This window comes from Hypanus sabinus, chromosome 5 (genome assembly GCF_030144855.1).
Source record: "Hypanus sabinus isolate sHypSab1 chromosome 5, sHypSab1.hap1, whole genome shotgun sequence".
Lineage (NCBI taxonomy): Eukaryota > Metazoa > Chordata > Chondrichthyes > Myliobatiformes > Dasyatidae > Hypanus > Hypanus sabinus.
The window spans coordinates 151,793,358-151,937,536 of NC_082710.1; the positions used below are offsets into that span (position 1 = coordinate 151,793,358).

General features: G+C 45.1%; 1 pseudogene; it reads left to right on the forward strand.

The window, feature by feature from the left end:
- The first annotated feature begins 44,613 nt into the window (after nucleotides 1-44,613).
- Nucleotides 44,614-112,567, forward strand: LOC132394783 (uncharacterized; annotated as a pseudogene).
- Nucleotides 112,568-144,179: the final 31,612 nt, after the last annotated feature.

A 144,179-nucleotide genomic window follows, 5' to 3' on the forward strand; every position in this document is an offset into this window, starting at 1 on the left:
TCACATATATGTCTAGTTGCTTTCACCGTTACGTGCATGCCTCTTTCAAAATCTATTTTCAGAATCCATAAAATTTCATCATTGCAACTGGGCATCCGAAATCAAATTGATGTATGTTCTAAATCATAATTATTTTTGTTTTTTTTTGGGTGTCACTTCTTGTGCAGTCACTAAAATTAGCAGCAACAATTGTGAACAGTTTCCTTTGTTTATACGGCAATCACTTTCAATCACTGTCTTCCTTATTAATTAAAAATTCTCTCGGGTATTAGTTACAGAATCCAAAAGTGAGCGACCTCCTTACTTACAGACAGAAAACGTCGGTTCTCTTTGAAGATGGCACAGCCAGTCGTCCTTCAGATAGAAAATATTTATTACCCTATCCTTGCTATAGTGGGCGTTCCTGGTAAGGTGCAAAGTTTATTTTATTATTATTATTATTATAATTATTTCGTTACTCTGCCTTTACTGTTAAATGCCAACGTGCTATTAGTAATCTTTTTGATAGACAATTATTCGCATGGAAAAATAAAAACAATCTACTCTGAGAATATTACTTTCATAGTGCTCGGAAAAACAAAAATGTGTGAGTACCATTATAATTGTGTCTACCACAGAGAAATCGAAGTACGCCTTCCGTTCTCCAAAAACCTTATTATTAACTCCTTACCTTCACCGGAATAACAGAATACCCGAGATATTCTGCGTTACTAATAAGTAACTATATAAGTTTTTTTGTGTGCCATACTCTGCCAGAGCCTCGGCGACCACTTTTTCAAGTGATGTCTTGGAGGAAAGATTCTATGAGTGTTCCCACGTCCTCCTCATAGCGCAGTTTTTTTGTTTTTTTTTTTACGGGGCCAGTTTTTATTTACGGCTCTACACTCAACCCAGCTCGGATGTAAAGCGTGCCCGGGAGCGACCCACTAAATTCGAACCTTCGTTCAGGAGTCCGGCGCTGATGTCACAGCACCACCAGCTGGGTTATATAACTATATAATTTGATTTATGTCACATTGAACTAAATCTCAGTTGCACTGACTAGTACAGAGGAATTTAAGGATTGCCACACCTGTAACCTCATACGTGTCTGCAACGCATCGTTCTCGGAGTTTCGTGAAAAAGCCCGCCCTTTCAACAGAGAACACACCTCCCCATTGTTGCCTAAAAGCAGTACACATTTCGGCATCTGAAGGGCATACTATAGATTTAGAGTAAAGGATAAAAGATTTAGGAGACCCTAAGGGCACCTCTTCCACCGAGAAAGTGGTATGTACCTGGAATGCACTACCAAAAAAAGTAGTGGAAGCAGAGTCACTCACAGCATTTTAAAGGTGTCCAGACGAGCATTCGAATAGCCCTGGAACTGCAGATTTCAGGTGCTGGAAGAGGAGGTCAATTCATTCTGCGTGGGTATTCTGGGCTAAATAGCCTGTTTGGATATCGAAGAACACTATGACTCGGACTCTAAGCCAAATTACTGTCAAGGTAGTTGTCAGTTGTTTCACGGCTGGTGGACATTATGGTGGTCAGTCCTGACGAAGTGTCTCGGCCCGAAATGTCGACAGTGCTTCCCCTATAGATGCTGCCTGGCCTGCTGTGTTCCACCAGCATTTTGTGTGTATTGATGGTGGTCATTATGTTTTTGGTCCTGAAAAGGATCACTGAGTGGTTGTGTCGTGGACTCAGAGTCATACAAAATTACAGAACAGAAACTGGCCCTTCGGCTCATCTAGTCCATGCCGAACTCCCATCGACCCGCAAACACAAAGTATACTACAAATGCTATGGTGAAATCTACACGTACAAAAGCTGCATGAACTCAGCAGGTCGGGCAGTTTCCATTGACTGCCGACATCGACCCGCACCGGGACGATAGTCCTCCGTATCCCTACCATCGATATGCCTGTCCAACCTTCTTTTTAACGTTGAAATCAAGTTGGAATACATCATCCCTCCTGGTAAATCGTTCATTATTCTCACGGATCTCCGAATAAAGACGTTTACCCTCATATTCCCTTGAACTTTTCATCTTTCACCCTTAGCCCATGGGTTCTAACTGTAGTCCCACCCAACCTCAGAGAAAAAGGCCTTTTTGTATTTACCCTATCTATATTTTTCATATTTTTGTATGCTTCCATCAAATCTTTTCTAAATCTTTTACGTTCGAAGGAAAACGCCTTAACCTATTCAAGCTTTCCTAGTAACTCAGGACATTCAGAGCAGGAATTATCCTTGTAAATGCAGTCTGTACTCGTTCAACCTTATTTACATCTTTTCCTGTAGCTGCGTGAACAAAGCTTCAAATGGTAACCCATGTTTGACTTCACCAAGATCTTACAAAGCTTCCACATAATATCTCATCTCCTGTATTCATACATTGGCTTATGAAGACGAACGTATCTAAACCTTTTTTTTTAACCCCACTAACTAGCAGTAAAACTGATTTCGAGTTTTTATGCCCTTGTGTTCCCAGATCCCTTTGTTTTCCCTTGCCCTTTTCGGAAAGACCTACTTTGGTTAATCCTGCCAAAAGAGAAACAAGTCGCTCTGGTCTGCATTAAATTCCATCTGCCATTTTCCAGCTGGTCCAGATCTGGCTGCAAGCCATACTTCCGTTATTCACTCTCCACCACACTCGCAATCTTGATTTCACCGACAAATTTGCTGACCCAGTTTATCTTGTTAGCATCAAAATCGTTAATAGAGATGATAAGCAGCAACGTACCTAACATCCATCTTTGCTACATGCCACTCGTTACAGGTTTTCAGTTAGATCTAAATTATTAACTCAAATAAGTTAAATAATGTTATCAAATTTTCCATGAAGAGTCTAAGTTTCTTAGTAATGGCATTAGATTATTATAACACACGAAGCGAGTTTTTGGTATTTTAGTAAAGATATATTTGCAGCACACAGAACTATTCTATTTTCTCACCTTTAGTGTGATGTTTAAGTAGCTCTGGTATAAATATGTAAATAGATTCCCACTATTCAAAAGCAATTTTCGTAGTGTTTATAGTAAGAAACGAAGGAATTTGTCCCTGCATTAATCTGTGGTAGATTACAGGTCATTCCAGGTAAATTCCAGGTCCAGATTCCTATGTCGTATTATTCCTGTCTGTCACCCAAACAAACGAGACTGTACGTAAGAACAGAATTTTACCACTTGTCTCATTGAGCCGAATTCACCATTCTAGCATGGTTGATACATTTTCGCTAAATCCTATTCTCAACGTTACACATGCGTAGGATGATAGACTAATCGAAAACCTCAAACAGTAGCAGTCCCTTCGGTACAACTATTCCTCGTTGGCACATCAATGTGCCTCGTCCCATCGACCCGCACCCGAGCCATTGCCCTCCTTACCTGAACCATCCATGTAGATATACAATTCCTCATAGTTATGAATCGAACACGCATCCGTCATGTTCATTGGCAGCAGATTCTGCACTCTCACCTCCACCTGAGTGAAGAACTCGCCCCTTAAACATTTCACTTTACATCCGTAACCCATGATCTCTAGGCTGTATTCTCATGCACCCTCAGTAGAAAAACCTGCTTGAATTAACCCTATCTATACACTTCATATTTTCATACCTCTAGCAAATCCTCCTTCTTTCTTTTATGTTCAAGGGAATAACGCTGTAACCTATCAACTTTTTCTCATACCTCCAGTCCTCAAGTCCTGCCAACATCATTGTATATTTTTGTGCAACCTTTCAATCGTATTGACAGCTTTCCTGCAGGTCGCTGACCTCTCTATTCAAGTCAATGTGATCTGATTCCATTGAATTTCAGACTTTAATGCACCCTATACTTGTTCTCGTGGGAATCTATCAGTCGAGTGGTCATACGCTACAGCATTTTGTTCTCTATTAGTTGCTGCCTCTAATAATGCCGGGGTTTTTTTCCTGAACAAAGTTTACTTCGGCTATGTTACGGAAAGAAATGAAGTTGTAAGTTAAATAATCTACTTAATGTCTTCGAGGAGCAGTCGGAATGGCTTCTTCCCAGACCAATGAATGTCGGTGAATATCATTTATTTTGTTTTCTGCAGCTAATATATTGGCCATCATCATCCTCTCCAGGGGAAAATGTGGACTCTCCAAATGCATCACCCGTTACATGGTATCCATGGCCATAGCTGATTTACTCGTTCTGCTGATTGAGGTAATTTTCTATGAACTTAAAGATGGATATTTCCCAAATTCTTTCCTTAATTTAACTCCATTTTGTAGAGTTAATTTGGTCCTCAATTTCATTTCCATTGATTGTTCCATCTGGCTAACTGTGGCCTTTACCTTCGATCGATTTGTCACCATTTGTTGTCAAAAATTACGAGTAAAATACTGCACGGAGAAAACAGCGGCTCGAGTGATCACAGTAGTGTTTATCTTATGTATTCTCGAAAATATTCCACAATATTTTCCTGTAGCTCCTCGAGATATAATTGACAACGTAGCTTGGTACTGTATTGTGATACCGGAATTCTATACATTACCGAGCTGGATAGCATTTTGGTGGTTTGAAACAATTTTAACCCCATTTGTACCATTTCTGTTGATCATGCTACTCAACGCTCTGACAATCAGGCATATTATACATGCTAATAGAGTGAGGAGTGGACTCCGAGGGAACAAAAATAATGAGAGTACTGCGGATCAAGAGGTAGAGAACCGAAGGAAGTCCATCATTCTCTTAATCGTTGTTTCTGGCAGTTTCATCCTGCTCTGGACGGTAAATTTTGCGAGTTTCATTAGTGTGCACTTCGGAGATAATCAATTTTTAGCAACAACATACAATGACCCATTTACCATTGCAGAACAGACTGGGTATATGCTAAGAGTTTTGAGTTCTTGCACGAATACTTTTATTTATGCGGTACTACAGACAAAATTCAGGGTGGAAATAATACATCTGATTAAGAGCCCCTTTGCTTTCCTGAGAAATTCAATAAAGTTCTCTTAATGCCTGGACAAACTAAAATTATTTTCCAAGTTACCTTCTTTACTTGCATCTAACCTTACCTATCCTTTACTCTGAGATTGATGGGGAATTCGAGCCATCGAGTCTCGGTTGTTTGTGAACATAGTGTTTTCAATCCCATTCACCTCCGATATCCCTATAGCCTATACGCCCATATGCCTGCCAATTTGCCACTAATTCTTCTCATTCGATTTACACCAAGAACATTTCATAGCTGACAATTCATCTACAGACCACCAAAGTTTGGGCAATGGAAGGCAAAGGGAACTCATTGAGGAAACGCAGCCGTAAATGAGAGTACTATGGTTCGGAATAAAACGCGGGTCGCTAGAAATGTGTAGCTGCAGCATTAACTTCACGCAGGTGTATGGGCAAATCATTTTAATTTGTGGCACTACATATAGGGTACATTGTAGTCAACGCAATGTACCTTATATATAGTGCCACATATAGGGTACTGTGCTCAGCCAAGACTGTGCTCAGCTGTAGTATTTTATTTCAACGTTAATGAATACAAGCATCTTCATTAGGAATGCAAGTATATAGTTTCCTTCCGATTGTTCTTTTATGTATTTTACTTCATATGTAGAATTAAATATCAACATATGTCTTTGCAACCATTTAAATCAGTTTCGGAAATCTCTGTATCGAAATATCAAAAATACTTAAACAATCTGGGTTATCAGCAGGTATTCCACCTCCTGTGCGCCAATCACTGTCCGTGGTCACAAGCTGCTGTTGAGCTGAGGCCGGCCTCAGTTACAGCAGCTAGCAGGCGCGAACTCAGGGTCTTTAGTGAGTCAACCAACGGAATACAAGAAACAGGTTCCGGCTCTGCGGAAACAACAACATTCTCCAATCTGTATACATTTTGAATAGAAGATTTTACCAATCGAATTCACGGTGAAGTTTTATAGAAGACCAACAGAAATGTTCTCGTTACCTCGTATAAATGCTCACATAAATATGGTACTGACACGTACCCCGTGACCGGGTTACCGAACTAGCAGCAATGGAATAATACGTTGTAGTCTGGTATTACTGTAACTAATGGTGTTTATTGGTAAACTATGTAATACAGTACTATAAAAGGCAGATAGATGAAGCAGGTTAGCAATGATATATACAGTGTTGTGGAAATAAGAATCAAAACCAAGCTCTTTCAAAGTCTAGGGGTAAATGGATAGTCTTACGATGGTGAAGAGTTCAGTTCGAGGTAGTTACTGGAGTACCGTTGAAGAGAGAGAGACAGAGAGAGAGATGATGCAGTTGCCGTCGAACCTTCTGTTGTCTTCCTGTCCTGTTATGGTCACCGACTGTGACCCCGTACCAGGCACGACCGTTCTTCAGCGGTAAGACTGTAACCCAGGCAAGGGCAGACACACAAAAAAGACCCCACCGGTCGCACGTTCACACGCTGTGAGCCTCTGGCCGATTCCCACGTATCGATCCTCCAATCCCCCAACGTCACGTGGGTGCTCTTTCAGAGTCCCGTGGTGTGTCTGCTTGTGTCTCAACAGACCTGCTTTTTATCATCACTTGCAGGGCAGCCGTCCATCAGGCCGCCCATCACCTGATCCCGCCTTGCTGTCTCAGCAAGAATCCTCACAAACAGACAAAGAAAGTGTCCTTGGAGCAAAAGTAAATAAACAGCCATGGAGCCATAACTTTAAATCTTTGTCTTTCTCACGCACACATCTGCGCTGGGTGCCTCGCCCCTCTTCTTCTCTCTCTCTAATTAGCAGTATAGTTCACAGGGGGTCAACTCTGGACCCCATCTTAGCTTGGTTTGCTCATCACAGCACAATCTCAAATTACGTTATAATTCCTTTTTTTTTTTTTGGGGGGGGGGAGAAACAGGGGATTACATTTGTTCCCTGCTCGGTATATTTCCGTATTTCGCGTTATATTATAATTTGTACCATAACTCTTGTTACGCAAAATCGACGTTTTTTTTTCTACACGATCGATGCGTCAGCTTGATGTAGCTGCCACTTTCCGTTAAACTGCGACTATTTACATTAAAAAAATGATGTTGTAATTTATACAAAAAGAGATCTGGTAGTGCCGGTGCCTCTCAGCGCCAGAGACACGTTCAAAACTGATCAGAGTTAGAGTCCGTGTGGTGTTTCCACATATTGCTAGTAAGTCATTTGACTCCTTCCAGAATAAGAAATGGAAGATTGTGGACGAAATTGACAGAAATGTCGACTAGGGCGTGAAGATGAACATTTCAATCAATTTAAGTTTAATAGAAATGGATGACCCAATCTTTAGTGCGAATGATGGACAGACAGCCCTCGTTCTGTGCTCTGTCCATGAAATTGTGAGTCGTCAAATGGATCGACTCTGTCTTCGCATCGCGAATTTACCGGGACCCCGATAATAAGTAGAGCTCTCGACTGCGTCCAATGAGGACTTTTACATAGTCATTACGTCTAAAGCACAGAACGTAAATTTCATTCCAACACACCCATGCCTAACTTTTTGCCTTCTAGCACCTGTCCCACTGGATCACAGCAGAGCAGTATTCTTCCATCCCTTGACTATCTAAAGACCTGTTCATATAATTTTTTTATAAATTAATTGTAGCAGATTCCACCACCTCTTTTCGAAACAGATTCCAAAGGTCATCCACTCGCTGCATTATAAAATAAGCACCCACCAGGCCCCATTTGAAGTCCTTAGTCTGGACTTCATCTTATGATCTATACATCTGCCAAATCGATCGTTGGAATGGATCATTCTGTACTAGTTGACATTACGTACAAATTCCCGATGCACATGTGAAACCACTTTTTACCAGACGACCCTAGCGAAATGGCTCGTTAGACTCCTCACTAACAGCCATCTGACTCAGCGGTGAGAAAACAACTCCACAGACTCCATATGTTTCGGGTCGATATGACTTGGGCCCCGTAAATCCGTGAGGTTGGGATGACTCACCTACCCAAACGGTCAGCTGCGTGAATACTGCGTAATTTTTTGCGCCGTGCAGTCCTCCGGGGTCAAGAAATAACGTATGCAGCATGCAAATATAAAGAATGTATATTCATAAATGTTAATTAACCGAACAATGATTAACGAAAAGGGGAAAAAAACAACAAAATGGGGCCCTCATAATTAATGATTCAAGTATGCACAGGGTGGAGTTTAAACCTTCCAGACGTCGTTGTGTCCTATGTACTCAACGATCCACAGCATAATTGCCCCTCTTAGGCTCCATCGGATCACGCATTCCCGGCGGATCGAATCTTACGGCCGTTGATCTCGAGTCAAGTCAAGTCAAGTCACTATTTATTGTCATTTCAACCATAACTGCTGGTACATTACACAGTAAAACTGAGACAACGTTTTTCAGGACCATGGTGCTACATGAAACAGTACAAAAACTACACTGAGCTACGTAAAAACAACACAGAAAAAAGCTAGACTAGACGACAGACCTACCTACAGTACTGCATAAAGTACAAAAAACAGTACAGGCATTACAATAAATAATAAATAATACAATAAGCACAGTAGAGGGCAGTAAGTTGGTGTCAGTCCAGGCTCTGGGTATTGAGGAGTCTGATGGCTTGCGGGAAGAAACTGTTACATTATCTGGTTTTGGGAGCTCGTATGGTTCGGTGCCTTTTCCCAGATGGCAGGAGGGACAAGAGTTTCTATAAGGGGTGCGTGATGTCCCTCATAATGTTGTTTGCTTTGCGGAGCTGCTTGTCTCTCCATCTCCTGCCAGAAAAGACCTCGTACCTCCCCATTGTCCGTCACGAAATCCTTCCCCCAGCGTTCTCTAAACACAGTTCTACTGCCATGATTGGATGACATAATATTCTCCTTGAAGTGGCGGAGGATAAGAGGTGACCTGAAAGAGGTATAGAAGATGATAAGAGGTATTGATCGTGTGGATAGTCAGGGGCTTTTTTCCCAGGGCTAAAATCGCTGTAACGAGAGGGCACATTTTTAAGGAGCTTGGAAGTAGGCACAGTGGCTATATCGGGGTAAGTTTTTTTTTGCACAGAGAATGGTGAGTGCGTGAAATGGGCTGCCGGAAGCCGTGGGGGAGGCAGATACGTTAGAGACTTTTAAGAGAATTTTGGATAGGAACGTGGAGCTTAGAAAAATAGAGGGCTAGGTGTAACTCTAGGTAATTTCTAAAGTAAGTGCATGCTTAGTACAGTATTGTGGGCCGAATGCTTGTATTGCCTTGTAGGTTTTCTATGTTTCTATGTTTATTCCTACGCAGACCTTATCATATAACCATACAAAAATTACAGTATGGGATCAGGCCATTTCGGCCCTTCTAGTCGGTCTCAAACGCTTATTCCCTTCTAGTCCTACTGACTCGCGCTCAGCCCATGTCCCTCCATTCCTTTCCTGTCCATATACCTATCCAATTCTACTTTAAATGACAATACCATACCTGTCTTTACCACTTCTACTGTAAGTTCGTTCACACAGCTACCACTCTCTTAGTAAAGAAATTCCCCCTCCTATTACCCTTAAACATTTACCCCCAACAGTCAACTCATGTCCTCTTGTTTGAAACTCCCCTACTGTCAATGACAAAAGCCTATCCATGTCAACTCTCTCTATCCCCTTCATAATTTTAAATGCCTCTATCAAGTCCCCCCTCAACCTTCTACGCTGCAAAGAATAAAGATATAACTTGTTCAATCTTTCCCTGTTACTTAGGTTCTGAAACCCAGGTAACTTTCTAGGAAATCTTCTCTGTACTCTCTCTATTTTGTTGATATCTTTCCTATAATTCGGTGACCAGAACTGTACACAATACTGCAAATTCGGTCTTACCAATGCCTTGTACAATTTTAACATTACATCCCTACTCCTATACTCAATGCTCTGATTTGTAAAGGCCAACATACCAAAAGCTTTCTTCCCAACCCTATCCACTTGAGATTTCACCTTCAGGGAACTATGCACCATTATTCCTAGATCACTCTGCTCTGCTGCATTCTTCAATGCTCTACCATTTACCATGTATGTCCTATTTGGATTATTCCTACCAAAATGTAGCACCCCACATTTATCAGCATTAAACTCCACTCAGTTACAAGCCCACTCTTCTAACTGGCCTAAATCTCTCTGCAAACTTTGAAAACCTACTTCATTATCCACAACGCCACCTACCATACGATCATCTGCACACTTACTAAACCAATTTACCACACCATCATCCAGATCAGTAATGTATGACAAACAACATTGGACCCAATACAGATCCCTGAGGCACACCACTAGTCATTGGCATCCAACATGATAGTTATCCACCACTACTCTCTGGCATCTCCCATCCAGCCACAGTAGAATCTATTTTACTACTTCAATATCAATTCCTAATGATTGAACCTTCTTAACTAACATTCCGAGCGGACCCTTGTCAATGGCCTTTCTGAAGTCCATATCGACAACATCCACTGCTTTACCCTCGTCAAGTTTCCTCATAACCTCTACAAAAACTTCAATAAGGTTTGTCAAACATGACCTTCCACGCACAAATCCATGTTGACTGTTCCTAATCAGACCCTGTCTATCCAGATAATTATATATACCATCTCTAAGAATACTTTCCATTAATTTACCACCACAGACGTCAAACTGACAGGCCTAAAATTGCTAGGTTTACTCTTAAAAACCTTTTTAAACAATGGAACCACATGAGCAATACGCCAATCCTCCAGCACCATCCCAGTTTCTAACGACATTTGAAATATTTCTGTCAGAGCCCCTGCTATTCCTACACTAACCTCCCTCAATTTCCTCGGGAATATCCTGTCAGGATCGGGTGAATTATCCACTATTATATTCCTTAAAAGCGCCAGGACTTCCTCCTCTTTAATCGTCATAGTTTCCATAACTTCCCTTCATGTTTCCCTTAGCTTACACAATTCAATATCCTTCTCCTTAGTGAATACTGAAGAAAATAAATTGTTCAAAATCTCACCCATTTCTTTCAGCTCCACACATAGCTGTCCACTCTGATTCTCTGAGGGACCAATTTTATCCCTCACTATCCATTTGCTATAAACATAACTGTAGAAACCCTTTGGATTTATTTTCAACTTACTTGCCAAAGCAACAACGTATCTTCTTTTAGCTTTTCTAATTTCTTTCTGAAGATTCTTCTTACATTCTTTATATTCCTCGAACACCTCTTTTACTTCATGCCGCCTATATTTATTGTAGATATCTCTCTTTTTTCCGAACCAAGTTTCCAAATTAGCTTGAAAACCATGGCTCTCTCAAACTGTTAACCTTTCCTTCCAACCTAACAGGAACATTAAGATTCTGTACCCTCAAACTTTCACCTTTAAATGACCTCCATTTCGCTATTACATAAAACAAATTGTCCCAATCCACTACTTCTAAATCATTTCGCATCTCCTCAAAGTTAGCCATTCATATCAAAAATCACAACCCTAGGTCCAGTCCTATCCTTCTCCATAATTCTATTGAAACTAATGGTATTGTGATCACTGGACCCGAAGTGCTCCCCAAAACATACGTCCGTCACCTGACCTATTTCATTCCCTAACAGAAGATCCAACACTACCCCTTCTCCAATTCGTACCTCTAAGTATTGCTGCAAAAGACTATCCTGCACACGTTTTACAAACTCCAGACCATCCATCCCTTTTACAGTATGTGCTTCCCAGTCTACGTGTGGAAAATTAAAATCTCCCACAATCACAACACTGTGCTTACTACAAATATCTGCTATCTCCTTGCAAATTAACTCCTCGAATTCTCGCTCCCAATTAGGTGATCTATAATACAACCCTATGAGTGTTACTACACCTTTCCCATTCCCCAACTCCACCCAAATAGCCCCCCTAGACGAGCCCCCAATCTATCCTGTCAGAGCACAGCTGTAATATTTTCTCTGACAAGCAACGCAACACCTCTCCCTCTTGTCCCTCCGATTCTGTCACACCTGAAGCAACGAAATCCAGGAATATTTAGTTGTCAGTCGCACCCCTCCTGTAACCATGTTTCATTAATAGCTACAACATCATATTTCCAGATATTAATCAATGCTCTAAGCTCATCCACTTTTCTTACAATGCCCCTAGCATTAAAATAAATGCATTTTAAAAATGCTCCATCTCTTCCTCTCTGTTAATCTCTAACAGTACAAAGAACTATACTGTCTTCTTTTTCTTCCTTCTCCCATACATATATTCCTACACTCTGGTTCCCCTCACCCCTCATATTTAGTTTAAATCCACTGGAGCCTCTCTGGCAAAGCTACCTGCAAGAATACTTGTCCCCCTCCAGTTCAGATGTAAACCGTCCGCCGGAACAGGTCCCACCTTCCCTCGAAAACTGACCAATTATCTATGAATCTGAAGCCCTCCCTCCTGCACCATGTCTTCAGTCACTTGTTTATCTGCACTATCCTACTATTTCAAAATCCACCTGCAAGTGGCACTGGTGGCAATCCTGAGATTGCTATCCTGGAGGTCCTGTCCTTTAACTTGGCACTTAGCTCCCTAAACTCACTTTCAGGACCTCCTCACTCTTCCTACCCACGTCATTGGTCCCTAGATGGACCACGACATCCGTTAATATAACTTCCGCCACCTCCAACGCGATCCCACCACCAAACACATTTTCCCTCCACCGCTCTTTCTGCTTTTCGCAGGGATCGCTCCCTATGCGACTCCCTCTTCCACTCGTCCCCCCCATCCCTTCTCACCGATCTCCCTCCTGGCACTTATCCTTGTATACAGAACAAGTGCTACACCTGCCCTTACACTTCCTCCCTCACCACCATTCAGGGCACCAGATAGTCCTTCGAGGAGAGGTGACACTTCAACTGTGAGTCGGCTGGTGTAGTATACTGCGTCCTGTGCTCCCGGTGTGGCCTTTTATATATTGGTAAGACCCGAGACTGGGAGACCATTTCCCGGAACACCTATGCTTGGTCCACCAGAAAAAGCAGGATCTCCCAGTGGCCTCACATTTTAATTCCGCGTCCCATTTCCATTCTGATATGTCTTTGCATGGCCTCCTCTATTGTCAAAATGAATCCAAACTCAGGTTGGAGGAACAACACCTTATATGCCGGCTGGGTAGCCTCCAACCTGATGGCATGAACATTGACTTCTCTAACTAAAGTTAATGCCCCTCCTCCCATTCTTACCGCATCCTTGACATACTTAGTTGTTTTCCTGTTCTCCATCTCCCTCTAGTGCTCCCCCCATCCTTCCTTTCTCCTGAGGCCTCCCGTCCCATGATCATCTCCCTTCTCCAGCTCTGTATCACTTTCGCCAATCACCTTTCCAGCTCTTAGGTACATCCCGCCCCCTCCGGTCTTCTCCTATCATTTCGCATTTCCCCCTCCCCCCACTACTTTCAAATATCTTACTATCTTCCCATTCGGTTAGTCCTGACGAAGGGTCTCGGCCCGAAACGTCGACAGTGCTTCTCCTTATAGATGCTGCCTGGCCTGCTGTGTTCCACCAGCATTTTATGTGTGTTGTTGTTTGAATTTCCAGCATCTGCGGATTTCCTTGTGTTTGCTCGTCAAGTCACAGTAATTGTTACAACGTCATAATTGCACGTTCAGATCCCTACGCCAGGAACTCTATGCTACCTCCACTCTTAACCATCACCGGCCCCTCCCGTGCAGCACCACCAAAACGACCTGCAAGGATATTTGTCCCCATCGTTTGATTGAGATGCAATTTTACAAACTGCACTGGAGCAGGTAGGCTATTGATCCAAAATACTGAAGACCTTCCTCTTGTAGTTAGCCGTGTATTAAACTATATTATTGTCTTATTGTTGGCCTCACTAGCATGTGTCACGGATTGCAATCCTGCAAGCACAACCATGAAGGTGCTGTCTTTTAACTTAGCACCCAACCTTTAAACTCACGTTACAGGACTTTGTCATCCATCCTACCCATGTCATTAGTAACAGCGTCGACCATGATTTCTGGCTGCTCGCTTTCTCACTTCAGAATGTTGTGGACTCGATCCGAGATATTCCTGATCCTGGCGCACGGAAAGCAGCATGCCATCCGGGAATCTCGTCTCGTCCATAAAACCTCCAGTCTGTTCCCCTAACAAATTAATCCTCTGTCGCTACATATCGCCTCTACTTTGCTTCTGAGCACAGAGACAGATTCAGTGACAGAGCCCTGGCCGCTAAGACTCTCCTCTGCTATATCATTCCCACCCTGGGGTTCAGGGACCCATAGGTTAATAGTAGGGGTCCATGGCATAAAAAAGTTTCGGAACCTAACTCTACTCGGTCGTCCGCACTACAGTATCTGAAGCGGTATCTCTATGCGGGGCTAAGCACAACTTATGAATCTGTAGATATCTGTAAGATTACGACAAAATAATAGCTTATTTCTATAATGGAAGAATTCATTTCTCTTTTGTCTCTCTCAAGTATATCAAACCTGAAGAGTGAATGCAATAGAAAGACAGGGATACCAAATGAATACATGGACTCCATGGCCGTCAGTTGCGATAATTCCCACATTTCTTTAGCCTCTGACTAAAGAAAGTCCTTCTCATTTCTGAACTTGGCCAGGAACACTGAAACTGTTTCTCTTTCAACCCACACCTGCAGAATGTTTCCAGCGGTCACAGTTATATAAATATATCGGATTCCAGCAACCGGAGATTTTAGTTCTGAATTTCTTTCTTTCTTTATCAACCTTTTTATTAGTTAAATCAAAATGAACGCACACACATATATAACCAAGCAGAAAATTGCCTCAAAAATCTATATCAATAACAATTCAAATAAAAGGAAAAATATACATTATCACGATCAAACATAGAATTAATCAAACAATATATAATAAAAATGATAATTGATTCTCTTCTTATCCATGAAAAGAAGAAAAAAGATAAAGAAACATATGATTGAAATGTACATCGGAAAAAAAACGCAAAACACAAAAAAAAGAAAGAAAAAGACAAAAGAAAAACTAGGCAACACATACAAAATGCTGGGGGAACACAGCAGGCCAGGCAGCATCTATAAGGAGAAACACTGTTCACGTTTCGGGCCGAGACCCTTCCTCAGGACTCGTTTCATCTTGAGAGTAAAAGCAGGAGGAAAGGAAAAACTTTCTGATCAAATCCAAAGCTTCAAAAATGTAACTGGAATGCCATAAGTCAGAGCCTATGAAAGTAATTAATAAAGGATCACCACGTTTCCTCAAATTTAAAGGATGTATCCAATGTCTAACTTCTTACTTTCTCTAAATTTAAACAGGACGTAATGGAGGAAAGTCAAAACAAAAACAAAAAAACTACAGTAGGTGGATTAGAATCCTTCCATTTAAGCAAAATGGTTCTCCTAGCCAATAAAGTTGTAAATCTATCATCCGTAGAGCGGAAGCAGGGATATCCCCTGCTTCCAATCGAATAATCCCAATAATTGCTGTTAATAGATTCGGCTGTAGATCCAAATTCAAGACTTTGGGATAAATTTTTAAAGACTCCTTTCCAAAAATTATGTAACTTGATACAAGATCAGAACAATTGCGTTAAAGTAGCCACCTCAAATTTGCATCTATCACAAATAGGATTAACATTGGAAAAAATTCCGGCTGATTTATCTTTTGACATATGCGCCCGATGCACTACATTGAACTGTATCTAGGAATGACGGGAGAAAATAGAAAAAGTATTTACCATATAAAAAGTTTTATTCCATTGACTATCTAAAAGAGACTTCTGAAACACCAATTCCCACGCAGCTTTGACTTTATCATTAGCTAACATACGGAAGTTCAGTAGCCACTTATAAATTGTAGCTATCAGTCCTGTTTGAGATGGTTTGACCTGAAAAAGGGCATCAATAATATTAGGTGAATAAGCCAAGGGAAAATATGGAAGAAAAAATACGTAGAAAATTACTAATTTGTAAATATCTAAAAATGTGTATATTAGATAGGTCATATTTATCCACTAATGGAGTAAAATACATTAAACAGTTTTCTATCAACAAATCTAAAGACGTTACTTTTCCTTGAGTTTCCCAAGCTGAAAAGGTCTGATCGAAAATTGAAGGTTTAAAAAATAGTTATGATGAATTTTACTAGAAAGAACAAAACTATTAAAATCATAGGATCTACGAAACTGAAACCAATTTCTTAATGTATGTTTAATAATAGGATTAAGGTCTTGCCTACCAAACTTAGAAGCAAAAAAAAAGAAGAGCTCCCAGTAAAGTGGCCAAAGAATACTCCTTCATCGAGTTTTTCTCCAGATCTACGCATAAGGGACAGTCATGTAGATCCGAAAAATAAATCCAAAAAGGAATACAACAAATATTAATTGCCCAGTAGTACATTCTAAAGTTTGGCAAGGCCAAGGTCATACCACCATTTTTTTTTATTCCACGATAAAGGTTTACTCAATCTAGGATTTTTATTATTCAAAAAAAGATAAAATTTTAGAGTCTAATCGCTCAAAAACAGTTTAGGAACAAAGGACGGGATTGCTTAAAATACGTATAAAAACTTCAGTAATACTACCATTTGAATAGCATTAATACGGCCAATCAATGATATTGTCATGGGAGACCATTTAGAAATTACTTGTTGCGTGTACTCAATTAATGGAAGATCGTTGGTTTATACAAGTCTTTAAAATTTTTGATAATTTTAATACCAAGGTAAGTGAAGTCATTTTAGCAATACTGAAAGGAAATCATATTGATCAAAATAATTGTTAAAAGGAAATAACTCATTTTTGTGCAAATTCAATTTATATCCAGAGAACCTATTAAATTCAGAAAATATAGCGAACATGGCAGGAGTAGATTTCTTAGGAGCTGAAATATAAACTTAAAAGTCATTTGGTTACAACGAAACCTTCTGCCCTTTATCTCCTCCCTTAATACCAAGAACCTTCCTGGAGTTATTGAACTCTCGACGAGCATTAACAAGAGATTCTAGACCCAGGTTGAATAACAGCGGACTAAGAGGGCAACCCTGACGGTAACCTCTGTATAACCTAAAATAAGGCGATCTTGATTGTTAGTTATTACTGCCGCCATAGCGGCTTTATAAATCAGCTTAATCCCGGAAAAAAGCAGCACCAAAATTGAATCTTTCTAAAATCTGAAATAAGAAGGGTCATTCCACCCTATCAAAGCCTCCTCTGCGTCAAGAGAAACAACACATTCAAATTCTTTAGATGGAGAAGAATAACGTTCAATAATCTTCGAATATTAAAATATGAGTATCTATTCTTAATAAATCTAGTTTGGTCGTCAGAAGTAACTTTAGGTAAAAAAAAAAATCTCAAGACTTTTGGCGAAAATCTTAGAAACAATTTTAGAATCCACGTTTAATAAAGAGAATGGTCTGTAAGAGGCATATTCAAATATTTTTTCTTCCTTTTTTGGGAATTAATGAAATTGATGCCTCATAAAAAGTTTTTGGAAGAGTCCCAGAGGATATAGATTCAGTGAAAATTTGTCATAGATGATGTGTAAGAATATCTGTAAAAGTCTTAAAAATTCTACCATACATCCATCCGGTACCGGATCATTGCCTGATTGAAAAGAAGTTATAACTCTTGCTATCTCTTCTCGATTAATGGGTGCATCCAGAGTGTTCATATATTGAGTAGAAAGTTGTGGGAATATTCAATCTTTGAAGACATTCATTCATAGAAATAGTGGTGCCTGGGAAATCAGATTGATAGAGATTAAAGTAAAAGTCCAAAACACCTTATTAATTTCCTGTCAATCCGATGTTTCAATTCTATCAGATCTTCGTATTTTCCAAATCTGCCTTCTGGCCATAGTTGCTTTGAGTTGGGCAGCTAACAATTTACCTGTTTTATCTGCATGTATATAAAAAATTACTTTTCGATTTCAAAAGTTGCCGTCCAGTGGGATAAGTCCAACATCAGGTCATGCTGTGTTTGAAGTTTCACCCTTTCCTTATATAAATCTTCATTAGCTGATACTGAACAAATGTTATCTATTTTTTAAATTCTGTTAGTAATCACTAAAAGCTCAGCTTTTCTCCTTAAAGCTGTTGAATATGAGATTATCTGTCTCCTAAGAAAAGATTTCATCGTGTTCCAAATAATCAAATTTCACATACCCTCCATTGTATTTAATTCAAAAAATAAAGAAATTTGCTTTTTTTTAATAAAACTTACAAATGTAGAATCATGAAGCAATGTAGGTTTGAATCTCCACTGAAATGCATTCCGTGTGTTATCAGAAAGCTTCAGTGTGAGTCTCATTGGCGCCCGATCTGACAGCACAATAACGTCATACACACAATCAGCTACAAAAGATACCAATCGCGTATCTAACAAAAATTAATCGATTCTTGAATATTTATGATGTACATGTGAGAAAAAAGAAAATCGTTATCTTTAGGATGTAAAAATCTCCAAATATCTAATAACCCGTATTCTAGTAAAAATGAGTTAATACATGACATCGCGTCATATGGAAGGCACGGATAGGTTAATGACCTGTCCATCAAGTGATTAAAACAACAATAAAAATCCCCGCCTATAATCAACCTATATTCATTTAAATTCGGCAATACAGAGAATAAACTCTTAAAAATTTCAGAGCTATCTACATTAGGTGCGTATACACAGACCAGTGCCACCTTTTGACCACATAACAAACCGGCAACAATTAAGTATCTCCCAATTGAATCAGTAACAGCTTTAAAATGTACAAAAGGGACTTTAAAATTAATAAAATTAGACACCCCTCTATTTTATGATATTGACGAAGTGTGAAACTGAGAACCCTTCCAAAATTTAAAAAAAACGACTTTTATCCTCCCTACGGATGTGGGTCACCTCTGCAATTATAATATCGACTTGAAATGTTCTCAACTTCTTAAAAAACTTCCTACGCTTAATACATTGTCTCATGCCGTTCAGATTCTTGGAAATTATATTAATTATATTAGCATCTACACTGAGACGTTAATTTAGGGATTTATAAAATAAATCAGTGCTCCAAAATAAACCAAATCCGCAGGGAAGAACAAAATTTCCATTTGATCATAAAGAAAAAAAACAGCATGATCAACAGGAAACTCTCTTAGAGCTACCCAGTTGAAAAAACCTAAACAAATAGATCCACCCCTCTCCCCACAAAGCCAGAAAACAAACCATCCAGTAGGCAGATGTTACGCTAATCTAAACATCGTCTCTAAATGTCAGACTCCATTTTTTTTAAGTTATATACTGACACCACTAACTAAAGACACAGCATCAGATACGAAGAGGAAAAAAATCGAAAAATTCCAAATACTATAGTATTATGTCTAACAGAGGTTAACACGTAGTTAACAGCGGCCATCTTAAGTTCGTTTATCAAAAATTTAACATATAATCAAAAAAGAAATATCTAAGGAAATAATATGATAAAACTAATATTAAACTCTTACAGATTCTGGAAAACGGAGGAAGAGAGAAAAAATAAAACCGCCAAACGATATTTGAACCAAGAAAAAACGTAAATTGAACTTTCAACGATTCAGCTGTAAACGACTCTCATATAAAGATTGTAATCAATATTATGACTAATAGATGTTAGCACGTATTTAACAGCGGCCATCATAAATTCATTTAATAATAAATGGTCATATATTCAGAAAAGATAGATTCAAGCAAATAAAATATTACTCATATTAGATACATACAAATCTTAAAGAAAGAAAACAAAGTATAAGAGTCCAACCGATGACTATGCAGAGCTAGGGCATAAACATTTCAACGATCAACTACGAACGATTGTCAACTAAGGATTAAAAGTTAGAGTTGCTTGCAAGACAGCGGTGCTGGAGTAGCTTAGACGACATCTTTAAACCTGTTGAGAAACTCCCACGCCTCCTTAGGAGATTCGAAACGTTTTGGACGAGCGTTAGGCGGAAAAATTTTCCAACTGGCAGGATACATCAGCGATGGGCGAAGATTTTTCTTGTACAATTCTGCCATCACAAACCGATATTTAGTTCTTTCTCCATGCACCTCAGGGGCAAAAATCTTCAACTATACGAAACTCCACACTATTAAAAGTTAGTTTCCCCTGCTTCCTGGCATCTCGAAGAATTGCATCTTTAGTAGCAAAATATTGTAAACACAGAATCACAGCGCGGGGTTTTATCTCCACCGATGGTTGGCTTGGGACGAGAAATTTGATGTGCCCTGTCTATTAACGGAGAGGTCTCGAGTATCTCACTAAGAAGTGAGTGTAACATGGTTGTAAACCATCAATGACTCACTGGTTTCCATATTTTCAGGCAAACTAAGTATGCGTAAATTCATCCTTTGGCTTCTGCTTTCCAGATCAATCGTTTTCTTCTTAATTCTTGATAATTCCGAAGAATCTTCAGCAATTCTCTTTTCCATGGTAGAGAACTTTAATTCCTGCTCTTTAATCACTTGATGTCGTGCCTCCTGTTGCCTTTCGATTTTACTAGCATCCACTGTAAGCGTTCGATATTGAGATCCCAAATTCCTCAAAGATTCTTGGACGGCAGAGACAGTTAATTAATGCTTTTCATTAGCTTTCGGCAGTTTATCAATCTCAGAGTCCACCATTCCAATTGTACTGTTAGTATCTTGCATCAAATAAAACATTCTTTCAGGAGTATGGGCTTATTCTGCCTCCCCTTGTAAGTTCAGTTTGTTCAGTTTCAGAATCAGTTTTGCCACGTCTTAATTCCTTTCCAGATCGTGTTCGAGACCCATCGTAATTAAATCGTAAATCCTTCACTGAAAGTAATGAATCTTCAAAGTTTAAACAAAAGTAGCAGTGAAAAAAAAAAGATTGGAAAAGGTTTGAGTAGAGCGTGCAAGCTTCTTACTTCATGAGCTGCTGAGAAGAGACCCCCTGAATCTCGATTGCCCCTGTGGTAGAGTTGTTGCCCTGCCATTTCAGCGAGTTTTGTTCCGTCCTAACTTCATCTGCTCTGTGTGGAGTTTGGACATTCTCCTTGTATCATGTTTATTCCTTCCACTTGCTTGAGGTTTCTCACGCATCCTAAAGTCATGAGGTTTTCTTGCTTAATCGAAGACTGAATGACTTCTGTGTTACCTTTGAACCTAGGGGATCTTTGAGGATCGTCACCTTGTCGTGATGGAGTGGCTTGTGATTTCCTGAGATCCTGATGATCCAGATAAAGTGTCATCCAACGAAAGCATCGGTGTTGCATCTGATGGAAGACGATGACGTATCACAGCAGCAGTAAAGCCAGAAGAAGAACGCAGCAGTGAAGGGCCGTCCAGGCGTCTTGCATACCATGGCACTATACACTCACCCGATCTGTCAAAGAATCTCTGGTGGCTGCTTTGCATCAACTTCCCCACAGCACCACGCACTAGCATTGTCTATTAAGGGGATCCAATGGAACACTTCCATTTACGTGGATCCAGATCAGCCGTTACAGCCAAATGAGGACCGGACAATGGACAGCCCCTTAGCTGAACATCAAACTCAAGTATTGCCAAAACGGGGAGAGGGATCGCACCAAATGATTAATTTGCAATGATGTCAGAAACGCTTGCGTTCCCTTCCCCCTGTATTTCGAAACATGTGTTCAAGGGTACATATATTCCTGCTTCTTTCAACATGAAAAAAAATACCTTCCCTCGCTCTGGCCCTCTGTCATTCACTGTCGATCAACATTAACATGGTGCTTTTGCATTGAAAACTCAAAGAATGGTGTATCAATGTAATTTTTCCAATTATGGCCAGGAAGTGCGACAAATCAAAATTTAAATCCAAAAGAGACTTGTTTATGTTTCAGCTTCTAGCAATGAAACAATCATCATATGAAAAAAGCATTCCGTCCACGTAGGAAGGAGTTTGATGAACAATTTATCATTCATTGTCACACCAGCTGTCAGATTTGCATAATGTCTTCAGGTAACATCATGTTCTATAAACTAGACAAATTCTCCAGTTTCATGCGAATAACTGCATAAGTTTAAGTGTTGGTTTGATTCTTCGTGTATCTTTTACAAGATACAACAACCTGAACAGCCAAGCTCTGGGTTTTAGGAGTGAATTCATGCTATCCCGTTTCAGATTTGTAAAGATTTCATGAGCCTTGAACACCACTTCTTTATTCCTTTCTTTTGCACTATTTATCTATTTTATTACTTATTGCAATAGCAGTATCTTCAAACTATCATGCTTCCATCCAAAACTGATCACACGACTCAGGGTGTGGCCGCGCCAGTGCCTTATAAAGTCTCAGCATCACAAAAGTGCTAAGCAAACACAAATACCTTGAGGTGGACAAGCCAGCTGGATAGGATGGGGTACATTTTACAGTTCTGTAAGAGTTTGTTGAAGAGATAACAGATGCATTTGTCATGATCTTCAAGAAGCACTTAATTCTAGCATGGTTCCGGAGGACTGGAAGATTGAATATGTTATTCCACCCTTTAAGGGAGTAAGACAATTTATAGGCCAGTTAGACGAGCCTCGGTGGTTGGGAAAGTGTTGGAGTATAATATTAAATATGAGGTTCGGAGTACTCGGTGACTAATGATAATATAAGTCATTGTCAGCAATGTTGTCACAACCGCAGATTCAACAGCGCAGCAGATACAGCAATTGCCCTCGTGAATAACTCAGCTAATTATTATTTCATTCTGATAGTATTTAACTAAATGCTTTCATCGGAGTGCTTGACGAGATTTGAACACAACAAAGCTTCGCTGTCTGTTTGCATTCGGCTTTTCCTGAGAAATGGACTGTCGAGTCAACTAATCTGAAGACTAGTGCTTTTCGTTTTATATTTAGTTATTCCTTTCAGCTGCATTGTAGGCTTCGTTTTCCATTTGAGAGTTTTAGCTAACAGCCCTGCTTGGCCTAGCGTTTTTTGCTTCCTTTTTCATTATAACTGTTCACATTAAAGTTTGTAATCTATCGACCCGCTTCAGTGTCTCTCGCTCTGCAGTTTGGCCAGATTCGAACTTGGTGACAGGAAGACTCGACCGCACAAAGACGGACCCAGCAGAGAGAGAGCAGCTGACCTTCGCTATGAGATTCATTGGTCAGGCAGGAGACAGGTTACGGCCAATGGATTCTGTTACGGAGGCAATGAGGCAGATAATCTCGTTTCGACAAGCCTAGTCTCATCTGGAAGAACAGGTATCATCCCTAGCTAGAGGCAACGGTTGAACAGCTCACCATAGTCGATTAGACGAGGAGTCTGCGATTTCCGCACTCACAGCCGCCGTCCGTGTGCTCGCTATGGACAACCAATATCAGCTATCAGCCGCGAACGTTCTCGCCAAATCAATTTAGCAACCTCTCGCTGCCTTAATCCCACTCCCAACATCTCGGAAGTCCTCCTTTTATGCTGTCCCGACAATCTCTGCTGCTAATGTTCCCGCTCCCAACCCGGACCAGAACTAACTCCCGCCTTCGGACGCTCACAGACTCTGGAATCCGTACAGGATCTGAGTATTCCACCACCAGGCTGATATTCTCGTGATGCCGATGATAGCAAGAATTTTACTACTCAGAACGAGCTGACACTCCAAGCCTTGCCTGGATATTTTGATGATAATGCGTGAGAACTGACGTATATGGTTAATCTTTTCGATGGACTTCCACTCAGCCTGTTAAATGCTTTACGGGAGCAAAGATACTCCGCAGTATAGTCGTTCCGACATTTCGTGGCAGAGTTAAGGAGTATTTTTGATCTTCCAGTACGGGGACAGGAGATAGCCCACCGACTCTTGGACCTGCACCAAGGCAGAGGAACGGTGAGAGCCTATTCACTTAAATTCCATACCTTTTCAGCAGAGACGAGATGAAATGAGAGATCTCTCATCACTGCCTTCCAGCGTTGTCTGAACACAGGGATCCGGCATGAGATCGTGGATGGGATGAACCGGATAGTCTGGATGACTTCATTAATCTGGCTATTCCAATTGACGACCGTGTAACTGAGTTGCATAGGGAAATAAATGTTTCAAAATTCCTACACGACGAATGTTCACCGTTTTCCCTCGCCCTTTCTCCCTCCCTCACTACCCAGCACCCAGTCTAAGGAAGAGCCAATGCAACTAGGGCCCATGCTGTCCAAAGTGTTGCAGGAGAGCAGGTTCCTGCCTCTATTGTGATAGTTAGGGACACTTCTGCACGGCATGGTCCAAAAGTCCAGTGAAAAGAATTCCCATCAGCAGGGAGGGGAATTCTGAAGGGTCTGTTCTCTCTTCGTTCAGCTTTCACTAGTTGTGCAATGCTCGCAGCTTTCATGTGGTGGAGGTCCCAGACCCATAACCAAGGTGTTTATAGACTCCGGTGCAGCCGGGAATCTCATGGACATCCTTCTGGCTGAAAATGGGGAGTTCTGATGCCATTAGGAGAAAAGATCAAAGTCAGGGCACAGGACGGTTGACCTTTGGGCACCGGCCAAATCCACCTGTCCAACTAACCCCTCCAACTGGTGCTTGAAGGTAACCAGCATGAAGAACTATCTTTCTATCTAGTTAATTCGCCTGAACTGCAACCGCTACTTGGTCTCCCTTGGCTATCCCGACATAACCCACGTGTAGATTGGCTGTCTACCTGTCTGTGTCTAGCTCAAGCTCCGTTCCGTGAATCCCTTCCTTTATCAGCTAAGGATGTGGTCCTGTCTGAGATTCAGACTGAATATACGGATCTCCTTGAGGTTTTCAGTAAAAGAATCTCACCCCCTGCCTCCACATGGGCCATATGACTGCGCCATAGACACCCTACCTGGCTCTAGACCTCCCGGGGACTGGCTCTTTTCCCTCTCTCATCCTAAACCGGTGTCCATGGAGGAATATCTCAAAGTGGCATTGAGCATGGGGTTATACTTCTGTCAACCTCGCATGCAGAATCAACTCTATTTTCTGTGAGTAAGAAAAATAACATGCTCCGTCCCTGCATCAATTATCGGCCCATGAACAGCATCACTGTGAAGAACCGTTAATCTCTTTCGCTGCTGCAGTCTGCATTTGAACATCTCCAGGGAGCAACCATATTTTCCAACATTGATCTGTGCAATGCTTACCATCTGGTTCGCATAAAAGAAAGGGCTGAATGGAAAACAGCATTCAACACCACAAATGGTCATTATGAGTACCTGCTGATGCCTTTAGGTCTAGCCAACGCCTCTGCTGCATTCCAGGCCTTGTTTAACGATGTGCTCGGGGACAGGTTGAACCAGTTTGTGTTTGTGTACTTAGATAATAAAACCTATCCATTCCCGCTCTTATCTGGAGCACAACCAGCTTGTCCGGAGAGTTATCAGATTGTTGCTTGAAAATAACCTGCACGCAAAGCCCGATACTTTTGAATACCATTAAGACCAGATGTCGTTTTGGGGCTATAGAATTACATCATCCAGTGTTCGAATGGACCCGAGTAAGGTTCAGGCAGTTACAGAGTGGCTCAAGCTTTCTCCAGTCAAACAGGTACGGTGCCTCCTGCGGTTTCGTCCGGAATTTCGGCTCTACTGCGGTTCTTATAAATGCACTCACTAGGAACGTCTCGGCAGGATTCCATTGGACGGACGGTACCGACCAAGGATTTTCGGAGCTAAAGCGACATTTCATCATTGCGCTGGTGCTGCAGCATCCAGACCCATCATAGCCATATTGTCGAGGTGGATTAATCCGATTTATTCATTGGACCTGTCGTCTCTCGGCGTTTCCCTGCAAATAGCCGGCGGCTACCTTGTGCCTTTCTTTCCCGTCGCTTGACACCAGCCGGAAGAGATTACGATATTGGCAACCGAGAATTTCTGGCTGTCGGGAGGCTCTGGCGGAATGGCGAAACTGGCTGGAGCGGGCAGAAAATCCATTCTTCGACTGTACAGACCACACGAGCTTTCCTATATTCAAGATGCAAAGAGACTGATTATCGTCAAGCCCGCTGTGCTCTCTTCTTCACACGGTTCAATTTCACGCTCACCTATCGTTCCGGCAGCAAGAGTACTGAGGCCAACCCTCCCTCGCGGCAGTTCAGCAGATCTGGGAAAAAGCCGATCCAGAGCCCATTCTTCCTCACTCTAGTATTGCTCCGGTGATCTGGGGATTAGTACGATCAACCGTCGAACCCAGGCCCGGATGGGTGACCTCCCAACCGGTTGTTTGTCCCTGCTGCGGGGTGTTCCAAAGTGTTGGAATGGGGTCACTGCTCCGGTGTGGCTGAACGTACTGGACTTCAACCGACCCAGGAGTCGATGAAGAGACAACTTTGGTGTACATCTGTGTCCCAGAATGCCCACGACTTTGTATCTGCCTGTTCCACTTTGTGCACCGAACACGTTATCACGCCAGTGTTCTGCGGTCCTGTTATGTCCACTGTATGTGCCTCACCGCACCTGGTCCCACCTCTCAGTAATAGCCCCTCCTAATGGAAACACCAGCATTTTGGTGGATATGGATCAATTTTCCAAGGCTCTCCAATTCATTGCTCTCCACAAGCTCCCATCGGCACATGTTTCTAGATGTGTTCAGGCTCCATGATACAACACATAGTGTCTGATCGTGGACCACGGTTCACTTCCCGCTTTTGGATTGTTTTCTGCTCACCTGCAGGAGCCTCCGCCAGCCTATCGTTTGGTTTCCACCCCAATCTAATGGCCAGACTGAGAGAGTGAACCAGGAGTTGGAGACAGACCTATACTGCCTTCCCTCTTCCCCACGTCCCGGAGCTTCCAATTGGTTTGGGCAAAGATCGCCTAGATTAACCTCCAGTCGTCCTCCACCAGTATGTCTCCCTTTGACTGCTAAAAGGGATTTCAGAACCGCTCTTCCCTGACCAAGAGTTTGATATAGGAGTTCCTGCTGCTGAACAGCTGACCAAGCGCTACAGGCGCACCTGGAGCCAAGCCAGGGCTTTTCTGCTGCATGCCCAGAAACAACATTCCCGGCAGGTAAGGACTTTCACGCCAGGAGAGGAGGTCTGAATGGCAACAAAGTACCTTCCCCTGAAACCGAGAGCCGCAAGTTGGGACCGCGCCACGTGGCATCGTTTGTAGTGGAAAAAGCTGCCAACAAGGTTTCGTATAGATTGGGAATAGCAGTGTCACCAAACATCCAACCAGTATTCCATATTTCCCAGCTTAAGCCACTTCCTACTTCTCCCATGGCCCCAGTCACTCCACTTCACCATTTTTCCCACTTGGTAGATGGTTCCTTTGTCTATACAGTTCGGTGCCTCCTGGCATCCCGCCAGATAAGTGGTATGGTTCAGTATTTGTGGATTGGGAATGATAAGGTTCAGAAGAACGTACTTGGATCCCTTCCAAGGACATCTTGCACAAGTTCCTCATCTGTATCTTCCAACGGACAAAAGTCTGTGGACTGCACCAGGGCGGTGGGTGCTGTCACAACTTCGAAATCGGGAGCACTCGTGAATATGCACGTGTCAGCTAATTATTATTTCATTTTGGTAGTATTTAACTCAATTCTTTCCGAACTAGTGCTTGTCGTGACCACAGTTCCCGCTTTTAGATTGTTTTCTGTTCACTCGTAAGAGCCTCGGCCAGCTTCTCGTTTGGTTTCCACCCCCAATCTAACGGCCAGACTGAGAGAGTGAACCAGGAGTTGGAGATAACCCTGTACTGCCTTGCCTCTTTCCCATGTCCTGGAGCTCCCAGTTGGTTTGGACAGAGATCGCCAGATTAACCTCCAGTCGTCCTCCACCAGCATGCCTCCCTTTGAATGCCCGAAGGGATTCCAGGCCCGCTTTGCTGTCTGTTTTCATTAGGCCTTGTGTGAGAAATTGTACTGTCGATGCACTGACTCTGAAGACTTGTGGCATTCATTTTATATTTTGTTATTCCTTTCAGCCGCAGTGTAGGCTTCGTTTTCCATTTGAGAGTTTCATCTAACGGCACTCTTTGACCGAGTGTTTATTTATTGTTTTCGTTTCCCTTTTAACTCTGTGCGCATTAAAGTCCCTGAACTATCGACCCGCTTCAGTGTCTGTGGCAACGCATAGTGTGACAATGCTTGCTGGAAAAGGGAAGACCTGTTTGCCAAATCTGTTAGAATTCGTTGAAGAAGTAACATGCAGAATGGACAAAGTGGAGGCAGTGAATTACATTTGCTTGGATTTCCAGAAGGCATTTGATAAGGCGCCACACAGAAGGCTGCTTTACAAGAAAAATATATGGCGTTACAGGAGATATTCTGGCATGTATAGGTGAATCCTGATAGCCAGGAGGAAGCGAGTGGGAATAAACGGGGACATTTATGTTTGGCTGCCAGTTACTAGTGGTGTTCAGTATTGTGACCGCTACTTCTCACATTGTTTATCAACGACCTGGATCATGGAATTGACGTTTTGTGGAAAAGTTTGTGGATAATATGAAAATAACTGGAAGGGCAAGGAGTACTCGGAAAAAAACGTAATTGCAACAGGACGAACAATTTTGAAGAATCGGCAAAAGGAACTGGCAGATGGAATACAATGTTGGAAAATGTTTTAGAATGCATTTTGATAAAAAGGAACAACAGTGCAGAAAATTATCTCAATGGAGAGAAGTTTCAAACATCAGCTGCAGAGGAATTTTTGCGAAGCTCACTGAAGGTTAATTTAAAAGTTGGGTCTGTGGTTAAAAAGGCAAATGCAATGTTGGCATTTATTTCTGAAGAATAGAACATAAAAAAAGGAAATGATGCTGAGCTTTATAAGACACTATTCAGGCTACATTTGGAGTGCTGTCAACCAATTTCCGCCCCAAATCTCAGAAAGCATGTGATGTCATTGGAAGAAGTCCAGATGAGTTTCAAGAGGATGATTCCGGGAAGTAAGGAGTTAACATATGAGGAATTTACAAGAATGCCGGGTGTCGGGGAGGTGGGGGAGGTATTTCATACAAACTTACTGAATGTTGAGAAGACCAGGTAATGTGGATGTGGAGATGACGTTTCCTGAGGTGGAGGAATCCAGAACCAGAGGGCACAGCCTCAAAAACGGAGGGATGACAAATTAGAACAGAGGTGAGGAGCAACATTTTTAGATCTAGAGTTGTGAATCTCCGGAATGCTCTGCCATTGAGCGGTGGAGGGCAAGACCGTTTAATTTGGAAGTCGGTGGTTTCCTGATCGGTCAGGGTATCAAAGGATATGGTGAGATAGCAGGTGCATGAGGGTGACTGGAATCAGGGATCGGCCATGTTGGAATGTAGGAGATACACGATGGGCTGAATGGCCTAGCTCTGCTCCTATGCGTTGTGGTATTATAGTCTTCTCACTGCTGTTTTCTTCCAGGCCTCTTGAAATGTATGCCAACATTGCAATTGCTGACCTCACCAACGACTCAACCTACAAGTTAACCTATCGGGCATTCTGAACAAGGACTCCCAAGATCCTTTGTATCTGGCAGTTTTGAATTTTCTTCCCGTTTAGAAAAGTCTGCACATTCATTTTGACTACCAAAGTGCATGACCATGCATTTTCCAATATTGTATTTCATTTGTCACTGTCCAGGTCCTTCTGCAGACTACTTAGCTTTTCCAAAACACTATCCAGCCCTCCACTAATCTTTGAATCGTCTGCAAACTTGGCAAAAAAACTTATCACCTAAATCACTGATACACTGTCTAAAAAGGAGCATTCCCTACAGCGACCCCTGCGGATCACCACTAGTCACCGGCAGCAAACCAGAAAATGATCCTTTTATACCCATTTGCAGCCTCCTAGCAATCAGCCAATGCTCCAACCATGCCAATAACTGGCCTTTAATACCATGGGCTCTAAGCTTAGTGTTAGTGTTGTGTGTGGCACCATGTCAAAGGCCTTCTGAAAGACAACATATGCAACATCCATTGCATCCGCTCTATCCTCTTGGAATCTCCCCAATGAATTCCAAAGGTTTCACCAGGCAAGATATTCCCTTCAGGAAATCATGTTGATTTTGTCCTGTCTTATGCTGTGTCACAAAGTACTCCACAACCTCATTTGACTCCAATATGTTCCCAACCACTGAGATCAAGGTAACTAGTCTACAATGTAGACAATAGACAATAGGTGCAGAAGTAGACCATTCGGCCCTTCGAGCCTGCACTGCCATTCTGAGATCATGGTTGATCATCTAATATCAATACACGGATCCTGCCTTGTCCCCATATCCCTTGATTCCCCTATCCATAAGATACACATCTAGCTCCTTTTTGAAAGCATCCAGAGAATTGGCCTCCACTGCCTTCTGAGGCAGTGCATTCCTGATCCCCACAACTCTCTGGGAGAAGAAGTTTTTCCTTAACTCTGTCCTAAATGACCTACCCCTTATTCTCAAACCAAGCCCTCTGGTACTGGACTCTCCCAGTATCTGAAACATATTTCCTGCCCCTATCTTGTCCAATCCCTTAATATTCTTATATGTTGCAATCAGATCCCCTCTCTATCTCCTTAATTCCAGCGTGTACAGCCCAGTCTCTCTAACCTCTCTGCGTAAGGCAGTCCGGACAACCCAGGAATTAACCTTGTGAATCTAAGCTGCACTTCCTCTACAGCCAGGATGTACTTCCTTAACCCTGGAGACCAAAACTGTACACAATACTCCAGGTGTGTTCTCACCAGGGCCCTGTACAAATGCAAAAGAATCTCCTTGCTCTTGTACTCAATTCCCTTTGTAATAAAGGCCAACATTTCATTAGCCTTCTTCACTGCCTGCTGCACTTGCTCATTCACCTTCAGTGACTGATGAACAAGGACTCCTGTATCTCTTTGTATTTCTCCCTTAGCTAACTCTACACCGTTCAGATAATAATCTGCCTTCCTGTTCTTACTCCCAAAGTGGATAACCTCACGCTTATTCACATTAAACGTCATCTGCCAAGTATCTGCCCACTCACCCAGCCTATCCAAGTCACCCTGAATTGTCCTAACATCCTCGTCAAATTTCACACTGCCACCCAGCTTAGTATCATCAGCAAACTTGCTGATGTTATTCTCAATGCTTTCATCCAAATCGTTGATGTAAACCGTAAACAGCTGTGGTCCCAATACCGAGCCCTGTGGCACACCACTAGTCACCGCCTGCCATTCTGAGAAACACCCATTCACCATTACCCTTTGCTTTCTATCTGCCAACCAGTTTTCTATCCATTTCAATATCTTCCCCCCAATGCCATGAGCTCAGATTTTACCCACCAATCTCCTATGTGGGACCTTATCAAATGCTTTCAGAAAATCGTGGTACACTACATCCACTAGATCTCCCTTGTCTAACTTCCTGGTTACATCCTCGAAAAACTCCAATGGATTAGTCAAGCATGATTTTCCCGTGGTAAATACATGCTGGCTAGGCCCAATCCTATCACTGCTATCTAGATATGCCACTATTTCATCTTTAATAATGGACTCTAGCAACTTCCACACTACTGGTGTTAGGCTGACAGGACGATAGTTCTCTGTTTTCACCCTCCCTCCTTTCTTAAAAAGTGGGATAACATTAGCCATTCTCCAATCCTCAGGAACTGATCCTGAATCTAAGGAACATTGGAAAATGATTACCAATGCATTCGCAATTTCAAGAGCCACCTTCTTTAGCACCCTAGGATGCAGACCATCTGGACCTGGGGATTTGTCAGCCTTCAGTCCCATCAGTCTACTCATCACCGTTTCCTTCTTAATGTCAATCTGTTTCATTTCCTCTGTTACACTAAGTCCTTGGCCCAGCCATACATTTGGGAGATTGCTTGTGTCTTCCCTAGTGAAGACAAATCTAAAGAACTTATTACATTCTTCTGCCATGTCTCTGTTTCCCATAACAATTTCACCCAACTCATTCTTCAAGGGCCCAACATTGTTCCTAACTATCTTCTTTCTCTTCAAATACCTAAAAAAGGTTTTTGCTATCCTCCTTTATATTCCTGGCTAGCTTGTGTTCGTACCTCATTTTTTCTCCCCATATTGCCTTTTTAATTATGTTGTTCCATAAAAATTTCCCAATCATCTGTCCTCCCACTCACCTTAGCTCTGTGGTACTTCCTTTTCTTTAATGCTATGCAACCTCTGACTTCCTTTGTCAACCACTGTGGCCCCTTTCCCCCCTTTGAATCCTTCCTTCTACTGGGGATGAACTGATTTTGCACCTTGTGCATTATTCCCAAGTATACCTGCCATTGCTGTTCCACTGCCTTTTCAGCTAGGGTATTCATCCAGTTAGCATTGGCCAGCTCCTCCCTCATAGCTCCATAGTCTCCTTTGTTCAACTGCAACACTGACACCTCCGATCTTCCCTTATCCTTCTCAAATTGCAGATAAAAACTTATCATATTATGGTCACTAACTCCTAATGGCTCCTTTACTTCAAGATCGGTTATCAAATCCTGTTCATTGCACAACACTAAATCCGGAATAGCCTTGTCCCTGGTCGGCTCTCGTACAAACTGTTCCAAGAATGCATCCTGTAGCAATCTACAAACTCTCTATCCTGGGGTCCAGCACCAAGCTAATTCTTCCAATTGACCTGCATGATGAAATCCCCCATAACTACCGCGACATTACCTTTGTCACATGCCAATGTTAACTCCCTATTCAACTTGCACCCAAAATCCATGCTACTGTTTGGTGGCCTGCAGACAACACCTATTAGGGTCTTTTTGCCCTTACTGTTCCTCGGTTCTATCCACAGAGACTCTACTTCTCCTGATCCTATGTCCCCCCTTGCAAAGGACTGAATCTCATTCCTCACCAACAGGGCCACCCCACCCCCTCTGCCCACACTCTGCCCCTCTGCACGTATACCCTTGTACATTCATTTCCCAGGTCTGATCTCCCTGCAGCCACGTCTCCGTTATCCCAACAACATCATAGTTACCCATTCGCACCTGAGCTTAAAGCTCATCTGCCTTATTTCTGACACTTCGTGCATTCAGATATAGAATTTTCAGCCCATTTTTCCTCCCTCTGTTTAAATCGCTACCCAGCTCCCCGAACTCCCATCGGGCTATACGCCTCTTGAATTTTGTTGTCCTTCCGAAATTTACTTATTCTTTCTGCACATTTAACTCCATGTTCCGTCAGACCATCCCTCTGTATATGTGTCCTCCTTATCACTTGTTCCACCTCACCTTTCTCGACTACACACTTAATATTCCGGAACCGCGTATTCCCCACCTGCCCTTTATTCTTCATCTCGCTATCCTCTCTCGCATTCTGGATCCCTGCCCCCTGCAAATTTAGTTTAAACCCCCCCCGAGAAGCACTAGCAAACTTTCCTGCAAGAATGTTAATACCGCTCCAGTTCAGGTGTAAACCGTCCCGTCGGAACAGATCCCAATTATCTAAAAATCTGAAACCCTCCCTCCTGCGCCATCCTCTCAGCCGCATATTAATCTGTATAATCTTTCTGTTCCTTGCCTCACTCGCACGTGGCACAGGTAGCAATCCTGAGATTGTTACCCTGGAGGTCCTGCCCTTCAGTTTTGCACCTAACTCCCTGAACTTACAACGCAGGACCCCCTCACTCATCCTACCCACGTCGTCGGTCCCTACATGGACCACAGCATCTGGGTTCTTGCCCTACCTCTCGAGAATAACCTGCATCCGATCTGAGAAGTCCCGGACCCCGGCACCAGGGAGGCAACAGAGCATCCGGGACTCCTGATCTTCCCCACAAAATCTCCTATCTGACCCCCTGATAATAGAATCCCCTATCACTACCGCCCTCTTCTCTTCCCTCCTCCCCTTTCTAGTCAAGGGTCCAACCTCAGTGCCAGAGACAGGACCACTGCAACTTGTTCCTGGTAGGTCATCCCCACTAACAGCATCCAAAACTGTATACTTATTGTTGATGGGAACAGCCACAGGGGTGTTCTGCTCTCTCTGTCTGCTTGCCCTGCCTCTCTTGACTGTCACCCATTTGCCTATCTCCTGTTTTTTCGGTGTGACTACCTCCCGATAACTCTTATCTATCTCTGCCTCTGCCTCCCGAATGATCCGTAGTTCATCCTGCTCCTGCTCCAAATTCCCTAACTCGGTCTGATAGGAGCTGCAGCTGGATGCACCTTTTGCAGATGTGGTCATCAGGGACAACTGTGTGGACCCTGACCTACCACATACTGCATACGGAGCACACCACTGCTCTAGCTGTCTCCCCCATTACCTGATCCCAGATTAGTCAGAATAAATGAAAAATGTACCCACTGACCTTACCTTTTTTACCTCAGCAAGCACGTACTCAGGCTCACTGATTTCCTCTCAGCGAAGTCCCCTTACGCAGAAGCCCGCTGAGCCAAAGCCCAGCACTCTGCTCCCGCGCACTCCGCTGCCCGCACCGACACTGCTCGCTCCTAAAAGTTGGCCTCTTTTTAAACCCTGCGCTCGCCGCTGATGTCACCCGCGCCTGCGCAGTTTTACGTTCCTCCTAGGTACCGTCCAGGTAGGTCCGACGGTCTCGTCCTACACACAACGTCTGATCCTCCGATCCTCCGATCTCCAGTCGTCTGTCGACCTCGAGCACTCCTTGCTCCCGCTCCGCTGCGCGCACCGACACTTTCCTGTACTTCCCATTGCCTTCCTTCTTTCTTAAAAAGTGGACCAACATTTGCACTTTTCCAGTCCTCTGGCTGGATGACAGCGTAAAATAATTTTTGAAAAATCATCGCTAATGTTTTCACAATCTCTACCGCTGCCCCCTTCATGACACCAGGGTGAAGTTCAGCTGGTCCGGTTGACTGGGGTCTTTATGCTTTTTTTCAGCACCTTCTCTCTTGTAAACGTAGCACACTCACTTCTCTTCCACCAACCCTTTAATTCTGGTACTCTGTTAGTATCTCCCACAATGAAGTCGGATGCAAAATACTCATTTATTTCAAATGACATGTCCTTGTCCTGGTTATTATTTCTCTGGTTTCATTTTCTAACGATACTATATCCAAGCCCATTTCTCTCTTACATTTACATCGTTGAAAAAGCTTTTACTACCCACTTTGGTATTCTTTGATAGTTTGCTTTCATATTTCATCTTTTCGATCCTAATTTAGTTGAACTCTACAGGGTATCAAAAGCTTCCGAATCCTATATCTTCCCGCTAATTTTAGCTTTGTTCTGTGCCCTCTCTTCTGCTTTTACATTAGCCTTCATTTCCCTGTCAGCCACGTTTGTACTCTTTTGACGTTTGAGTATTTCTTCGCTTTTGAAATGCATCTATCCAGCACCTCTTCATTTTCCCCGCAGAAACTCTCGCTATGTCTGCTCTGCAGTCATCCCTGACAACATCTCTTTTCCAATTTGATTGGCCAACACTTCTCTCATACCACTGTAATCTCCTTTACTCTATTGAAATATTGCTATTTCAGACTTCATTTTATCTCTATCAAATTTCGAGTCTAACTCAATTATATTGTGATCACTGTCTTCTTAGTATTTCTTCACTTTTAGCCCGCTGATCGCCTTCGGCTCATTACATAACACCAAATCCAGTATAGCTGTTCTCCTAGTAGGCTCAACGACAAACTGCACGACAAAGCCAGCTGGTAGGCATTCAACGAACTCTGTCTTGAGATGCAACCTAATTTTCCCAATCGACTTGCATGTTAAAATCTACCATGACTACCATAACATTGCCCTTTTGAGTCACCTTTACTATTTCCTGTTGAATCTGTGGGCCACTTCCCAGCCACAGTTGGGAGACCTGTACATAACTGGCATCAACGACCTTTTACCCTTTGAGTTTCTTAACTCAACCCACACGGATTTAACATCTTCCGATCCTATTTCACATCTTCCAACTGATTTGATGTCATTCCTTACCAACAGAGTCACATCATCCTCTCTGGGGAAGTTAACTGATACGCAGGTGTCGGTACTAATTAGTACTTAATCATGGGATAGTGCTGGGTTAAATATTATGATAGATTTTTGAAATGCTTTGAAAGGTATAGTATAAGGACCAATGCGCAAGTGTGAATTTTATCTCAAATTAGGACTGCGGTTGGTGCTGAAGTCAAAGACTCAACAAAGTACATTTCTATTCAAATTTCTTATCGAATAAAAACTCCGAGATTTGTCCTACCGCAGAGAGTCAGAAAACAAAGAAACACCATGGAATCCGTTCCATGAAAAATATCAAAACCCAAAGCAAGAAAATGGACAGTGGGCAGAGGGCAAAAAGTGAAGGAACGGATAAAAGATCAACATCAAACCAGGAGTGTTCAGTTTTGTTCAGGTCGGTGCCGCGCCGATAACCGACTACAGGCCGCAAAGCATGTCTTAACCGAAGCTCTGGTCTGCATCGATCGCTGATAAACAACAAACAAAGGATTAACTGGAATCCAGAAATGCATAAGGCCGTAAGACCATTGCACATACCAATAGAAGTCTAGAGCAAGTGCGAGGGGCCGAATGAAAACTGTTGAAGTTGCGGATCACATCTGTCAGACGTGGGAGGTGGGAGGCAAACAGAACCAAACAATGCAGGGTAGGGGAACTATGAGGTTGGTAGTGCAGTGAATCTCCGGAGATGATGAGACCATTGATGGTGCGAAGACAGTTTTCGGAAGGTCTGGAGTGGGGTCCACTACAAGGAGTAGGTATGAAGCGGTGCCTCCGAGCTGCCACCTGATCTCAGAAAGGAGTGGTCAGTACGCAACACTACATAGGCACCCCTTTGTCTCGGGTTTGATGGCAAAGTTGAGACTGGTGCGGAAAGAGTGGAGGGCAGTGCGTTTAGAGGGGTAGGTTCGAGGGGGGAGAGAGGAGTGCTGAAGTCGAGCCTGTTGATGTCTCGAGGGAAATTCCAACTGAACAGATCCAGAGCAGACAGAGAACCAGATCTGATTGTCCAAGAGTGGGAGAGGTTTGGTGACGGAAGAAAGGGTCATCAGCGAGGGGCTTGTAGTTCTTGCCAAAGAAGCCAAAGGAGATGGCTCAGAGATGGAAGAGACAGACAAAAGATCGGCGTCGTGGCGAGTACCGAATTCACTGAGGTGTGGGTGGAGGCGGCCAAACGTAAAGCAGGTGATGAGAAAAGAACCTTCCGTCTCAGAGAGGGGACCTTCGGAAAGAATGGTGAAGCCGCGTTAAGGATTAGATCTGGGATCAGGAGGAACGGTGTTGCTGGCGTAGGAGGATAGGGGATAGTCGATGTCTTCAGGAACGTGTGGTGGTAGTAAAACAGAGGCCCCGAAGACGTTACGGATGACGGTTCAGCCTCAGATACCCGGGGATGGAGAATAATGGCGTGTGAAGGAGAATCCAGAACCCAGCGACAGCGAGTAACGTTTCGGCCTGGGGGTGCTGGCAGCGGAAGTACATGCTGAAGCTACAGCGAAATGTCGCATAATTTGTAGTTTGAAGTCGTTCAAAGTCCTAGGAACAGAAGTTTGTGGAGGTGTAGTCCGTTGTCTGTACCTGCTTGAGATGGTCGGATCCGGGGTGGAGACAATTGTGTCTTTGATCTCGAGACGCCCAGGGACATCAGAGCCGTCATGTGGTATCAAACAAAGACAATGGACTGATCAGATTTTCACCCACCACATGAACTCTACTCTCTATTTCCCGCAGCTCCAACATTAAACTCAAAATAAGAAGTGCTATTTGAGCACCGAATAATGATTACGTGTCAGTGCTTAACCCTGCTGGTGAAAGATTTTTAAAAAATCTCTACCACCGACTATAACTGCCAATTTCTTAATGACGCAACTACTGCCCTGGGACATGATCATCATGCTGCAATTTGTATGGGGACCTGGGTAGGCAACGATCTGCGGCTCACGTCCTCTTTGCTTTGAGTATTTCTCCACCAAGAAACAACTGAGATTTCATGACGTTCTGCACAACGCAAACATGTTTGTTAAAGAGACTGTAACTAATTTTATTGTCCTCTCTTTCCATGAAACCACAAGAGAATTGATGACGGTATTAATAATGAAAGGTGCCCAACTGCTTACGAAAGTCGATACTGCGATTCATTTAGAATGGGACGAGCTCCAATTCTCTACATGAAAGAAATCTCTTATCCCATCGTGGCGATATTTGGTATCCCCGGTAAGGCAGTTTACAGTTACAGTTATGGCTGTTTTTCACAAAGGATCTTTACAATAATGCCGTTTTTATAGCATCCCCGAGTGCGAGCAACTGGTTTGCTTCTCTACCGCGTTCTCTGAGCAAACTTTCGTCGTCATCCTGTCAGTTAATCGTGACGTCCTATGCAAACTTTGGTTTAAGTTCCAGTCCACATTCCTCGGGTTCAGAAGATCTGGAAGAAGACCGGTAGCGGCCTTCGGATCGGATTAGCACAGGTGGCAGACACTACTCTGTACTGGAGATACATTCTCTTGATTCCGAGAGATTTTATGGCAAAGAAAAAATCCCTAACAGAGCTTATAATTTGTTCACAAACACTATCATCTTCGGTGCCACATCGGGAGTCCCTATTTGATTATCGCAATTCTGAGCTGCTGATCTTCTTAACATTTAACGCAGATCTGTGAGAATGTTGGTGGCGCGTGCTTCCAATATGATAAGATGCTCGGAAGTTATGAAAATATCTTGTTCATTCTCATGGAAAACGTGCGGTAAATGGAGAAGGAGATTCTGTCAATTCTCCGCCCTCCACCACAAACATGATGTAACTGCAGAATTAATACAATTTGCGAAATTTCGCCATATCCACAATATTTACAATATAGTGGTTGACACGGGTTATTTCAAAGTTACATCTGCTGAGAGTCACAAGATGGAAACATATGGCTAGGGAAACGGCCAGGATATAATTGGTGGGTAAACAGTCTAAAAGCGCGGAACAATTCAGTGAAGCGCCTGCCGCTATGTTATATGACTACAGAAAGCGATCATTTGAAAGCGGTCTAACACGTGCTTCGATATGAGGCTGGCCCTATGGAATAATAGAACAGTGGTAAATGTGGAAGAATTCTCCAGGCTATTGGATACTTAAACGGTGAAACGGAAGAGCCAGGATGGAGGGATGTGGTAGATAGGGCTTTGCCAGAATGACATAGCTGCAAATTGGAGCCCAGCGTGGTTATGTATTTAATTCATTGGTCTGGCGGCATCTGAGGCTGAACACATCATCAGTGTATCTGTTCGCTAAATTTTCAGAAGATCATTAGAACATTGGGGCATCGTGAAAGTCTCCCGCGATCGCTGGTTAATTGGCCACTTTAAACTGTACCCAATTTATATATGTGTCGTAGAATCTGGGTAGAGAACGGGTGGGGATGGAGTTGGTGGAAATGTGAAGAGTGAATGCAGAGGAGTTGATCATCGATCGGGAGTTAGTCTAAAAGCGCGGAACAATTCAGTGAAGCGCCTGCCGCTATGTTGTATGACTACAGAAAGCGATCATTTGAAAGCGGTCTAATCTGCCAGTACCTTGTGATTTGTGTTTCCCCAGCGAACATGTTGACGGCTGCGATCCTGCACCGGGGAAATTGTGGCCTCTCCAAAGGAATTACGCGTTACATGATGGCAATGGCGATATCTGACATGATGGTACTTCTCTTTCACGTTTTGCTCCGAGAAATATATCTTTACTACACACCTAACTCCTTACTTTCCCGCAGCACAGTGTGCCCTTCATATATACACTTGCGGCTACTCACCCTGGACTATTCCGTCTGGTTAACCGTGTCGTTTAGCTTTGATCGTTTTGTCAGCATTTGTTGTCCGAAACTGAGACCACGGTATTGCACTGAAAAGACGGCCACAGAGGTTATTTTGTTCTTGTGCGCGCTGAGCTGCTTAAAATACATCCCCTTTCACTTCATGTACGAACCACGCTATGTCGTGGATAACGTGAAGTGGGGATGTCGGCCCAAACCAGCATACTTCACCTCTAAATGGTGGATGTCTTTCACCTGGATGTGCAGTATCTCTCTGTGTTTGCTCCCCTTCGCTATAATTCTTCTTCTGAACGGGCTGACGGTCAGAAACATCGTAGCGGCCAGCAAGGCCCGCCGGCGGCTGAAGGGACAAAATGTCAAGGACAACGAGACAGAGAGTCGTCGCAAATCCATCGTCTTACTTTTCACCGTGTCTGCCTCTTCCATACTACTCTGGACAACAGCCATTGTGAGTTTAATCTGTACACGAGTTACAGTTCATTTTGTTGCCGAGGATATCAGAAACCCTAAGGCCATCGCCAACGAGGTCGGGATTTTGCTCATACGCATCAGTGCAGGGGCCAACACCTGCATCTACGCCATGACCCAAAGCAAGTTCAGACAGGAGTTGAAGAACGGTATCAATAATTTGACTCGTGTAATCTTTGCTTCCATGAAATTTCGGCGGGAATCTGATTAGAGTTGAATGACCGAATATATCGCTGGCCTTCGCTCTTTTCTACTCACCAAGCTGCGCAGTTGACATTGGGTTCTCGCTGAACGGAATACTTTAAACAGGAAAACCTACTTTTCAGACGCTCTTAGTGACAGCTATCGCCTTCCTATCAAATGCGACATTTTTCTCGGCAAGTCGGCACTTCCCCCATTGATTACTGGCCACGCTCCCTTTACGCTCCGTCAGTAGGTCATGAGAGAGATTTATCCAGTGTGCACTGTTTTGCCCGAGTTACGTCCACGGTCTAAGGACATGAATAGTAACGGCCACGTCTGCAACACATTGTTTGCCCACTGCATCTTGCCTCGCACTTGTCTCAGCGGATTGTGAACTGCATATATAAACCATAATTTCGGTTTAAAATTAGTTCATCTCCTACTGAAAATTGAAAGGAAAAGATGCATTTAGATCTTTCCCGATTTTGGATCATGTATAACCTTACTGGGCACTGCTCCTACGGTGTTAGAATTGTTGGGATGTGAGGACCGTGACAAAAAGTCTTTCCTCTGGGCACAAACTAATGTCCTATACTTATTATCACTTGATTGTGGGAATGGAGCATACTATATTGGTTGAAGATACTGGCGTAAAAATTCATGATCGCTTTTGGAAATTATGTTTTGTCCTAAAAGTAATCGGCATTAAAACGTGGAGGGTCTCGCCATAGTTCGCGCACATAAACATACAAATCGCTGAATAGTAGTGGCAGATTTCAGCCTCCTCGATATTAATTGGGGTTGTATTCGTGTGAAAGTCACAGAGAACGTGGGAATGAGGACAGCCTTTGAAGCAGTACGGTGGAAGTTTGAAAATTGTATTCCGAGCCTAATTGTAAGGAGCGTGATGGGACAACAAGGTGAGCCGGTCGATTCAGAGGTATTTTGGAGAAGGGCAGCATATCACTGAAAATGATCTGGTACATCTACAGCTGTTATTAAGACCATAGGACCACAAGACATACAAGCAGCATTAGGCCATCTGGCCTACAGAGACTGCTCCACTATTCAATCATGGCTGAAACTTTTTTTCTCCTCCACAACCCCAGCAGCTAGCCTTCTCCCCGTAACCTTTAATTCCATGTCCAGTCAGGAATCTATCAGTCTCTGCGTTAAATACACCCAACGACCTGGGCTCCGCAGCTATATGTGGCAATACGTTCCACAAATTCACCACCCTTTGGCTAAATAAATTTCTCCACATCTCTGTGTACAAAGTCCTGTGTATGTTACTCAAAATGGCCTCTTTGGTTTGTTACAAGTAGGAATGCTTCTTTGTCGGATAAGTATTTCTCTCGCCGTTGTTTCGCTTTAGAATGGCTGATATGGTAATTGTATTCATTTGTTAATCAAAGGGGAATGTTATTGTGTCTTGTGATGCTGGGAACTTGGGGGAGGGGTTTTCGCAGGTTTCTGGGTGTGAGGAGGCCGAAGAAGACGCCGAGGAAGGTGGACGTGTGCTGGACTGCTCGTAAGACCACCGGGGTGGTCCCAGGTGCGACGGCCGGATGGGTCGATCGGTTCGTTGATTGAGCTCCAAAGAGTGCACTAAACAGACTGAACTTTGATAAGTTGGCGCCTTTTGTTTTTTTTTTATTGCCTACTACTCTTTTAATTTTAGTAAACTCTTTAAAGTGTATTTCATAACGGTGTTTGTTGTGGATTTGATACTGTTGGCGGGCGCGAGGCATAAACTCGATTCTCACAGCACCTGCGTGTACGGGAGGTGGGTTGGTGAGTGGTTGGATCTCCGTTTCCCCCTAGACATATACCAGCCCTTTGGGTAAGTGTTACATTTGTGGGGTGGTCGTCCCGGATTGGATTGTCAGGGGCTGTGGAATCGCGCAGGCAGCAGAGCGGAGATGGACAGAGGTAAGATTTTTTTTGGTGCCAGTTTGAAGATGTACCAGTACAGTACGCATGCGTAGTCAGCGGAGTGGATTTTCGAGTTTTGGGAGACGCGACAGTGCGGGGCTTAAGTAAGGTGAAGGGTATTGGGCAGGTAGAATTGGTAGCTTCTACCTGTGGTAAAGAGGTAGAGTCTAGCTGGGTGTTGGTTCGTACGAGTGCTGAAGTCAGGATGGTGGAACTGCCGGCGACGGTCAGTGTACCGGGGGACGAGGGGCTGTGGGGGCTCCAGTCCTTCTAGAAGGATGGGGCTGAGGAGACATCGGGGGAGGAGCTAGAGCTAGAGGTGGACCCCAGAGAGGTGCCCGGCACTAGTAAAGGGGGGTGGGAGGAGGGAGTCGTGACTAAGCCTCGCTCCCCAGGTAGGGTGGAAGCCTCGGAGCTCGAAGCCGCACTTAAATCCCTGGTGGGGGTGGTCGAGAGGCCACGGCTGAAGCTGGGGGTGTTCTCCGGAGACAAGCCTATCCCGGACGGGGAGGTAGACTATGAGACCTGGATCGAGAATACGTCTTTGATGTTAGAGGATTGGCCAGGCTCGGAGGAGGAGAAGAGGCAGCGATTGGTGGGAAGTTTGAGGAGTTTAGCAGCCAAAACAGTCCGGTAGTTGAAAGCTGAGAAGGCCGGGGCCTCAGTAGAGGACTGTATAGAAGTTTTGGAGGGAGCGTTTGGGTTGTCAGGGGAACCCTGGCTGCTTTTAGCAGAGTTCCAAAGCCTGGAACAATGGAGAGGGGAAAAGCTCTCCGATTACATACTTAGGATGGAGGGGATGTTCTCAGTGCTACGGCGCCGGGGGGTAGTGAAGGCGACTAACGTCGCTAGCGTGAGGATGAGTCAGCTATTCAGTGGCTCTCTGGAGGAGGACAAGGTGGCGTGGACTATCCGGCAGGCTTATAGGAAAGGTCCCCCTCCATCCTCCGGGCAACTGATTAGAGAGGTGCGAGAGGAAGAGAGAGCATTGGGGCGGAAAAGGGGCCCGGGCCTACGGGAGCGATCCTCAGCGATACAGGAAGTGGTGGTTGGGTGGAGGAATGACAACCCCCGGGGAGTGGGGAACCCCCTTTGGAGGGGAGGGACAGGGGAGGTACCTACTCTCAAGGGCGATCAGTACAGTGGATTGGGAGCAGAAGCCGTCCTTTGAGAGGAGGGGCGGCAGGCAGCGTGTTCTTTAACTGTGGGAAAGAGGGGCATTTCAGGCGGGACTGTGGAAGGCCGAGGGTGTGCTATAGCTGTGGAGAGGTGGGACACTCTAGGTGGGATTGTGAGAGACAAGGAGTCCCGCGGAGGACAAGCCCCCCCCCCACGACTAAAAAGGGAGAGGTGTCGAGAAACTTAGGAGAGGCTCAGTGAGGGAACGGACTGGAGCCTCTGGAGGAACAAGTTCCCAGAGATCAGCCAGAAGACCACCGGGTGCCCACGCCTCTATTCCGTATGGGCTGGTAGGACTCCGTGCCAGTGTGGGTCTACGGATAGAGGGAGTTTACGCAAAAGCCGTTCTTGATACGGGATCGCAGGTGAACTTATTGTACCGGTCTTTCTACAATCAATATCTAAAGCATTTGCCCGTAACCCCATTTGATGCCCTGCAGATTTGGGGTGTGAGCGAGGGTGACTACCCGTTCGATGGGTACCTATCGATGAGATTGGAGTTCTCGGAGGGCGATGTGGGAGTGTCGGAAGCTATTGAGACGTTGGTGTTGGTGTGTCCTGACCGGTGGAAACCGGTGGTGCTGCCCTCCTGGTGGGGACTAACTCCCCAGCTGTGCGACGGCTCCTGGGAGCTTGTAAGGAGAAAGGGGGGGGGGAGACTTTCTGGTGACCCTCTCGGTGTATCCAGTATTTCGAGCAGTGTTCGCAGAAGGGGTTGCCTCCCAAGGGCTGGATCCGGAGTGTAAACGAGGGACGGTGTGGTGTACGCAGGCGAGGCCCAAGGTGATCCGACCCGGAGAGATAGCCCTAGTGATGGGGACCCCCAGATTCCCAGGAGAGCCGACGGGAGAAGCCCTGTTAGTAGACGCCCCAGACGATCTTGAAGGGGAGTCACGATTTCCGGCGGGGGCGCTGATGAGACCCGAAGTGAAGAGACCAGGGGTGGTACATGCGAGGCGTATAGCTATAAGTGTCAGGAACACCACGGCAAGAGAAATCACCTTTAAGAGGGGAATGCCGCTGGCACATCTGTTCCCGGTGACGGTAATGTCTAGCGCACCAGTGAGGACCCCTAACGGGGAGGGATCGGAGCATCGAAGGGGGCTGACCGCTGAAGCCTTTAACTTCGGGGATTCCCCTGTGTCGCCGGAGTGGAAACACCGGCTACTGGAGAAGATGCTGAAGATGGAAGCTGTTTTCTCTCGGGGCGAGTTTGATGTTGGCTGCGCCAAAAGCACTCGCCACACCATCCGGGTGACGGTGGACACCCCGTTCCGAGAGAGATCCCGGCGGCTGGCCCCGGCAGATGTTGAGGACGTGCGACAGCACTTGTGCAAGTTGAAGGAGGCCGGAATCATAGCTGAGTCCCGAAGTCCTTATGCGTCCCCAATAGTGGTGGCCCGGAAGAAGAATGGGCGAGTGCGCATGTGTGTTGACTACAGGACGTTGAATCGGCGAACTGTCCCTGATCAATATACTGTCCCAAGAGTCGAGGATGCGTTGGCCTGCCTGAGCGGTGCGAAGTGGTTCAGTGTGCTGGATTTAAGAAGTGGGTATTACCAAATCCCGATGAGTGCGGGCGATAAAGAGAAGACTGCTTTTATCTGCCCGCTGGGGTTCTTTCAGTTCGAACGAATGCCTCAAGGCATATCGGGAGCCCCAGCCAACTTCCAGAGGCTCATGGAGAGAACTGTGGGGGATATGAATCTGTGAGAGGTGCTGGTGTACCTGGACGATTTGATAGTGGTTGGATCGACTTTGGGGGAACATGAGGAGAGGCTGTTGAAGGTGTTGGGTCGGATTAATGAAGAGGGGTTGAAGCTTTCCCTGGACAAATGCCAGTTCTGCAAGTCGTCGGTTAACTACATTGGCCATATCATTTCGCGAGAGGAAGTGGCTATTGATCCAACCAAAATAGAGGCCGTGACCACCTGGCCGAGACACCAGAAAGTGGGCGCTCTGCGCTCATTTTTGGGGTTCTGTGGGTATTACCGGCGATTTGTGGAAGGATACGCCAAAGTGTGTCACCCATTGACTCAGCTGTTGTGTGGCTATCCCCCGGTGGGGAAGAAGAGGACGGGGAACCAGAGGCAGGACGCTGGATGATACCGAAACCCGGCGGAACCTTTTGGCTCGAGATGGGATGATCGATGTGAAGAGGCGTTCCGATCTTTGAAAAGGGCACTGACCCAGGCCCCGGTGTTGGCTTTTGCCGATCCCCAGAAGCCATATGAGCTGTACACGGATGCCAGCCGAGAGGGTCTCGGAGCTATTCTGTACCAGGAGCACGGCAAAGCATTGAGGCCGGTAGCCTTTGTCAGCCGAAGCTTGTCGCCATCGGAGAGAAACTATCCCACTCACAAGTTGGAGTTCCTGGCGCTGAAGTGGGCTGTGGTGGACAAGCTGGGCGATTACCTATACGGAGCCGAGTTTGAGGTGAGGACGGATAACAATCCTCTCACTTATATTTTGACCTCGGCAAAGCTGGATGCCACAGGACATCGGTGGCTGGTCGGTATATGATTTCAGCCTGAGGTACCGCCCTGGAAGCAAGAATGTCGATGCAGATGCGTTGGCTCGTCGGGAGCCGGGGGAGGAGGAGAGGGACGAGGAGTGGGAGAGTGTCCCTGCCCCTGGAGTGAAGGCGATGTGTCAGTTTGCTATCACCGTGAAGGCCGAGGGAAGAGGGAGGCTGGAACGAGCCGTGGACCATTTGGGGGTTTTGGACGACGCCATACCCCTAGTTTACTGTGACCTGACCGCACTGCGGACTAAACAGTTGCCGGAACTGAGTCCGGGGGAAGTGGCAACTACTCAGCAAAATGACCCGGGCATTGGCACAGTGTGGAGAACGGTCGAGAAGGGGGATGGGGCGTTGGCTGAGAAGGCGAAACACCCATGCATGCCTCTGTTGTTGAAGGAGTGGTCTCGGTTGAAGTTAAAGAACAAAATCTTGTACCGGGTAAAGACTCCTCCGGACCAACCCCACAGTTGGCAACTGGTCCTGCCGGAGGAGTATCGCCAGGCTGTACCCCAGGCCTTACATGATGATTCTGGACACTTGGGGGTGGAAAAGTCCTATGGATTACTCAAAGACCGGTTCTACTGGCCCCGGATGAGGGGGGTCGTCGAAGAATACTGTAGGGGATGCCATCGTTGCATCCAGAGGAAGACCCTGCCAGCGTTGGCGGCTCCACTGTCGCAAGTGCAGAGTGCGGGACCACTGGACCTGGTATGAATATTTTTCCTGTCGATTGAGCCTGACACCAACAACACCGCGAATGTCTTAGTCATCACCCATCATTACACTCGCTATGCTCAGGCATTTCCCACCAAGGATCAGAAGGCGACGACAGTGGCGAAGGTGTTATGGGAGAAGTATTTTGTGCATTACGGCCTTCCCAGGCGAATCCATAGTGATCAGGGGCGGGACTTTGAGAGCCGCCTTATCCAGGAATTACTGACTATGCTTGGGATTGAGAAATCCAGGACTACCCCTTATCACCCACAGGGAGATCCTCAGCCAGAGAGATTCAACAGGACCCTGTTGGATATGCTTGGGACGCTGGAAATTGGGCAGAAAAGCAGGTGGAGTCGTCATATTGGACAATTGGTTCACTGTTACAATTGTACTCGCAATGGTGCTACAGGGTATTCGCCCTATTATCTGATGTTCGGGCGGGAAGCGAGGTTGCCCAATGACGTGTGTTTTGGAGGTGGAGTGGGTGAATTACCCGGGAAGTCCCATCTAAAGTACGTGTCCGACATGAAGAGGGAGTTACAGCGTGTATACGAGTTGGCCGAGGCGGCGGCTACCAAACAAAATCAGAGGAATAAGATGTGGTATGATCGAAAGGTGAAGTTTGTCCAATTATTACTGGACGACCGGGTCCTTTTACGGAATTTGGGACTCCCTGGTAAGCACAAGTTGGCAGATCGAAGGGCGGCCAGCCCCTATGTAATTGAGAGCCAGATGCCGAACCTGCCAGTTTACCGGGTGATACCTGAGGATGGGAAAGGGCCTATCAAGGTACTCCATAGGAATCACCTGCTGCCACTGGGTCAAGTGGTGCAGGTGGATAAAAAGCCCGAGTGGGAGGTTACGCCTAGTACAAGGACTCTGCGAGGGCGCGGAGAATAGGAAGAGCCCGCTGCTGAAGAGCTGGGACGGGTCACTCACCGGGGAATAGCTACCGATTCGGAAGAGGACGACTCAGATGAGTGGGCCCTGTTCCCATTCGCTGGTGCTCCAGTACCAGGAGAGGAGGCTCCTGGCCCTTCCCATACTGAATTGGGTGACAGGAGGGAAAGTCTTGAGGGTCAGATGGAGAGGCAGCCTACATTGGTGGGAGAGAGGGTGGAACCCGAGTGTGAGCCAGAGAGATCTCAGGTGAGGGAGGACCCCTGTGAGGAAGGAGGTGCGGGTCTGTCAGGTAGACTTGAGGTGTACAAGACAGTGGGTTCGCAGGTGACGAGGCAGCCCAGTGGGGCAGAAGGGATATGGAGATCTCAGAGGATTAGGCGCCCCCCCCCCCCCCCCCCGGAGCGGTTGACATATGTGGTACCGGGAGAACCGAGTGTGATTTCTACTGCACTGGGTAGTTATGTCACTGCTTTCTGCACCTGGGTTGGGTTTTGTGTGTTGCAAGAAGCTTTGGGGAACTCTAGTAATGCCATGAGGGCATGACATTTGCTGGTGGGGAGAGAATGTATAATGTCCTGTGTATGTTACTCAAAATGGCCTCTTTGGTTTGTTACAAGTAGGAATGCTTTTTTGTCGGATAAGTGTTTCTCTCGCCGTTGTTTCGCTTTAGAATGGCTGATATGGTAATTGTATTCATTTGTTAATCAATAGGGAATGTTATTGTGTCTTGTGATGCTGGGAACTTGGGTGCAGGTTTTTGGGTGTGAGGAGGAGGCCGAGGAAGACGCCGAGAAAGGTGGACGTGTGCTGGACTGCTCGTAAGACGACCGGGGTGGTCCCAGGTGCGACGGCCGGATGGGTCGATCGGTTCGTTGATTGAGCTCCAAAGAGTGCACTAAACAGACTGAACTTTGATAAGTTGGCGCCTTTTGTTTTTTTTTTATTGCCTACTACTCTTTTAATTTTAGTAAACTCTTTAAAGTGTATTTCATAACGGTGTTTGTTGTGGATTTGATACTGTTGGCGGGCGCGAGGCATAAACTCGATTCTCACAGCACCTGCGTGTACGGGAGGTGGGTTGGTGAGTGGTTGGATCTCCGTTTCCCCCTAGACATATACCAGCCCTTTGGGTAAGTGTTACATTTGTGGGGTGGTCGTCCCGGATTGGATTGTCAGGGGCTGTGGGATCGCGCAGGCAGCAGAGCGGAGATGGACAGAGGTAAGATTTTTTTTGGTGCCAGTTTGAAGATGTACCAGTACAGTACGCATGCGTAGTCAGCGGAGTGGATTTTCGAGTTTTGGGAGACGCGACAGTGCGGGGCTTAAGTAAGGTGAAGGGTATTGGGCAGGTAGAATTGGTAGCTTCTACCTGTGGTAAAGAGGTAGAGTCTAGCTGGGTGTTGGTTCGTACGAGTGCTGAAGTCAGGATGGTGGAACTGCCGGCGACGGTCAGTGTACCGGGGGACGAGGGGCTGTGGGGGCTCCAGTCCTTCTAGAAGGATGGGGCTGAGGAGACATCGGGGGAGGAGCTAGAGCTAGAGGTGGACCCCAGAGAGGTGCCCGGCACTAGCAAAGGGGGGTGGGAGGAGGGAGCCTCGCTCCCCAGGTAGGGTGGAAGCCTCGGAGCTCGAAGCCGCACTTAATTCCCTGGTGGGGGTGGTCGAGAGGCCACGGCTGAAGCTGGGGGTGTTCTCCGGAGACAAGCCTATCCCGGACGGGGAGGTAGACTATGAGACCTGGATCGAGAATACGTCTTTGATGTTAGAGGATTGGCCAGGCTCGGAGGAGGAGAAGAGGCAGCGATTGGTGGGAAGTTTGAGGAGTTTAGCAGCCAAAACAGTCCGGTAGTTGAAAGCTGAGAAGGCCGGGGCCTCAGTAGAGGACTGTATAGAAGTTTTGGAGGGAGCGTTTGGGTTGTCAGGGGAACCCTGGCTGTTTTTAGCAGAGTTCCAAAGCCTGGAACAATGGAGAGGGGAAAAGCTCTCCGAGTACATACTTAGGATGGAGGGGATGTTCTCAGTGCTACGGCGCCGGGGGGTAGTGAAGGCGACTAACGTCGCTAGCGTGAGGATGAGTCAGCTATTCAGTGGCTCTCTGGAGGAGGACAAGGTGGCGTGGACTATCCGGCAGGCTTATAGGAAAGGTCCCCCTCCATCCTCCGGGCAACTGATTAGAGAGGTGCGAGAGGAAGAGAGAGCATTGGGGCGGAAAAGGGGCCCGGGCCTACGGGAGCGATCCTCAGCGATACAGGAAGTGGTGGTTGTGTGGAGGAATGACAACCCCCGGGGAGTGGGGAACCCCCTTTGGAGGGGAGGGACAGGGGAGGTACCTACTCTCAAGGGCGATCAGTACAGTGGATTGGGAGCAGAAGCCGTCCTGGGAGAGGAGGGGCGGCAGGCAGCGTGTTCTTTAACTGTGGGAAAGAGGGGCATTTCAGGCGGGACTGTGGAAGGCCGAGGGTGTGCTATAGCTGTGGAGAGGAGGGACACTCTAGGTGGGATTGTGAGAGACAAGGAGTCCCGCGGAGGACAAGCCCCCCCCCCCACGACTAAAAAGGGAGAGGTGTCGAGAAACTTAGGAGAGGCTCAGTGAGGGAACGGACTGGAGCCTCTGGAGGAACAAGTTCCCAGAGATCAGCCAGAAGACCACCGGGTGCCCACGCCTCTATTCCGTATGGGCTGGTAGGACTCCGTGCCAGTGTGGGTCTACGGATAGAGGGAGTTTACGCAAAAGCCGTTCTTGATACGGGATCGCAGGTGAACTTATTGTACCGGTCTTTCTACAATCAATATCTAAAGCATTTGCCCGTAACCCCATTTGATGCCCTGCAGATTTGGGGTGTGAGCGAGGGTGACTACCCGTTCGATGGGTACCTATCGATGAGATTGGAGTTCTCGGAGGGCGATGTGGGAGTGTCGGAAGCTATTGAGACGTTGGTGTTGGTGTGTCCTGAGCGGTGGAAACCGGTGGTGCTGCCCTCCTGGTGGGGACTAACTCCCCAGCTGTGCGACGGCTCCTGGGAGCTTGTAAGGAGAAAGGGGGGGGGAGACTTTCTGGTGACCCTCTCGGTGTATCCAGTATTTCGAGCAGTGTTCGCAGAAGGGGTTGCCTCCCAAGGGCTGGATCCGGAGTGTAAACGAGGGACGGTGTGGTGTACGCAGGCGAGGCCCAAGGTGATCCGACCCGGAGAGATAGCCCTAGTGATGGGGACCCCCAGATTCCCAGGAGAGCCGACGGGAGAAGCCCTGTTAGTAGACGCCCCAGACGATCTTGAAGGGGAGTCACGATTTCCGGCGGGGGCGCTGGTGAGACCCGAAGTGAAGAGACCAGGGGTGGTACATGCGAGGCGTATAGCTATAAGTGTCAGGAACACCACGGCAAGAGAAATCACCTTTAAGAGGGGAATGCCGCTGGCACATCTGTTCCCGGTGACGGTAATGTCTAGCGCACCAGTGAGGACCCCTAACGGGGAGGGATCGGAGCATCGAAGGGGGCTGACCGCTGAAGCCTTTAACTTCGGGGATTCCCCTGTGTCGCCGGAGTGGAAACACCGGCTACTGGAGAAGATGCTGAAGATGGAAGCTGTTTTTTCTCGGGGCGAGTTTGATGTTGGCTGCGCCAAAAGCACTCGCCACACCATCCGGGTGACGGTGGACACCCCGTTCCGAGAGAGATCCCGGCGGCTGGCCCCGGCAGATGTTGAGGACGTGCGACAGCACTTGTGCAAGTTGAAGGAGGCCGGAATCATAGCTGAGTCCCGAAGTCCTTATGCGTCCCCAATAGTGGTGGCCCGGAAGAAGAATGGGCGAGTGCGCATGTATGTTGACTACAGGACGTTGAATCGGCGAACTGTCCCTGATCAATATACTGTCCCAAGAGTCGAGGATGCGTTGGCCTGCCTGAGCGGTGCGAAGTGGTTCAGTGTGCTGGATTTAAGAAGTGGGTATTACCAAATCCCGATGAGTGCGGGCGATAAAGAGAAGACTGCTTTTATCTGCCCGCTGGGGTTCTTTCAGTTCGAACGAATGCCTCAAGGCATATCGGGAGCCCCAGCCAACTTCCAGAGGCTCATGGAGAGAACTGTGGGGGATATGAATCTGTGAGAGGTGCTGGTGTACCTGGACGATTTGATAGTGGTTGGATCGACTTTGGGGGAACATGAGGAGAGGCTGTTGAAGGTGTTGGGTCGGATTAATGAAGAGGGGTTGAAGCTTTCCCTGGACAAATGCCAGTTCTGCAAGTCGTCGGTTAACTACATTGGCCATATCATTTCGCGAGAGGAAGTGGCTATTGATCCAACCAAAATAGAGGCCGTGGCCACCTGGCCGAGACACCAGAAAGTGGGCGCTCTGCGCTCATTTTTGGGGTTCTGTGGGTATTACCGGCGATTTGTGGAAGGATACGCCAAAGTGTGTCACCCATTGACTCAGCTGTTGTGTGGCTATCCCCCGGTGGGGAAGAAGAGGACGGGGAACCAGAGGCAGGACGCTGGATGATACCGAAACCCGGCGGAACCTTTTGGCTCGAGATGGGATGATCGATGTGAAGAGGCGTTCCGATCTTTGAAAAGGGCACTGACCCAGGCCCCGGTGTTGGCTTTTGCCGATCCCCAGAAGCCATATGAGCTGTACACGGATGCCAGCCGAGAGGGTCTCGGAGCTATTCTGTACCAGGAGCACGGCAAAGCATTGAGGCCGGTAGCCTTTGTCAGCCGAAGCTTGTCGCCATCGGAGAGAAACTATCCCACTCACAAGTTGGAGTTCCTGGCGCTGAAGTGGGCTGTGGTGGACAAGCTGGGCGATTACCTATACGGAGCCGAGTTTGAGGTGAGGACGGATAACAATCCTCTCACTTATATTTTGACCTCGGCAAAGCTGGATGCCACAGGACATCGGTGGCTGGTCGGTATATGATTTCAGCCTGAGGTACCGCCCTGGAAGCAAGAATGTCGATGCAGATGCGTTGGCTCGTCGGGAGCCGGGGGAGGAGGAGAGGGACGAGGAGTGGGAGAGTGTCCCTGCCCCTGGAGTGAAGGCGATGTGTCAGTTTGCTATCACCGTGAAGGCCGAGGGAAGGGGGAGGCTGGAACGAGCCGTGGACCATTTGGGGGTTTTGGACGACGCCATACCCCTAGTTTACTGTGACCTGACCGCACTGCGGACTAAACAGTTGCCGGAACTGAGTCCGGGGGAAGTGGCAACTACTCAGCAAAATGACCCGGGCATTGGCACAGTGTGGAGAACGGTCGAGAAGGGGGATGGGGCGTTGGCTGAGAAGGCGAAACACCCATGCATGCCTCTGTTGTTGAAGGAGTGGTCTCGGTTGAAGTTAAAGAACAAAATCTTGTACCGGGTAAAGACTCCTCCGGACCAACCCCACAGTTGGCAACTGGTCCTGCCGGAGGAGTATCGCCAGGCTGTGCCAAGTTGGCGCCTTTTGTTTTTTTTTTCCTTGTATATATATATATATATATTGTATTGCCTACTACTCTTTTAATTTTAATAAACTCTTTAAAGTGTATTTCATAACGGCATTTGTTGTGGATTTGATACTGTTGGCGGGCGCGAGGCAAGAACTCGATTCTCACAGCACCTGCGTGTACGGGAGGTGGGTTGGTGAGTGGCTGGATCTCCGTTTCCCCTAGACATACACCAGCCTTTTGGGTAAGTGTTACATTTGATTGAAAGGGTGCCCCTTTATCCTGAGACTGTGCCCTGTTGTCCTAAACTCTCCCACCGGGGGAAACATCTTTTTCACATCTACTCTTTCTAGGCCTTTCAGCATTGGAAGGATTTCAATGAGATTTTCCCCACCACGTCACACCCCCAGCATCCTTCTGAATTGCAGTGAGTACAGACCTAAAATCGTTCTGAACCTCCTCTGGACCGTCTCCAATGCCAGCACATATTTTCTAAGATTAGGGGCCCAAAGATGTTCATAATAATCAGGGTGAGGCCTCATCAGTGCCTTATATAAAAACTCCGTACCACATCCTTGCTCTTGTATTTTAGACCTCTTGAAGTGAACACGAACATAGCATTTGCCTTCATCTCCATCGACTCAACCTGCATGTTAACCTTCAGGGTGTTCTGCACAAGGACTCCCATGCCCCTCTGCATCGCAACTTCCTGGATTTTCTCACCTTTAGGAAAATATTCCACACATTTATTTCTACTACCAAAGTGCATGGCCATGCATTTTTCAACATTGTATTTCTTTTGCCACTTTCCTGGCCATTTTCCCAATCTGTCAAAATCTTTCTGTATCCTACCTGTTTATTCAACACTATCTGCCTCTTCACGAATCTTCATATCACCTGCAAACATGGCAACAAAGTTATCTATACCATCATCTAAATAACTTATATACAGCATAAATAGAGGTGGTCACAACATGGACCGCTGAGGAACAACACTTTAGAAGTCCACATTCCTCACTCGGGATTCTTCTAATAAATATGTGCTGAGACTTCAGGGCCATTTTCTCAAACTTCCCATTGTATTACCATTTCAGTAATAATTTCAAACATTTCACGTCATTTCTCAGCCATGTGTCTCAATTGACCCTTTGTGTAACATCCCCGCACTGTAAGCAGCAGGGCCTGTGTCCCGAGGCCTGACCCTTGGAGGGAAGGGTGAATGATCAGGTTAGCGCTCTTCAGGGGAATTGGATGGCAGGGCAGAATTTAAGTATAATCAAAAACAACGAGAATTGGAGAAATGGAAAGGAAGCCAGAAAGATAAAAGTTCAGGATGGTTTCATGTCACTTCCGACACAGGGATGAAAAAGGAGAACGAAATTATTGTTACTTCAGAACCGATGCAGCACAAAAAGAGCACAATAAGGAAAAGGATGCAATAACAGAAAGTGCAGTATACCTACATGCGTAAGATAGCTTATGTACACATATTGTATGTCCATAACGTGACGCTAGGAACAGGAGTATCTGGACAAAAGGTGTCTGAAACAAAATTATATTGTAGTGGTGGGTGTGGGAATTGGGCGTTTGTGGAGGGGCGGGTTAATGTGTGGAGCTGTCTATCATCCTTATTGCATAGGGAAAGTAACGGTTTTTGAGTTTGTTAGTGTGTGATGGATGCTACGTAACATCAACCCGGATCAAATAGCACAAATAGATCATTAGCAGGGCAGGTAGGATCTTTCATGATTTTATTGTCCATCTTCGAGCACCTTTCTGTCTCTGCGTCCTTGCTGGTAGGTAGGCTTGTGCCAGGGATGCGTTCGACAGTTTTGACTGGCAGTCTTAGAGTCTTCTGATCTATCACAACGCAGTTTCCCTACCAAGCAGAGAAGCATCAGGTTAGGATGTTCTCCATTGCGCATCTGCAGAAGCATATCAGTATAGATGTGCGGTGTTCAGCTCCATTGAAACTCTTCAGAATGTAGAGACGTTCATGAGCGTTTCTGATTGTGTAGAATGTGTTCTGTGACCATGAAAGATATTGCAGGATGTGCACTCCCAAGAATTTGAAACTGCTTACAGTTTCCGCTGCTGTGCCGCTGATAGAAAGAACCTAAACAAGGAATCAGAACGCTTATATGAAGCATGAAATGTGCTAGCAAGCACAACTAAGAAAACTCTCAAGGAAGATTACACATTAATCATAAAAAACAATGTCACGAGCAAAAGGGAGGTTCATTCAAGGAGAAAGGGGGATTAATTTATACTTCGACAAGAGCTGAAGAACTAACTTGATATTTACATTGAAACCCATCAAGTGGTAGGACGTGACATTAGGAAGGAAGGAGTAGAGTCTAGGCCTTGCTGAGAATGGCTATGAGGAAATATATGCAATTGGAATAACTTCTAGTTGGACTAAAGAAAATTGCATGGAAGTCATTCAAGGATGTTGTTGAGAAATTTCCTGCCAACGCCAGACCACGCAACTAAGTGCAGCCGGTTGACAACATGCTTCAAGCAAACAGAACTAGGAAGTGCAAATTGTTTTTTTGAATTCCCATTTAGAATTCTTGGTGTTGTTAGTGACGAATGATTTCACCAGGGAATTATGATCAGAGAGAAACAGCTTCAGGGCAATGGGTATCCATCAATACTGGCTGACTATTGTTGGATACTTAAGCAAGTAGTCTCAGACACTGAGTACAAAGGAAAATCATCAGCAAAATATTTTTTGCACATAGAATGTCGAAAACCTGCAGCACAATCCAGGTCCTTCGGCCCATAAAGCTGTGCCGGACATTTACTAACTTTAGAAATTTCCTAGGGTTACCCATAGCCCTCTAGTTTTGTAAGGTCTATGTAACTATCCAAGAGTCTCTTAAAAGAGCCTGTTGTATCTGCTTCTACCACCGTCGCCGACAGCCCATTCCACGCGCTCACCACTCGGCATAAATAAACTCATCCCTGACATCTCCTCCGTACCTACTTTCAAGCACCTTAAAACGGTGCCATCTCGGTTTAGCCACTTCAGCCCTAGAACTAGCTTCGTTGAACTATTGCTAGGCGTCACCATTTCAACGCATTATTTATAATAAAAGTTCATTTCTTGATTCTCCCATTTGCTACATGATACAAGTAGTCAGAAATGATATTTGTTTTCAACTTCAAGCGTTTTACCATGACCAGAAAAACTTATAAGGAAGCAACACTTTCGAAAACAAATGTCCAGTGCGATACTTCTGGATTCTAGTGTTTGCAGATCTCGTAAATGCTGGACATGTTTGTCTGGTCAACCAGTATCTGCAGAGCGATTAGCCTTCCCTGCAGGAGAGAAAGAGATTCGAATTGCCTGTGCTGCGATATTACAGTTTGGGGAAATGAAGTGACCTGAAACTGATGACTGGAATAATCCCAATAACACGCCGAGAGAGTTAGGAGGCAGGGTGCACGAATCTGCTGGAAGAGTCTTGGTGGATTTGCAGGATCTTGCGAAAGATGTTCAGTAGAAGGAACGGGCTGCTGGGTGCAAAATGTGAGGAACAATGGAAGACTGCCGTTCATCTGTCATTCAGGAGAGGTGGTGTGGAAAAAGGTGCGGATAGAAAATGTGAAAAAGTCATTGGCATAATCCACTGTGGGGAAAGAATAAAAAAAGTCTTGTAGAAGAAGGGAAATATTTTAGAGTTTTCGATTGAATGTTAGGGAGTTCTTACAGGAAGGGTCAGCTGTAAGTTTATTTCCATGTTGGATAACTCTATTACATTGATTATTTAAGGTAGAGTTCAGAACCAAAGACAGCATTCTCGAATGCCAAGTACAGATCTCTGTGCTAATGATACTTATTTCCGTTATGCACTTCACAAAACAGCCTACTAACGATGCATTTGTGTTTAACAATGCTTCTTCCAGGAAACAACCAGACTGTTGGACAATGTAAAATGCTGTAGGCCTGTTTTAGACATGGAGGGTTGGGGGCTGGAAGGTGATGGGGAAGGGAGCTGCGTGGCCTCGGTTTTAGCATGGACTAGGCCTCAATCCATGGGCTTTTCTGTTGCAGCAGGACAGGAGAGAAAGCACCAGAGGTGGGGAGGCGCAAATCTCAGGTTCAGATGGGGGCTGGCCTTCACCATCAGTGCTGACCTCCATTATTCAGTGAGTGGAATTGCAAGCTCCATTGCGTATGTGTGCATGTGTGCGCTCGTTTGAAGAATGCCAGGAAATAATTTTTCGGCCGATTGCACCTATGCACCATCAATTTCAGGGACATATCAGTCAAGGGCTTGGGCAGTAAATATATATTTTTTCCATATCTCTAAAATTGATTGCTACCTTGCATGAGCTATATGTGCCATGTACTGTGTATGCTTTGCACCTTGGCTCCGGAGGGCTATTCGTTCAGCCGTATTCCTGTATGGTTAAATGATAATTAAACATACGGTACATAAGTATTAGGCATATATATAACTAGCGTGACTAAGGCATTTGCATAATACTAGAGTAAATTTCAATATTGCACTGTACTGCTGCACAAAAACCCACAAATTTTATGATATACGTCGGTGATGACAAAGCTGATCCTGATGTGGCTCTCTTGTGTGAACCAAGAGTGGGAAGGAGGCAGGGAGAGAAGAATTAAGGTTGGGAAAGTAGAAGGCAGAGGAGAAGGAGTGGGAATCACCACAAAGACATCATGTGATGATCAACAATTCCAATTGTTTGAAATCAACTTGCCCTTCCTCTTGTCACGAGACTGGATCTGTATGCACCAGCTCCACTGCACCCCGGCATTCCGTTCCAACATCCTCTGCTCCCGCTAGCTTTACAAACTCGAGTTCTTTCATGTTGACAAATGCAGCAGAGTGTAAAAGTCTTAGGTACGTGAGCATTTATACTAAATGTGCTTAAGGCTTTTGCATGGTACTGTAACTTAAGTAACTTGATTTCAACATGTGTAACAGGAATTTGCCTATTGAAGGCGGATGGCTGTCCATCAATTTTAATAATTATTCCTATGTATTTTATGAGAACGTTTGTAATGCTTGATTTTCAGCAGCTCTCGGGTATAAAGCACAAATCCATAGATTGTGCAAGAATCTGACAAGGGCATAATTTCTGAACAGTGTTGCTCGATCTCGTTACCTTTCGCCTCTCCTAGTGTTTCAAATTTGGAGTCAGTATTCAACAACTTTAAATTCCTCTGTTTTATAATTTCAGACAAACTGTCCTGAGCCCATTACCTGTCCAATTACAAAGAGAGAACGGCAGCGTAAGCGTTTGCGAAAATTCAACATGTCATCTAAAACTTTGACAAACTGCTGTAGGTATGAGGGGGAGAGAATATTGACGGAATGCATCTCAACCTGAAATAGAAACATCAATGTTCTTGAATGAAAAATAACCATAAAAAGTAATGGATACGACCCACTTCATCACGAGTAAATCCCTCTGCATCATAAAGCACATCCCCCACCCCCAACATCTCAATTAAAATGAGCACAGGTGAGTGATTAAGGTATCTCAACCAATTTAAGTGGAGAGTTAGCAAGGAAAGGCAATTAATACAAATGGACGATATGGTCTTATTGGGCTCCTTTTCTACTTTAAATACATTTTACACAGGACGGCCAACTTACACCGGCTGTGGCGAGCTGCAGCTCCTGGGGGACTGAGTTAGCGAACTGAAGATGCAGCTCCATGATCTTCGCCTAGTCAGGGAATGCGAGGAGGTGACAGAGAGGACTTATAGGCAGGGGGTTACACCGGGGCCACTGGAGACGGACAAGTGGGTCACAGTCAGCAGTCAGGAGGGGGAAGGGATAGAGTCAGGTAATAGAGAGTACTCATGTGGCTGCACCCCTTGAAAATAAGTATTCCTGTTTGAGTACTGTTGGGGAGGGTGGACAGCCTACCTGGGGGAAGCGGCAGTGGCCGTGCCTCTGGCACAGAGTCTGGTCCTACGGCTCAGAAGAGTAGGGAAGTGAAGAGGAATGCAGTAGTGATAGGCGACTCTTTGGTTAGGAGGTCATACAGGCGATTCTCTGCATGCAGGAAAAAAACTCGGATGGTAGTTTGCCTCCCAGGTGCCAGGGTCCGGGATGTTTCAGATCACGTCCAAGATATCTTGCAGTGACCGGCAGAACAGTCAGAGGTCGTGATATATGTTGGTACCATTTACGAAGGTATGAAAAGGAAAGGGGTCCTGCAAAAAAGACTACAGGGAGTTAGCAGGGAAGTTGAGAAGCAGGACCGCAACGGTAATAATCACGGGATTACTGCATGTGCCACGCAACAGTGAGAATAGGAACATAATGAGGTGGAGGATGAATGCATGGCTGAGGGATTGGAGCAGGGGTTTGGGATTCAGATTTCTGTATCATTGGAACCTCTTTCGGGACAGGTGTGAACTGTACGAAAAGAATAGGTTGCACATGAATCCCAGGGGGATCAATATCTTGGCGGGGAAGTTTGCTAAGGCTACTGCGGAGAGTTTAAACTAGAATTGTTCGGGGTAGGGAACCGAACTGAAGAGACTGCGGATTGGTGTCTGGCGTACTGACCTCTACGTGGCCGAGGCACGGCGACAACTCTCTGATACCTCCTCTTATTTACCCCTGAATCATGACTCCACTAAGGAGCACCAGGCCATTGTCTACGATACCATCGCCAACATTATCAGCTCTGAGGAGATCCCATCCACTGCCACCAACCTCATAGTTCCCTTACCATACACTTCCTGTTTCTACCTCCTACCCAAGATCTAGAAACCTGCTTATTCAGGTAGACCTATTGTCTCAGCTTGCTCCTGCTCCACTAAACTCATTTCTGCATAAGTTGACATTGTCTTATCCCTCCTTGTTCAATCTCTTCCCACCTATGTTCGTGACACTTCTCATGCTTTGAATTTTCTCAATGATTTTAAGTTCCCTGGCCCCCACCGCCTTATTTTCACGATGGACGTCCAGTCCCTTTATACCTCCATCCCCACCAAGATGGTCCCGAATCTCTTTGCTTCTTCTTGGATTCCAGAATTAACCAATTCGCCTCTACCACCACTCTCCGCCATCTAGCGGAATTAGTTCTTACTCTCAACAATTTCTCCTTTGGCTCCTCCTACTTCCTCCAAACCAAGGGCGTAGCCATGGGCACCCGTATGGATGCCAGTTATGCCTGCCTTTTTGTCGGCTTTGTGGAACAGTCCACGTTCCAAGTCTATACGGGTATCCATCCTCCTCCTTTCCTCCGCTACATCGACGACTGCATTGGCACTGCCTCCTGCACGCATGCTGAGGTCGTTGACTTCATTAACTTTGCCTCCAACTTTCACCCTGCCCTCAAATTTACCTGGTCCATTTCCGAGACCTCCCTGCCCTTTCTTGATCTTTCTGTCTCCATCTCTGGAGACAGCTTATCTACTGGTATCTACTTTAAGCCTACAGACTCTCACAGCTACCTGGACTATTTCTCTTCCCACCCTATCTCTTGCAAAAATCTTATCCCCTTATCACAATTCCTCCGTCTCCGCTGCATCTGCTCTCAGGATGAGGCTTTCCGTTCAATGAAGAAGGCGATGGCTTCCTTTTTTAAACAAAGGGGCTTCCCTTCTTCCATCATCAACTCTGCTCTCAAACGCATCTCTCCCATTTCCCGCACATCTGCCCTCACCCCATCTGTACGCCACCCCACTCGGGATAGGGTTCCCCTTGTCCTCACTTACCACCCCACCAGCCTCCAGGTCCAACGTAAAATTCTCTGTAACTTCCGCCACCTCCAACGGGATCCCAGTACCAAGCGCATCTTTCCCTCCCCCCACTTTCTGTTTTCTGCAGGGATCGCTCCCTACGCGACTCCCTTGTCCACTCGCCCCCCACCCACATCCCTTCCCAACGATCTTCCTCCTGGCACTTATCCTTGTAAGCGGAACAAGTGCTACACCTGCCCTTACACTTCCTCCCTCACCACCATTCAGGGCCCCAGACAGTCCTTCCAGGTGAGGCGACACTTCACCATTGAGTCGGCTGGTGTGGTACTCTGCGTCCAGTGCTCCCAGTGTGGCCTTTTATATATTGGTGAGACCCGAAGCAGACTGGGAGACCATTTCACTGAACACCTACGCTCTATCTGCCAGAGAAAGCAGGATCTCCCAGTGGCCACATATTTTAATTCCACGTCTCATTCCCATTCGGATATGTGTATCCATGGCCTCCTCTACTGTCAAGATGAATCCAAACTCAGGTTGGAGGAACAACACCTTAAATACCAACCTGATGGCATGAACACTGACTTCTCTAACTTCCATTAATGCCCCTCCTCCCCTTCTTAAACCATCCCTGACATATTTAGTTGTTTGCCTGCTCTCCATCTCCCTCTAGTGCTCCCCCCCACCTTCTTTCTCCCGAGGCCTCCCGTCCCATGATCCTTTCCCTTCTCCAGATCAGTATCACTTTCACCAATCTCCTTTCAAGCTCTTAGCTTCATCTCACCCCCTCGGTCTTCTCCTATAATTTCGCATTTCCCCCCTCCCCACTACTTTCAAATCTCTTACTATCTTTCCTTTCAGTTAGTCCTGACGAGGGGTCCCGGCCCAAAACGTCGACAGTGCTTCTCCTTATAGATGTTGTCTGGCCTGTTGTGTTCCACCAGCATTTTCTCTGTGTTGTTGTAGACTGTGGAAGAGGAGGTTAGCTCACAAATAGAGAAAGCTTGTAGACTGTGAGAGCGGGAGGATGAGCAGGTAATAGAGAAGGGAAGTGCTCAGACTGAAGGCTTGAGTTGTGTCTATTTTAATATAAGGACTGTTGTGGACAAAGCGGATGAGCTTAGAGTGTGCATCAGGACATGGAGATGTGATGTGCTGGCCATTACAAAGACTTGGATGGCTCAGGGACAGGATTGGTTACTTCAAGTGCCAGGTATTCGACGTTTCAGAAAGGACAGGGAGGGAGTCAGAAGAGGTTGGGTTGTGGCACTGTTGATCAGAGATAGTGTCAGGGCTGCAGAAAAGGTGGACGCCATGGAGGGATTGTCTCAGATTCTCTGTGGCTGGAGGTTAGGATCAGGAAATGGTCAATAACTTTACTGGGTGTTTTTTTTATAGGCGACCCAATAGTACAGTGATATCGAGGAGCAGATAGGGAAACGTTTCCTGTAAAAGTGTAATAATAACAGAGTTGTTGTGACGGGAGATTTTAATTTCCCAAATATCGATTGACATGTTCCTAGAGCAAGAGGTTTAGATGGAGTGGAGTTTGTATTGTGTGTTCACAAAGGTTTCTTGACAAAACATATAGATAAGCCTACAAGAGGAGAGGCTGTACTAGATTTCGTTTCGGAAAATGAACCTGGTCAGGTGTAAGATATGTCTGTGGGGGAGCATTTTGGAAATAGTGATCATAATTCTATCTCCCTTACAATAGCATTGTAGAGAGATAAGGGGAATTATGAGACTATTTGACAGGAAATTGGAGGAATAAATTGGAAATAGATGTACTCAGAGAAAAGTACAGAAGAAATTTGGCAAATATTCGGGGTTATTTGTGTAGAGTTCTGTATAAGTACGTTCCAATGAGACAGGCAAGTTATGGTAGGCTACAGGAACCGTGGTGCATAAAGTTTGTAATAAATATACTCAAGAAGAAAAGAAAAACATACAAAAGGTTCAGAATGCTAGGTAATTTTAGAGATCTAGAAGATTATAAGGCTACTAGGAAGGAGATTAAGAAGGAAATTAGGAGCAGCAGAAGGAGCCATGAGAAGGCCTTGGTAGGCAGAATTAAGGAAAACCCCAAGGCATTCTGCAAGTATGTGCAGAGCAAAAGGATAAGGTGTGGAAAAAATAGAACCTATCAAGTGTGACAGTGCGAAAGTGTGTATGGAACCGAAGGATATAGCAAAGGTGCTAAATAAATACTTAACTTCAGCATTCACTATGGAAAAGGATCTTATTGATTTTAGTGCTAATTTGCAGCAGACTGAAATGATTGAGCATGTAGATATTAAGAGGATGTGTTGGAGCTTTAGGAAATTATCAAGTTGGATAAGTCGCCGGGATAGAACGAGATGAACCACAGGCTACTGTGTGAGGCGAGGGAAGAGATTGCTGAGCCTCTGGCAATGATCTTTGCATCATAATGGGGAATGGCGAGGTTCCGGAGGATTGGAGGATTGCGGATCTTATTCATTTATTCTAGAAAGGGATTAGAGATAGCCCAGCAAATTATAGACCAGTGAGTCTTACTTCAGTGGTTAGTAAGTTGATGGAGAAGATCCTAAAAGGCAGGATTTATGAACACTTGGAGAGATATAATATGATTAAGTGTACTCGATGTAATATGATTAGGTGTAGTCAGCATGGCTTTGTCAAGGGCAGATCGTGGCTTACGAACCTGATTGATTTTTTTGAGGATGTGAGTGAGCACATGGATGAAGGAAGAACAGTAGGTATAGTGTATAAGGATTTCAGCTAGGCATTTGATAAAGTACCCAATGCAAGGCTTATTGAGAAAGTAAGCAGGCATGGGGTCCAAGGGTACATTGCCTTGTTGATCCAGCACTTCCTTCCCCACAGGCGGCAAAGTGTGGTTGGAGACGGGTCATATTCTGTATTGAGGACGGTCACCAGCAGAGTGCCTCAGTGATCTGTTCTGGGACCCTTACTATTCGTGATTTGTATAAATTACCTGGATGAGGAAGTGGAGGGATGTATCAGTAGGTTTGCTGATGACACAAAGGTTGGAGTTGTTGTGGAAGGAGCGGAGGGCTGTCAGATTTTACAGCAGGACATGAAAAGGATGCAAAACTGGGTTGAGAAGTGGCAGATGGAGATCAACCCAGATAAGTGTGAAGTGGTTCATTTTGGTAGGTTAAGTATAGAAACATAGAAATATAAAAAATAGGTGCAGGAGTAGGCTATTCGGCCCTTCGAGCCTGCACCGCCATTCAGTATGATCATGGCTGATCATCCAACTCAGAACCCTGTACCAGCTTTATCTCATACCCACTGATCCCTTTAGCCACAAGGGCCATATCTCGTTCTAGACTTGCCCAACATCGGAAATAATCTTCCTCCTTCTAGCCTGTCCAATCCCTTTAGAATATTATATGTTTCAATAAGATCCCCCCTCAATAATCTACATTCTGGTGCCAAGTCGATCCAGTCTTTCATCATATGAAAGTCCTGCCATCCCAGGAATCAATCTGGTGAACCTTCTTTGAACTCCCTCTATGGCAAGAATGCCTTTCCTCAGAATAGGGTAACAAAACTGCACACAATACTCTAGTTGCGGTCTCACCAAGGCCTTGTACAACTGCAGTAGAAACTCCCTGCTCCTGTACTGAAATCCTTTTGCTATGAATGCCAACATACAATTTGCCTTTTTCATCGCCTGCTGTACCTGCATGCCCACCTTCAATGACTGGTGTACAATGATACCCAGGTCTCGTTGCCCCTCCCCTTTTCCTAATCGGCCACCATTCAGATAATAATCAATTTTCCTGTTCTTGCAACCAAAGTGGATAACCTCACATTTATCCACAATAAATTGCATCTGCCATGAATTTATCCACTCACCTAACCTATCCAAGTCACCCTACATCCTCTTAGCATCCTCCTCACAGCTAACACCGCCGCCCAGCTTCGTGTCATCCGCAAACTTTGAGATGCTACATTTAATTCCATCATCTAAATCATTAATAGATATTGTAAACAACTGGGGTCCCAGCACTAAGCCTTGTGGTACCCCACTAGTCACTGCCTTGCATTCTGAAAAGGTCCCGTTTACTCCCACTCTTTGCTTCCTGTCTGCCAACCAATTATCTGTCCACATCAATACCATAACCCCAACACCATGTGCTTTAAGTTTGCACACTAATCTCCTGTGTGGGACCTTGTCAAAAACCTTTTGAAAATATAAATATACCACATCCACGGGCTCTTCCTTATGCACTCTACTAGTTACATCTTCAAAAAATTCTATAAGATTCCTCAGACATGATTTTCCTTTCACAAATCCATGCTGACTTTGTCCAATCATTTCACCTATTTCCAAATGTGCTGTTATCACATATTTGATAACCGACTCCAGCATGTTCCCCACCATCGATGTCAGATTCTCCGGTCTACAATTCCCAGGTTTTTCTCTCCCTCATTTTTTAAAAAATGGGGTTACATTAGCCACCCTCCAATCCTCAGGAACTAATCCAGAATCTATGGAGTTTTGAAAAATTATCACTAATGCACCCACTATTCCTTGGGCTACTTCCTTAAGCACTCTGGGATGCAGATCATCTGGCCCTGGGGATTTATCTGCCTTTAATCCCTTCAATTTACCTAACACCACTTCCCTACTAACATGTATTTCCCTCGGTTCCTCCATCTCACTAGACCCTCAGTCCCTTACTATTTCCGGAAGATCATTTATATCCTCCTCAGTGAACACAGAACCAAAGTAGTTATTCAATTGGTCTGGCGTGTCTTTGTTCCCCATGATCAATTCACCGGTTTCTGACTGTAAGGAACCTACATTCAACTTGACCAATCTTTTTGTTTTCACGTATCTATAAAAGTTTTTACAGTCAGTTTTTATGTTCCCTGCCAGCTTTCTCTCAAAATCTGTTTTTCCTTTCCTAATTAAGCCCTTTGTCCTACTCCGCTGGTCTCTGAATTTCTCCCAGTCCTCAGGTTTGCGGCTTTTTCTTGCTAATTTATATGTTTCTTCTTTGGACTTGATACTATCCCTAATTTCCCTTGTCAGCCACGGGTGCACTACCTTCCTTGGTTTATTCGTTTGCCAAACTGGGATGAACAATTGTTGTATTTCATCCATATGATCTTTAAGTGTTTGCCATTGCATATCCACCGTCAACCCTTTGAGTATCATTTGCCAGTCTATCTTAGCTAATTCATTTCTCATACCTTCAACGTTACCCTTCTTTAAGTTCAGAACCCTTGTTTCTGAATTAACTATGTCACTCTCCATCTTAGTGAAGAATTCCACCATATTATGGTAACTCTTACCCAAGGGGCCTCGCACGACAAGATTGCTAACTAACCCTATACGTAGATTGATGTCACCGATTATAACTACTGTTCCTTTATTGCACGCATTTCAAATTTCCTGTTTAATGCCATCTCCAAACTCATTACTACTGTTAGGTGGCCTGTACACAACTCCCACCAGCGTTTTCTGCCCCTTAGTGTTATGCAGCTCTACCCATATTGATTCCACATTCTCCAGGCTAATGTCCTTCTTTCTATTGCGTTAATCTCCTCTCTAACCAGCAATGCTACCCCATCTCCTTTTCTTTCATGCCTATCCCTCCTGAATATTGAATATCCCTGGATGTTGAGCTCCCATTCTTTGTCACCCTGTGATCCCACTATATCATATTCATTAATAACTATCTGCACATTCCATTCATTCACCTTGTTACGAATGCTCCTCGCATTGACACACGAAACCTTCAGGTTTGTTTTTACAACATTCTTAGCCCTTATACAATTATGTTGACAAGTGGCCCTTTTAGCTTTTTGCCCTGGATTTGCCTGCCTGCCACTTTTACTTCTCACCTTACTACTTCTGCTTCTACCCTCATTTTACACCCCTCTGTCTCTCTGCACTTGTCCCCATCCCCCTGCCACATTAGTTTAAAACCTCCTGAACAGCAGTAGCAAACGCTCCCCCTAGGACATTGATTCCAGTCCAGCCCAGGTGCAGACCGTCCTGTTTATACTGGTCCCACGTCCCCCAGAACGGGTTCCAATGCCGCAGAAATTTCAATCCTTCCCCCTTGCACCACTTTTCAAGCCACCTCCTCATCTGAAATATCCTCCTATTTCTACTCTGATTAGCACGTGGCACTGGTAGTAATCCAGAAATTATTACTTTTGTGGTCCTACTTTTTAGTTTATCTCCTAACTCCCTGAATTCACCTTGTAGGACCTCATTCCGTTTTTTACCTATAACGTTGGTACCTACGTGCACCAGGAACACTGGCTGTTCACACTCCCATTCCAGAATGTCCTGCAGACGCTCAGAGACATCCTTGACCCTTGCACCAGGGAGGCAACATACCATCCTGGAGTCTCGTTTGCGGCCACAGAAACGCCTATCTATTCCCCTTACAATCGAATCCCCTATCACTATAGCTCTCCCACTCTTTTGCCTTCCCTCCTGTGCAGCAGAGCCACCCAATGTGCAATGAACTCTGTTGCTGCTGCTGCCTTCCCCTGATGATATATATTCCCCAACAGTATCCAAAACAGTGTATCTGTTTAGGAGGGAGATGACCTCAGGGGGTCCTGCACTACCTGCCTACTGCTACGCTATCTAGTGGCCACCCCTTCCCTTTCTGCCTTTGTAGCCTTTACCTGCGGTGTGGCCAACTCACAGAACGTGCTATTCACGACTCTCTCAGCATCGCGGATGCTCCATTGTGAATCCAATCGCAGCTCCAGACGCTCAGTTCCGTCTGCCAGAAGCTGCAGTTGGACACACTTCCTGCACACACAGTCGTCAGGGACACTTGAAGTATCCCAGATTTCCCACATCCTGCAGGATGAACAAACCACGGGGCTAATCTCAGCTGCCATAACCTACGCAATACCTGCCTCAACTTTTGAAACGTCCTCCTTTTAAAATATCTTACCCGGCCTGACCTCACTTGGAGTGAAGCTCGTCCTCAGCCTCAGCTCGCAAAGCCTCACGAGACAAGCCCTTCCTACTCTGTCTCCCACTACTCCGTCGCCCGCTCCGTCAAACTGTTCTCTTTAAATACTCCTTCTGCCTCACGGTCCGACTTACACGCGCTTGTGCAGTCGTGTCCCCGTTAAACTGCCGAAGAAAATGACCTACTTCCAGAAACAGTTCTCTTTAAATACTCCCGCTGCCTCACGGTCCGACTTATGATGGCCGATTATAGTATTAATGCTAAGACACTTGGCAGTGTGGAGGATCAGGGGGATCTTGGGGTCCGAGTCCATAGGACGCTCAAAGCAGCTGCGCAGGTTGACTCTGTGGTTAAGAAGGCGTATGGTGTATTGGCCTTCAGCAATCGTGGAATTTAATTTATGAGCCGAGAGGTAATGTTGCAGCTATATAGGACCCTGGTCAGACCCCACTTGGAGAACTGTGCTCAGTTCTAGTCGCCTCACTACAGGAAGGATGTGGAAGCCATAGAATGGGTGCAGAGGAGATTTGCAAGGATTGCCTGCATTGGGGAGCATGCCTTATGAAAATAGGTTGAGTGAACTCGGCCTTTTCTTGGAGCAAAGGAGGATGAGAGGTGACCTGATACAGGTGTACAAGATGATGAAAAGCATTTCAAGACGTATAAAACAGCTGGATGAACTCAGCAGGTCGGGCAGCATCCGTTGAAAGAAGCAGTCGACGTTTCGGGTCGAAACCCTTCGTCAGGACTAAAGAAGGAGGGGGCAGGGGCCCTATAAAGAAGGTGGGGAGTGGGTGGAAAACCAATCAGAGGAAAGGTCAAGGGGTGGGGGAGGGGAAGCAGGGAGAGGATAGGCAGGAGAGGTGAAGAAGGAATCTAAGGGGAAAGCACTATGGGTAGTAGTAGAAGGCAGAGTCATGAGAGGTGATTGGCAGCTAGAAAAGGAGACAAAATAGAGCTGGGATGGGGAGAGGGAAAGGGAGGGAATTACCGGAAGTTGGAGAAATCGATGTTCATACCAAGGTGTTGGAGACTACCCAGGCGGTATATGTGATGTTGTTCCTCCAACCGAAGTTTGGCCTCATCATGGCAGTAGAGGAGGTCATGTCTGGACATATCTAGATGGGAATGAGAGGGAGAGTTGAAGTGAGAGGCAACCGGGAAATCCTATCTGTCGTGGTGGACGAAGCGTAGGTGCTCGACGAAGCGGTCCCCCAATCTGCGTCGGGTCTCGCCGATGTAAAGGAGGCCGCACCGGGAGCACCGGAAGCAATAGATTACCCCAACAGACTCACAAGTGAAGTGTTGCCTCACCTGGAAGGACTGTTTGGGCCCCTAAATGGTTGTAAGAGATGAGGTGTAGGGACAGGTGTAGCACTTACGCTTGCAGGTGTAAGTGCCAGGTGGGAGATCTGTGGGGAGGGACGTGTGGACCAGGCAGTCGCGGAGGGAACGATCCCTGCGAAAAGCAGAGCGGAGTAGAGAGGGATAGGTGTCCTTAGTGGTGGGGTCCTGTTAAATGTGGCGGAAGTTGCGGAGGATAATATGCTGGATCCGGAGGCTGGTGGGGTGATAGGTGAGGACAAGGGGGACACGGTCCCTGTTGTGGTGGTGGGAGGATGGGGTGATTGCTGAAGTGCGGGAAATGGAGGAGATGCGGGTGACGGCAGAAGGGAAACCACGATTCTTAAAGAAAGAGGACATTTGGGATATCATGGAATGGAAAGTCTTATCCTTGGAGCAGATGTGGCGGAGACAGAGGAACTGGGAATAGGAGATAGAATTTTTGCATTTGGCAGGGTGGGAGATAGTTTAAAATATCAACCCTGATATTCATGCAGAGACTGAATTGTCACCTGATTGATGCACCATTTTAACAAAGTGTCTATGAGTTGCCAATGTTTCATATGTGAAACCAACAATAATATAGCTTCAAATTCCCGAAATCTAACATAAAGCAGTTCTGATTAAACGTCTTGGACTGAAACGTTTACTGTTTCTCTTCCCACAAATACAGCCTTGTCTACTACCCTCGTTGTCTCTTTTACTTTAGATTTCCGGTATCTACAGTTATGATTGTGTCTCTTAGTGTTGAAATCTCTGGTACTTCTCTGACCAGGAACGGGAAAAGCTACGGAATTCTCCTCTGCTCTCTGTGGAATTTCCGGTTGCATTGCCATTGAATACTCTTCGACCTGACATACGAACTGTGTTTCACGTACTGCAGCTGTGGCCCAACATGTTAAGTATTACTCATCTAATTGCCATGTGGTTGAGATGGGCACAATCGGATTAATCTGCCATTGAACATTCCGTTCAATTTCTTAAAACTTCACTCTACCCAGCCGTTCAAGACCTCGCCTTTAAGTCAATAAAATAGTTTTATACGGTCTGCCTTTTCTTAACTTCCATCCACTCTACCTGAGAGAAAACCAGTCCTGGGTTGAGAAAGGGCGGGTCCACTCGCACGTGAGATCACTGTATATGTTACTTCTTGATATTAATGTGTTCTTATAGTAAATACGATCATACGGCTTATGGAGACTCTGCCGGGTCTGAGCACAATCCAATTTCACCGAGTGCCATTCCCTTGTAGAGTAGCTTTACTCACTGTAAGTAGTCTACCGCTCACCTACACGCTGGGCAATTTAAAGCGGCCAATTAACCTTCCAACCCGCACGACATTGAAATAATTGGAGGAAACCAGGGTGCCTGCAGGAAAACAACCTGAAGATATCGGTAGAACGTACAAACCTCACACTACCGGAAAATAAGATTGAATCTCAGACATTTTAACGGTAAGGGGAGTTTTAACTCAGTAATAGCTTGTGAAGCTTCACTTGTTCGGAGCCAACCTGCTGGCAGAGGAGGCCGGTGTGAAGGGCGTCAGTATGAAAACTAAAATAAGCCACTCTTTCAGATGTAGGGGCTCTTGAAACCCGCGGATGATTCTGAGAAAGGGCGAAAGGTGAAATTGCAAACCAGTAAAGTGAACTGAGCTATGGGCTCTGATTTATTGCAGCTGCTTAAGTTCTTTATAAACACTAACAATGATAATAAATGGATATTTAATCATCTTCTTTACTTCCTCCCGAAATCTTCTCTGAACTAATGCATAAATACAAGTGTTAGTACAGGAACTCAAATACATCAGCAGAAGCGTGAATCTAATTGCCAGATACAATGAGTTCGGAGCATCGACCGCAAAACTTTGTGTGACTTCGAAACATATGTCAAGTATCGTAATTGGAGCCCACAATGCAGTAAAGCTGCCCGAGACAGCAAAGAGCAAAATGATGGACATTCTCCGGTTCTTCATCTCGGGGTCACAGCTCTCACAGCTCCCGCGCTGTTTCAGAGCTTTGCGAGCTCTGCTCACCAGTAAAATATGCTGGGCGGTGAGAAAGTTTAACAACAATAGCAGAGGCAGTGGCAGCAAGGGTAGTAAAATTTTGGAAAGCCATTTGTAAGCCTTCCATGCTGGTGAGGTAACGTACTCCGTTACAGTGCGACAACCCCATTGTATATCACCGGCGACATAACGGGGTTCGTAACGGAAATAAGCTGGAATGTGGATCAAAAAGCTGAAAACACATACAATTGTTAGAATCACAGTGGCGCTTCGTTCCGTACAATATTTTGATTTTAATTTCTGGCAACAAATGGCTAGGAAACGGTCAATTGTGAATGCCACTGTAGACCAGACGGAAAATTGCATGCTAGATATTTGTATAAAGGACGAAAGGCGACAAGTAAATGTGTATGCCAGGAATGAATCCAGAAAATAATAGGTGAGGACGTTTCCAACAGTAACATTAAAGATACAGACCATTAGGTCTGCCGCTGCCATAGTTACCATGTAACGAATGACTCCTCTGGAGAGACCGCCCACTCCCCGGGACAGGACCACAAGTGAGAGCACGTTCGCTGCAACGAGATGGGAAATAAAGCAAATTACCAGAGTTCCAGCTCAGCGGCATAGACTCAAGCAATTGAACTGTTCGGAACAATCCAGAAATTGGTAACGTATTTAGCAGTTGTCACAGTGCTGGTACCATTGGCTAGGATATGTGAAACAAAACGGGAACTTTCCGGTTTGAAAACACGAGATACTGCAGAAGTTGGCGTATGGGACAATATAAAACAAATTGCTAGAGGATTGAACAACATCTATAGAGGGAAACTCTATAGACTTCTCGTGTCGAGACCTTTCATTACTAACTATTCAACATCCGAAGCCATTAAAACCGCGGAGAATTTGGGTTCGACATTTCCTTCCGACATATACTTTTTGCGAATGTTCTGTTGAGAGAGTTGAAAGTAAGTGTGCTCTGCTTCCTTCCAATATCTTAAGCAAACTTCAGTTAAATTATTGTTCACACCCTGACAAAGTGATAGCTGAACGTTTTTCTGTCTCTGTCCCAGTCAGGGTCAGCTCCGTGCTCGGAAGCGGCAGAGACACGAAGATCTTCCAAGCTGGCAAATATAAGGTTTTCACCCGAAGCGTTGACATTTCCTTTTGACAATTTTTGACAATTTGAGCAATCAAAATCAAAGCTGGGAGATATCAACAAGGTAACTCACCAGGGATACCGACAAAGGCAAGAATCGGATAGCAAAACACAGTGACATCCACCACGGCCGTTCGTTCCATCTTACACGGATAGGAGTAAGATTTTTTTTAGACACAGTCTAAATCTCGCTCTGAAGCGTCTCGCTGTACGGTCTGATTTATAACCCTTCGTTCTCTTCTGGGAAAATATGTTACACAAGAACACATTCCATCAAACAACTCGTTCAGTTCTTACTAACTGATTGAAATGCGACAGCTCCGCCCACGGTAATTACCACGGGTGATTGAAACAAACAAGGGTTCACCAGGCAGGTCCAGGCTCGCTACTGTGCCTGTGGTGGAAGTGTAACACGGACACCTACATTTATCTGTCGCCCACCGTTCAAATGTGTCTGCATCAGTGAAGGCAATAAGCCACATTTCGAACTTTCTCCCTCTTTGTCTACCTCTCTTGGTCACTTTTAGTAGCGTTCGTTCGGTAAGCCTGCGCGTTAATTCGACCTTCGATACCATTCTTTTGGTTTAAACACAATACCCACATTCTTTTTAATATAATAGCAACAGAGAAACGTAGAAACTCTACAGCACAACACAGGCCGTTCGGCCCACAAAGCTGTCCCGAACATATACTTACTTTAGAAATTATCTTGGGTTCCCCAGAGCCCTCTATTTTCTAAGCTGCATGTGCCTATCCAAGAGTCTCTTAAAAGACCCTGTTGTATCCGCCTCCACCACCGTCTCGCGCACTCACTAGTCTCTGCGTAAAAAAAACCTTACCCGCCATCTCCTCTGTACCTACTTCCAAGCACCTTAAACCTGTGCCCTCTCGTTTTAGGCATTTCTGCCCTGGGAAAAAAAAAACCTCTGACTATCCACACGTTCAATACCTCATAAACACTTCTATCAGGTCACCTCTCATCCTCCATCGCTACAAGGAGAAAAAGCCAAGTTCACTCAACCTATTCTCATAAAGCACGATCCCCAATCCAGGCAACATCCATGAAAAACTCCTCTGCACCCTTTCTATAGTTTCCACAACCTTCCTTTCTGAGGTGACCAGAATTGAGGACAGTACTTCAACTGGAGTCTGACTAGGGTCCTATATAGCTGTAACATTAACTCTCTGCTCTTGAACTCAATCCCACGGTTCATGAAGGCCAACTCACTGTGTGCCTTCTTATCCATACAGTCAAACTGCGCAGCAGCTTTGAGTGTCCTATGGATTCGGACCCCAAGATCCCTCTGATCCTCATACTGCCAAGAGTCTTACCGTTCTTAACATATTCTGCCAAAAATGTTGACCTACCAAAACCAATCACCTTACACTTAACTGGGCTGAACTCTATCTGTCATTTCTGAGCCCAGTTTTGCATCCTATTGCTGTCCTGTTGTAAGTTGTTTTATTTTTTTTTTATTTTTATTGAAGGAATGCCACAATACAGAATACATAATGCATTGCATTTTCTTCCATTTTACTTCTATATCTTACCCCTAAACAAAACTCCCCTCACCACCTTCCCCGAACATACCATGGCAGCTAATGCATTTAGAATACAACATTTCACAAATACAAGTACGGACATTTCACATCCATACCCTCATACTCCTTCAAGACGAAGGCCCACACATATCCACAACATGTCAAATGATCCAGAATATACTCCTGTTACAATTCATCAACCACCCTGTGAGGTAAGCCTTATGCATGTTAAAAGGGGGGCAAATTCCTTCAATTAGGTAATCTTTACGACTCCCAAAATATGACATGAAAGGTCTCCATTTCGATTAGAACTTTTTCACAGACCACGTTAGAGTTAATTTAATCTTTTCTAGCTTCAGGGAAAATATTACGTCCTCTGACCAAGCAGCAGCAGATGGGGGATTGGCAGATTACCAGACCAGCAAGATTCTCCTACGGGCCTAAAGCAATGTAAGTATAATGGTATCCGACTGGTTTGCATTTAAACCCAAAGAATCATCTGCCACACCAAATACGGCTATAAGCGGGCAAGGTCTCAGTGTCACCCCCCAAACCCTCACTGGTAATTTTAAAAAAACAGTGCCCAAATAGCCATCAAGCCAAGGGGAAGACCGAAATGCACGCATTAAACCAGCCGGAGAGAAGGAACACCTGTCTGGATATATGTCAACAAGCCTGACTTTACTTAAATGTACCGAGTAAAACTTTAAATTGTATGAACCCAGTCTAGCACATGATGACGAGGAATGAACACCATTCAATGTTGTTGCCCAATATTCCTCAGCCAGATCCTCCCACCTAGTCTTAGTTTTCTTTAGATTGTAATGTGTGATGAGCAAACCAGGCTGAGATGGGGTCCAGAGTTGACACCCCTGTGAACTGTGCTGCTAATGAGAGAGAGAGAGAGAGAGAGAGAAGAAGAGGGGGGCATTCTGCTGCAGATGCTGCTAATGAGAGTGAGAGATGATTTAGTGTAATGACTTCTTCGTTATTTGTTTACTCCAAGGACACTTTTGCCTACTTGTAAGATTCTTGCTGAGACAGCAAGGCGGGACCAGGTGATAGACAGCTGATGGATGGCTGGTACCCCGTCAGGGGAGATTAAAAACAAGTCTGCTGAGACACAAGCAGACACGCCACGGGACACTGAAAGAGCATTGTGCACCCACGCGAAGGTGGGGGTTTGGAGGATCGATTCGGGGGAATCGATCAGAGTCTCATAGTGTGTGAAGGCAGACCGGTGGGGGCTTGTGTGTCTGTCCACCCTTGCCTGGTTGACGGTCTTACCGCTGAAGAGATTTTTCCCATAATATAGCAAGTGGTAGATCAGGAAAAGAGGGATTTTTTTCCTTGACAAAATGGCGAATCTGCAGTTATTTTTTAAAATGATTATGAAAAGGCCATATTTACTGCACAGGTTATCACAACTATCAAATATATTACCTGTGTACAAATCCTTAATGCGCAGAAGACCGTTGAAACGTCATAGTCTAAAAACTGAATCGAGTATAGAGGGAAGAAATAGATGGTTTCTATGAATGGGACACAAAGCTGAAGCTGATGTGAACTTATAGTGGCAGCGAAATTGATTAAAGTTTTTGAGGGTGGAGAGCACGACCGGGTTGGATGTGAATTGAGAGGATTTCAATGACAAGGAAGAATACACTAAAGCTGGGAGAGCCGAGCGGTGACAAGACTGTGCCTCAAGCAAAAAAAAAAAAAAATCCAAGAAAAGCGTGGGAACCTGTCTCATTGACTATTGTCCAAAAGCACTTATATCTACAGTGATGAAATCTTTTGAGAGGTTGGTGATAAAACATATCAACTCATGCACGAGAAGCGACGACTGGACGCTGGACCAAGGATCCAAACACAGACCATGTATTGTGCACACAGTGATATTAATTGAGTGACAAATCCCGAGGTGCTAACAAAGTCGGTGTCAAAGTTCAGGTAGGGATCAAAACATTCAGAGAAATCCAAAAACCAGAGTTAGGAAACAGGGAGAGTCGATATTCAGACGGACAGAGTAGATACGAATGCTGGAAAGGCTCAGGAAAACTCACTGGCAAAATCTGGCAGCAAACAGGTGAAAACACAGGACTAAAATACACTGAGCAATAAACAAAAAAGCAGATGATAGGTGGATCTCAATGAGACACCTGACAGTAAAACAGGTGATAATGAAAAACAGGTGAGAGGCGAAGTACTTAGTCATACAGGCACCGGAGTTCAGCAGGAGAAGGGACAGGAGCACATGGGGCATGAAAACAAACAAGAGCACATGGCAATACAAAAACACAGAATGATGGCTCTGGGAAAACACAAAAAGACAGAGTTCAACTGGAGGTAGTGACAGCGACTTAAATTTGCTCCAATTTGCCTAGCAGAGCAAAAGGTCCATAGCAAATGCCATCTTATTGGCTGTTCACTCAACCCCGGAACATCTGGACAGCAACGACACATACATTAGGATGCTCTTTGTCGACTACAGCTCAGCATTGAATACCATCATCCCCTCAAAACTAATCAATAGTTTCTATACCTGCCTCAATATGCAATTAGATGCTCGGTTTCAGCAGTTGTAGACCACAGTAACTTCAGATTGGCAATAGCATCTCCTCCACGATCTTCTGCAGCACAGGTACACCACAAAGCTGTGTGCTTAGTCCCCTCTTCTACTCACTTTACACTTATGAATGTATGGATAAGCACAGCCCCGATGCGATATTCAAGTCTGCTGACCATACCACTGTCGTAGGCCGTTCACAAGTAGTGACGTTTCAGCATAGAGGAGGGAGATTGAAAATCTGGCTCTGTGGTGGCATAACGACATCTTACTCAATGTCAGCAAGACCAATGAGCTAACTGTTTATTCAAGAGAATGAAATCAGATTTCCATGAGTCTTTATTCATCGAGAAGCCGAGATGGAGAGGGTCAGCAACTTTAAATTTCTTGGTGTTATTAATTCAGTGGACCTGTACTGTAGGCAGAATGTGAATGCAATTACGAAGAAAACACGGCAGCGCCTATATTTCCTTAGGAGCTTGGGGCGATTCGGCTTGACATTTAAAACTTGGACCCAACTTCCATACAGATGCAGTGGAGACTATATTAACTGGCTGCATCACAGGCTGGTATAGAAACACCAATTGATCTGAATGGAACATCATAGAAAAAAAGTAGAGAATACAGCTTAGTCCATCACAAGTAGAGCTCTCCCCACCATTGAACACATCTTCCTGAAACACTGTCGCAGGAAAGAGGTGTCCATCAACATGGCCCCAACATTCAGGATATACTCGCTTTTCACTGCTGCCATCAAGAAGAAGGAACAGGAGCCTCGGGACTCAGACCACCAGGTTCAGGATTACGTGCTGCTCCGTAACCACCAGACTCTTGAAACAAAGGGAATAACTTCACACCCCATTATTGAAATGTTCCCATCGCCAATGAACTCGCTCTCAAAGACTCTTTATCTCATATTACTGTAAGGGATTTATTTCTTCATGTTACTTGCTAAGGCTAATAAAATGGCTTCTCTGTGATGTTAACTGCTGAGGCAGTAGTTCTCTATAGCAGCATGCTTGGGTTATAATTAGTGATAATGGACTTGTATCATCTGCTAACCAACTGGGATAGATGTTATTCTTTCTGTCCGTGTGAAAGCTGTTAGTTTGCGCGGGCTTGGGAGGGAAGGCCCGAGAAGGATGTAAAGACTAAGACATGGTTTGAGGAGATGGTTGCCGGACCCGCTGGGCCTGGACTTGGGGCGGGAGCCCAGGGGTGGACTACGAGCGGAGGAGGATCAGCAAAATTGAATCCGTGAGCTCCAACATTTGTGCACTGGACATGTTTATGAGATTATTGACGCCTCTTATTTGTTTACATTTTCTTTTGTCTCTCTACTAACCCCATACTTAAATATAAAATCTTAATCGTTTAACTGCACATTGGGGACTAAATGTTATTTCGGGGTACTGATGCTATACAGGGGACACAACACGCAGCATCCACCCAAACAAGAGCGCTAAAATTTGGTCGGGTAGGGGGCATCACCCCCAAGATCATGCCACTAGAGACGAGTCTTACATTATTGATATTTATTATTTATTTATTCATTATTTCTTTCTTTCTGAATTTCCAGAGACTGTTGTCTTTTGCCCACTGGTTGAAAGTTCAAGTTGGTGTGGTCTTTTACTGATCCTATTATGGCTATTATTATATGGGATTGGCTACACTAGAACACGAGAATACTACAACACAGTACAGGCCCTTCAGCCCTCGATGTTGTGCCGACCCATATATTCCTTAAAAAAAACCACACTACCCCGTAACGCTCTAATTTCTTTCATCCACATGCCTGTCCAAGAGGCTGTTAAATACCCCTAATGGTTTAGCCTCCACGATCACACTTGTCAAGTCATTCCAGGCACTCACAACCCTCTGTGTAAAAAACTTACCCCTGATGTCTCCCCTAAACTTCCCTCCCTTAACTTTGTACATATGCACTCTGGTGGTTGCTATTCGTGCCCTGGGGAACCGGTACTGGCTATCCACCTTATCTATGCCTCTCATGATCTTGCAGACATCTATCAAATCCCCTGTCAACCTTCTACGCTCCAAAGAGAAACGTCGCAGCTCTGCTAATCTTGCCTCATAAGACTTGTTTTCCAATCCAAGCAACATCCTGGTAAATATATTCTGCACCCTCTCCATAGCTTCCACATCCTTCCTATAATGAGGTGACCAGAAATCAACACAATACTCTATGTGTGGTCTCACCAGAGATTTGTACAGTTGCATCATGACCGCTCTACTTTTGAACTCAGTCCCCCTATTAATGAAGCTTAGCATTCCATAGGCCTTCATCACTATCCTATCAACCTGCGCAGCAGCGTTGAAAGGTGTATGGATTTGAAACCCAAGGTTTCTCTGTTCATCCATACTCTTAAGTAACCGACAATTGACCATGTACTCAGACTTCTGGTTTGTCCTTCCAAAATGCATCACCTCACACTTATCCGGATTGAACTCCATCTGCCACTTTTCTGCCCAACTCTGCATCCTGTCTATATCCTCTTTTAACATTCGACAACCTACAGCTCCATCCAGAACTCCTCCAATCTTCGTGTCGACCGCAAACTTACTCACTCTTCCTTCCGCCTCTTCAGCTAGGTCATCTTTAAAAATCACAAATAACAGTGGTCCCAGGACAAATCCTTGCGGCACTCCACTAGTCACCGACCTCCAGGCAGAATACTTTCCTTCCACTACTACACTCTGCTTTCTTCCTGTAAGCCAATTTTATATCCAAACTGCAAAGGTTCCACAGATCCCATGCCTCATGACTTTCTGGATGAGTCTGTCATGGGGGACCTCGTCAGATGCCTTGCTAAAATCCATGTAGAGCACATCTACCAACCTACCCTCATCAATTTATTTTGTTACCTCTTCAAAAACTCAGTTAGGCTCGTCAGGTACGACCTTCCCTTCACAAAGCCATGCTGACTACCCTTGAGCAGATAGTACTTCTCCAAATGCTCGTAGATCCTATCCTTAAGAATTATTTCCAATACTTCGCAGACCACAGACATAAGCCTAACCGGTCTGTAGTTCTCAGGATTCTCCCTCTTAACTTTTTTTTAAACAAGGGAACTACAGTTGCCATTCTCCAATCCTCCAGCACCTCCCCTGCAGCCAAAGAGGATTCACTGGTCATAGCTGTTGGTCCAGCGATCTCTTCTCTCACTTCCTACAGCAACCTGCGGTATATCACGTTCGGCCCTGAGGATTTATCAATCTTGATGTTTTTAAGAAGATCTAACTTCTTCCTTAATCTCCACATTGTCCAGCACACAGGCCTGCTCTAATTCGATGTCACACTAATCAAGGTCCTTTTCGCTTGTGAATACTGAAGCAAAGTATTCATTTAGGACCTCCCCAACCTCCTTCGCCTCCAGGCACATGTTCTCTTCTTTATCCTTTAGCGGCCCCACATTTATTCTTGTCATCGTTTTGTTCTTCACATACGCATAGAACGACTTGGGGTTCTCTTTAATCCTACATGCCAATGCCTTCTCATGTTCCCTTCGAGCTTACTAAGTCCTTTCTTAAGCTCCTTCCTGGCTACTCTATATTTCTCATGAGCCCCTCCTACTTCCTACTTCTTATATCTAACATATGCTTCCTTCTTCCTCTTGACGAGTTGCCTCACGTACTTTGACAGCTATGGTTCCCTTTTCCTATCATTTATTTCCTTGTCTCAGTGGGATAAACCTATCCTGAGCCCAGCACAAGTGGTCCTTAAACTTCTTCGACATTACTTCAGTGCTTTCATCCATGAACATCTGTTACCAATTTACTCTCGCTAGTTCCTGTCTCATCCCTCCATATTTAGCCATTCCCTGGTTAAGCACTTTCCCATTTTGTCTGTTTTCATCCTTTTCTATAGCTACGCTGAAGCTAAGTGAGTTGTGGTCACACTCACCAAAATACTCCTCCACCAAGAAGTCTGCCACCCGATCAGGTTAATTACCCAGAACTAGATCCAATATGGCCCCTCTTCCCGTCGACCGGTCCACATACTATGTCAGGAATGCTTCTTGAACATACTTTGCAGTCAGGAGATGCCAATCAATATGAGGGAAGTTGAAATCACCCATAACTACAACCTTGAATTTTCTGCACCATTCTAAAATCTGCGGGCTTATCTGCTCCTCGGTGTCCCGAGGGCTATTGAGGGGGGGGGGGTGTCCTATAGACTACTCCCAGCACAGTGATTGATCTCTTCCTATTTCTGAGTTCCACCCACACCGAATCAGTGTCCTCCCTTTCTATAGCCATGATACTATCCCTGACCAGTTATGCTAGCCCTCCCCAACCCTTTCTACCTCCCATCCTATTCCTTTTAAAAATCCCGGTACCTGCATCAGCCAATCCTGTCCTTCCTTCAGCCAAGTTTCAGTAACGGCCACAACATCGTAGTTCCACGTACTGATGCATACTCTAAGTTGATCCCATTTATTTCGAATACTCCTAGCTTTAAAATTGACACATTTCAACCCCTCTATCTGGCTACATTTATGCTTTGTCCCCTTCCTCTCCTTCCTCCCCAACGCAGAACACATAGCATCATGTCCTTGTACTTCTACTCTGCACTCGCATTCTGATTTCCACCACCTACCAAACTAGTTTAAACCCTCCCCAACAGCTCCAGCATAACTGCCCGACAGGATATTGGTCCCTTTCCAGTTCAGGTGCAGCTTATCCTTTTTGTACAGGTCAGACCTTCCCCAGAAGAGATCCCAATGATCCAGAAATCTGACCCTCTGCCCTGTGCACCAACTCTTCAACCACGCATTTATTTGCCATAATTCCTGTTCCTACCTTCTCAGTCTCGTGGCGCAGGCAGCAATCCCGAGATTCCCACCCTTGAGGTCCTGCTTTTTAACTTCTTTCCTAACTCCCTGTGTTCTTTATTCATGACTTCATCCCTACTCCTATCTATGTCATTTGTCTCCACGTGAACCACAACATCTGGCTGCTTACCCTCTCTCCTGAGAATACCGAGAACTCGATCCAATATACCACGGACCCTGACACCAGAGAGGCAACAGACCATCCGGGATTCTCGATCTCTCTCAGAGAAGCACATATCTGTCCCCCTAACTAAGGAATCCCCTAACACCACTGCTGTCCTCTTGTCCGTCCTCTCATTCTGAGCTGAGAGTCCAGTCCCGGTGCCAGAGAAGCGACCACCACAACTTGTCCCTGGTTGGTCGTCCCCACCAACAGTACCCAAAACAATATACTTATTGTCGATGGGAACGGCTATAGGGGTGTTCTGCTCTTTCTGTCTATTCTCCTTCCCTCTCCTAACAGTCACAGAGTTACCTGTCTCCTGATTTTTAGGGGTGACTGTCTACCTGCAACTCCGAGCTATTACTGCGTCTGCCTCCAGAATGGTCCGAAGTTCTTCCAGATCGAGCTCCATTTCCTAAACTCAGTTTGACAGGAGCTGCAGCTACATTCACCTTTTGCATGTGCAGTCGTCAGAGACAATTGTGCTGTCCCTGACTTCCCACATCCTACAATCGGAGCACTGGACTGCCCTAACTACTGCCTCCATTACCAACTCCTGTTAATTGCATTAATTAAAGAAACTTACCCAACCTTACCTCCCTGGAATCAAGCTCGTCCTCTGACTCTTCTTGCCGAAGCCTCTCAAAGCTCCACTCCTTCACTAGCCCACTCATTCACTGGCGGCTCTCCAGAGTGGAGAGCGGCCAGAGAGCATACCAGCAAGAAAATGCATCTCAGAATTGCATATCGTAACATGTATACACATTTGACATAAATTTACTTTTGAGATGAATATAGGGAACAAAGTCCCAACCGCTCAAACTTTTCCCTAAAACTCAGGTGATCACCAAACTGCGGAGCTGTGCTTTTGTGAACGCAGCCCAGCATATCATAAAAACCATCCTCTCCACTGTGCACTCATATATGTTTGTCAAATTTCAGCATGGAAATTGATAAATGACAATCGAGAAGGCAGGGACTGAATTTTAATTACACATGCATAAGAAACAATGGGAGAGCAGCTTAGACAGCAGCTTAGACTGCAGCTTTGCTTTTGTGAAGAGCGGTGGAATGATAAACTCGCACAAATAGCATAGAATTGTTGTACTATACTTTGTAGTGTTTCTGAAGAAAGAACGCATTTCCTTCACACAATATGACGACATCAAAAACACATAAAACCAGAGTTACCCAAAATAATATACAGCTAGCTAGCTCTACCGCAGAATCAAGTATATTATCCGCAGGAGGTGTCGTGAAATTTGTAAACTTAGCAGCACTAGTAAAAAGCAATACATTATAATATAGAAAGTAGAAAATAAGTAAGTAGGTTGATTACAGGAAGCATATATGCGTATATTAGATTAAAATAGTACAAAACAGGAATAATATACGTATTTATTATATGTAATTTAATATATATGTGAGGTAATGTTCATGGGTTCTCTGTCAATTTGGGAATCGTATGGCAGAGGGAAGGAAGCTGCTCTTGAATCGTGAGTGTCTGTCTTCAGACTTGTGTACATCTTTCCACACAATAATAATGAGAAGAGGGCATGGCCTACAATGAAGGCCGGTACCCACGATGTAGCTGAAAAAATTTACAATTTTTTGTAGCCCCGCCCCCAACAGTAGACAGTGATGCAGCCTGTCAGAATGCTCTTCACGGTGCATCTGTAGAAGTTTCTGAGTGTTTTGGGGACAAACCAAATCTTATCAAATGCCAAATGAAATATACGCACTGTCTTGCCTTATATATAACTGCATCAATAAGTTGGGAATAGGTTAGATCCTCTGCAATCTACCATACGATCATCTGCACACTTACTAAACCAACTTACCACACCATCATCCAGATCAGTAATGTATGACAAACAACATTGGACCCAATACAGGTCCCTGAGGCACACCACTAGTCATTGGCATCCAACATGGTAGTTATCCACCACTACTCTCTGGCATCTCCCATCCAGCCACAGTAGAATCTATTTTACTGCTTCAATATCAATTCCTAATGATTGAACCTTCTTAACTAACATTCCGAGCGGACCCTTGTCGATGGCCTTTCTGAAGTCCATATCGACAACATCCACTGCTTTACCCTCGTCAACTTTCCTCATAACCTCTACAAAAACTTCAATAAGGTTTGTCAAACATGACCTTCCACGCACAAATCCATGTTGACTGTTCCTAATCAGACCCTGTCTATCCAGATAATTATATATACCATCTCTAAGAATACTTTCCATTAATTTACCACCACAGACGTCAAACTGACAGGCCTAAAATTGCTAGGTTTACTCTTAAAAACCTTTTTAAACAATGGAACCACATGAGCAATACGCCAATGCTCCAGCACCATCCCAGTTTCTAACGACATTTGAAATATTTCTGTCAGAGCCCCTGCTATTCCTACACTAACCTCCCTCAATTTCCTCGGGAATATCCTGTCAGGATCGGGTGAATTATCCACTATTATATTCCTTAAAAGCGCCAGTACTTCCTCCTCTTTAATCGTCATAGTTTCCATAACTTCCCTTCGTGTTTCCCTTAGCTTACACAATTCAATATCCTTCTCCTTAGTGAATACTGAAGAAAATACATTGTTCAAAATCTCACCCATTTCTTTCAGCTCCACACATAGCTGTCCACTCTGATTCTCTGAGGGACCAATTTTATCCCTCACTATCCATTTGCAAAAAACATAACTGTAGAAACCCTTTGGATTTATTTTCAACTTACTTGCCAAAGCAACATCGTATCTTCTTTTAGCTTTTCTAATTTCTTTCTGAAGATTCTTCTTACATTCTTTATATTCCTCGAACACCTCTTTTACTTCATGCCGCCTATATTTATTGTAGATATCTTTTTTCCGAACCAAGTTTCCAAATTAGCTTGAAAACCATGGCTCTCTCAAACTGTTAACCTTTCCTTCCAACCTAACAGGAACATTAAGATTCTGTACCCTCAAACTTTCACCTTTAAATGACCTCCATTTCGCTATTACATAAAACAAATTGTCCCAATCCACTACTTCTAAATCATTTCGCATCTCCTCAAAGTTAGCCATTCATATCAAAAATCACAACCCTAGGTCCAGTCCTATCCTTCTCCATAATTCTATTGAAACTAATGGTATTGTGATCACTGGACCCGAAGTGCTCCCCAAAACATACGTCCGTCACCTGACCTATTTCATTCCCTAACAGAAGATCCAACACTACCCCTTCTCCAATTCGTACCTCTAAGTATTGCTGCAAAAGACTATCCTGCACACGTTTTACAAACTCCAGACCATCCATCCCTTTTACAGTATGTGCTTCCCCGTCTACGTGTGGAAAATTAAAATCTCCCACAATCACAACACTGTGCTTACTACAAATATCTGCTATCTCCTTGCAAATTAACTCCTCGAATTCTCGCTCCCAATTAGGTGATCTATAATACAACCCTATGAGTGTTACTACACCTTTCCCATTCCCCAACTCCACCCAAATAGCCCCCCTAGACGAGCCCCCAATCTATCCTGTCCGAGCACAGCTGTAATATTTTCTCTGACAAGCGACGCAACACCTCTCCCTCTTGTCCCTCCGATTCTGTCACACCTGAAGCAACGAAATCCAGGAATATTTAGTTGTCAGTCGCACCCCTCCTGCAACCATGTTTCATTAATAGCTACAACATCATATTTCCAGATATTAATCAATGCTCTAAGCTCATCCACTTTTCTTACAATGCCCCTAGCATTAAAATAAATGCATTTTAAAAATTCTCCATCTCTTCCTCTCTGTTAATCTCTAACAGTACAAAGAACTATACTGTCTTCTTTTTCTTCCTTCTCCCATACATATGTTCCTACACTCTGGTTCCCCTCACCCCTCATATCTAGTTTAAATCCACTGGAGCCTCTCTGGCAAAGCTACCTGCAAGAATACTTGTCCCCCTCCAGTTCAGATGTAAACCGTCCGCCGGAACAAGTCCCACCTTCCCTCGAAAACTGACCAATTATCTATGAATCTGAAGCCCTCCCTCCTGCACCATGTCTTCAGTCACTTGTTTATCTGCACTATCCTACTATTTCAAAATCCATCTGCAAGTGGCACTGGTGGCAATCCTGAGATTGCTATCCTGGAGGTCCTGTCCTTTAACTTGGCACTTAGCTCCCTAAACTCACTTTCAGGACCTCCTCACTCTTCCTACCCACGTCATTGGTCCCTAGATGGACCACGACATCCGTTAATATAACTTCCGCCACCTCCAACGCGATCCCACCACCAAACACATTTTCCCTCCACCGCTCTTTCTGCTTTTCGCAGGGATCGCTCCCTATGCGACTCTCTCTTCCACTCGTCCCCCCCATCCCTTCTCACCGATCTCCCTCCTGGCACTTATCCTTGTATACAGAACAAGTGCTACACCTGCCCTTACACTTCCTCCCTCACCACCATTCAGGGCACAAGATAGTCCTTCGAGGAGAGGTGACACTTCAACTGTGAGTCGGCTGATGTGGTATACTGCGTCCTGTGCTCCCGGTGTGGCCTTTTATATATTGGTAAGACCCGACGCAGACTGGGAGACCATTTCGCGGAACACCTATGCTTGGTCCACCAGAAAAAGCAGGATCTCCCAGTGGCCTCACATTTTAATTCCGCGTCCCATTTCCATTCTGACATGTCTTTGCATGGCCTCCTCTATTGTCAAAATGAATCCAAACTCAGGTTGGAGGAACAACACCTTATATGCCGGCTGGGTAGCCTCCAACCTGATGGCATGAACATTGACTTCTCTAACTTCCGTTAATGCCCCTCCTCCCATTCTTACCCCATCCTTGACATACTTAGTTGTTTTCCTGTACTCCATCTCCCTCTAGTGCTCCCCCCATCCTTCCTTTCTCCTGAGGCCTCCCGTCCCATGATCATCTCCCTTCTCCAGCTCTGTATCACTTTCGCCAATCACCTTTCCAGCTCTTAGGTACATCCCGCCCCCTCCGGTCTTCTCTTATCATTTCACATTTCCCCCACCCCCCACTACTTTCAAATATCTTACTATCTTCCCATTCGGTTAGTCCTGACGAAGGGTCTCGGCCCGAAACGTCGACAGTGCTTCTCCTTATAGATGCTGCCTGGCCTGCTGTGTTCCACCAGCATTTTATGTGCGTTGTTGTTTGAATTTCCAGCATCTGCGGATTTCCTTGTGTTTGCTCGTCAAGTCACAGTAATTGTTACAACGTCATAATTGCACGTTGAGATCCCTACGCCAGGAACTCTATGCTACCTCCACTCTTAACCATCACCGGCCCCTCCCGTGCAGCACCACCAAAACGACCTGCAAGGATATTTGTCCCCATCGTTTGATTGAGATGCAATTTTACAAACTGCACTGGAGCAGGTAGGCTATTGATCCAAAATTCTGAAGACCTTCCTCTTGTAGTTAGCCGTGTATTAAACTATATTATTGTCTTATTGTTGGCCTCACTAGCATGTGTCACGGATTGCAATCCTGCAACAACAACCATGAAGGTGCTGTCTTTTAACTTAGCACCCAACCTTTAAACTCACGTTACAGGACTTTGTCATGCATCCTACCCATGCCATTAGTAACAGCGTCGCCCATGATTTCTGGCTGCTCGCTTTCTCACTTCAGAATGTTGTGGACTCGATCCGAGATATTCCTGATCCTGGCGCACGGAAAGCAGCATGCCATCCGGGAATCTCGTCTCGTCCATAAAACCTCCAGTCTGTTCCCCTAACAAATTAATCCCCTGTCGCTACATATCGCCTCTACTTTGCTTCTGAGCACAGAGACAGATTCAGTGACAGAGCCCTGGCCGCTAAGACTCTCCTCTGCTATATCATTCCCACCCTGGGGTTCAGGGACCCATAGGTTAATAGTAGGGGTCCATGGCATAAAAAAGTTTCGGAACCTAACTCTACTAGGTCGTCCGCACTACAGTATCTGAAGCGGTATCCCTATGCGGGGCTAAGCACAACTTATGAATCTGTAGATATCTGCAAGATTACGACAAAATAATTGCTTATTTCTATAATGGAAGAATTCATTTCTCTTTTGTCTCTCTCAAGTATATCAAACCTGAAGAGTGAATGCAATAGAAAGACAGGGATACCAAATGAATACATGGACTCCATGGCCGTCAGTTGCGATAATTCCCACATTTCTTTAGCCTCTGACTAAAGAAAGTCTTTCTCATTTCTGAACTTGGCCAGGAACACTGAAACTGTTTCTCTTTCAACCCACACCTGCAAAATGTTTCCAGCGGTCACAGTTATATAAATATATCGGATTCCAGCAACCGGAGATTTTAGTTCTGAATTTCTTTCTTTCTTTATCAACCTTTTTATTAGTTAAATCAAAATGTACGCACACACATATATAACCAAGCAGAAAATTGCCTCAAAAATCTATATCAATAACAATTCAAATAAAAGGAAAAATATACATTATCACGATCAAACATAGAATTAATCAAACAATATATAATAAACATGATAATTGATTCTCTTCTTATCCATGAAAAGAAGAAAAAAGATAAAGAAACATATGATTGAAATGTACATCGGAAAAAAAAACGCAAAACACAAAAAAAAGAAAGATAAAGACAAAAGAAAAACTAGGCAACACATACAAAATGCTGGGGAAACACAGCAGGCCAGGCAGCATCTATAAGGAGAAACACTATCGACGTTTCGGGCCGAGACCCTTCCTCAGGACTCGTTTCATCTTGAGTGTAAAAGCAGGAGGAAAGGAAAAACTTTCTGATCAAATCCACAGCTTCAAAAAGGTAACTGGAATGCCATAAGTCAGAGCCTATGAAATTAATTAATAAAGGATCACCACGTTTCCTCAAATTTAAAGGATGTATCCAATGTCTAACTTCTTACTTTCTCTAAATTTAAACAGGACGTAATGGAGGAAAGTCAAAACAAAAACAAAAAAACTACAGTAGGTGGATTAGAATCCTTCCATTTAAGCAAAATGGTTCTCCTAGCCAATAAAGTTGTAAAAGCTATCATCCGTAGAGCGGAAGCAGGGATATCCCCTGCTTCCAATCGAATAATCCCAATAATTGCTGTTAATAGATTCGGCTGTAGATCCAAATTCAAGACTTTGGGATAAATTTTTAAAGACTCCTTTCCAAAAATTATCTAACTTGATACAGGATCAGAACAATTGCGTTAAAGTAGCCACCTCAAATTTGCATCTATCACAAATAGGATTAACATTGGAAAAAATTCCGGCTGATTTATCTTTTGACATTTGCGCCCGATGCACTACATTGAACTGTATCTAGGAATGACGGGAGCAAATAGAAAAAAGTATTTACCATATAAAAAGTTTTATTCCATTGATTATCTAAAAGAGACTTCTGAAACACCAATTCCCACGCAGCTTTAACTTTATCATTAGATAACATACGGAAGTTCAGTAGCCACTTATAAATTGTAGCTATCAGTCCTGTTTGAAATGGTTTGACCTGAAAAAGGGCATCAATAATATTAGGTGAATAAGCCAAGGGAAAATATGGAAGAAAAACTACGTAGAAAATTACTAATTTGTAAATATCTAAAAATGTGTATATTAGATAGGTCATATTTATCCACTAATGGAGTAAAATACATTAAACAGTTTTCTATCAACAAATCTAAAGACGTTACTATTCCTTGAGTTTCCCAAGCTGAAAAGGTCTGATCGAAAAGTGAAGGTTTAAAAAATAGTTATGATGAATTTTACTAGAAAGAACAAAACTATTAAAATCATAGGATCACAGGAAACTGAAACCAACTTCTTAATGTATGTTTAATAATAGGATTAAGGTCTTGTCTACCAAACTTAGAAGCAAAAAAAAAGAAGAGCTCCCAGTAAAGAGGCCAAAGAATACTCCTTCATCGAGTTTTTCGCCAGATCTACGCATAAGGGACAGTCATGTAGATCCGAAAAATAAGTCCAAAAAGGAATACAACAAATATTAATTGCCCAGTAGTACATTCTAAAATTTGGCAAGGCCAAGGTCATACCACCATTTTTTTTTTATTCCACGATAATCTAGGATTTTTATTATTCAAAATAAAAGATAAAATTTTAGAGTCTAATCGCTCAAAAACAGTTTAGGAACAAAGGACGGGATTGCTTAAAATATGTATAAAAACTTCAGTAATACTACCATTTGAATAGCATTAATACGGCCAATCAATGATATTGTCATGGGAGACCATTTAGAAATTACTTGTTGCCTGTACTTAATTAATGGAAGATCGTTGTTTTATACAAGTCTTTAAAATTTTTGATGATTTTAATACCAAGGTAAGTGAAGTCATTTTAGCAATACTGAAAGGAAATTATCATATTGATCAAAATAATTGTTAAAAGGAAATAACTCATTTTTGTGCAAATTCAATTTATATCCAGAGAACCTATTAAATTCAGAAAATATAGCGAACATGGCAGGAGTAGATTTCTTAGGAGCTGAAATTTAAACTAAAAAGTCATTTGGTTACAACGAAACCTTCTGCCCTTTATCTCCTCTCCTAATACCAAGAACCTTCCTGGAGTTATTGAACTCTCGACGAGCAATAACAAGAGATTCTAGACCCAGGTTGAATAACAGCGGTCTAAGAGGGCAACCCTGACGGTAACCTCTGTATAACCTAAAATAAGGCGATCTTGATTGTTAGTTATTACTGCCGCCATAGCGGCTTTATAAATCAGCTTAATCCCGGAAAAAAGCAGCACCAAAATTGAATCTTTCTAAAATCTGAAATAAGTAGGGTCATTCCACCCTATCAAAGCCTCCTCTGCGTCAAGAGAAACAACACATTCAAATTCTTTAGATGGAGAAGAATAACGTTCAATAATCTTCGAATATTAAAATATGAGTATCTATTCTTAATAAATCTAGTTTGGTCGTTAGAAGTAACTTTAGTTAAAAAAAAAATCTCAAGACTTTTGGCGAAAATCTTAGAGACAATTTTAGAATCCACGTTTAATAAAGAGAATGGTCTGTAAGAGGCATATTCAAATATTTTTTCTTCCTTTTTTGGGAATTAATGAAATTGATGCCTCATAAAAAGTTTTTGGAAGAGTCCCAGAGGATATAGATTCAGTGAAAATTTGTCATAGATGATGTGTAAGAATATCTGTAAAAGTCTTAAAAATTCTACCATACATCCATCCGGTACCGGATCATTGCCTGATTGAAAAGAAGTTATAACTCTTGCTATCTCTTCTCGATTAATGGGTGCATCCAGAGTGTTCATATATTGAGTAGAAAGTTGTGGGAATATTCAATCTTTGAAGACATTCATTCATAGAAATAGTGGTGCCTGGGAAATCAGATTGATAGAGATTAAAGTAAAAGTCCAAAACACCTTATTAATTTCCTGTCAATCCGATGTTTCAATTCTATCAGATCTTCGTATTTTCCAAATCTGCCTTCTGGCCATAGTTGCTTTGAGTTGGGCAGCTAACAATTTACCTGTTTTATCTGCATGTATATAAAAAATTACTTTTCGATTTCAAAAGTTGCCGTCCAGTGGGATAAGTCCAACATCAGGTCATGCTGTGTTTGAAGTTTCACCCTTTCCTTATATAAATCTTCATTAGCTGATACTGAACAAATGTTATCTATTTTTTAAATTCTGTTAGTAATCACTAAAAGCTCAGCTTTTCTCCTTAAAGCTGTTGAATATGAGATTATCTGTCTCCTAAGAAAAGATTTCATCGTGTTCCAAATAATCAAATTTCACATACCCTCCATTGTATTTAATTCAAAAAATAAAGAAATTTGCTTTTTTTTAATAAAACTTACAAATGTAGAATCATGAAGCAATGTAGGTTTGAATCTCCACTGAAATGCATTCCGTGTGTTATCAGAAAGCTTCAGTGTGAGTCTCATTGGCGCCCGATCTGACAGCACAATAACGTCATACACACAATCAGCTACAAAAGATACCAATCGCGTATCTAACAAAAATTAATCGATTCTTGAATATTTATGATGTACATGTGAGAAAAAAGAAAATCGTTATCTTTAGGATGTAAAAATCTCCAAATATCTAATAACCCGTATTCTAGTAAAAATGAGTTAATACATGACATCGCGTCATATGGAAGGCACGGATAGGTTAATGACCTGTCCATCAAGTGATTAAAACAACAATAAAAATCCCCGCCTATAATCAACCTATATTCATTTAAATTCGGCAATACAGAGAATAAACTCTTAAAAATTTCAGAGCTATCTACATTAGGTGCGTATACACAGACCAGTGCCACCTTTTGACCACATAACAAACCGGCAACAATTAAGTATCTCCCAATTGAATCAGTAACAGCTTTAAAATGTACAAAAGGGACTTTAAAATTAATAAAATTAGACACCCCTCTATTTTATGATATTGACGAAGTGTGAAACTGAGAACCCTTCCAAAATTTAAAAAAAACGACTTTTATCCTCCCTACGGATGTGGGTCACCTCTGCAATTATAATATCGACTTGAAATGTTCTCAACTTCTTAAAAAACTTCCTACGCTTAATACATTGTCTCATGCCGTTCAGATTCTTGGAAATTATATTAATTATATTAGCATCTACACTGAGACGTTAATTTAGGGATTTATAAAATAAATCAGTGCTCCAAAATAAACCAAATCCGCAGGGAAGAACAAAATTTCCATTTGATCATAAAGAAAAAAAACAGCATGATCAACAGGAAACTCTCTTAGAGCTACCCAGTTGAAAAAACCTAAACAAATAGATCCACCCCTCTCCCCACAAAGCCAGAAAACAAACCATCCAGTAGGCAGATGTTACGCTAATCTAAACATCGTCTCTAAATGTCAGACTCCATTTTTTTTAAGTTATATACTGACACCACTAACTAAAGACACAGCATCAGATACGAAGAGGAAAAAAATCGAAAAATTCCAAATACTATAGTATTATGTCTAACAGAGGTTAACACGTAGTTAACAGCGGCCATCTTAAGTTCGTTTATCAAAAATTTAACATATAATCAAAAAAGAAATATCTAAGGAAATAATATGATAAAACTAATATTAAACTCTTACAGATTCTGGAAAACGGAGGAAGAGAGAAAAAATAAAACCGCCAAACGATATTTGAACCAAGAAAAAACGTAAATTGAACTTTCAACGATTCAGCTGTAAACGACTCTCATATAAAGATTGTAATCAATATTATGACTAATAGATGTTAGCACGTATTTAACAGCGGCCATCATAAATTCATTTAATAATAAATGGTCATATATTCAGAAAAGATAGATTCAAGCAAATAAAATATTACTCATATTAGATACATACAAATCTTAAAGAAAGAAAACAAAGTATAAGAGTCCAACCGATGACTATGCAGAGCTAGGGCATAAACATTTCAACGATCAACTACGAACGATTGTCAACTAAGGATTAAAAGTTAGAGTTGCTTGCAAGACAGCGGTGCTGGAGTAGCTTAGACGACATCTTTAAACCTGTTGAGAAACTCCCACGCCTCCTTAGGAGATTCGAAACGTTTTGGACGAGCGTTAGGCGGAAAAATTATCCAACTGGCAGGATACCTCAGCGATGGGCGAAGATTTTTCTTGTACAATTCTGCCATCACAAACCGATATTTAGTTCTTTCTCCATACACCTCAGGGGCAAAATTTTCAACTATACGAAACTCCACACTATTATAAGTTAGTTTCCCCTGCTTCCTGGCATCTCGAAGAATTGCGTCTTTAGTAGCAAAATATTGTAAACACAGAATCACAGCGCGGGGTTTTATCTCCACCGATGGCTGGCTTGGGACGAGAAATTTGATGCGCCCTGTCTATTAACGGAGAGGTCTCGAGTATCTCACTAAGAAGTGAGTGTAACATGGTTGTAAACCATCAATGACTCACTGGTTTCCATATTTTCAGGCAAACTATGTATGCGTAAATTCATCCTTTGGCTTCTGCTTTCCAGATCAATCGTTTTCTTCTTAATTCTTGATAATTCCGAAGAAACTTCAGCAATTCTCTTTTCCATGGTAGAGAACTTTAATTCCTGCTCTTTAATCACTTGATGTCGTGCCTCCTGTTGCCTTTCGATTTTACTAGCATCCACTGTAAGCGTTCGATATTGAGATCCCAAATTCCTCAAAGATTCTTGGACGGCAGAGACAGTTAATTAATGCTTTTCATTAGCTTTCGGCAGTTTATCAATCTCAGAGTCCACCATTCCAATTGTACTATTAGTATCTTGCATCAAATAAAACATTCTTTCAGGAGTATGGGCTTATTCTGCCTCCCCTTGTAAGTTCAGTTTGTTCAGTTTCAGAATCAGTTTTGCCACGTCTTAATTCCTTTCCAGATCGTGTTCGAGACCCATCGTAATTAAATCGTAAATCCTTCACTAAAAGTAATGAATCTTCAAAGTTTAAACAAAAGTAGCAGTGAAAAAAAAGATTGGAAAAGGTTTGAGTAGAGCGAGCAAGCTTCTTACTTCATGAGCTGCTGAGAAGAGACCCCCTGAATCTCGATTGCCCCTGTGGTAGAGTTGTTGCCCTGCCATTTCAGCGAGTTTTGTTCCGTCCTAACTTCATCTGCTCTGTGTGGAGTTTGGACATTCTCCTTGTATCATGTTTATTCCTTCCACTTGCTTGAGGTTTCTCACGCATCCTAAAGGCATGAGGTTTTCTTGCTTAATCGATGACTGAATGACTTCTGTGTTACCTTTGAACCAAGGGGATCTTTGAGGATCGTCACCTTGTCGTGATGGAGTGGCTTGTGATTTCCTGAGATCCTGATGATCCAGATAAAGTGTCATCCAACGAAAGCATCGGTGTTGAATCTGATGGAAGACGATGACGTATCACAACAGCAGTAAAGCCAGAAGAAGAATGCAGCAGTGAAGGGCCGTCCAGGCGTCTTGCATACCATGGCACTATACACTGACCCGATCTGTCAACGAATCTCTGGTGGCTGCTTTGCATCAACTTCCCCACAGCACCACGCACTAGCATTGTCTATTAAGGGGATCCAATGGAACACTTCCATTTACGTGGATCCAGATCAGCCGTTACAGCCAAATGAGGACCGGACAATGGACAGCCCCTTAGCTGAACATCATACTCAAGTATTGCCAAAACGGGGAGAGGGATCGCACCAAATTATTAATTTGCAATGATGTCAGAAACGCTTGCGTTCCCTTCCCCCTGTATTTCGAAGCATGTTTTCAAGGGTACATATATTCCTGCTTCTTTCAACATGAAAAAAAAATACCTTCCCTCGCTCTGGCCCTCTGTCATTCACTGTCGATCAACATTAACATGGTGCTTTTGCATTGAAAACTCAAAGAATGGTGTATCAATGTAATTTTTCCAATTATGGCCAGGAAGTGCGACAAATCAAACTTTAAATCCAAAAGAGACTTGTTTATGTTTCAGCTTCTAGCAATGAAACAATCATCATATGAAAAAAGCATTCCGTCCACGTAGCAAGGAGTTTGATGAACAATTTATCATTCATTGTCACACCAGCTGTCAGATTTGCATAATGTCTTCAGATAACATCATGTTCTATAAACTAGACAAATTCTCCAGTTTCATGCGAATAACTGCATAAGTTTAAGTGTTGGTTTGATTCTTCGTGTATCTTTTACAAGATACAACAACCTGAACAGCCAAGCTCTGGGTTTTAGGAGTGAATTCATGCTATCCCGTTTCAGATTTGTAAAGATTTCATGAGCCTTGAACACCACTTCTTTATTCCTTTCTTTTGCACTATTTATCTATTTTATTACTTATTGCAATAGCAGTATCTTCAAACTATCATGCTGCCATCCAAAACTGATCACACGACTCAGGGTGTGGCCGCGCCAGTGCCTTATAACGTCTCAGCATCACAAAAGTGCTAAGCAAACACAAATACCTTGAGGTGGACAAGCCAGCTGGATAGGATGGGGTACATTTTACAGTTCTGTAAGAGTTTGTTGAAGAGATAACAGATGCATTTGTCATGATCTTCAAGAAGCACTTAATTCTAGCATGGTTCCGGAGGACTGGAAGATTGAATAAGTTATTCCACCCTTTGAGGGAGTAAGACAATTTATAGGCCAGTTAGACTAGCCTCGGTGGTTGGGAAAGTGTTGGAGTATAATATTAAATATGAGGTTCGGAGTACTCGGTGACTAATGATAATATAAGTCATTGTCAGCAATGTTGTCACAACCGCAGATTCAACAGCGCAGCAGATACAGCAATTGCCCTCGTGAATAACTCAGCTAATTATTATTTCATTCTGATAGTATTTAACTAAATGCTTTTCATCGGAGTGCTTGACGAGATTTGAACACAACAAAGCTTCGCTGTCTGTTTGCATTCGGCTTTTCCTGAGAAATGGACTGTCGAGTCAACTAATCTGAAGACTAGTGCTTTTCGTTTTATATTTAGTTATTCCTTTCAGCTGCATTGTAGGCTTCGTTTTCCATTTGAGAGTTTTAGCTAACAGCCCTGCTTGGCCTAGCGTTTTTTGCTTCCTTTTTCATTATAACTGTTCGCATTAAAGTTTGTAATCTATCGACCCGCTTCAGTGTCTCTCGCTCTGCAGTTTGGCCAGATTCGAACTTGGTGACAGGAAGACTCGACCGCACAAAGACGGACCCAGCAGAGAGAGAGCAGCTGACCTTCGCTATGAGATTCATTGGTCAGGCAGGAGACAGGTTACGGCCAATGGATTCTGTTACGGAGGCAATGAGGCAGATAATCTCGTTTCGACAAGCCTAGTCTCATCTGGAAGAACAGGTATCATCCCTAGCTAGAGGCAACGGTTGAACAGCTCACCATAGTCGATTAGACGAGGAGTCTGCGATTTCCGCACTCACAGCCGCCGTCCGTGTGCTCGCTATGGACAACCAACATCAGCTATCAGCCGCGAACGTTCTCGCCAAAGCAATTTAGCAACCTCTCGCTGCCTTAATCCCACTCCCAACATCTCGGAAGTCCTCCTTTTATGCTGTCCCGACAATCTCTGCTGCTAATGTTCCCGCTCCCAACCCGGACCAGAACTAACTCCCGCCTTCGGACGCTCACAGACTCTGGAATCCGTACAGGATCTGAGTATTCCACCACCAGGCTGATATTCTCGTGATGCCGATGGTAGCAAGAATTTTACTACTCAGAACGAGCTGACACTCCAAGCCTTGCCTGGATATTTTGATGATGATGCGTGAGAACTGACGTATATGGTTAATCTTTTCGATGGACTTCCACTCAGCCTGTTAAATGCTTTACGGGAGCAAAGATACTCCGCAGTATAGTCGTTCCGACATTTCGTGGCAGAGTTAAGGAGTATTTTTGATCTTCCAGTACGGGGACAGGGGATAGCCCACCGACTCTTGGACCTGCACCAAGGCAGAGGAACGGTGAGAGCCTATTCACTTAAATTCCTTACCTTTTCAGCAGAGACGAGATGAAATGAGAGATCTCTCATCATTGCCTTCCAGCGTTGTCTGAACACAGGGATCCGGCATGAGATCGTGGATGGGATGAACCGGATAGTCTGGATGACTTCATTAATCTGGCTATTCCAATTGACGACAGTGTAACTGAGTTGCTTAGGGAAATAAATGTTTCAAAATTCCTACACGACGAATATTCACAGTTTTCCCTCGCCCTTTCTCGCTCCCTCACTACCCAGCACCCAGTCTAAGGAAGAGCCAATGCAACTAGGGCCCATGCTGTCCAAAGTGTTGCAGGAGAGCAGGTTCCTGCCTCTATTGTGATAGTTAGGGACACTTCTGCACGGCATGTTCCAAACGTCCAGTGAAAAGAATTCCCATCAGCAGGGAGGGGAATTCTGAAGGGTCTGATCTCTCTTCGTTCAGCTTTCACTAGTCGTGCAATGCTCGCAGCTTTCATGTGGTGGAGATCCCAGACCCATAACCAAGGTGTTTATAGACTCCGGTGCAGCCGGGAATCTCATGGACATCCTTCTGGCTGAAAATGGGGAGTTCTGACGCCATTAGGAGAAAAGATCAAAGTCAGGGCACAGGACGGTTGACCTTTGGGCACCGGCCAAATCCACCTGTCCACCTAACCCCTCCAACTGGTGCTTGAAGGTAACCAGCATGAAGAACTATCTTTCTATCTAGTTAATTCGCCTGAACTGCAACTGCTACTTGGTCTCCCTTGGCTATCCCGACATAACCCACATGTAGATTGGCTGTCTACCTGTCTGTGTCTAGCTCAAGCTCTGTTCCGTGAATCCCTTCCTTTATCAGCTAAGGATGTGGTCCTGTCTGAGATTCAGACTGAATATACGGATCTCCTTGAGGTTTTCAGTAAAAGAATCTCAGCCCCTGCCTCCACATGGGCCATATGACTGCGCCATAGACCCCCTACCTGGCTCTAGACCTCCCGGGGACCGGCTCTTTTCCCTCTCTCATCCTAAACCGGTGTCCATGGAGGAATATCTCAAAGTGGCATTGAGCATGGGGTTATCCTTCTGTCAGCCTCGCTTGCAGGAGCAAGTCTATTTTCTGTGAGTAAGAAAAATAACATGCTCCGACCCTGCATCAATTATCGGCCCATGAACAGCATCACTGTGAAGAACCGTTAACCTCTTTCGCTGCTGCGGTCTGCATTTGAACATCTCCAGGGAGCAACCATATTTTCCAACATTGATCTGTGCAATGCTTACCACCTGGTTCGCATAAAAGAAAGGGCTGAATGGAAAACAGCATTCAACACCACAAATGGTCATTATGAGTACCTGCTGATGCCTTTAGGTCTAGCCAACGCCTCTGCTGCATTCCAGGCCTTGGTTAACGATCTGCTCGGGGACAGGTTGAACCAGTTTGTGTTTGTGTACTTAGATAATAAAACCTATCCATTCCCGCTCTTATCTGGAGCACAACCAGCTTGTCCGGAGAGTTATCAGATTGTTCCTTGAAAATAACCTGCACGCAAAGTCCGATACTTTTGAATACCATTAAGACCAGATGTCGTTTTGGGGCTATAGAATTACATCATCCAGTGTTCGAATGGACCCGAGTAAGGTTCAGGCAGTTACAGAGTGGCTCAAGCTTTCTCCAGTCAAACAGGTACGGTGCCTCCTGCGGTTTCGTCCGGAATTTCGGCTCTACTGCGGTTCTTATAAATGCACTCACTAAGAACGCCTCGGCAGGATTCCATTGGACGGACGGTACCGACCAAGGATTTTCGGAGCTAAAGACATTTCACCATTGCGCTGGTGCTGCAGCATCCAGACCCATCATAGCCATATTGTCGAGGTGGATTAATCCGATTTATTCATTGGACCTGTCGTCTCTCGGCGTTTCCCTGCAAATAGCCGGCGGCTACCTTGTGCCTTTCTTTCCCGTCGCTTGACACCGGCCGGAAGAGATTACGATATTGGAAACCGAGAATTTCTGGCTGTCGGGAGGCTCTGGCGGAATGGCGAAACTGGCTGGAGCGGGCAGAAAATCCATTCTTCGACTGTACAGACCACACGAGCTTTCCTATATTCAAGATGCAAAGAGACTGATTATCGTCAAGCCCGCTGTGCTCTCTTCTTCACACGGTTCAATTTCACGCTCACCTATCGTTCCGGCAGCAAGAGTACTGAGGCCAACCCTCCCTCGCGGCAGTTCAGCAGATCTGAGAAAAAGCCGATCCAGAGCCCATTCTTCCTCACTCTAGTATTGCTCCGGTGATCTGGGGATTAGTACGATCAACCGTCGAACCCAGGCCCGGATGGGTTACCTCCCAACCGGTTGTTTGTCCCTGCTGCGGGGTGTTCCAAAGTGTTGGAATGGGGTCACTGCTCCGGTGTGGCTGAACGTACTGGACTTCAACCGACCCAGGAGTCGATGAAGAGACAATTTTGGTGTACATCTGTGTCCTAGAATGCCCACGACTTTGTATCTGCCTGTTCCACTTTGTGCACCGAACACGTTATCACGCCAGTGTTCTGCGGTCCTGTTACGTCCACTGTATGTGCCTCACCGCACCTGGTCCCACCTCTCAGTAATAGCCCCTCCTAATGGAAACACCAGCATTTTGGTGGATATGGATCAATTTTCCAAGGCACTCCACTTCATTGCTCTCCACAAGCTCCCATCGGCACATGTTTCTAGATGTGTTCAGGCTCCATGATACAACACATAGTGTCTGATCGTGGACCACGGTTCAATTCCCGCTTTTGGATTGTTTTCTGCTCACCTGCAGGAGCCTCCGCCAGCCTATCGTTTGGTTTCCACCCCAATCTAATGGCCAGACTGAGAGAGTGAACCAGGAGTTGGAGACAGACCTATACTGCCTTCCCTCTTCCCCACGTCCCGGAGCTTCCAATTGGTTTGGGCAAAGATCGCCTAGATTAACCTCCAGTCGTCCTCCACCAGTATGTCTTCCTTTGACTGCTGAAAGGGATTTCAGAACCGCTCTTCCCTGACCAAGAGTTTGATATAGGAGTTCCTGCTGCTGAACAGCTGACCAAGCGCTACAGGCGCACCTGGAGCCAAGCCAGGGCTTTTCTGCTGCATGCCCAGAAACAACATTCCCGGCGGTAAGGACTTTCACGCCAGGAGAGGAGGTCTGAATGGCAACAAAGTACCTTCCCCTGAAACCGAGAGCCGCAAGTTGGGACCGCGCCACGTGGCATCGTTTGTAGTGGAAAAAGCTGCCAACAAGGTTTCGTATAGATTGGGAATAGCAGTGTCACCAAACATCCAACCAGTATTCCATATTTCCCAGCTTAAGCCACTTTCTACTTCTCCCATGGCCCCAGTCACTCCACTTCACCATTTTTCCCACTTGGTAGATGGTTCCTTTGTCTATACAGTGCGGTGCCTCCTGGCATCCCGCCAGGTACGTGGTATGGTTCAGTATTTGTGGATTGGGAATGATAAGGTTCAGAAGAACGTACTTGGATCCCTTCCAAGGACATCTTGCACAAGTTCCTCATCTGTATCTTCCAACGGACACAAGTCTGTGGACTGCACCAGGGCGGTGGGTGCTGTCACAACTTCGAAATCGGCAGCACTCGTGAATATGCACGTGTCAGCTAATTATTATTTCATTTTGGTAGTATTTAACTCAATTCTTTCCGAACTAGTGCTTGTCGTGACCACAGTTCCCGCTTTTAGATTGTTTTCTGTTCACTTGTAAGAGCCTCGGCCAGCTTCTCGTTTGGTTTCCACCCCCAATCTAACGGCCAGACTGAGAGAGTGAACCAGGAGTTGGAGATAACCCTGTACTGCCTTGCCTCTTTCCCATGTCCTGGAGCTCCCAGTTGGTTTGGACAGAGATCGCCAGATTAACCTCCAGTCGTCCTCCACCAGCATGCCTCCCTTTGAATGCCCGAAGGGATTCCAGGCCCGCTTTGCTGTCTGTTTTCATTAGGCCTTGTGTGAGAAATTGTACTGTCGATGCACTGACTCTGAAGACTTGTGGCATTCATTTTATATTTTGTTATTCCTTTCAGCCGCAGTGTAGGCTTCGTTTTCCATTTGAGAGTTTCATCTAACGGCACTCTTTGACCGAGTGTTTATTTATTGTTTTCGTTTCCCTTTTAACTCTGTGCGCATTAAAGTCCCTGAACTATCGACCCGCTTCAGTGTCTGTGGCAACGCACAGTGTGACAATGGTTGCTGGAAAAGGGAAGACCTGTTTGCCAAATCTGTTAGAATTCGTTGAAGAAGTAACATGCAGAATGGACAAAGTGGAGGCAGTGAATTACATTTACTTGGATTTCCAGAAGGCATTTGATAAGGCGCCACACATAAGGCTGCTTTGCAAGAAAAATATATGGCGTTACAGGAGATATTCTGGCATGTATAGGTGAATCCTGATAGCCAGGAGGAAGCGAGTGGGAATAAACGGGGACATTTATGTTTGGCTGCCAGTTACTAGTGGTGTTCAGTATTGTGACCGCTGCTTCTCACATTCTTTATCAACGACCTGGATCATGGAATTGACGTTTTGTGGAAAAGTTTGTGGATAATATGAAAATAACTGGAAGGGCAAGGAGTACTCGGAAAAAAACGTAATTGCAACAGGACGAACAATTTTGAAGAATCGGCAAAAGGAACTGGCAGATGGAATACAATGTTGGAAAATGTTTTAGAATGCATTTTGATAAAAAGGAACAACAGTGCAGAAAATTATCTCAATGGAGAGAAGTTTCAAACATCAGCTGCAGAGGAACTTTTGCGAAGCTCACAGAAGGTTAATTTAAAAGTTGGGTCTGTGGTTAAAAAGGCAAATACAATGTTGGCATTTATTTCTGAAGAATAGAACATAAAAAAAGGAAATGATGCTGAGCTTTATAAGACACTATTCAGGCTACATTTGGAGTGCTGTCAACCAATTTCCGCCCCAAATCTCAGAAAGCATGTGATGTCATTGGAAGAAGTCCAGATGAGTTTCAAGAGGATGATTCCGGGAAGTAAGGAGTTAACATATGAGGATCTTCTGGTTTATTTGAACCTGTGCTCACCGGAATTTACAAGAATGCCGGGGGTGAGGGGGGGGAGGTATTTCATACAAACTTACTGAATGTTGAGAAGACCAGGTAATGTGGATGTGGAGATGACGTTTCCTGAGGTGGAGGAATCCAGAACCAGAGGGCACAGCCTCAAAAACGGAGGGATGACAAATTAGAACAGAGGTGAGGAGCAACATTTTTAGCTCTAGAATTGTGAATCTCCGGAATGCTCTGCCATTGAGCGGTGGAGGGCAAGACCGTTTAATTTGGAAGTAGGTGGTTTCCTGATCGGTCAGGGTATCAAAGGATATGGTGAGATAGCAGGTGCATGAGGGTGACTGGAATCAGGGATCGGTCATGTTGGAATGTAGGAGATAAACGATGGGCTGAATGGCCTAGCTCTGCTCCTATGCGTTGTGGTATTATAGTCTTCTCACTGCTGTTTTCTTCCAGGCCTCTTGAAATGTATGCTAACATTGCATTTGCTGACCTCACCAACGACTCAACCTACAAGTTAACCTATCGGGCATTCTGAACAAGGACTCCCAAGATCCTTTGTATCTGGCAGTTTTGAATTTTCTTCCCGTTTAGAAAAGTCTGCACATTCATTTTGACTACCAAAGTGCATGACCATGCATTTTCCAATATTGTATTTCATTTGTCACTGTCCAGGTCCTTCTGCAGACTACTTAGCTTTTCCAAAACACTATCCAGCCCTCCACTAATCTTTGAATCGTCTGCAAACTTGGCAAAAAACTTATCACCTAATTCACTGATACACTGTCTAAAAAGGAGCATTCCCTACAGCGACCCCTGCGGATCACCACTAGTCACGGGCAGCAAACCAGAAAATGATCCTTTTATACCCATTTGCAGCCTCCTAGCAATCAGCCAATGCTCCAACCATGCCAATAACTGGCCTTTAATACCATGGGCTCTAAGCTTAGTAAGCTTAGCATGGTGTGTGGCACCATGTCAAAGGCCTTCTAAAAGACAACATATGCAACATCCATTGCATCCGCTCTATCCTCTTGGAATCTCCCCAATGAATTCCAAAGGTTTCACCAGGCAAGATATTCCCTTCAGGAAATCATGTTGATTTTGTCCTGTCTTATGCTGTGTCACAAAGTACTCCACAACCTCATTTGACTCCAATATGTTCCCAACCACTGAGATCAAGGTAACTAGTCTACAATGTAGACAATAGACAATAGGTGCAGAAGTAGACCATTCGGCCCTTCGAGCCTGCACTGCCATTCTGAGATCATGGTTGATCATCTAATATCAATACACGGATCCTGCCTTGTCCCCATATCCCTTGATTCCCCTATCCATAAGATACACATCTAGCTCCTTCTTGAAAGCATCCAGAGAATTGGCCTCCACTGCCTTCTGAGGCAGTGCATTCCTGATCCCCACAACTCTCTGGGAGAAGAAGTTTTTCCTTAACTCTCTCCTAAATGACCTACCCCTTATTCTCAAACCAAGCCCTCTGGTACTGGACTCTCCCAGTATCTGAAACATATTTCCTGCCCCTATCTTGTCCAATCCCTTAATATTCTTATATGTTGCAATCAGATCCCCTCTCTATCTCCTTAATTCCAGCGTGTACAGCCCAGTCTCTCTAACCTCTCTGCGTAAGGCAGTCCGGACATCCCAGGAATTAACCTTGTGAATCTAAGCTGCACTTCCTCTACAGCCAGGATGTACTTCCTTAACCCTGGAGATCAAAACTGTACACAATACTCCAGGTGTGTTCTCACCAGGGCCCTGTACAAATGCAAAAGAATCTCCTTGCTCTTGTACTCAATTCCCTTTGTAATAAAGGCCAACATTTCATTAGCCTTCTTCACTGCCTGCTGCACTTGCTCATTCACCTTCAGTGACTGATGAACAAGGACTCCTGTATCTCTTTGTATTTCTCCCTTAGCTAACTCTACACCGTTCAGATAATAATCTGCCTTCCTGTTCTTACTCCCAAAGTGGATAACCTCACGCTTATTCACATTAAACGTCATCTGCCAAGTATCTGCCCACTCACCCAGCCTATCCAAGTCACCCTGAATTGTCCTAACATCCTCGTCAAATTTCACACTGCCACCCAGCTTAGTATCATCAGCAAACTTGCTGATGTTATTCTCAATGCTTTCATCTAAATCGTTGATGTAAACCGTAAACAGCTGTGGTCCCAATACCGAGCCCTGTGGCACACCACTAGTCACCACCTGCCATTCTGAGAAACACCCATTCACCATTACCCTTTGCTTTCTATCTGCCAACCAGTTTTCTATCCATTTCAATATCTTCCCCCCAATGCCATGAGCTCAGATTTTACCCACCAATCTCCTATGTGGGACCTTATCAAATGCTTTCTGAAAATCGTGGTACACTACATCCACTAGATCTCCCTTGTCTAACTTCCTGGTTACATCCTCGAAAAACTCCAATGGATTAGTCAAGCATGATTTTCCCGTGGTAAATACATGCTGGCTAGGCCCAATCCTATCACTGCTATCTAGATATGCCACTATTTCATCTTTAATAATGGACTCTAGCAACTTCCCCACTACTGGTGTTAGGCTGACAGGACGATAGTTCTCTGTTTTCACCCTCCCTCCTTTCTGAAAAAGTGGGATAACATTAGCCATTCTCCAATCCTCAGGAACTGATCCTGAATCTAAGGAACATTGGAAAATGATTACCAATGCATCCGCCATTTCAAGAGCCACCTTCTTTAGCACCCTAGGATGCAGACCATCTGGACCTGGGGATTCGTCAGCCTTCAGTCCCATCAGTCTACTCATCACCGTTTCCTTCTTAATGTCAATCTGTTTCATTTCCTCTGTTACACTAAGTCCTTGGCCCAGCCATACATTTGGGAGATTGCTTGTGTCTTCCCTAGTGAAGACAAATCTAAAGAACTTATTACATTCTTCTGCCATGTCTCTGTTTCCCATAACAATTTCACCCAATTCATTCTTCAAGGGCCCAACATTGTTCCTTATTGCCTTTTTAATTATGTTGTTCCTTAAAAATTTCCCAATCATCTGTCCTCCCACTCACCTTAGCTCTGTCGGACTTCCTTTTCTTTAATGCTATGCAACCTCTGACTTCCTTTGTCAACCACTGTGGCCCCTTTCCCCCCTTTGAATCCTTCCTTCTACTGGGGATGAACTGATTTTGCACCTTGTGCATTATTCCCAAGTATACCTGCCATTGCTGTTCCACTGCCTTTTCAGCTAGCATATTCATCCAGTTAGCATTGGCCAGCTCCTCCCTCATAGCTGCATAGTCTCCTTTGTTCAACTGCAACACTGACACCTCCGATCTTCCCTTATCCTTCTCAAATTGCAGATAAAAACTTATCATATTATGGTCACTACCTCCTAATGGCTCCTTTACTTCAAGATCGGTTATCAAATCCTGTTCATTGCACAACACTAAATCCGGAATAGCCTTGTCCCTGGTCGGCTCTCGTACAAACTGTTCCAAGAATGCATCCTGTAGCAATCTACAAACTCTCTATCCTGGGGTCCAGCACCAAGCTAATTCTTCCAATTGACCTGCATGATGAAATCCCCCATAACTACCGCGACATTACCTTTGTCACATGCCAATGTTAATTCCCTATTCAACTTGCACCCAAAATCCATGCTACTGTTTGGTGGCCTGTAGACAACACCTATTAGGGTCTTTTTGCCCTTACTGTTCCTCGGTTCTATCCACAGAGACTCTACTTCTCCTGATCCTATGTCCCCCCTTGCAAAGGACTGAATCTCATTCCTCACCAACAGGGCCACCCCACCCCCTCTGCCCACACTCTGCCCCTCTGCACGTATACCCTTGTACATTCATTTCCCAGGTCTGATCTCCCTGCAGCCACGTCTCCGTTATCCCAACAACATCATAGTTACCCATTCGCACCTGAGCTTCAAGCTCATCTGCCTTATTTCTGACACTTCGTGCATTCAGATATAGAATTTTCAGCCCATTTTTCCTCCCTCTGTTTAAATCGCTACCCAGCTCCCCGAACTCCCATCGGGCTATACGCCTCTTGAATTTTGTTGTCCTTCCGAAATTTACTTATTCTTTCTGCACATTTAACTCCATGTTCCGTCAGACCATCCCTCTGTATATGTGTCCTCCTTATCACTTGTTCCACCTCACCTTTCTCGACGACACACTTAATATTCCGGAACCGCGTATTCCCCACCTGCCCTTTATTCTTCATCTCGCTATCCTCTCTCGCATTCTGGATCCCTGCCCCCTGCAAATTTAGTTTAAACCCCCCCGAGAAGCACTAGCAAACTTTCCTGCAAGAATGTTAGTACCGCTCCAGTTCAGGTGTAAACCGGCCCGTCGGAACAGATCCCAATTATCTAAAAATCTGAAACCCTCCCTCCTGCGCCATCCTCTCAGCCGCATATTAATCTGTATAATCTTTCTGTTCCTTGCCTCACTCGCACGTGGCACAGGTAGCAATCCTGAGATTGTTACCCTGGAGGTCCTGCCCTTCAGTTTTGCACCTAACTCCCTGAACTTACAACGCAGGACAACCCTCACTCATCCTACCCACGTCGTCGGTCCCTACATGGACCACAGCATCTGGGTTCTTGCCCTACCTCTCGAGAATAACCTGCATCCGATCTGAGAAGTCCCGGACCCCGGCACCAGGGAGGCAACAGAGCATCCGGGACTCCTGATCTTCCCCACAAAATCTCCTATCTGACCCCCTGATAATAGAATCCCCTATCACTACCGCCCTCTTCTCTTCCCTCCTCCCCTTCCTAGTCAAGGGTCCAACCTCAGTGCCAGAGACAGGACCACTGCAACTTGTTCCTGGTAGGTCATCCCCACTAACAGCATCCAAAACTGTATACTTATTGTTGATGGGAACAGCCACAGGGGTGTTCTGCTCTCTCTGTCTGCTTGCCCTGCCTCTCTTGACTGTCACCCATTTGCCTATCTCCTGTTTTTTCGGTGTGACTACCTCCCGATAACTCTTATCTATCTCTGCCTCTGCCTCCCGAATGATCCGTAGTTCATCCTGCTCCTGCTCCAAATTCCCTAACTCGGTCTGATAGGAGCTGCAGCTGGATGCACCTTTTGCAGATGTGGTCATCAGGGACAACTGTGTGGACCCTGACCTACCACATACTGCATACGGAGCACACCACTGCTCTAGCTGTCTCCCCCATTACCTGATCCCAGATTAGTCAGAATAAATGAAAAAAGTACCCACTGACCTTACCTTTTTTACCTCAGCAAGCACGTACTCAGGCTCACTGATTTCCTCTCAGCGAAGTCCCCTTGCGCAGAAGCCCGCTGAGCCAAAGCCCAGCACTCTGCTCCCGCGCACTCCGCTGCCCGCACCGACACTGCTCGCTCCTAAAAGTTGGCCTATTTTTAAACCCTGCGCTCGCCGCTGATGTCACCCGCGCCTGCGCAGTTTTACGTTCCTCCTAGGTACCGTCCAGGTAGGTCCGACGGTCTCGTCCTACGCACAACGTCTGATCCTCCGATCCTCCGATCTCCAGTCGTCTGTCGACCTCGAGCACTCCTTGCTCCCGCTCCGCTGCGCGCACCGACACTTTCCTGTACTTCCCATTGCCTTCCTTCTTTCTTAAAAAGTGGACCAACATTTGCACTTTTCCAGTCCTCTGGCTGGATGACAGCGTAAAATAATTTTTGAAAAATCATCGCTAATGTTTTCACAATCTCTACCGCTGCCCCCTTCATGACACCAGGGTGAAGTTCAGCTGGTCCGGTTGACTGGGGTCTTTATGCTTTTTTTTCAGCACCTTCTCTCATTTAAACGTAGCACACTCACTTCTCTTCCACCAACCCTTTAATTCTGGTACTCTGTTAGTATCTCCCACATTGAAGTCGGATGCAAAATACTCATTTATTTCAAATGACATGTTCTTGTCCTGGTTATTATTTCTCTGGTTTCATTTTCTAACGATACTATATCCAAGCCCATTTCTCTCTTACATTTACATCGTTGAAAAAGCTTTTACTATCCACTTTGGTATTCTTTGATAGCTTGCTTTCATATTTGATCTTTTCGATCCTAATTTAGTTGAACTCTACAGGGTATCAAAAGCTTCCGAATCCTATATCTTCCCGCTAATTTTAGCTTTGCTCTGTGCCCTCTCTTCTGCTTTTACATTAGCCTTCATTTCCCTGTCAGCCACGTTTGTACTCTTTTGACGTTTGAGTATTTCTTCGCTTTTGAAATGCATCTATCCAGCACCTCTTCATTTTCCCCGCAGAAACTCTCGCTATGTCTGCTCTGCAGTCATCCCTGACAACATCTCTTTTCCAATTAGATCGGCCAACACTTCTCTCATACCACTGTAATCTCCTTTACTCTATTGAAATATTGCTATTTCAGACTTCATTTTATCTCTATCAAATTTCGAGTCTAACTCAATTATATTGTGGTCACTGTCTTCTTAGTATTTCTTCACCTTTAGCCCGCTGATCGCCTTCGGCTCATTACATAACACCAAATCCAGTATAGCTGTTCTCCTAGTAGGCTCAACGACAAACTGCACGATAAAGCCAGCTGGTAGGCATTCAACGAACTCTGTCTTGAGATGCAACCTAATTTTCCCAATCGACTTGCATGTTAAAATCTACCATGACTACCATAACATTGCCCTTTTGAGTCACCTTTACTATTTCCTGTTGAATCTGTGGGCCACTTCCCAGCCACAGTTGGGAGACCTGTACATAACTGGCATCAACGACCTTTTACCCTTTGAGTTTCTTAACTCAACCCACACGGATTTAACATCTTCCGATCCTATTTCACATCTTCCAACTGATTTGATGTCATTCCTTACCAACAGAGTCACATCATCCTCTCTGGGGAAGTTAACTGATACGCAGGTGTCGGTACTAATTAGTACTTAATCATGGGATAGTGCTGGGTTAAATATTATGATAGATTTTTGAAATGCTTTGAAATGTATAGTATAAGGACCAATGCGCAAGTGTGAATTTTATCTCAAATTAGGACTGCGGTTGGTGCTGAAGTCAAAGACTCAACAAAGTACATTTCTATTCAAATTCCTTATCGAATAAAAACTCCGAGATTTGTCCTACCGCAGAGAGTCAGAAAACAAAGAAACACCATGGAATCCGTTCCATGAAAAATATCAAAACCCAAAGAAAGAAAATGGACAGTGGGCAGAGGGCAAAAAGTGAAGGAACGGATAAAAGATCAACATCAAACCAGGAGTGTTCAGTTTTGTTCAGGTCGGTGCCGCGCCGATAACCGACTACAGGCCGCAAAGCATGTCTTAACCGAAGCTCTGGTCTGCATCGATCGCTGATAAACAACAAACAAAGGAGTAACTGGAATCCAGAAATGCATAAGGCCGTAAGACCATTGCACATAGCAATAGAAGTCCAGAGCAAGTGCGAGGGGCCGAATGAAAACTGTTGAAGTTGCGGATCACATCTGTCAGACGTGGGAGGTAGGGGGCAAACAGAACCAAACAATGCAGGGTAGGGGAACTATGAGGTTGGTAGTGCAGTGAATCTCCGGAGATGATGAGACCATTGATGGTGCGAAGACAGTTTTCGGAAGGTCTGGAGTGGGGTCCACTACAAGGAGTAGGTATGAAGCGGTGCCTCCGAGCTGCCACCTGATCTCAGAAAGGAGTGGTCAGTACGCAACACTACATAGGCACCCCTTTGTCTCGGGTTTGATGGCAAAGTTGAGACTGGTGCGGAAAGAGTGGAGGGCAGTGCGTTTAGAGGGGGTAGGTTCGAGGGGGGAGAGAGGAGTGCTGAAGTCGAGCCTGTTGATGTCTCGAGGGAAATTCCAACTGAACAGATCCAGAGCAGACAGAGAACCAGATCTGATTGTCCAAGAGTGGGAGAGGTTTGGTGACGGAAGAAAGGGTCATCAGCGAGGGGCTTGTAGTTCTTTCCAAAGAAGCCAAAGGAGTTGGCTCAGAGATGGAAGAGACAGACAAAAGATCGGCGTCGTGGCGAGTACCGAATTCACTGAGGTGTGGGTGGAGGCGGCCAAACGTAAAGCAGTTGATAAGAAAAGAACCTTCCGTCTCAGAGAGGGGACCTTCGGAAAGAATAGTGAAGCCGCGTTAAGGATTAGATCTGGGATCAGAGGAGGAAGGGTGTTGCTGGCGTAGGAGGATAGGGGATAGTCGATGTCTTCAGGAACGTGTGGTGGTAGTAAAACAGAGGCCCCGAAGACGTTACGGATGACGGTACAGCCTCAGATACCCGGGGATGGAGAATAATGGCGTGTGAAGGAGAATCCAGAACCCAGCGACAGCGAGTAACGTTTCGGCCTGGAGGTGCTGGCAGCGGAAGTACATGCTGAAGCTACAGCGAAATGTCGCATAATTTGTAGTTTGAAGTCGTTCAAAGTCCTAGGAACAGAAGTTTGTGGAGGTGTAGTCCGTTGTCTGTACCTGCTTGAGATGGTCGGATCCGGGGTGGAGACGATTGTGTCTTTGATCTCGAGACGCCCAGGGACATCAGAGCCGTCATGTGGTATCAAACAAAGACAATGGACTGATCAGATTTTCACCCACCACATGAACTCTACTCTCTGTTTCCCGCAGCTCCAACATTAAACTCAAAATAAGAAGTGCTATTTGAGCACCGAATAATGATTACGTGTCAGTGCTTAACCCTGCTGGTGAAAGATTTTTAAAAAATCTCTACCACCAACTATAACTGCCAATTTCTTAATGACGCAACTACTGCCCTGGGACATGATCATCATGCTGCAATTTGTATGGGGACCTGGGTAGGCAACGATCTGCGGCTCACGTCCTCTTTGCTTTGAGTATTTCTCCACCAAGAAACAACTGAGATTTCATGATTTCTGCACAACCCAAACATGTTTGTTAAAGAGACTGTAACTAATTTTATTGTCCTCTCTTTCCATGAAACCACAAGAGAATTGATGACGGTATTAATAATGAAAGGTGCCCAACTGCTTACGAAAGTCGATACTGCGATTCATTTAGAATGGGACAAGCTCCAATTCTCTACATGAAAGAAATCTCTTATCCCATCGTGGCGATATTTCGTATCCCCGGTAAGGCAGTTTACAGTTACAGTTATGGCTGTTTTTCACAAAGGATCTTTACAATAATGCCGTTTTTATAGCATCCCCCGAGTGCGAGCAACTGGTTTGCTCCTCTACCGCGTTCTCTGAGCAAACTTTCGTCGTCATCCTGTCAGTTAATCGTGACGTCCTATGCAAACTTTGGTTTAAGTTCCAGTCCACATTCCTCGGGTTCAGAAGATCTGGAAGAAGACCGGTAGCGGCTTTCGGATCGGATTAGCACAGGTGGCAGACACTACTCTGTACTGGAGATATGAGACCACATTTTCTTGATTCCGAGAGATTTTATGGCAAAGAAAAAATCCCTAACAGAGCTTATAATTTGTTCACAAACACTATCATCTTCGGTGCCACATCGGGAGTCCCTATTTGATTATGGCAATTCTGAGCTGCTGATCTTCTTAACATTTAACGCGGATCTGTGAGAATGTTGGTGGCGCGTGCTTCCAATATGATAAGATGCTCGGAAGTTATGAAAATATCTTGTTCATTCTCATGGAAAACGTGCGGTAGATGGAGAAGGAGATCACTTTCTGACAATTCTCCGCCCTCCACCACAAACGTGATGTAATTGCAGAATTAATACAATTTGCGGAATTTCGCCATATCCACAATATTTACAATACAGTGGTTGACACGGGTTATTTCAAAGTTACATCTGCTGAGAGTCACAAGATGGAAACATATGGCTAGGGAAACGGCCAGGATATAATTGGTGGGTAAACAGTCTAAAAGCGCGGAACAATTCAGTGAAGCGCCTGCCGCTATGTTGTATGAATACAGAAAGCGATCATTTGAAAGCGGTCTAAGCTGCCAGTACCTTGTGATTTGTGTTTCCCCAGCGAACATGTTGACGGCTGCGATCCTGCACCGGGGAAATTGTGGCCTCTCCAAAGGAATTACGCGTTACATGATGGCAATGGCGATATCTGACATGATGGTACTTCTCTTTCACGTTTTGCTCCGAGAAATATATCTTTACTACACACCTAACTCCTTACTTTCCCGCAGCACAGTGTGCCCTTCATATATACACTTGCGGCTACTCACCCTGGACTATTCCGTCTGGTTAACCGTGTCGTTTAGCTTTGATCGTTTTGTCAGCATTTGTTGTCCGAAACTGAGACCACGGTATTGCACTGAAAAGACGGCCACAGAGGTTATTTTGTTCTTGTGCGCGCTGAGCTGCTTAAAATACATCCCCTTTCACTTCATGTACGAACCACGCTATGTCGTGGATAACGTGAAGTGGGGATGTCGGCCCAAACCAGCATACTTCACCTCTAAATGGTGGATGTTTTTCACCTGGATGTGCAGTATCTCTCTGTGTTTGCTCCCCTTCGCTATAATTCTTCTTCTGAACGGGCTGACGGGTCAGAAACATCGTAGCGGCCAGCAAGGCCCGCCGGCGGCTGAAGGGACAAAATGTCAAGGACAACGAGACAGAGAGTCGACGCAAATCCATCGTCTTACTTTTCACCGTGTCTGCCTCTTCCATACTACTCTGGACAACAGCCATTGTGAGTTTAATCTGTACACGAGTTACAGTTAATTTTGTTGCCGAGGATATCAGAAGCCCTAAGGCCATCGCCAAGGAGGTCGGGATTTTGCTCATACGCATCAGTGCAGGGGCCAACACTTGCATCTACGCCATGACCCAAAGCAAGTTCAGACAGGAGTTGAAGAACGGTATCAATGATTTGACTCGTGTAATCTTTGCTTCCATGAAATTTCTGCGGGAATCTGATTAGAGTTGAATGACCGAATATATCGCTGGCCTTCGCTCTTTTCTATTCACCAAGCTGCGCAGTTGACATTGGGTTCTCGCTGAACGGAATACTTTAAACAGGAAAACCTACTTTTCAGACGCTCTTAGTGACAGCTATCGCCTTCCTATCAAATGCGACATTTTTCTCGGCAAGTCGGCACTTCCCCCATTGATTACTGGCCACGCTCCCTTTACGCTCCGTCAGTAGGTCATGAGAGAGATTTATCCAGTGTGCACTGTTTTGCCCGAGTTACGTCCACGGTCTAAGGACATGAATAGTAACGGCCACGTCTGCAACACATTGTTTGCCCACTGCATCTTGCCTCGCACTTGTCTCAGCGGATTGTGAAATGCATATATAAACCATAATTTCGGTTTAAAATTAGTTCATCTCCTACTGAAAATTGAAAGGAAAAGATGCATTTAGATCTTTCCCGATTTTGGATCATGTATAACCTTACTGGGCACTGCTCCTACGGTGTTAGAATTGTTGGGATGTGAGGACCGTGACAAAAAGTCTTTCCTCTGGACACAAACTAATGTCCTATACATATTATCACTTGATTGTGGGAATGGAGCATACTATATTGGTTGAAGATACTGGCGTAAAAATTCATGATCGCTTTTGGAAATTATGTTTTGTCCTAAAAGTAATCGGCATTAAAACGTGGAGGGTCTCGCCATAGTTCGCGCATATAAACATACAAATCGCTGAATAGTAGTGGCAGATTTCAGCCTCCTCGATATTAATTGGGGTTGTATTCGTGTGAAAGTCACAGAGAACGTGGGAATGAGGACAGCCTTTGAGGCAGTACGGTGGAAGTTTGAAAATTGTATTCTGAGCCTAATTGTAAGGAGCGTGATGGGACAACAAGGTGAGCCGGTCGATTCAGAGGTATTTTGGAGAAGGGCAGCATATCACTGAAAATGATCTGGTACATCTACAGCTGTTATTAAGACCATAGGACCACAAGACATACAAGCAGCATTAGGCCATCTGGCCTACAGAGACTGCTCCTCTATTCAATCATGGCTGAAACTTTTTTTCTCCTCCTCAACCCCAGCAGCTCGCCTTCTCCCCGTAACCTTTAATTCCATGTCCAGTCAGGAATCTATCAGTCTCTGCGTTAAATACACCCAACGACCTGGGCTCCGCAGCTATATGTGGCAATACGTTCCACAAATTCACCACCCTTTGGCTAAATAAATTTCTCCGCATCTCTGTGTACAATGTCCTGTGTATGTTACTCAAAATGGCCTCTTTGGTTTGTTACAAGTAGGAATGCTTCTTTGCCGGATAAGTATTTCTCTCGCCGTTGTTTCGCTTTAGAATGGCTGATATGGTAATTGTACTCATTTGTTAATCAAAGGGGAATGTTATTGTGTCTTGTGATGCTGCGAACTTGGGGGAGGGGTTTTCGCAGGTTTCTGGGTGTGAGGAGGCCGAGGAAGACGCCGAGGAAGGTGGACGTGTGCTGGACTGCTCGTAAGACCACCGGGGTGGTCCCAGGTGCGTCGGCCGGATGGGTCGATCGGTTCGTTGATTGAGCTCCAAAGAGTGCACTAAACAGACTTAACTTTGATAAGTTGGCGCCTTTTGTTTTTTTTTATTGCCTACTACTCTTTTAATTTTAGTAAACTCTTTAAAGTGTATTTCATAACGGTGTTTGTTGTGGATTTGATACTGTTGGCGGGCGCGAGGCATGAACTCGATTCTCACAGCACCTGCGTGTACGGGAGGTGGGTTGGTGAGTGGTTGGATCTCCGTTTCCCCCTAGACATATACCATCCCTTTGGGTAAGTGTTACATTTGTGGGGTGGTCGTCCCGGATTGGATTGTCAGGGGCTGTGGAATCGCGCAGGCAGCAGAGCGGAGATGGACAGAGGTAAGATTTTTTTTGGTGCCAGTTTGAAGATGTACCAGTACAGTACGCATGCGTAGTCAGCGGAGTGGATTTTCGAGTTTTGGGAGACGCGACAGTGCGGGGCTTAAGTAAGGTGAAGGGTATTGGGCAGGTAGAATTGGTAGCTTCTACCTGTGGTAAAGAGGTAGAGTCTAGCTGGGTGTTGGTTCGTACGAGTGCTGAAGTCAGGATGGTGGAACTGCCGGCGACGGTCAGTGTACCGGGAGACGAGGGGCTGTGGGGGCTCCAGTCCTTCTACAAGGATGAGGCTGAGGAGACATCGGGGGAGGAGCTAGAGCTAGAGGTGGACCCCAGAGAGGTGCCCGGCACTAGTAAAGGGGGGTGGGAGGAGGGAGTCGTGACTAAGCCTCGCTCCCCAGGTAGGGTGGAAGCCTCGGAGCTGGAAGCCGCACTTAATTCCCTGGTGGGGGTGGTCGAGAGGCCACGGCTGAAGCTGGGGGTGTTCTCCGGAGCCAAGCCTATCCCGGACGGGGAGGTAGTCTATGAGACCTGGATCGAGAATACGTCTTTGATGTTAGAGGATTGGCCAGGCTCGGAGGAGGAGAAGAGGCAGCGATTGGTGGAAAGTTTGAGGGGTTTAGCAGCCAAAACAGTCCGGTAGTTGAAAGCTGAGAAGGCCGGGGCCTCAGTAGAGGACTGTATAGAAGTTTTGGAGGGAGCGTTTGGGTTGTCAGGGGAACCCTGGCTGCTTTTAGCAGAGTTCCAAAGCCTGGAACAATGGAGAGGGGAAAAGCTCTCCGAGTACATACTTAGGATGGAGGGGATGTTCTCAGTGCTACGGCGCCGGGGGGTAGTGAAGGCGACTGACGTCGCTAGCGTGAGGATGAGTCAGCTATTCAGTGGCTCTCTGGAGGAGGACAAGGTGGCGTGGACTATCCGGCAGGCTTATAGGAAAGGTCCCCCTCCATCCTCCGGGCAACTGATTAGAGAGGTGCGAGAGGAAGAGAGAGCATTGGGGCGGAAAAGGGGCCCGGGCCTACGGGAGCGATCCTCAGCGATACAGGAAGTGGTGGTTGGGTGGAGGAATGACAACCCCCGGGGAGTGGGGAACCCCCTTTGGAGGGGAGGGAAGGGGAGGTACCTACTCTCAAGGGCGATCAGTACAGTGGATTGGGAGCAGAAGCCGTCCTGGGAGAGGAGGGGCGGCAGGCAGCGTGTTCTTTAACTGTGGGAAAGAGGGGCATTTCAGGCGGGACTGTGGAAGGCCGAGGGTGTGCTATAGCTGTGGAGAGGAGGGACACTCTAGGTGGGATTGTGAGAGACAAGGAGTCCCGCGGAGGACAAGCCCCCCCCCCCACGACTAAAAAGGGAGAGGTTTCGAGAACCTTAGGAGAGGCTCAGTGAGGGAACGGACTGGAGCCTCTGGAGGAACAAGTTCCCAGAGATCAGCCAGAAGACCACCGGGTGCCCACGCCTCTATTCCGTATGGGCTGGTAGGACCCCGTGCCAGTGTGGGTCTACGGATAGAGGGAGTTTACGCAAAAGCCGTTCTTGATACGGGATCGCAGGTGAACTTATTGTACCGGTCTTTCTACAATCAATATCTAAAGCATTTGCCCGTAAACCCATTTGATGCCCTGCAGATTTGGGGTGTGAGCGAGGGTGACTACCCGTTCGATGGGTACCTATCGATGAGATTGGAGTTCTCGGAGGGCGATGTGGGAGTGTCGGAAGCTATTGAGACGTTGGTGTTGGTGTGTCCTGACCCGGTGGAAACCGGTGGTGCTGCCCTCCTGGTGGGGACTAACTCCCCAGCTGTGCGACGGCTCCTGGGAGCTTGTAAGGAGAAAGGGGGGGGGGAGACTTTCTGGAGACCCTCTCGGTGTATCCAGTATTTCGAGCAGTGTTCGCAGAAGGGGTTGCCTCCCAAGGGCTGGATCCGGAGTGTAAACGAGGGACGGTGTGGTGTACGCAGGCGAGGCCCAAGGTGATCCGACCCGGAGAGATAACCCTAGTGATGGGGACCCCCAGATTCCCAGGAGTGCCGACGGGAGAAGCCCTGTTAGTAGACGCCCCAGACGATCTTGAAGGGGAGACACGATTTCCGGCGGGGGCGCTGGTGAGACCCGAAGTGAAGAGACCAGGGGTGGTACATGCGAGGCGTATAGCTATAAGTGTCAGGAACACCACGGCAAGAGAAATCACCTTTAAGAGGGGAATGCCGCTGGCACATCTGTTCCTGGTGACGGTAATGTCTAGCGCACCAGTGAGGACCCCTAACGGGGAGGGATCGGAGCATCGAAGGGGGCTGACCGCTGAAGCCTTTAACTTCGGGGATTCCCCTGTGTCGCCGGAGTGGAAACACCGGCTAGTGGAGAAGATGCTGAAGATGGAAGCTGTTTTTTCTCGGGGCGAGTTTGATGTTGGCTGCGCCAAAAGCACTCGCCACACCATCCGGGTGACGGTAGACACCCCGTTCCGAGAGAGATCCCGGCGGCTGGCCCCGGCAGATGTTGAGGACGTGCGACAGCACTTGTGCAAGTTGAAGGAGGCCGGAATCATAGCTGAGTCCCGAAGTCCTTATGCGTCCCCAATAGTGGTGGCCCGGAAGAAGAATGGGCGAGTGCGCATGTGTGTTGACTACAGGACGTTGAATCGGCGAACTGTCCCTGATCAATATACTGTCCCAAGAGTCGAGGATGCGTTGGCCTGCCTGAGCGGTGCGAAGTGGTTCAGAGTGCTGGATTTAAGAAGTGGGTATTACCAAATCCCGATGAGTGCGGGCGATAAAGAGAAGACTGCTTTTATCTGCCCGCTGGGGTTCTTTCAGTTCGAACGAATGCCTCAAGGCATATCGGGAGCCCCAGCCAACTTCCAGAGGCTCATGGAGAGAACTGTGGGGGATATGAATCTGTGAGAGGTGCTGGTGTACCTGGACGATTTGATAGTGGTTGGATCGACTTTGGGGGAACATGAGGAGAGGCTGTTGAAGGTGTTGGGTCGGATTAATGAAGAGGGGTTGAAGCTTTCCCTGGACAAATGCCAGTTCTGCAAGTCGTCGGTTAACTACATTGGCCATATCATTTCGCGAGAGGAAGTGGCTATTGATCCAACCAAAATAGAGGCCGTGACCACCTGGCCGAGACACCAGAAAGTGGGCACTCTGCGCTCATTTTTGGGGTTCTGTGGGTATTACCGGCGATTTGTGAAAGGATACGCCAAAGTGTGTCACCCATTGACTCAGCTGTTGTGTGGCTATCCCCCGGTGGGGAAGAAGAGGACGGGGAACCAGAGGCAGGACGCTGGATGATACCGAAACCCGGCGGAACCTTTTGGCTCGAGATGGGTTGATCGATGTGAAGGGGCGTTCCGATCTTTGAAAAGGGCACTGACCCAGGCCCCGGTGTTGGCTTTTGCCGATCCCCAGAAGCCATATGAGCTGTACACGGATGCCAGCCCAGAGGGTCTCGGAGCTATTCTGTACCAGGAGCATGGCAAAGCATTGAGGCCGGTAGCCTTTGTCAGCCGAAGCTTGTCGCCATCGGAGAGAAACTATCCCACTCACAAGTTGGAGTTCCTGGCGCTGAAGTGGGCTGTGGTGGACAAGCTGGGCGATTACCTATACGGAGCCGAGTTTGAGTTGAGGACGGATAACAATCCTCTCACTTATATTTTGACCTCGGCAAAGCTGGATGCCACAGGACATCGGTGGCTGGTCGGTATATGATTTCAGCCTGAGGTACCGCCCTGGAAGCAAGAATGTCGATGCAGATGCGTTGGCTCGTCGGGAGCCGGGGGAGGAGGAGAGGGACGAAGAGTGGGAGAGTGTCCCTGCCCCTGGAGTGAAGGCGATGTGTCAGTTTGCTATCACCGTGAAGGCCGAGGGAAGACGGAGGCTGGAACGAGCCGTGGACCATTTGGGGGTTTTGGACGACGCCATACCCCTAGTTTACTGTGACCTGACCGCACTGCGGACTAAACAGTTGCCGGAACTGAGTCCGGGGGAAGTGGCAACTACTCAGCAAAATGACCCGGGCATTGGCACAGAGTGGAGAACGGTCGAGAAGGGGGATGGGGCGTTGGCTGAGAAGGCGAAACACCCATGCATGCCTCTGTTGTTGAAGGAGTGGTCTCGGTTGAAGTTAAAGAACAAAATCTTGTACCGGGTAAAGACTCCTCCGGACCAACCCCACAGTTGGCAACTGGTCCTGCCGGAGGAGTATCGCCAGGCTGTACCCCAGGCCTTACATGATGATTCTGGACACTTGGGGGTGGAAAAGTCCTATGGATTACTCAAAGACCGGTTCTACTGGCCCCGGATGAGGGGGGTCGTCGAAGAATACTGTAGGGAATGCCATCGTTGCATCCAGAGGAAGACCCTGCCAGCGTTGGCTGCTCCACTGTCGCAAGTGCAGAGTGCGGGACCACTGGACCTGGTATGAATGTATTTCCTGTCGATTGAGCCTGACACCAACAACACCGCGAATGTCTTAGTCATCACCCATCATTACACTCGCTATGCTCAGGCATTTCCCACCAAGGATCAGAAGGCGACGACAGTGGCGAAGGTGTTATGGGAGAAGTATTTTGTGCATTACGGCCTTCCCAGGCGAATCCATAGTGATCAGGGGCGGGACTTTGAGAGCCGCCTTATCCAGGAATTACTGACTATGCTTGGGATTGAGAAATCCAGGACTACCCCTTATCACCCACAGGGAGATCCTCAGCCAGAGAGATTCAACAGACCCTGTTGGATATGCTTGGGACGCTGGAAATTGGGCAGAAAAGCAGGTGGAGTCGTCATATTGGACAATTGGTTCACTGTTACAATTGTACTCGCAATGGTGCTACAGGGTATTCGCCCTATTATCTGATGTTCGGGCGGGAAGCGAGGTTGCCCAATGACGTGTGTTTTGGAGGTGGAGTGGGTGAATTACCCGGGAAGTCCCATCTAAAGTACGTGTCCGACATGAAGAGGGAGTTACAGCGTGCATACGAGTTGGCCGAGGCGGCGGCTACCAAACAAAATCAGAGGAATAAGATGTGGTATAATCGAAAGGTGAAGTTTGTCCAATTATTACTGGACGACCGGGTCCTTTTACGGAATTTGGGACTCCCTGGTAAGCACAAGTTGGCAGATCGAAGGGCGGCCAGCCCCTATGTAATAGAGAGCCAGATGCCGAACCTGCCAGTTTACCGGGTGATACCTGAGGATGGGAAAGGGCCTATCAAGGTACTCCATAGGAATCACCTGCTGCCACTGGGTCAAGTGGTGCAGGTGGATAAAGAGCCCGAGTGGTAGGTTACGCCTAGTACAAGGACTCTGCGAGGGCGCGGAGAATAGGAAGAGCCCGCTGCTGAAGAGCTGGGTCGGGTCCCTCACCGGGGAATAGCTACCGATTCGGAAGAGGACGACTCAGATGAGTGCGCCCTGTTCCCATTCGCTGGTGATCCAGTACCAGGAGAGGAGGCTCCTGGCCCTTCCCATACTGAATTGGGTGACAGGAGGGAAAGTCTTGAGGGTCAGATGGAGAGGCAGCCTACATTGGTGGGAGAGAGGGTGGAACCCGAGTGTGAGCCAGAGAGATCTCAGGTGAGGGAGGACCCCTGTGAGGAAGGAGGTGCGGGTCTGTCAGGTAGACTTGAGGTGTACAAGACAGTGGGTTCGCAGGTGACGAGGCAGCCCAGTGGGGCAGAAGGGGTACGGAGATCTCAGAGGATTAGGCGCCCCCCCGGAGCGGTTGACATATGTGGTACCGGGAGAACCGAGTGTGATTTCTACTGCACTGGGTAGTTATGTCACTGCTTTCTGCACCTGGGTTGGGTTTTGTGTGTTGCAAGAAGCTTTGGGGAACTCTAGTAATGTCATGAGGGCATGACATTTGCTGGTGGGGAGAGAATGTATAATGTCCTGTGTATGTTACTCAAAATGGCCTCTTTGGTTTGTTACAAGTAGGAATGCTTTTTTGTCGGATAAGTGTTTCTCTCGCCGTTGTTTCGCTTTAGAATGGCTGAAATGGTAATTGTATTCATTTGTTAATCAATAGGGAATGTTATTGTGTCTTGTGATGCTGGGAACTTGGGTGCAGGTTTTTGGGTGTGAGGAGGAGGCCGAGGAAGACGCCGAGAAAGGTGGACGTGTGCTGGACTGCTCGTAAGACAACCGGGGTGGTCCCAGGTGCGACGGCCGGATGGGTCGATTGGTTCGTTGATTGAGCTCCAACGAGTGCACTAAACAGACTGAACTTTGATAAGTTGGCGCCTTTTGTTTTTTTTTCCTTGTATATATATATTGTATTGCCTATTACTCTTTTAATTTTAATAAACTCTTTAAAGTGTATTTCATAACGGCATTTGTTGTGGATTTGATACTGTTGGCGGGCGCGAGGCAAGAACTCGATTCTCACAGCACCTGCGTGTACGGGAGGTGGGTTGGTGAGTGGCTGGATCTCCGTTTCCCCTAGACATACACCAGCCTTTTGGGTAAGTGTTACATTTGATTGAAAGGGTGCCCCTTTATCCTGAGACTGTGCCCTCTTGTCCTAAACTCTCCCACCGGGGGAAACATCTTTTTCACATCTACTCTGTCTAGGCCTTTCAGCATTGGAAGGATTTCAATGAGATTTTCCCCACCACCTCACACCCCCAGCATCCTTCTGAATTGCAGTGAGTACAGACCTAAAATCGTTCTGAACCTCCTCTGGACCGTCTCCAATGCCAGCACATATTTTCTAAGATTAGCGGCCCAAAGATGTTCATAATAATCAGGGTGAGGCCTCATCAGTGCCTTATATAAAAACTCCGTACCACATCCTTGCTCTTGTATTTTAGACCTCTTGAAGTGAACACGAACATAGCATTTGCCTTCATCTCCATCGACTCAACCTGCATGTTAACCTTCAGGGTGTTCTGCACAAGGACTCCCATGCCCCTCTGCATCGCAACTTCCTGGATTTTCTCACCTTTAGGAAAATATTCCACACATTTATTTCTACTACCAAAGTGCATGACCATGCATTTTTCAACATTGTATTTCTTTTGCCACTTTCTTGGCCATTTTCCCAATCTGTCAAAATCTTTCTGTATCCTACCTGTTTATTCAACACTATCTGCCTCTTCACGAATCTTCATATCATCTGCAAACATGGCAACAAAGTTATCTATACCATCATCTAAATAACTTATATACAGCATAAATAGAGGTGGTCACAACATGGACCGCTGAGGAACAACACTTTAGAAGTCCACATTCCTCACTCGGGATTCTTCTAATAAATATGTGCTGAGACTTCAGGGCCATTTTCTCAAACTTCCCATTGTATTACCATTTCAGTAATAATTTCAAACATTTCACGTCACTTCTCAGCCATGTGTCTCAATTGACCCTTTGTGTAACATCCCCGCACTGTAAGCAGCAGGGCCTGTGTCCCGAGGCCTGACCCTTGGAGGGAAGGGTGAATGATCAGGATAGCGCTCTTCAGGGGAATTGGATGGCAGGGCAGAATTTAAGTATAATCAAAAACAACGAGAATTGGAGAAATGGAAAGGAAGCCAGAAAGATAAAAGTTCAGGATGGTTTCATGTCACTTCCGACACAGGGATGAAAAAGGAGAACGAAATTATTGTTACTTCAGAACCGATGCAGCACAAAAAGAGCACAATAAGGAAAAGGATGCAATAACAGAAAGTGCAGTATACCTACATGCGTAAGATAGCTTATGTACACATATTGTATGTCCATAACGTGACGCTAGGAACAGGAGTATCTGGAAAAGGTGTCTGAAACAAAATTATACTGTAGTGGTGGGTGTGGGAATTGGGCGTTTGTGGAGGGGCGGGTTAATGTGTGGAGCTGTCTATCATCCTTATTGCATAGGGAAAGTAACGGTTTTTGAGTTTGTTAGTGTGTGATGGATGCTACGTAACATCAACCCGGATCAAATAGCACAAATAGATCATTAGCAGGGCAGGTAGGATCTTTCATGATTTTATTGTCCATCTTCGAGCACCTTTCTGTCTCTGCGTCCTTGCTGGTAGGTAGGCTCGTGCCAGGGATGCGTTCGACAGTTTTGACTGGCAGTCTTAGAGTCTTCTGATCTATCACAACGCAGTTTCCCTACCAAGCAGAGAAGCATCAGGTTAGGATGTTCTCCATTGCGCATCTGCAGAAGCATATCAGTATAGATGTGCGGTATTCAGCTCCATTGAAACTCTTCAAAAAGTAGAGACGTTCATGAGCGTTTCTGATTGTGTAGAATGTGTTCTGTGACCATGAAAGATATTGCAGGATGTGCACTCCCAAGAATTTGAAACTGCTTACAGTTTCCGCTGCTGTGCCGCTGATAGAAAGAACCTAAACAAGGAATCAGAACGCTTATATGAAGCATGAAATGTGCTAGCAAGCACAACTAAGAAAACTCTCAAGGAAGATTACACATTAATCATAAAAAACAATGTCACGAGCAAAAGGGAGGTTCATTCAAGGAGAAAGGGGGATTAATTTATACTTCGACAAGAGCTGAAGAACTAACTTGATATTTACATTGAAACCCATCAAGTGGTAGGACGTGACATTAGGAAGGAAGGAGTAGAGTCTAGGCCTTGCTGAGAATGGCTATGAGGAAATATATGCAATTGAAATAACTTCTAGTTGGACTAGAGAAAATTGCATGGAAGTCATTCAAGGATGTTGTTGAGAAATTTCCTGCCAACGCCAGACCACGCAACTAAGTGCAGCCGGTTGACAACATGCTTCAAGCAAACAGAACTAGGAAGTGCAAATTGTTTTTTTGAATTCCCATTTAGAATTCTTGGTGTTGTTAGTGACGAATGATTTCACCAGGGAATTATGATCAGAGAGAAACAGCTTCAGGGCAATGGGTATCCATCAATACTGGCTGACTATTGTTGGATACTTAAGCAAGTAGTCTCAGACACTGAGTACAAAGGAAAATCATCAGCAAAATATTTTTTGAACATAGAATGTCGAAAACCTGCAGCACAATCCAGGTCCTTCGGCCCATAAAGCTGTGCCGGACATTTACTAACTTTAGAAATATCCTAGGGTTACCCATAGCCCTCTAGTTTTGTAAGGTCTATGTAACTATCCAAGAGTCTCTTAAAAGAGCCTGTTGTATCTGCTTCTACCACCGTCGCCGACAGCCCATTCCACGCGCTCACCACTCGGCATAAATAAACTCATCCCTGACATCTCCTCCGTACCTACTTTCAAGCACCTTAAAACGGTGCCATCTCGGTTTAGGCACTTCAGCCCTAGAACTAGCTTCGTTGAACTATTGCTAGGCGTCACCATTTAAACGCATTATTTATAATAAAAGTTCATTTCTTGATTCTCCCATTTGCTACATGATACAAGTAGTCAGAAATGATATTTGTTTTCAACTTCAAGCGTTTTACCATGACCAGAAAAACTTATAAGGAAGCAACACTTTCGAAAACAAATGTCCAGTGCGATACTTCTGGATTCTAGTGTTTGCAGATCTCGTAAATGCTGGACATGTTTGTCTGGTTAACCGGTATCTGCAGAGCGATTAGCCTTCCCTGCAGGAGAGAAAGAGATTCGAATTGCCTGTGCTGCGATATTACAGTTTGGGGAAATGAAGTGACCTGAAACTGATGACTGGAATAATCCCAATAACAAGCCGAGAGAGTTAGGAGGCATGGTGCACGAATCTGCTGGAAGAGTCTTGGTGGATTTGCAGGATCTTGCGAAAGATGTTCAGTAGAAGGAACGGGCTGCTGGGTGCAAAATGTGAGGAACAATGGAAGACTGCCGTTCATCTGTCATTCAGGAGAGGTGGTGTGGAAAAAGGTGTTGATAGAAAATGTGAAAAAGTCATTGGCATAATCCACTGTGGGGAAAGAATAAAAAAAGCCTTGTAGAAGAAGGGAAATATTTTAGAGTTTTCGATTGAATGTTAGGGAGTTCTTACAGGAAGGGTCAGCTGTAAGTTTATTTCCATGTTGGATAACTCTATTACATTGATTATTTAAGGTAGAGTTCAGAACCAAAGACAGCATTCTCGAATGCCAAGTACAGATCTCTGTGCTAATGATACTTATTTCCGTTATGCACTTCACAAAACAGCCTACTAACGATGCATTTGTGTTTAACAATGCTTCTTCCAGGAAACAACCAGACTGTTGGACAATGTAAAATGCTGTAGGCCTGTTTTAGACATGGAGGGTTGGGGGCTGGAAGGTGATGGGGAAGGGAGCTGCGTGGCCTCGGTTTTAGCATGGACTAGGCCTCAATCCATGGGCTTTCCTGTTGCAGCAGGACAGGAGAGAAAGCACCAGAGGTGGGGAGGCGCAAATCTCAGGTTCAGATGGGGGCTGGCCTTCACCATCAGTGCTGACCTCCATTATTCAGTGAGTGGAATTGCAAGCTCCATTGCGTATGTGTGCATGTGTGCGCTCGTTTGAAGAATGCCAGGAAATAATTTTTTCGGCCGATTGCACCTATGCACCATCAATTTCAGGGACATATCAGTCAAGGGCTTGGGCAGTAAATATATATTTTTTCCATATCTCTAAAATTGATTGCTACCTTGCATGAGCTATATGTGCCATGTACTGTGTATGCTTTGCACCTTGGCTCCGGAGGGCTATTCGTTCAGCCGTATTCCTGTATGGTTAAATGATAATTAAACATACGGTACATAAGTATTAGGCATATATATAACTAGCGTGACTAAGGCATTTGCATAATACTAGAGTAAATTTCAATATTGCACTGTACTGCTGCACAAAAACCCACAAATTTTATGATATACGTCGGTGATGACAAAGCTGATCCTGATGTGGCTCTCTTGTGTGAACCAAGAGTGGGAAGGAGGCAGGGAGAGAAGAATTAAGGTTGGGAACGTAGAAGGCAGAGGAGAAGGAGTGGGAATCACCACAAAGACATCATGTGAAGATCAACAATTCCAATTGTTTGAAATCAACTTGCCCTTCCTCTTGTCACGAGACTGGATCTGTATGCACCAGCTCCACTACACCCCGGCATTCCGTTCCAACATCCTCTGCTCCCGCTAGCTTTACAAACTCGAGATCTTTCATGTTGACAAATGCAGCAGAGTGTAAAAGTCTTAGGTACGTGAGCATTTATACTAAATGTGCTTAAGGCTTTTGCATGGTACTGTAACTTAAGTAACTTGATTTCAACATGTGTAACAGGAATTTGCCTATTGAAGGCGGATGGCTGTCCATCAATTTTAATAATTATTCCTATGTATTTTATGAGAACGTTTGTAATGCTTGATTTTCAGCAGCTCTCGGGTATAAAGCACAAATCCATAGATTGTGCAAGAATCTGACAAGGGCATAATTTCTGAACAGTGTTGCTCGATCTCGTTACCTTTCGCCTCTCCTAGTGTTTCAAATTTGGAGTCAGTATTCAACAACTTTAAATTCCTCTGTTTTATAATTTCAGACAAACTGTCCTGAGCCCATTACCTGTCCAATTACAAAGAGAGAACGGCAGCGTAAGCGTTTGCGAAAATTCAACATGTCATCTAAAACTTTGACAAACTGCTGTAGGTATGAGGGGGAGAGAATATTGACGGAATGCATCTCAACCTGAAATAGAAACATCAATGTTCTTGAATGAAAAATAACCATAAAAAAGTAATGGATACGACCCACTTCATCACGAGTAAATCCCTCTGCATCATAAAGCACATCCCCCACCCCCAACATCTCAATTAAAATGAGCACAGGTGAGTGATTAAGGTATCTCAACCAATTTAAGTGGAGAGTTAGCAAGGAAAGGCAATTAATACAAATGGACGATATGGTCTTATTGGGCTCCTTTTCTACTTTAAATACATTTTACACAGGACGGCCAACTTACACCGGCTGTGGCGAGCTGCAGCTCCTGGGGGACTGAGTTAGCGAACTGAAGATGCAGCTCCATGATCTTCGCCTAGTCAGGGAATGCGAGGAGGTGACAGAGAGGACTTATAGGCAGGGGGTTACACCGGGGCCACTGGAGACGGACAAGTGGGTCACAGTCAGCAGTCAGGAGGGGGAAGGGATAGAGTCAGGTAATAGAGAGTACTCATGTGGCTGCACCCCTTGAAAATAAGTATTCCTGTTTGAGTACTGTTGGGGAGGGTGGACAGCCTACCTGGGGGAAGCGGCAGTGGCCGTGCCTCTGGCACAGAGTCTGGTCCTACGGCTCAGAAGAGTAGGGAAGTGAAGAGGAATGCAGTAGTGATAGGCGACTCTATGGTTACGGGGTCATACAGGCGATTCTCTGCATGCAGGAAAGAAACTCGGATGGTAGTTTGCCTCCCAGGTGCCAGGGTCCGGGATGTTTCAGATCACGTCCAAGATATCTTGCAGTGACCGGCAGAACAGCCAGAGGTCGTGATACATGTTGGTACTATTTACGAAGGTATGAAAAGGAAAGGGGTCCTGCAAAAAAAGACTACAGGGAGTTAGCAGGGAAGTTGAGAAGCAGGACCGCAACGGTAATAATCACGGGATTACTGCATGTGCCACGCAACAGTGAGAATAGGAACATAATGAGGTGGAGGATGAATGCGTGGCTGAGGGATTGGAGCAGGGGTTTGGGATTCAGATTTCTGTATCATTGGAACCTCTTTCGGGACAGGTGTGAACTGTACGAAAAGAATAGGTTGCACATGAATCCCAGGGGGATCAATATCTTGGCGGGGAAGTTTGCTAAGGCTACTGCGGAGAGTTTAAACTAGAATTGTTCGGGGTAGGGAACCGAACTGAAGAGACTGCGGATTGGTGTCTGGCGTACTGACCTCTACGTGGCCGAGGCACGGCGACAACTCTCTGATACCTCCTCTTATTTACCCCTGAATCATGACTCCACTAAGGAGCACCAGGCCATTGTCTACGATACCATCGCCAACCTTATCAGCTCTGAGGAGATCCCATCCACTGCCACCAACCTCATAGTTCCCTTACCATACACTTCCTGTTTCTACCTCCTACCCAAGATCTAGAAACCTGCTTATTCAGGTAGACCTATTGTCTCAGCTTGCTCCTGCTCCACTAAACTCATTTCTGCATAAGTTGACACTGTCTTATCCCTCCTTGCTCAATCTCTTCCCACCTATGTTCGTGACACTTCTCATGCTTTGAATTTTTTCAATGATTTTAAGTTCCCTGGCCCCCACCGCCTTATTTTCACGATGGACGTCCAGTCCCTTTAGACCTCCATCCCCACCAAGATGGTCCCGAATCTCTTTGCTTCTTCTTGGATTCCAGAACTAACCAATTCGCCTCTACCACCACTCTCCGCCATCTAGCGGAATTAGTTCTTACTCTCAACAATTTCTCCTTTGGCTCCTCCTACTTCCTCCAAACCAAGGGCGTAGCCATGGGCACCCGTATGGATCCCAGTTATGCCTGCCTTTTTGTCGGCTTTGTGGAACAGTCCACGTTCCAAGTCTATACGGGTATCCATCCTCCTCCTTTCCTTCGCTACATCGACGACTGCATTGGCACTGCTTCCTGCACGCATGCTGAGCTCGTTGACTTCATTAACTTTGCCTGCAACTTTCACCCTGCCCTCAAATTTACCTGGTCCATTTCCGACACCTCCCTCCTCTTTCTTGATCTTTCTGTCTCCATCTCTGGAGACAGCTTATCTACTGATATCTACTTTAAGCCTACAGACTCTCACAGCTACCTGGACTATTTCTCTTCCCACCCTATCTCTTGCAAAAATCTTATCCCCTTATCACAATTCCTCCGTCTCCGTTGCATCTGCTCTCAGGATGAGGCTTTCCGTTCAATGACGAAGGCGATGGCTTCCTTTTTTAAACAAAGGGGCTTCCCTTCTTCCATCATCAACTCTGCTCTCAAACGCATCTCTCCCATTTCCCGCACATCTGCCCTCACCCCATCTGTACGCCACCCCACTCGGGATAGGGTTCCCCTTGTCCTCACTTACCACCCCACCAGCCTCCAGGTCCAACGTAAAATTCTCTGTAACTTCCGCCACCTCCAACGGGATCCCAGTACCAAGCACATCTTTCCCTCCCCCCACTTTCTGTTTTCTGCAGGGATCGCTCCCTACGCGACTCCCTTGTCCACTCGCCCCCCACCCCCCATCCCTTCCCAACAATCTTCCTCCTGGCACTTATCCTTGTAAGCGGAACAAGTGCTTCACCTGCCCTTACACTTCCTCCCTCACCACCATTCAGGGCCCCAGCCAGTCCTTCCAGGTGAGGCGACACTTCACCATTGAGTCGGCTGGTGTGGTTCTCTGCGTCCAGTGCTCCCAGTGTGGCCTTTTATATATTGGTGAGACCCGAAGCAGACTGGGAGACCATTTCACTGAACACCTACGCTCTATCTGCCAGAGAAAGCAGGATCTCCCAGTGGCCACATATTTTAATTCCACGTCTCATTCCCATTCGGATATGACTACCCATGGCCTCCTCTACTGTCAAGATGAATCCAAACTCAGGTTGGAGGAACAACACCTTAAATACCAACCTGATGGCATGAACACTGACTTCTCTAACTTCCGTTAATGCCCCTCCTCCCCATCTTAAACCATCCCTGACATATTTAGTTGTTTGCCTGCTCTCCATCTCCCTCTAGTGCTCCCCCCCCCCACCTTCTTTCTCCCGAGGCCTCCCGTCCCATGATCCTTTCCCTTCTCCAGCTCAGTATCACTTTCACCAATCTCCTTTCAAGCTCTTAGCTTCATCTCACCCCTTCGGTCTTCTCCTATAATTTCGCATTTCCCCCCTCCCCACTACTTTCAAATCTCTTACTATCTTTCCTTTCAGTTAGTCCTGACGAGGGGTCCCGGCCCAAAACGTCGACAGTGCTTCTCCTTATAGATGTTGTCTGGCCTGTTGTGTTCCACCAGCATTTTCTCTGTGTTGTTGTAGACTGTGGAAGAGGAGGTTAGCTCACAAATAGAGAAAGCTTGTAGACTGTGAGAGCGGGAGGATGAGCAGGTAATAGAGAAGGGAAGTGCTCAGACTGAAGGCTTGAGTTGTGTCTATTTTAATATAAGGACTGTTGTGGACAAAGCGGATGAGCTTAGATTGTGCATCAGGACATGGAGATGTGATGTGCTGGCCATTACAAAGACTTGGATGGCTCAGGGACAGGATTGGTTACTTCAAGTGCCAGGTATTCGACGTTTCAGAAAGGACAGGGAGGGAGTCAGAAGAGGTTGGGTTGTGGCACTGTTGATCAGAGAAAGTGTCCGGGCTGCAGAAAAGGTGGACGCCATGGAGGGATTGTCTCAAATTCTCTGTGGCTGGAGGTTAGGATCAGGAAATGGTCAATAACTTTACTGGGTTTTTTTTATAGGCGTCCCAATAGTACAGTGATATCGAGGAGCAGATAGGGAAACGTTTCCTGTAAAAGTGTAATAATAACAGAGATGTTGTGATGGGAGATTTTAATTTCCCAAATATCGATTGACATGTTCCTAGAGCAAGAGGTTTAGATGGAGTGGAGTTTGTATTGTGTGTTCACAAAGGTTTCTTGACAAAACATATAGATAAGCCTACAAGAGGAGAGGCTGTACTAGATTTCGTTTCGGGAAATGAACCTGGTCAGGTGTAAGATATGTCTGTGGGGGAGCATTTTGGAAATAGTGATCATAATTCTATCTCCCTTACAATAGCATTGTAGAGAGATAAGGGGAATTATGAGACTATTTGACAGGAAATTGGAGGAATAAATTGGAAATAGATGTACTCAGAGAAAAGTACAGAAGACATTTGGCAAATATTCGGGGTTATTTGTGTAGAGTTCTGTATAAGTACGTTCCAATGAGACAGGGAAGTTATGGTAGGCTACAGGAACCGTGGTGCATAAAGGTTGTAATAAATATACTCAAGAAGAAAAGAAAAACATACAAAAGGTTCAGAATGCTAGGTAATTTTAGAGATCTAGAAGATTATAAGGCTACTAGGAAGGAGATTAAGAAGGAAATTAGGAGCAGCAGAAGGAGCCATGAGAAGGCCTTGGTAGGCAGAATTAAGGAAAACCCCAAGGCATTCTGCAAGTATGTGCAGAGCAAAAGGATAAGGTGTGGAAAAAATAGAACCTATCAAGTGTGACAGTGCGAAAGTGTGTATGGAACCGAAGGATATAGCAAAGGTGCTAAATAAATACTTAACTTCAGCATTCACTATGGAAAAGGATCTTATTGATTTTAGTGCTAATTTGCAGCAGACTGAAATGATTGAGCATGTAGATATTAAGAGGATGTGTTGGAGCTTTAGGAAATTATCAAGTTGGATAAGTCGCCGGGATAGAACGAGATGAACCACAGGCTACTGTGTGAGGCGAGGGAAGAGATTGCTGAGCCTCTGGCAATGATCTTTGCATCATAATGGGGAATGGCGAGGTTCCGGAGGATTGGAGGGTTGCGGATCTTATTCATTTATTCTAGAAAGGGATTAGAGATAGCCCAGCAAATTATAGACCAGTGAGTCTTACTTCAGTGGTTACTAAGTTGATGGAGAAGATCCTAAGAGGCAGGATTTATGAACACTTGGAGAGATATAATATGATTAAGTGTACTCGATGTAATATGATTAGGTGTAGTCAGCATGGCTTTGTCAAGGGCAGATCGTGGCTTACGAACCTGATTGATTTTTTTGAGGATGTGAGTGAGCACATGGATGAAGGAAGAACAGTAGATATAGTGTATATGGATTTCAGCTAGGCATTTGATAAAGTACCCAATGCAAGGCTTATTGAGAAAGTAAGCAGGCATGGGGTCCAAGGGTACATTGCCTTGTTGATCCAGCACTTCCTTCCCCACAGGCGGCAAAGTGTGGTTGGAGACGGGTCATATTCTGTATTGAGGACGGTCACCAGCAGAGTGCCTCAGTGATCTGTTCTGGGACCCTTACTATTCGTGATTTGTATAAATTACCTGGATGAGGAAGTGGAGGGATGTATCAGTAGGTTTGCTGATGACACAAAGGTTGGAGTTGTTGTGGAAGGAGCGGAGGGCTGTCAGATTTTACAGCAGGACATGAAAAGGATGCAAAACTGGGTTGAGAAGTGGCAGATGGAGATCAACCCAGATAAGTGTGAAGTGGTTCATTTTGGTAGGTTAAGTATAGAAACATAGAAATATAAAAAATAGGTGCAGGAGTAGGCTATTCGGCCCTTCGAGCCTGCACCGCCATTCAGTATGATCATGGCTGATCATCCATCTCAGAACCCTGTACCAGCTTTATCTCATACCCACTGATCCCTTTAGCCACAAGGGCCATATCTCGTTCTAGACTTGCCCAACATCGGAAACAATCTTCCTCCTTCTAGCCTGTCCAATCCCTTTAGAATATTATATGTTTCAATAAGATCCCCCCTCAATAATCTACATTCTGGTGCCAAGTCGATCCAGTCTTTCTTCATATGAAAGTCCTGCCATCCCAGGAATCAATCTGGTGAACCTTCTTTGAACTCCCTCTATGGCAAGAATGCCTTTCCTCAGAAAAGGGTAACAAAACTGCACACAATAGTCTAGTTGCAGTCTCACCAAGGCCTTGTACAACTGCAGTAGAAACTCCCTGCTCCTGTACTCAAATCCTTTTGCTATGAATGCCAACATACAATTTGCCTTTTTCATCGCCTGCTGTACCTGCATGCCCACCTTCAATGACTGGTGTACAATGATACCCAGGTCTCGTTGCCCCTCCCCTTTTCCTAATCGGCCACCATTCAGATAATAATCAATTTTCCTGTTCTTGCAACCAAAGTGGATAACCTCACATTTATCCACAATAAATTGCATCTGCCATGAATTTATCCACTCACCTAACCTATCCAAGTCACCCTACATCCTCTTATCATCCTCCTCACAGCTAACACCGCCGCCCAGCTTCGTGTCATCCGCAAACTTTGAGATGCTACATTTAATTCCCTCATCTAAATCATTAATAGATATTGTAAACAACTGGGGTCCCAGCACTAAGCCTTGTGGTACCCCACTCGTCACTGCCTTGCATTCTGAAAAGGTCCCGTTTACTCCCACTCTTTGCTTCCTGTCTGCCAACCAATTATCTGTCCACATCAATACCATAACCCCAACACCATGTGCCTTAAGTTTGCACACTAATCTCCTGTGTGGGACCTTGTCAAAAACCTTTTGAAAATATAAATATACCACATCCACAGGCTCTTCCTTATGCACTCTACTAGTTACATCTTCAAAAAATTCTATAAGATTCCTCAGACATGATTTTCCTTTCACAAATCCATGCTGACTTTGTCCAATCATTTCACCTATTTCCAAATGTGCTGTTATCACATATTTGATAACCGACTCCAGCATGTTCCCCACCATCGATGTCAGATTCACCGGTCTATAATTCCCAGGTTTTTCTCTCCCTCATTTTTTAAAAAGTGGGGTTACATTAGCCACCCTCCAATCCTCAGGAACTAATCCAGAATCTATGGAGTTTTGAAAAATTATCACTAATGCATCCACTATTCCTTGGGCTACTTCCTTAAGCACTCTGGGATGCAGACCATCTGGCCCTGGGGATTTATCTGCCTTTAATCCCTTCAATTTACCACTTCCCTACTAACATGTATTTCCCTCGGTTCCTCCATCTCACTAGACCCTCAGTCCCTTACTATTTCCGGAAGATCATTTATATCCTCCTCAGTGAACACAGAACCAAAGTAGTTATTCAATTGGTCTGGCGTGTCTTTGTTCCCCATGATCAATTCACCGGTTTCTGACTGTAAGGGACCTACATTCAACTTGACCAATCTTTTTGTTTTCACGTATCTATAAAAGTTTTTACAGTCAGTTTTTATGTTCTTTGCCAGCTTTCTCTCAAAATCTGTTTTTCCTTTCCTAATTAAGCCCTTTGTCCTACTCCGCTGGTCTCTGAATTTCTCCCAGTCCTCAGGTTTGCGGCTTTTTCTTGCTAAATTATATGTTTCTTCTTTGGACTTGATACTATCCCTAATTTCCCTTGTCAGCCACGGGTGCACTACCTTCCTTGGTTTATTCGTTTGCCAAACTGGGATGAACAATTGTTGTATTTCATCCATATGATCTTTAAGTGCTTGCCATTGCATATCCACCGTCAACCCTTTGAGTATCATTTCCCAGTCTATCTTAGCTAATTCATTTCTCATACCTTCAACGTTACCCTTCTTTAAGTTCAGAACCCTTGTTTCTGAATTAACTATGTCACTCTCCATCTTAGTGAAGAATTCCACCATATTATGGTAACTCTTACCCAAGGGGCCTCGCACGACAAGATTGCTAACTAACCCTATACGTAGATTGATGTCACCGATTATAACTACTGTTCCTTTATTGCACGCATTTCAAATTTCCTGTTTAATGCCATCTCCAAACTCATTACTACTGTTAGGTGGCCTGTACACAACTCCCACCAGCGTTTTCTGCCCCTTAGTGTTATGCAGCTCTACCAATATTGATTCCACATTCTCCAGGCTAATGTCCTTCTTTCTATTGCGTTAATCTCCTCTCTAACCAGCAATGCTACCCCATCTCCTTTTCTTTCATGCCTATCCCTCCTGAATATTGAATATCCCTGGATGTTGAGCTCCCATTCTTTGTCACCCTGTGATCCCACTATATCATATTCATTAATAACTATCTGCACATTCCATTCATTCACCTTGTTACGAATGCTCCTCGCATTGACACACGAAACCTTCAGGTTTGTTTTTACAATATTCTTAGCCCTTATACAATTATGTTGACAAGTGGCCCTTTTAGCTTTTTGCCCTGGATTTGCCTGCCTGCCACTTTTACTTCTCACCTTACTACTTCTGCTTCTACCCTCATTTTACACCCCTCTGTCTCTCTGCACTTGTCCCCATCCCCCTGCCACATTAGTTTAAAACCTCCTGAACAGCAGTAGCAAACGCTCCCCCTAGGACATTGATTCCAGTCCAGCCCAGGTGCAGACCGTCCTGTTTATACTGGTCCCACGTCCCCCAGAACGGGTTCCAATGCCGCAGAAATTTCAATCCTTCCCCCTTGCACCACTTTTCAAGCCACCTCCTCATCTGAAATATCCTCCTATTTCTACTCTGACTAGCACGTGGCACTGGTAGTAATCCAGAAATTATTACCTTTGTGGTCCTACTTTTTAGTTTATCTCCTAACTCCCTGAATTCACCTTGTAGGACCTCATTCCGTTTTTTACCTATAACGTTGGTACCTACGTGCACCAGGAACACTGGCTGTTCACACTCCCATTCCAGAATGTCCTGCAGACGCTCAGAGACATCCTTGACCCTTGCACCAGGGAGGCAACATACCATCCTGGAGTCTCGTTGGCGGCCACAGAAACGCCTATCTATTCCCCTTACAATCGAATCCCCTATCACTATAGCTCTCCCACTCTTTTGCCTTCCCTCCTGTGCCGCAGAGTCACCCAATGTGCAATGAACTCTGTTGCTGCTGCTGCCTTCCCCTGATGATATATAGTATCAAAAACAGTATATCTGTTTAGGAGGGAGATGACCTCAGGGGGTCCTGCACTACCTGCCTACTGCTACGCTGTCTAGTGGCCACCCCTTCCCTTTCTGCCTTTGTAGCCTTTACCTGCGGTGTGGCCAACTCACAGAACGTGCTATTCACGACTCTCTCAGCATCGCGGATGCTCCATTGTGAATCCAATCGCAGCTCCCGACGCTCAGTTCCGTCTGCCAGAAGCTGCAGTTGGACACACTTCCTGCACACACAGTCGTCAAGGACACTTGAAGTATCCCAGATTTCCCACATCCTGCAGGATGAACAAACCACGGGGCTAATCTCAGCTGCCATAACCTACGCAATACCTGCCTCAACTTTTGAAACGTCCTCCTTTTAAAATATCTTACCCGGCCTGACCTCACTTGGAGTGAAGCTCGTCCTCAGCCTCAGCTCGCAAAGCCTCACGAGACAAGCCCTTCCTACTCTGTCTCCCACTACTCCGTCGCCCGCTCCGTCAAACTGTTCTCTTTAAATACTCCTTCTGCCTCACGGTCCGACTTACACGCGCTTGTGCAGTCGTGTCCCCGTTAAACTGCCGAAGAAAATGACCTACTTCCAAAAACAGTTCTCTTTAAATACTCCCGCTGCCTCACGGTCCGACTTATGATGGCCAATTATAGAATTAATGCTAAGACACTTGGCAGTGTGGAGGATCAGGGGGATCTTGGGGTCCGAGTCCATAGGACGCTCAAAGCAGCTGCGCAGGTTGACTCTGTGGTTAAGAAGGCGTATGGTGTATTGGCCTTCAGCAATCGTGGAATTTAATTTATGAGCCGAGAGGTAATGTTGCAGCTATATAGGACCCTGGTCAGACCCCACTTGGAGAACTGTGCTCAGTTCTAGTCGCCTCACTACAGGAAGGATGTGGAAGCCATAGAATGGGTGCAGAGAAGATTTGCAAGGATTGCCTGCATTGGGGAGCATGCCTTATGAAAATAGGTTGAGTGAACTCGGCCTTTTCTTGGAGCAAAGGAGGATGAGAGGTGACCTGATACAGGTGTACAAGATGATGAAAAGCATTTCAAGACGTATAAAACAGCTGGATGAACTCAGCAGGTCGGGCAGCATCCGTTGAAAGAAGCAGTCGACGTTTCGGGTCGAAACCCTTCGTCAGGACTAAAGAAGGAGGGGGCAGGGGCCCTATAAAGAAGGTGGGGAGAGGGTGGAAAACCAATCAGAGGAAAGGTCAAGGGGTGGGGGAGGGGAAGCAGGGAGAGGATAGGCAGGAGAGGTGAAGAAGGAATCTAAGGGGAAAGCACTATGGGTAGTAGTAGAAGGCAGAGTCATGAGAGGTGATTGGCAGCTAGAAGAGGAGACAAAATAGAGCTGGGATGGGGAGAGGGAGAGGGAGGGAATTACCGGAAGTTGGAGAAATCGATGTTCATACCAAGGTGTTGGAGACTACCCAGGCGGTATATGTGATGTTGTTCCTCCAACCGAAGTTTGGCCTCATCATGGCAGTAGAGGAGGTCATGTCTGGACATATCTAGATGGGAATGAAAGGGAGAGTTGAAGTGAGTGGCAACCGGGAAATCCTATCTGTCGTGGTGGACGAAGCGTAGGTGCTCGACGAAGCGGTCCCCCAATCTGCGTCGGGTCTCGCCGATGTAAAGGAGGCCGCACCGGGAGCACCGGAAGCAATAGATTACCCCAACAGACTCACAAGTGAAGTGTTGCCTCACCTGGAAGGACTGTTTGGGGCCCTAAATGGTTGTAAGAGATGAGGTGTAGGGACAGGTGTAGCACTTACGCTTGCAGGTGTAAGTGCCAGGTGGGAGATCTGTGGGGAGGGACGTGTGGACCAGGCAGTCGCGGAGGGAACGATCCCTGCGAAAAGCAGAGCGGAGTAGAGAGGGATAGGTGTCCTTAGTGGTGGGGTCCTGTTAAATGTGGCGGAAGTTGCGGAGGATAATATGCTGGATCCGGAGGCTGGTGGGGTGATAGGTGAGGACAAGGGGGACACGGTCCCTGTTGTGGTGGTGGGAGGATGGGGTGATTGCTGAAGTGCGGGAAATGGAGGAAATGCGGGTGAGGGCATCATTGATGACGGCAGAAGGGAAACCACGATTCTTAAAGAAAGAGGACATTTGGGATATCATGGAATGGAAAGCCTTATCCTTGGAGCAGATGTGGCGGAGACAGAGGAACTGGGAATAGGAGATAGAATTTTTGCATTTGGCAGGGTGGGAGATAGTTTAAAATATCAACCCTGATATTCATGCAGAGACTGAATTGTCACCTGATTGATGCACCATTTTAACAAAGTGTCTATGAGTTGCCAATGCTTCATATGTGAAACCAACAATAAAATAGCTTCAAATTCCAGAAATCTAACATAAAGCAGTTCTGATTAAACGTCTTGGACTGAAACGTTTACTGTTTCTCTTCCCACAAATACAGCCTTGTCTACTACCCTCGTTGTCTCTTTTACTTTAGATTTCCGGTATCTACAGTTATGATTGTGTCTCTTAGTGTTGAAATCTCTGGTACTTCTCTGACCAGGAACGGGAAAAGCTACGGAATTCTCCTCTGCTCTCTGTGGAATTTCCGGTTGCATTGCCATTGAATACTCTTCGACCTGACATACGAACTGTGTTTCACGTACCGCAGGTGTGGCCCAACATGTTAAGTATTACTCATCTAATTGCCATGTGGTTGAGGTGGGCACAATCAGATTAATCTGCCATTGAACATTCCGTTCAATTTCTTAAAACTTCACTCTACCCAGCCGTTCAAGACCTCGCCTTTAAGTCAATAAAATAGTTTTATACGGTCTGCCTTTTCTTAATTTCCATCCACTCTACCTGAGAGAAAACCAGTCCTGGGTTGAGAAAGGGCGGGTCCACTCGGACGTGAGATCACTGTATATGTTACTTCTTGATATTAATGTGTTCTTATAGTAAATACGATCATACGGCTTATGGAGACTCTGCCGGGTCTGAGCACAATCCAATTTCACCGAGTGCCATTCCCTTGTAGAGTAGCTTTACTCACTGTAAGTAGTCTACCGCTCACCTACACGCTGGGCAATTTAAAGCGGCCAATTAACCTTCCAACCCGCACGACATTGAAATAATTGGAGGAAACCAGGGTGCCTGCAGGAAAACAACCTGAAGATATCGGTAGAACGTACAAACCTCACACTACCGGAAAATAAGATTGAATCTCAGACATTTTAACGGTAAGGGGAGTTTTAACTCAGTAATAGCTTGTGAAGCTTCACTTGTTCGGAGCCAACCTGCTGGCAGAGGAGGCCGGTGTGAAGGGCGTCAGTATGAAAACTAAAATAAGCCACTCTTTCAGATGTAGGGGCTCTTGAAACCCGCGGATGATTCTGAGAAAGGACGAGAGGTGAAATTGCAAACCAGTAAAGAGAACTGAGCTATGGGCTCTGATTTATTGCAGCTGCTTAAGTTCTTTATAAACACTAACAATGATAATAAATGGATATTTAATCATCTTCTTTACTTCCTCCCGAAATCTTCTCTGAACTAATGCATAAATACAAGTGTTAGTACAGGAACTCAAATACATCAGCAGAAGCGTGAATCTAATTGCCAGATACAATGAGCTCGGAGCACCGACCGCAAAACTTTGTGTGACTTCGAAACATATGTCAAGTATCATAATTGGAGCCCACAATGCAGTAAAGCTGCCCGAGACAGCAAAGAGCAAAATGATGGACATTCTCCGGTTCTTCATCTCGGGGTCACAGCTCTCACAGCTCCCGCGCTGTTTCAGAGCTTTGCGAGCTCTGCTCACCAGTAAAATATGCTGGGCGGTGAGAACGTTTAACAACAATAGCAGAGGCAGTGGCAGCAAGGGTAGTAAAATTTTGGAAAGCCATTTGTAAGCCTTCCATGCTGGTGAGGTAACGTACTCCGTTACAGTGCGACAACCGAATTGTATATCACCAGCGACATAACGGGGTTCGTAACGGAAATAAGCTGGAATGTGGATCAAAAAGCTGAAAACACATACAATTGTTAGAATCACAGTGGCGCTTCGTTCCGTACAATATTTTGATTTTAATTTCTGGCAACAAATGGCTAGGAAACGGTCAATTGTGAATGCCACTGTAGACCAGACGGAAAATTGCATGCTAGATATTTGTATAAAGGTCGAAAGGCGACAAGTAAATGTGTATGCCAGGAATGAATCCAGAAAATAATAGGTGAGGACGTTTCCAACAGTAACATTAAAGATACAGACCATTAGGTCTGCCGCTGCCATAGTTACCATGTAACGAATGACTCCTCTGGAGAGACCGCCCACTCCCCGGGACAGGACCACAAGTGAGAGCACGTTCGCTGCAACGAGATGGGAAATAAAGCAAATTACCAGAGTTCCAGCTCAGCGGCATAGACTCAAGCAATTGAACTGTTCGGAACAATCCAGAAATTGGTAACGTATTTAGCAGTTGTCACAGTGCTGGTACCATTGGCTAGGATATGTGAAACAAAACGGGAACTTTCCGGTTTGAAAACACGAGATACTGCAGAAGTTGGCGTATGGGACAATATAAAACAAATTGCTAGAGGATTGAACAACATCTATAGAGGGAAACTCTATAGACTTCTCGTGTCGAGACCTTTCATTACTAACTATTCAACATCCGAAGCCATTAAAACCGCGGAGAATTTGGGTTCGACATTTCCTTCCGACATATACTTTTTGCGAATGTTCTGTTGAGAGAGTTGAAAGTAAGTGTTCTCTGCTTCCTTCCAATATCTTAAGCAAACTTCAGTTAAATTATTGTTCACACCCTGACAAAGTGATAGCTGAACGTTTTTCTGTCTCTGTCCCAGTCAGGGTCAGCTCCGTGCTCGGAAGCGGCAGAGACACGAAGATCTTCCAAGCTGGCAAATATAAGGTTTTCACCCGAAGCGTTGACATTTCCTTTTGACAATTTTTGACAATTTGAGCAATCAAAATCAGAGCTGGGAGATATCAACAAGGTAACTCACCAGGGATACCGACAAAGGCAAGAATCGGATAGCAAAACACAGTGACATCCACCACGGCCGTTCGTTCCATCTTACACGGATAGGAGTAAGATTTTTTTTAGACACAGTCTAAATCTCGCTCTGAAGCGTCTCGCTGTACGGTCTGATTTATAACCCTTCGTTCTCTTCTGGGAAAATATGTTACACAAGAACACATTCCATCAAACAACTCGTTCAGTTCTTACTAACTGATTGAAATGCGTCAGCTCCGCCCACGGTAATTACCACGGGTGATTGAAACAAACAAGGGTTCACCAGGCAGGTCCAGGCTCACTACTGTGCCTGTGGTGGAAGTGTAACACGGACACCTACATTTATCTGTCGCCCACCGTTCAAATGTGTCTGCATCAGTGAAGGCAATAAGCCACATTTCGAACTTTCTCCCTCTTTGTCTACCTCTCTTGGTCACTTTTAGTAGCGTTCGTTCGGTAAGCCTGCGCGTTAATTCGACCTTCGATACCATTCTTTTGGTTTAAACACAATACCCACATTCTGTTTAATATAATAGCAACAGAGAAACGTAGAAACTCTACAGCACAACACAGGCCGTTCGGCCCACAAAGCTGTCCCGAACATATACTTACTTTAGAAATTATCTTGGGTACCCCAGAGCCCTCTATTTTCAAAGCTGCATGTGCCTATCCAAGAGTCTCTTAAAAGACCCTGTTGTATCCGCCTCCACCACCGTCTCGCGCACTCACCAGTCTCTGCGTAAAAAAAACCTTACCCGCCATCTCCTCTGTACCTACTTACAAGCACCTTAAACCTGTGCCCTCTCGTTTTAGGCATTTCTGCCCTGGGAAAAAAAAAACCTCTGACTATCCACACGTTCAATACCTCTCACCGTCATAAACACTTCTATCAGGTCACCTCTCATCCTCCATCGCTACAAGGAGAAAAAGCCAAGTTCACTCAACCTATTCTCATAAAGCACGATCCCCAATCCAGGCAACATCCATGAAAAACTCCTCTGCACCCTTTCTATAGTTTCCACAACCTTCCTTTCTGAGGTGACCAGAATTGAGGACAGTACTTCAACTGGAGTCTGACTAGGGTCCTATATAGCTGTAACATTAACTCTCTGCTCTTGAACTCAATCCCACGGTTCATGAAGGCCAACTCACTGTGTGCCTTCTTATCCATACAGTCAAACTGCGCAGCAGCTTTGAGTGTCCTATGGATTCGGACCCCAAGATCCCTCTGATCCTCATACTGCCAAGAGTCTTACCGTTCTTACCATATTCTGCCAAAAATGTTGACCTACCAAAACCAATCACCTTACACTTAACTGGGCTGAACTCTATCTGTCATTTCTGAGCCCAGTTTTGCATCCTATTGCTGTCCTGTTGTAAGTTGTTTTATTTTTTTTTATTTTTATTGAAGGAATGCCACAATACAGATAACATAATGCATTGCATTTTCTTCCATTTTACTTTTATATCTTACCCCTAAACAAAACTCCCCTCACCACCTTCCCCGAACATACCATGGCAGCTAATGCATTTAGAATACAACATTTCACAAATACAATTACGGACATTTCACATCCATACCCTCATACTCCTTCAAGACGAAGGCCCACACATATCCACAACATGTCAAATGATCCAGAATATACTCCTGTTACAATTCATCAACCACCCTGTGAGGTAAGCCTTATGCATGTTAAAAGGGGGGCAAATTCCCAAGTACAACCAAATGCCTTCAATTAGGTAATCCTTAAGACTCCCAAAATATGACATGAAAGGTCTCCATTTCGATTAGAACTTTTTCACAGACCACGTTAGAGTTAATTTAATCTTTTCTAGCTTCAGGGAAAATATTACGTCCTCTGACCAAGCAGCAGCAGATGGGGGATTGGCAGATTACCAGACCAGCAAGATTCTCCTACGGGCCTAAAGCAATGTAAGTATAATGGTATCCGACTGGTTTGCATTTAAACCCAAAGAATCATCTGCCACACCAAATACGGCTATAAGCGGGCAAGATCTCAGTGTCACCCCCCAAACCCTCACTGGTAATTTTAAAAAAACAGTGCCCAAATAGCCATCAAGCCAAGGGGAAGACCGAAATGCACGCATTAAACCAGCCGGAGAGAAGGAACACCTGTCTGGATATATGTCAACAAGCCTGACTTTACTTAAATGTACCGAGTAAAACTTTAAATTGTATGAACCCAGTCTAGCACATGATGACGAGGAATGAACACCATTCAATGTTGTTGCCCAATATTCCTCAGCCAGATCCTCCCACCTAGTCTTAGTTTTCTTTAGATTGTAATGTGTGATGAGCAAACCAGGCTGAGATGGGGTCCAGAGTTGACCCCTGTGAACTGTGCTGCTAATGAGAGAGAGAGAAGAAGAGGGGGGAGGCATTCTGCTGCAGATGCTGCTAATGAGAGTGAGAGATGATTTAGTGTAATGACTTCTTCGTTAATTGTTTACTCCAAGGACACTTTTGCCTGCTTGTAAGATTCTTGCTGAGACAGCAAGGCGGGACCAGGTGATAGACAGCTGATGGATGGCTGTTACCCCGTCAGGGGAGATTAAAAACAAGTCTGCTGAGACACAAGCAGACACGCCACGGGACACTGAAAGAGCATTGTGCACCCACGCGAAGGTGGGGGTTTGGAGGATCGATTCAGGGGAATCGATCAGAGTCTCATAGTGTGTGAAGGCAGACCGGTGGGGGCTTGTGTGTCTGTCCACCCTTGCCTGGTTGACGGTCTTACCACTGAAGAGATTTTTCCCATAATATAGCAGGTGGTAGATCAGGAAAAGAGGGATTTTTTTCCTTGACAAAATGGCGAATCTGCAGGTATTTTTTAAAATGATTATGCAGAAGGCCATATTTACTGCACAGGTTATCACAACTATCAAATATATTACCTGTGTACAAATCCTTAATGCGCAGAAGACCGTTGAAACGTCATAGTCTAAAAACTGAATCGAGTATAGAGGGAAGAAATAGATGGTTTCTATGAATGGGACACAAAGCTGAAGCTGATGTGAACTTATAGTGGCAGCGAAATTGATTAAAGTTTTTGAGGGTGGAGAGCACGACCGGGTTGGATGTGAATTGAGAGGATTTCAATGACAAGGAAGAATACACTAAAGCTGGGAGAGCCGAGCGGTGACAAGACTGTGCCTCAAGCAAAAAAAAAAAAATCCAAGAAAAGCGTGGGAACCTGTCTCATTGACTATTGTCCAAAAGCACTTATATCTACAGTGATGAAATCTTTTGAGAGGTTGGTGATAAAACATATCAACTCATGCACGAGAAGCGACGTCTGGACGCTGGACCAAGGATCCAAACACAGACCATGTATTGTGCACACAGTGATATTAATTGAGTGACAAATCCCGAGGTGCTAACAACGTCGGCGTCAAAGTTCAGGTAGGGATCAAAACATTCAGAGAAATCCAAAAACCAGAGTTAGGAACCAGGGAGAGTCGATATTCAGACGGACAGAGTAGATACGAATGCTGGAAAGGCTCAGGAAAACTCACTGGTAAAATCTGGCAGCAAACAGGTGAAAACACAGGACTAAAATACACTGAGCAATAAACAAAAAAGCAGATGATAGGTGGATCTCAATGAGACACCTGACAGTAAAACAGGTGATAATGAAAAACAGGTGAGAGGCGAAGTACTTAGTCATACAGGCACCGGAGTTCAGCAGGAGAAGGGACAGGAGCACATGGGGCATGAAAACAAACAAGAGCACATGGCAATACAAAAACACAGAATGATGGCTCTGGGAAAACACAAAAAGACAGAGTTCAACTGGAGGTAGTGACAGCGACTTAAATTTGCTCCAATTTGCCTAGCAGAGCAAAAGGTCCATAGCAAATGCCATCTTATTGGCTGTTCACTCAACCCCGGAACATCTGGACAGCAACGACACATACATTAGGATGCTCTTTGTCGACTACAGCTCAGCATTGAATACCATCATCCCCTCAAAACTAATCAATAGGTTCTAGACCTAACTCAATATGCAATTAGATGCTCGGTTTCAGCAGTTGTAGACCACAGTAACTTCAGATTGGCAATAGCATCTCCTCCACGATCTTCTGCAGCACAGGTACACCACAAAGCTGTGTGCTTAGTCCCCTCCTCTACTCACTTTACACTTATGAATGTATGGATAAGCACAGCCCCGATGCGATATTCAAGTCTGCTGACCATACCACTGTC